At 42.4% G+C, this 144,179-nt stretch overlaps 1 protein-coding gene and 1 non-coding gene across 3 annotated transcripts; both read left to right on the forward strand.

Annotated features, from left to right (window-relative positions):
* The first annotated feature begins 4,119 nt into the window (after positions 1–4,119).
* Positions 4,120–119,288, forward strand: mtss1 (MTSS I-BAR domain containing 1). Of its 2 annotated transcripts, XM_064965465.1 has the most exons (14): positions 4,120–4,341; positions 4,828–4,937; positions 25,332–25,393; positions 30,909–30,982; positions 68,444–68,528; positions 70,140–70,231; positions 72,000–72,074; positions 94,268–94,425; positions 99,128–99,235; positions 99,410–99,507; positions 101,330–101,426; positions 108,190–108,315; positions 109,076–109,229; positions 115,519–119,288. In XM_064965465.1, exons 2-14 carry the CDS (start codon positions 4,866–4,868, stop codon positions 116,571–116,573), a joined length of 2,256 nt encoding a protein of 751 aa, XP_064821537.1. In that variant the 5' UTR covers positions 4,120–4,341; positions 4,828–4,865; the 3' UTR covers positions 116,574–119,288. The 2 variants fall into 2 exon arrangements, with proteins under 2 accessions (XP_064821537.1, XP_064821536.1); XM_064965464.1 differs by having other exon boundaries at positions 4,120–4,937.
* trnaa-ugc (transfer RNA alanine (anticodon UGC)) lies at positions 63,419–63,494 on the forward strand. Its single transcript has one exon. It is a non-coding gene; the product is annotated as a tRNA-Ala (tRNA).
* Positions 119,289–144,179: the final 24,891 nt, after the last annotated feature.

Raw genomic sequence — 144,179 nt, forward strand, 5'->3', positions numbered from 1 at the left:
GCTAAAGAAGCTGAGGGTAAAGGTGATGGACTGGCCAAGCATGTCTCCAGACCTAAACCCGATTGAGCATCTGTGGGTCATCCTCAAACGGAAGGTGGAGGAGTGCAAGGTCTCTAACATCCACCAGCTCCGTGATGTCGTCATGGAGGAGTGGAAGAGCACTCCAGTGGCAACCTGTGAAGCTCTGGTGAACTCCATGCCCAAGAGGGTTAAGGCAGTGCTCGAAAATGATGGTGGCCACACAAAATATTGACACTTTGGGCCCAATTTGGACATTTTCACTTAGGGGTGTACTCACTTATGTTGCCAGCGGTTTAGACATTAATGGCTGTGTGTTGAGTTATTTTGAGGGGACAGAAAATGTACACTGTTATACAAGCTGTACTCACTACTTTACATTGTAGGAAAGTGTCATTTCTTCAGTGTTGTCACATGAAAACATATACTCAAATATTTACAAAAATGTGAGGGGTGTACTCACTTTTGTGATATACTGTATGGTCAATGAAACGGTGGAGCATGTGTTATATTGTTGTAAGGATGTTGAAGAAAGCGAACGATTGAAGTGTATGGTCATTGAGGTTGGACAAGGTTGGGTGGGTTTGGAAGGGAAATTGGGGATGGGGGAGGGTATATTAGAAGTTAGTAGGATTTCGAAATTTTGTAAACCGTAATTGACCACACACTCCAGCACAGTAGGTGGCGGCATACACCCCTAACATTTGTTTGCTGACCGACATTATATCATACAAGAAGAAGAAGAACAAGGAGGGAAAAAAGACGAAGAAGAAGAGGCTGACCTTGGGAAAGAGGGAATTTGGAGAGAAACTTGGAAAGGGTGGGGGGATTCAGGTTCCTTGGGGTATACTTTGACACTAGACTGACCTGGGCAGAACACATTGAGAGAGGGGTAGGAAAGTGTAAGAAGGTGCTATATGTGATGCGCTGTCTGACGGGGAAGGAGTGGGGGCTGGGCGTTCCTCATTGAGGACCATGCATGCTGCATTGATCCGATCTGTAATAGACTATGGCAGTATAGTGTATGGTTCGGCATCCTGGACCTCATTGGAAAGGCTAGATGTCATACAGGGGCAAGGACTCAGAATATGTAGTGGGGCGTTTTGGACATCCCCAGCGGCTGCACTACAGGTGGAGATGGGGGCTATGCCATTGCAGATTAGGAGACAGCAGCTGGCAATTCATTATTGGGTTAATTTACAGGGACATGGCATGTCGCATCCAGCGAATGGGATTTCGAAGACATGCTGGGACCATGAGCAGAACAAGACAGAACACAAGCTTTAGGTGTGTCATACCCAGGCGAAGGAGAGGGGACTGTATGGAAGAGAGTTTAGTTCCATGGTAGCTATTCCTGTAAATCGACCATGGCTACTCCCACCTCCAGTAGTTGATCTAGAGGTGCTGGAGAGACTTCAGGAAGATCGGGAGGGTGTTGATCCATCTGATTTGTTTAAGAGACGTCTGGATACTATGTATCAGGATTTTGTGGCCATTTACATAGATGGTTCAAAAGAGCCAAGGACAGGACGTACTGGGTCAGCATTAGTAGTGCAGGAATGTGGGGTGGAAGTCAGGAAACGTCTTACAGATCATCTGGCTATATATACAGTGCCTTGCGAAAGTATTCGGCCTGGTGTGTTCCTTGTTCTTCATGATGCTCTCTGCGCTTTTAACGGACCTTTGAGACTATCACAGTGCAGGTGCATTTATACGGAGACTTGATTACACACAGGTGGATTGTATTTATCATCATTAGTCATTTAGGTCAACATTGGATCATTCAGAGATCCCCAATGAACTTCTGGAGAGAGTTTGCTGCACTGAAAGTAAAGGGGCTGAATAATTTTGCACGCCCAATTTTTCAGTTTTTGATTTGTTAAAAAAGTTTGTAATATCCAATAAATGTTGTTCCACTTCATGATTGTGTCCCACTTGTTGTTGATTCTTCACAAAAAAATACAGTTTTATATCTTTATGTTTGAAGCCTGAAATGTGGCAAAAGGTCGCAAAGTTCAAGGGGGCCGAATACTTTCGCAAGGCACTGTACGGCGGTGCTGATGGCCATACTGTTGGCCTTGCAGTGGGTGGAGGAAGTCAAGCCAGAAGGTGTAGTTATTTACTCTGATTCATGTGCAGTGTTAATGAGTCTCCAGTCCTTTAGCTCATGTACAGTTGACGTCGGAGGTTTTACCTTAGCCAAATACATTTCAACTCACTTCAACTCAATTCCTGACATTTAATCTGAGTACAAATTCTGTGTCTTCGGTCAGTTAGGATCACCAATTTATTTTAAGAATGTGAAATGTCAGAATAATAGTAGAGAGAATGTTTTATTTCAGCTTTCATTTATTTCATCACATTCCCAGTGGGTCAGAAGTTTACATACACTCCATTAGTATTTGGTATCATTGCCTTTAAATTGTTTTACTTGGGTCAAACGTTTCGGGTAGCCTTCCACAAGCTTCCACAATAAGTTGGGTGAATTTTGGCCCATTCCTCCTGACAGAGCTGGTGTAACTGAATCAGGTTTGTAGGCCTCCTTGCTCGCATATGGTTTTTCAGTTCTACCCACATATTTTCTATGGGAATGAGGTCAGGGCTTTATGATGGCCACTCCAATACCTTGACTTTGTTGTTCTTAAGCCATTTTGCCACAACTTTGGAAGCTGTGCTTCACATTTGGGATGGTGTTCTTCGGCTTGCAAAACTCCCCTTTTTCCTCCTAACATAACGTTGGTCATTATGGCAAAACAGTTATATTTTTGTTTCATCAGACCAGAGGACATTTCTCCAAAAAGTATGATCTTTGTCCCCATGTGCAGTTGCAAACCGTAGTCTGGCCTTTTTTAATGGAGTTTTTGGAGCAGTAAGCTTCTTCCTTGTTGAGCGGCCTTTCAGGTTATGTCGATATAGGACTAGTTTTACTGTGGATATAGATGTTGTTTTTTTTTACCTGTTTCCTCCAGCATCTTCACAAGATCCTTTGCTGTTGTTCTGGGACTGATTTGTACTTTTTTCACCAAAGTACGTTCATGTCTAGGAGACAGAACGCATCTCCTTCCTGAGTGGTATCACGGCTGCGTGGTCCTACGGTGGTCCTACGGTGGTCCTACGGTGGTCCTACGGTGTTTTTTCTGAAGTTTTGACAGATTTTTTTTTGATTTTCCCATGATGTCAAGCAAAGAGGCACTGAGTTTGAAGGTAGGCCTTGAAATACATTCACGGGTTGAAAAAACGAGATTTAGTGACTCCAACCTATGTGTTTGTAAACTTTCGACTTCAACTGTAGCAGACAGAACCTGCTTTATGACGGGCTACAAACCCATCGCAGGATTAGACAGATGGGTATACAGTTAAGATTTACTTGGGTACTAGCTCATGCGGGGTTGGAGGTGAACGAGGCAGTTGATGTACTGGCTAAACAAGCACTTAGCCGTGGGGATGTTGATTTTGTAGTGTCAATGAGCAAGGCAGAGGCAAAAAGCCTGATATGGACAGTGATGGTGCAGAGATGGCAGGAGAAGTGGAATAGAGAAAATAAGGGAAGGCATTTATTTAAAGTACAGACAAAAGTCGGGGGAGGACAGCAGGAAGGGACAGAAGAGAGGAGGCTATTTTTTACAAGATTAACGGTGGGACACAGCCAATTGAATAAGGTCTTAAATGTGATAGGAATGCATCCGACAGGAAAGTGTGATTATTGGCAGGAAACAGAAACAGTGGAGCATGTATTGCTACAGTATGGGCAGTGTCAAAGTTGCTTTTTAAACATTTAATTGAACCTTTATTTAACTAGATTAAACTAGATTTAACTGGATTCAAACCAGGGTGTCTGTAGTGATGCCTTACACGCTGAGATGCAGTGCCTTAGACAGCTGTGCCACTCGGGAGCCTTGAAAGAGAGAGGCTGAGATCTAGCATAGTTTAAAGAGTATTTTAGATATAGTCTCAAATATTGTGTTATCTTTTTTAAGAGCAACGTGGCTGGCAGGTAGATTTTTGTTTCTCCGTCTCTGGCCCACGCTCCAGTACAGTAGGTGGCGATAATGCATCATAACGTTCGATGCCAACCGCGGACAAACCCCACTGAAGAAGAAGAAGAAGAAGACGAAGAGGGAATATTGAGCGTACGGTGGTAGCAACACACGCAAGGCAAGCAAACTCAAAACGATACGTGGATTCTCATCGAATAGTTAGTTGGGTGAAAGGCCATGACACATGTGCAAACAACCTGAAAACGCATAGGAATAAGAGGAGTCATTTTCACCGGACCATGGGGAACTGAAATATGATTTTAAAATAAATATTATTCGCTGACTAGTAAGTAATTTATCAAGAATCTGCCAGTTACCTGCCCGCGCTTTAGCTATCAGGTCGCTAGTAAGGTATTGCTAGCCAGCCGCATTGCCTATTTGGCTGTGTGGTAGTTATAGGTTTGGATACAGTAATATCAGGTCAATTCGACGGACTTTCCATTCGAGCTACCGGGCGTTACTCAACCATGCCATGTTTTCTTGGAGGTGTATCAAGTTGGCTGGCTAGTTAGCTAGCTAGCCTACCACACTGAGTCTGACTGGAGCAGTATTGCAAGGACAGTTAACAGACAGTATGTGGTATTACTATTCCATATAGCGAGCTATGTATTGCCCCCCCCCCGATTTTTGTTTTACTCTCCAAATAACTAACGTTAGGTAGTTACTTTGAAATATAGTTGTCTCGATCGGGCTCTGTTTTTGGTCCAATTACACTTTGCACGTTGGGGTTTCCCTCAACATATATTTATACACGCATTACTTTTAACTTAAGATCTAGCTACTACTGTTAGTAGTTTTTCGACTTGGAAAATGGATTCGGGTATTGAAAAGGAATGCAGCGCTCTGGGAGGGCTCTTCCAGATCATCATGAACGACATGAAGGTAAGAGAAGTTCACATTGGTTAAAGAACATTCTTAGTACAGTAGATATAACTCAAATGGATGTTTAAAGGTTATCTGGTGAGACACTTAAAGTAGTAGCTATCGAGCTAAGTTATTTGCAGTTTGCCACGTTTTTACGGCTTGCCTCAGTCACACTTTGGGTTGGCAAAATGAATACCGAGGTAAAATTTGTTTTGTATAAGAATTTCGGTGGACATTTGGTTTTCACTCATCAATAGCTATTTACTCAGCATGGCATGACTATGAACATGGTATTTTCTGAATTTGGGGTGAATGGAGAACCCCCTCTTCTATCCTCCCCTGGTTCAGAATATCTCATTTTCATAGTCATGTCACGCATTGGTTTAAGCTGCAGTATGTACAATTTGTTTTGTTGGGGGGTGGCAGAATAATAGAACGTTAGAAGGCGTGGATTGTTCTCCATCCACCCCTGATTCTGAATATACCGTTTTCATAGTCACGGCATGCTTGGTTCAGTAGTTATTGATTGGATAATTGAATATCCAATATAAAACTAATTTTACCAAGCTAAAACAAATGCAACAGGCTAACTAATGTTAGCCAACTTGCTGGTATACCAACTCTACTTGCTTTGATGTTAGCTGGCTAGCTAACCCAAGCTGGAGGAGATCAAACAGGGCCATCCATTTTACCTGTAGCCCCTGGTCAGATGTTCTACTAACTATGAACGTTAACAAGCTGAATTATAAATCTCCCCATGTATTTGTTGAATCTATCGCAAATCCGTGTGACTGAACACCAATAGCACTCACTCACTTCTGAATTGTTTCCATTCGATTGTGCACAGGTGAGCAGGAAATTGGTCATTGTAAAATGCACAAGGCCACTCTTGTCTGAACAATACTATTGGGGAGGGGGTTACAGTAGACCAAACTTTTCCTGAAATATCTACTTCAATAAAAAGAGCCCAAATGCTGTCTTTATCTTTGGTCATAAATTAAGGTAATTAAGGCCATGAAGTCACCCAATGTCAGTGACTGTTATCCTGATTGGCAGCTGACATTGGCACATTGCATGTGGCAGCAGCACCCAACTGACATTGGCACATTGCATGTGGCAGCAGCAACCAGCAAATTACCAGCATGGCATCCCCACCATAAGGCCATATATTCCCCTCATATTCATATTTAATTTACTTACAAGCACCTAGGCCTATATCCTTGGATGAAATTTATAGATCTACCCTGGGCACGATACTGTGATTGCAACCAATGTCCTTTTTTTAATTAAAGGGTTAATTTCGAGGTAAATTGAGTAGGCTATTTCAGGTTGGGCCAAGGCCTTTTTGCCCCACAGCTTCCCCATCTGAACAGGCAGTTAACCCACTTCCTAGGCCGTCATTGAAAATAAGAATTTGTTCTTAACTGACTTGCCTAGTTAAATAAATTTTAAAAAATCTACTGTTTGCTCGATGCCAACACTTAAAGTCCATGGAGAATAAGAGCACCTCCTCCCAGCTGCCCACTGCACTGAGGCTAGGAAACACTGTCACCACCGATAAATCCATGATAATTGAGAATTTCAATAAGCATTTTTCTACGGCTGGACATGCTTTCCACCTGGCTACCTCTACCCCGGCCAACAGCTCTGTACCCCCCACAGCAATTGCCGAAGCACCCCCATGCTTCTCCTTCACCCAAATCCTAATGTTCTGAAAGAGCTGCAAAATCTAGACCACTACAAATCAGCTAGGCTAGACAATCTGGACCCTTTCTTTGTAAAATGATCCATTGCAATTGTTGCAACCCCTATTACTTGCTTGTTCAACCTCTTTCGTTTTGTCTGAGATCCCTAAAGATTGGAAAGCTGCCGCGGTCATTCCCCTCTTCAACGGGGGAGACACTCTAGACCCAAACTGTTATAGACCTATATCTATCCTGCCTTGCCTTTCTAAAGTCTTCGAAAGCCAGGTTAATAAACAGATCACTGACCATTTCGAATCACACCGTACCTTCTGCGCTATGCAATCTGGTTTCCGAGCTGGTCATGGGTGCACCTCAGCCACGCTCAAGGTCCTAAACAATATCATAACCACCATCGATAAAAGACAGTACTGTGCAGCCGTCTTCATCGACCTGGCCAAGGCTTTCGACTCTGTCAATCACCATATTCTTATCGGCAGACTCAACAGCCTTGGTTTCTCAAATGACTGCCTCTCCTGGTTCACCAACTACTTCTCAGACAGTTTAGTGTGTCAAATCGGAGGGCCTGTTGTCCGGACCTCTGGCAGTCTTTATGGGGGTGCCACAGGGTTCTTTTCTCTGTATATACATCAATGATGTCGCTCTTGCTGCTGGTGATTCTCTGATCCACCTCTACGCCGATGACACCATTCTGTATACATCTGGCCTTTTGGACACTGTGTTAAAAACCTCCAGACGAGCTTCAATGCCATACAACTCTCCTTCTGTGGCCTCCAACTGCTCTTAAATGCAAGTAAATCTAAATGCATGCTCGTCAACCGATCGCTGCCCGCACCTGCTGCCCATCCAGCATCACTACTCTGGACGGTTCTGACTTACAATATGTGGACAACTACAAATACCTAGGTGTCTGGTTAGACTGTAAACTCTCCTTCCAGGCTCACATTAAGCATCTCCAATCCAAAATTTAAATCTAGAATCGGCTTTCTATTTCGCAACAAAGCATCCTTCACTTATGCTGCTTAACATACCCTCGTAACACTGACCATCCTCCCGATCCTCGACTTCGGTGATGTCATCTATAAAATAGCCTCCAACACCCTACTCAACAAATTGGATGCAGTCTATCACAGTGCCATCCGTTTTGTCACCAAAGCCCCATATACTACCCACCACTGCGACCTGTACGCTCTCGTTGGCTGGCCCTTGCTTCATATTTGTAGCAACCCACTGGCTCCAGGTAATATAAGTTTTTGCTAGTTAATGCCCCGCTTTATCTCAGCTCACTGGTCACGATAGCAGCACCCACCCGTATCACGCGCTCCAGCAGGAATATTTCACTGGTCATCCCCAAAGCCAGCTCCTTTGGCCACCTTTCCTTCCAGAACAAAATGAAACAATCACTGAAGCTGGAGTCATATCTCCTTAACTAACTTTAAGCATCAGCTGTCAGAGCAGCTTACCGATCATTCTGGTTGTGGGGCTGGTTGGATGTACTGGCAAATTCTCTAAAATGGCATTGGCAAGCGGCTTCTGGTAGATAAATGAACATTACATTATCTGGCAAACAGCTCTGGGGGGACATTCCTGCATTCAACATGCCAATTGCATGTTCATTCAAAACTTGAGACGTCTGTGGCGTTATGTGACAACTGAATGGATTAACTTGGCTGCCCCCCCACCATGACCCCTAAGTGGCTCCATAAAAAAGTGACGCGGAAGGGCAAAATAAACTTATAATGTTCAAGGCATCATGAGGCAGGACAATTATGTGGATATATTGAAGCAACATCTCAAGACATCAGTCAGGAAGTTAAAGCTTGGTTGCAAATGTGTCTTCCAAATGGACAATGATTCCAAGCATACTTCCAAAGTTGTGGCAAAATGGCTTAAGGACAACAAAGTCAACGTATTGGAGTGGCCATTACAAAGCCCTGACCTCAATCATATAGAAAATGATGGGCAGAACTGAAAAAGCGTTTGCGAGCAAGGAGGCCTACAAACCTGACTCAGTTACACCAGCTCTGTCAGGAGGAATGGGACAAAATACACAACTTTATGTGGGAATTTTGTGTAAGGCAACCTGAAACGCTTGACCCAAGTTAAATAATTTAAAGGCAATGCTACCAAATACTAATTTAGTGTATGTGAACTTCTGACCCACTGGGAATGTGAGGAAAGAAATAAAAGCTGAAATAAATCACTCACTATTATTCTGACATTTCACATTCTTAAAATTAAAAGTGGTGATCCTAACTGACCTAAAACAGGGATGTTTTTACTGGGATTAAATGTCAGGAATTGTGAACGACTGAGTTTAAATGTATTTGGCTAAGGTGTATGTAAACCTCCAACTTCAAGTAAAATAACTTAAGCCTGCTACAACAGTAGCAAGGCTATATGCAGAGAGTACCGGTACAGAGTCAATGTGTGGGGGGCACAGGTTCGTCGAGGCAAAATGTACATGTAGGTAGAGGTAATGCATAGATAAGCAGTAGCGTAAAAATAGGGGGGGTTCCAAATAGTCCAGGTCGCCACTTGATTAGCGCATGTTATAAAATGACATTTATCAGTGTTCCACCATTATTCTTAAATAAAATAACCATATACAATTTCATACCGGTGTCTTGTGCAACATGAAAGTCAATTTGCGACTGAAAGACTAAAGAAATAAACTTCACGACTTAAGCAGGAGCACCTTCAGCATGCAATACATGAGCAAACAAGTTAGAATACCCGAGCTGACACGGTACAAATCTGACGTTCTGCCCCTGAACAAGGCCGTTAACCCACTGTTCCTTGGTCGTCATTGAAAATAAGAACAAATTCTTAAAACTGACATGCCAAGTTTTTTTTGGGGGGGGGGGGTGAAACACTCAAGGAATGTGCCTACCTTGGTATAAGTAGTGTTGCAGCCTCACGTCATTTCCAATATCGACGAGCCAGATATCAATAAGCATTCACGCCCCGAGGTTATTCCCAATCAGTGTAGGCAATGGAGGGGTTAGGCATTGTAAGGGATACAGCATTTCTACACGGCCCCAACAGAGACCGTAGACTAAATCAATGGTTGTGAGAAATAGCCTAATAGCAGTTTCCTGATTGATCCTCAAGCTGCCCTTCCCTGGACATTCCACATACACATTTGTAGGCCAAAGCTATATCTGATGAACTTCAAGCCAGGGTACGAAGGAATGATGTGTAATTCCTCACAAAATGACAACAAAGGACCGATATTTTTGGACTGTCATGAAATTGAATCCATAGAATGGGACTTGAGGAAGGATTGTTCACATAGATACAAATGTCAAATATATTTGAGAAAAAATGAATCAAAGACGGCAGCTTCAACATTTTGGCCAGTTGAAGTTGGACGTTTACATACACCTCAGACAAATATATTTCAACTCAGTTTTTCACAATTCCTGACATTTAATCCTAGAAACAATTCCCGGTCTTAGGTCAGTTAGGATCATCACATGTTGATCCCCATTTGGGAACTTTCCCTAACACCCTCAGCTGGAATGTGGCGCATGGAACGCAAAAAATATTCTTAAAAATATTTAACCTCCACACATTAACAAGTCCAATAGCTTAAATGAAAGATAAACACCTTGTTTATCTACCCAGCAAGTCAGATTTCTAAAATGTTTTACGGCGAAAACATAGCACATATTTATGTCAAACCACCACCAAAGACACAGCTAATTTGCATAGCCAAGTTGAACAAAATATGCAATCAACAAACGCAGGATTAAAAGAAAAATAAATCACTAACCTTTTGAAATCTTCATCAGATGACAGTAATATAACATGTTACACAGTACATTTATGTTTTTTCAATAATATGCTATATATATCCATAAATCTCTGTTTACAATTACGCATTGTTCAAAAAATGCTACTCAAATGTCCGGAGAAATGACGATAGCTCCGGCAGATAACAAGCAATACACATCATAAACTTTAACTAAATATGCATGTTCTACATATATATAGAAAGATACACTTCTTCTAAATGCAATCTCTGTGTTACATTTATTTTTAACGTTACAGAATTCGTTCACTAGGCTATAATATGAGTCGGTGCTCAGAAATAAGCATGATGGCTCCTCTATCTTGGAGTCCACAGAAACCCAAATTTAACACACAAATATTCCCTTACCTTTGCTGTTCTTCCATCAGAAGACCTGGAAGGAATTATACTCACCAAAAACATTGTTTAGTTGTGAAGTCTGTCTTTCGGTTATCAAACACGGCATATTTCGGTTGAAATGCAGCCAAAAGTCAAGTGGGAAACTGTTCCCAGGTCTGTAGGCGCTTGGGAAGGGTGGGGGCGATGACGTCAAAGTTGGGCCAACTTTTATGATGACAAGAGAGAGTTTGGGAGAATGACTGCCCTGAGAGTTATGCTTACATACAGACATAATTTCAACGGTTTTAGAAACTTTAGAGTGTTTTCTATTCAATAATATTTTTTATATGCATATATTAGCAATTTTTGAAAGATTTTTTTCTGTTTAATATGGGCACGCAATTACTCCAAAGGGGGCAGCAGACAGCCCTATCTTTAAGAATGTGAAATGTCAGAATAATAGTGAGTTTTTAATTTCAGCTTGTATTTATTTAAACTCTAGCGTCGAGCAATCCCGTATCCGGGAGCGTAATCATAGCCTCAAGCTCATTAGCATAACGCAACGTTAACTATTCATGAAAATCGCAAATAAAATGAAATGAAATAAATATATTGGCTCACAAGCTTAGCCTTTTAACAACACTGTCATCTCAGACTTTCAAAATATGCTTTTCAACCATAGCTACACAAGCATTTGTGTAAGAGTATTGATAGCTAGCATAGCATTAAGCCTAGCACTCAGCAGGCAACATTTTCACAAAAACAAGAAAAGCATTCAACAAATAAAATAATTTACCTTTGAAGAACTTTGGATGTTTTCAATGAGGAGACTCTCAGTTAGATAGCAAATGTTCTGTTTTTCCAAAAAGATTATTTGTGTAGGAGAAATCGCTCTGTTTTGTTCATCACATTTGGCTAAGAAAAAACCCCGAAAATTCAGTCATTACAATGCTGAACTTTTTTCCAAATTAACTCCATAATATCGACAAACATGGCAAACGTTGTTTAGAATCAATCCTCAAGGTGTTCTTCGCATATCTATTCAATGATAAATCATTTGTGGCAGTTGCCTTTCTCCTCTGAACCAAATGGAAAAGTGCACGCAGCTGGAGCTTGTGCAATAATTTCGACGGAGGACACCAAGCGGACACCTGGTAAATGTAGTCTCTTATGGTCAATCTTCCAATGAAGTACAAATACGTCACAATGCTGCAGACACCTTGGGGAAACGACAGAAAGTGTAGGCTCATTCCTGGTGCATTCACAGCCATATAAGGAGACATTGGAACACAGCGCATTCAAAATCTGGGGCATTTCCTGTATGAAATTTCATCTTGGTTTCGCCTGTGGCATTAGTTCTGTGGCACTCGCAGACATTATCTTTGCAGTTTTGGAAACGTCAGTGTTTTCTTTCCAAAGCTGTCAATTATATGCATAGTCGAGCATCTTTTCGTGACAAAATATCTTGTTTTAAACGTAACGTTTTTTCATCCAAAAATTAAAAGAGCGCCCCCTATATTGAAGAAGTGAAACACATTCCCAGTGGGTCAGAAGTTTACATGCACTCAATTAGCATTTGGTAGCATTGCCTTTTAAATTTAAATGGTTTGACTTCATTAGGGTAGGGGGCACTATTTTCACCTCCGATTAGGATTTTTCAATGCCGATACGGGTTTATTGGGAGACCAAAAAAGCCGATACCAGTTAATCAGTCAATTAAAATGTATATTTATTTATTTGTAATAATAACAATTACAACAATACTGAATGAACACTTATTTTAACTTGATATAATACATCAATAAAATCAATTTCACCTGAAGTAAATAATGAAACATGTTCAATTTGGTTTAAATAATGCAAAAACAAAGTGTTGGAGAGAAAGTAAAAGTGCAATATGTGCTATGTAAGAAAGCTAATGTTTCAGTTCCTTGCTCAGAACATGAGAACCTATGAATGCTGGTGGTTCCTTTTTAACATGAGTCTTCAATATTCCCAGGTAAGATGTTTTACCATTTGTATTTCGTTAACCTTTGACTATTAGATGTTCTTATAGGCACTTTAGTATTGTCAGTGTAACAGTATAGCTTCCGTCCCTCTAGTTAGCGCGCGCTAACTAGCTAGCCATTTCACTTCGGTTACACCAGCCTCATCTCGGGGGTGGAAAGGCTTGAAGTCATAAACAGCGCAATGTTTGACGCACAACGAAGAGCTGCTTGCAGAACTCAAGTTATGTTTGAATGAATGTTTACGTGCCTGCTTCTGCCTACCACCGCTCAGTCAGATACTTGTATGCTCAGTCAGATTATATGCAACGCAGGACACGCTTAATAATATCTAGTAATATCATCAACAATGTGTAGTTAACTAGTGATTATGATTGATTGTTTTTTATAAGATAAGTTTAATGCTAGCTAGCAACTTACCTTGGCGTACTGCATTAGTGTAATAGGCAGTCTCTTTGTGGAGTGCAACGAGAGGCAGGTCGTTATTGTGTTTTACTAGTTAACTGTAAGTTTGCGAGATTGGATCCCCCGAGCTGATGAGGTGAAAATCTGTCTTTCTGCCCCTGAAAACTTGAAATCGGCCCTAATGAATCGGCCATTCCGATTAATCGGTCGACCTCTAGTCATTATGGCCAAACAGTTTATTTTTGGTTCATCAGACCAGAGGACATTTCTCAAAAAAGTATGATCTTTGTCCCCATGTGCAGTCCCAAACGTAGTCTAGTTTTGGAGCAGTGGCATCTTCCTTGCTGAGCGGCCTTTCAGGTTGTCGATATAGGACTTGTTTTTACTGTGGATATAGATACCTTTGAAATTATTTCCTCCAGCATCCTCACAAGGTCCTTTGCTGTTGTTCTGGGATTGATTTGTGCTTTCCACTCCAAAGTACATTCATCTCTAGGAGACCGAATGAATCTCCTTGCTAAGCGGTATGATGCCTGCGTGGTCCCATGGTGTTTATACTTGCGTACTATTGTTAGTACAGATGAACGTTGGACCTTCAGGCATTTGGAAATTGCTCCCAAGGATGAACCAGACTTGTGAAGGTCTACAATTTTTTTTCTGAGGTCTTGGCTGATTTCTTTTGATTTTCCCATGATGTCAAGCAACAAGGCACTGAGTTTGAAGGTAGGCCTTGAAATACATCCACAGGGACACCTCCAATTGACTCAAATTATATTTTTTTTATTGTTTTTATTTCTTTACTTACCTAGTGTATAAAAGGTGAACAATAAGCACGTGACAAACTTTGATTTGATTCATGTGGGAGCTGATGTTTGTCTTTATCACCATCTTGATAACATCTACGGGATCGGTGTCTCCGCCCCTACACCACAGGATGGTTGCGCTAACGTAGGCTGATGTGATTAGCATGAGGTTGTAAATAAAAAGAACGTTACCCAGGAAATGGACATGTCTGATATGGGCAGAAAGCTTAAATTCTTGTTAATTTAACTGCACTGTCCAATTTACAGTAGCTATTACAGTGAAATAATACCATGCTTTTGTTTGAGGAGAGTGCACATTTAGGAACTTAAATGTATTAATAAACCAATTGGGTACATTTGGGCAGTGTTGATACAACATTTTGAACAGAAATGCAATGGTTTATTGAATCAGTCTAAAACTTTGCACATTGCTGTAGTGGCCAAAATCTAAATTACTCCTAACCTGGAATATTACATTTTGGCCTTTCTCTTGCATTTCAAAGATGGAACACACATACGCATGTTTTTTTCTCTCTGTATTATCTTTAGCCTATCAGAAGCTTCTAAAGCCATGACATTTTCTGTAATTTCCAGGCTGTATAAAGGCGCAGTCAACTTAGTGTATGTAAACTTCTGACCCACTTGAATTGTGATACAGTGAATTATAAGTGAAATCTGTCTGTAAACAATTGTTGGAAACGCACAAAGTAGATGTCCTAACCGACTTGGCGAACGATAGTTTGTTAACAATACATTTTTAGTGGTTGAAAAAACGAGTTTGAATGACTCCATAAGTGAATGTAAACTTCCGACTTCAACACTTATTTTTCTTAACTTAATTTAAGGGCTTGTAAGTAAGCATTTCACTTTTAGGCCTACTACACCTTTTGTATTCGGTGCATGTGACATACATTTTGTAAACATTTTTGTAATTTAAAAAATATATACACTGCTCAAAAAATAAAGGTAACACTAAAATAACACATCCTAGATCTGAATGAATTAAATATTTTTATTTAATATACTTTTTTCTTGCTGACAACAAAATCACACAAATTATCAATGGAAATCAAATTTATCAACCCATGGAGGTGTCTCCTGAGGGATCTCCTCCCAGACCTGGACTAAAGCATCCGCCAACTCCTGGACAGTCTGTGGTACAACGTGGCGTTGGTGGATGGAGCGAGACATGATGTCCCAGATGTGCTCAATTGGATTCAGGTCTGGGGAACGGGCGGGCCAGTCCATAGCATCAATGCCTTCCTCTTGCAGGAACTGCTGACACACTCCAGCCACATGAGGTCTAGCATTGTCTTGCATTAGGAGGAACCCAGGGCCAACCGCACCAGCAAATGGTCTCACAAGGGGTCTGAGGATCTCATCTCGGTACCTAATGGCAGTCAGGCTACCTCTGGCGAGCACATGGAGGGCTGTGCGCCCCCCCCCCCCAAAGAAATGCCACCCCACACCATGACAGGCCTACCGCCAAACCGGTCATGCTAGAGGATGTTGCAGGCAGCAGAACGTTCTCCACGGCGTCTCCAGACTCTGTCACGTGCTCAGTGTGAACCTGTTTTCATCTGTGAAGAGCACAGGGGACCAGTGGCGAATTTGCCAATCTTGGTGTTATCTGGCAAATGCCAAACGTCCTGCACGGTGTTGGGCTGTAAGCACAACCCCCACCTGTGGACGTCGGGCCGTCATACCACCCTCATGGAGTCTGTTTCTGACCGTTTGAGCAGACACATGCACATTTGTGGCCTGCTGGAGGTCATTTTGCAGGGCTCTGGCGGTGCTCCTCCTGCTCGTCCTTGCACAAATGCGGAGTTAGCGGTCCTGCTGCTGGGTTGTTGCCCTCCTACGGCCTCCTCCACGTCTCCTGATGTACTGGCCTGTCTCCTGGTAGCGCCTCCATGCTCTGGACACTACGCTGATAGACACAGCAAACCTTCTTGCCACAGCTCGCATTGATGTGCCATCCTCGATGAGCTGCACTACCTGAGCCACTTGTGTGGGTTGTAGACTCCATCTCATGCTACCACTAGAGTGAAAGCACCGAAGCATCAAAAGTGACCAAAACATCAGCCAGGAAGCATAGGAACTGAGAAGTGGTCTGTGGTCACCCCCTGCAGAACCACTCTTTTATTGGTGGTGTCTTGCTAATTGCCTATAATTTACACCTATTGTCTATTCCATTTGCACAACAGCATGTGAAATCCAATTTGTAAGTCGCTCTGGATAAGAGCGTCTGCTAAATGACTTAAATGTAAATGTAAATTTATTTTCAATCAGTGTTGCTTTCTAATTTGACATTTTGATTTCACAGAAGTTTGATTGACTTGGAGTTACATTGTTGTAGTGTTCCCTTTATTTTTTGAGCAGTGTATATATATATTCTCTCGCATTGGAAAGCGGTCTCCGTTTCAGAACCGTGGACAATATTCAGTTGAATTGAATTGGCCCCTTTCCCAATATGTCGCTATGTGCATTTAAGCAAATTTATTGGTGTTTAGAAAAATGTCTGAGGCAGCAGCGTCGAGGATATAGGTCTTGCCATAATTGTCTAAGAAAAGAAAACCCCCAACTAAATTAGATCTACAATCAATAGTCCAACTGTTAAATGTGACTGGTGTTATAAATGATCCATATAAAGTAGGGACGCACGATTTGTCGGTGAACATATCGGTATCGTCCGATATTAGCTAAAAATACCAACGTGTATTGGCCGACGTTGGTCTAGTTTAACTCCGACGTCAAAGCTACCGTGCATACCGATATGGTGTAATGATACCTCGTAAACTGTTGCGCTTCACGTGCATTCCTAACTTAGCCCTCAATGGTTGCTGTGTGGATCGAGCAGTCATTTGATCGCGAGACAACTCAGTCTAAATCCATTAAAACCAAGATAATGGAATTCATTGCCCTTGACATTCAACCGTTCTCTCTCGTGGGTGATGTAAGATTTTGCCGACTGGTCGAGCACCGTTACACACTACCAAGTGCGCTATTTTTCAGTTGTTTCCCTACTGGAGTTACACAGTAATAGCGTCCCTGCTTTTAGCTTCACGACGTACATACTATGGAACGCCGTTTGGGTCTTAGTCAAAAAATATAAAGTAGCACTGTCAAAGCTGTACATAAGTCTGCAAACACCGGCCACGAACGATGTGTTTACAATACCGCATTGGTAATAAAGCATCATTTGTTCAACCACAACTTCTGGGGTAGCTATCTTTAGCTTGGGACCTAGCAAGCACCAATACAACCAGCCTGAAAATAATGACCAGTAGAACCTGCAGTCGTCTTCATTATTCTTAGCACTTATTTAGGAATCCTTGTAAGTATTAGCTAGGTTGCCACTTGTTCACCTATTGAACTTCAGTTCATAAAAAATAAATAGCTAGTCAATCATAAATACCTGTTGCCCAAAGCTAAAGTTATAAGCAGCCAGCTAGCTTCATTTGGCTAGTGAGGTTTGACCGGACTGGTTAATTTGTTGTGAAGCTCGCCACATTAAAGATTAGGCAATATAGTGGAATTTGCAGATAATCTTTGTTTATCATATGCATAGTCACTTTAACCATATGTACCTACTGCCTCAATCAGCCCGACTAACCGCTGCCTGTGTGTAGCCTCGCTACTGTTAAATTTTCACTTTTTTTTTATTGTTTTTATTTCTTTACTTACCTAGTGTATAAAAGGTGAACAATAAGCACGTGACAAACTTTGATTTGATTCATGTGGGAGCTGATGTTTGTCTTTATCACCATCTTGATAACATCTACGGGATCGGTGTCTCCGCCCCTACACCACAGGATGGTTGCGCTAACGTAGGCTGATGTGATTAGCATGAGGTTGTAAATAAAAAGAACGTTACCCAGGAAATGGACATGTCTGATATGGGCAGAAAGCTTAAATTCTTGTTAATTTAACTGCACTGTCCAATTTACAGTAGCTATTACAGTGAAATAATACCATGCTTTTGTTTGAGGAGAGTGCACATTTAGGAACTTAAATGTATTAATAAACCAATTGGGTACATTTGGGCAGTGTTGATACAACATTTTGAACAGAAATGCAATGGTTTATTGAATCAGTCTAAAACTTTGCACATTGCTGTAGTGGCCAAAATCTAAATTACTCCTAACCTGGAATATTACATTTTGGCCTTTCTCTTGCATTTCAAAGATGGAACACACATACGCATGTTTTTTTCTCTCTGTATTATCTTTAACTAGATATGGGTTATTTTCCTGTGTTTAATTTCACATTTCCACAAACTTCAGTGTTTCCTTTAAAATGGTATAAGGAATATGGATATACTTGGTTGTGGTCCTGAGCTACAGGCAGTTAGATTTGGGTATGTCATTTTAGACAAAAATTGAAAAATAAATGGGGCGAATCCTTAAATTAAGAAGCAACCTCTGCTGGTTCACTGGGCCTCAGTAGCCTTGTACACTGGGCAAAGGGCCACTGAGAACAGTGCCTTTAGGGCAAAGCCTGTCGGGTTCCCCTGTCCTCCAATTCGCTGTTCTGGCCATAACAGCTCCTGAAATCTCCAGTCTAGAACACCGACCTGGTCTATGTATTGTGGTTGTAACCGAGCAAGATGCTTTCTTTGCAGGTGCAACTGAGTGGGGGAAATTAATTTAACAAGCCAATTGTTTTATCTTGAGCGCCACACTGATTTGCTGGTTTAACTGTAGCACAATGAATTAACATTTGGACACTAAATGTGCATTTTCTTTGATCATTTAACATGATCCTATGCTGACTATATATTGAGGAAGATGTTGCTGGCTGATTTTAATCTAGTTGTTGGGTCCCAACCTGTAAACATGCCAGTACTATTCTAATGGTTAAGACATCTAGATGTTATACACTCAAAAAGTGTTCCTGGAGTATCCAGGAAGGGAGGGTCGAGTCTGAATCAAATGTTTAATTATACAGATTAAACAACATGCACACACAGATATTCATACCTTGTATTTTGTGGTACATGTTAATGAGAAACTGTTTTGAAGAGGTAAGGGAGGAGGTGGTAAATGTGATCTGCGTAACATACCAATACAAATTTAAATACCTTGTGTATGCCTCGTCTGTATACCTGCAGACATAAAAGTGATCAGTTCAGTAATCTGCACCCAATACAGCTAGCCTTCAACATAGTTCTTATAGCCTACATATTTGTACCTTTTTGTTGATAGATATCTATCAAATTGTCTGTTTTTCGAAGGATTTGCACAAATATGATAATATAGATGGCATCATTATCAAAAAACATACATTTAGTTCATTCGAGGGACAAACCTTAACTGAAAAATTTGATCTCAATTTAAGGTAAGTGCCTGCACTTACTGTCCTTTCAAATCCAAATGTTTCAGTTTGGCAGTTCCTGCAAGAACCCCCACCACCTTTCGGGTTCTTGGAAGAACCATTTCAGTGGCAATAACCTTAAGGTTCTTCAAAGAATTTTAAGGAGCTTAGAAGAAACCTTGTTGAACCCCTCATTTATGTTACAGCAGCGTACTTGTGCAGTCTGCACTCAAAGCTGGTCTTCTCAACATCAAGAGAAATGCTATACTGAACAGTGAGAACTTCAGGAGGATGACTAAAGCTTGAGTCATAGTTTCCTGGTAATAGTTGTCGTTGAGTGTGTCCTTATCTATGCTTGGAATCGGGGAGCGGCCATGCTAGGGGCCGAGCCCTGGTGATAGAGGAAATTTGCATTTGGAGGATGGTGAGGGTGGCTTTCAGGTCTCCGGTGTTTGCTCAGGACCCATGCAGTACTACGGATCACTGGAATTTAACAGCCCATTGTTACTGGGCTATCGGGCTCCCCTAGCCTCCTAAGGGCCCTTGTTAGTAGCAGTTTAAGTGTCGAGAGGAGCTGGACCGTCATCTTTTTTTGTATCAATTATTAATCCAATAAGTGGAGCACGGGAGGCAGGCTGGCTCCGCTGTTGGTACAGCTCTAGGCATGAATGAAGGACAGCTGAGCTTCAGCTTGAATGGAGCGAAGTCCGCTACTTTACTGTTCAACAGAATCAATGATCAGTTAGGTTCTAGTGGCATACCCTGATGCTGTTTTTGGAGGCACAGAAATGGTGCAAGAATTAGCCAGTAGGAGTGTAGAAGGTGTATGTTCGTCATTTTGTGTTTCCATAGCAACGGCAAAATGTAATAGAGATTCTCTCCGGGAGTCAACTCCGATACAAAGGCTTTCATGCAGTTTAAAGAGCAACTTGAGGGACTAACTTCAGAAGAGCTCTACTCACTAGGGAGAAAAAAGAATCAAGGAAGTGAAACCATGAAAGAAACAGGGAGGGCTCTCCTGGGTGGATCACTTCAAGCTTTTTTCAGACACAGGAAAGCAGCCTCTTTGGTACAAACCATTGGCACTGGTAGGCTACAAGTGGTGCTTAGACGCTATGCACACAGTTTTCTAGCCTGCAAGTAGTCTACAGCTATTTTCCCCTTCATAATTTCATGAAGTTGTAAAATTATTTATTTTATTGAATTCTGCTACCAGTTTGAAAGGTGAGAGACAAGCACAAAACTGCAGGCTATAGGCTATACTCCCCATCCCACACTGTCCAGCCCCTTTGATCCAGATCACGTTTTGCCAGGTGCAATGGCCTCAGTGCATCTCCACTGTTCATTTACGGTTTTGCTATTGCATTCAGGCTGCCGTGTGAATCTATTTCCTGTGTGTTTTCATGGTATTTCTATCGAAGTAATATAAATCAAACGGTGCCTGTCAAACAGCACCCGCAAACAATTAGTCATTGTGACGGCAATTGATTGAACAGTGGGTCATTACAGTTCAAAAGCATGAGGATTTTGACACCCACCTTTTTCTGTTCATTTATGTAATTAGAAACATAAGATTAGCATTCCTGTAAAATTATTTTGTTTTATTATTTTATCTCTGAGAAATTAAACTAATTGATTGCACCCAAACTGGCAAGTTTTTATCTATAGGATTCATATGATATCCCATAGGTGTACTATATTTAACATCTGATTTGGACCAAGTTTTTCTAACAGTGAGTTAGACATGAGGAATCCAAAGAAATGGTCAAAAGCCACCCACTCATGTGTCAGGGATAGTCCTACTCTGAGCCGCAGCGCCATACTAGTCAGACATAGAGAACTGATACTGTATAATCGTTGTTGGGGTGGGTTTATGTGGGGCACTGTGGGTGGATTTTGACCATTTTTTTGGATGTCTCAAGGTTTGGTCCAAATCAGATGTTACATACTACACTACCGTTCAAGACTTTGGGGTCACTTAGAAATGTCCTTGTTTTTGAAAGAAAAGCACTTTTTTATTTTAAAATAACATCAAATTGTTCAGAAAAAACAATGTAGACATTGTTGATGTTGTAAATGACTAGCTAATTTATTTTTTAAATGGATTATCTACATAGATGTACAGAAGCCCATTATCAGCAACCATCACTCCTGTGCTCACAACGTCCCATTGGTTAGCTAATCCAAGTTTATAATTTTAAAAGGCTAATTGATCATTAGTAAACCCTTTTGCAATTGTTAGCACAGCTAAAAACTGTTGTCCTGATTAAAGAAGCAATTAAACTTGCCTTTAGACTACTTGGGTATCTGGAGCATCAGCATTTGTGGGTTCGATTACAGGTTCAAAATGGCCAGAAACAAATAACTTTTTTCAGAAACTCGTCAGTCTATTCTTGTTCTGAGAAATAAAGGCTATCCCATGCGAGAAATTGCCAGGAAACTGAAGATCTCGTACAACGCTGTGTACTACTCCATTCACAGAACACCGCAAACTGGCCCTAACCAGAATAGAAAGATGAGTGGGAGGCCCCGGTGCACAACTGGGCAAGAGGACAAGTACATTACTGTCTAGTTTGAGAAACAGACTCCTCACAAGTCCTCAACTGACAGCTTCATTAAATAGTACCTGCAAAACACCAGTCTCAATGTCAACAGTGAAGAGGTGACTCCGGGATGCTGGCTTTCTGGCAGAGTTCCTCTGTCCAGTGTGTGTTTTTATTGACTAGTCTGAAATATGGCTTTTTCTTTGCAACTCTGCCTAGAAGGCCAGCATCCCGGAGTCGCCTCTTCACTGTTGACGTTGAGACGGATGTTTTTGCGGGTACGATAGTCATTTAAAGCATTAACTTGTTGAATGTAGGGTGCAGTGTATTGATTTTTTAAAATGAAAAATGTACCCATTTGAAACGACCTATTCTTCAGGCCCAGAAACTAGAATATGCATAGAATGGTCAGATTAGGATAGAAAACACTAAAGTTTCCCAAACTGTCAAAATATCGTCTGTGAGTATAACAGAACTGATATTGCAGGCGGTAACCTGAGGAAAATCAAACCAGGAAGTGGCTATTTTGAAAGCTCCATGTTCCATAGTCGGCCTTCGCTCCATTTAAAGGGATATCGACCAGATTCCTTTTCCTATCGCTTCCTCGTGGTGTCAATAGTCTTTAGACATAGTTTCAGGCTTTTATTTTGAAAAATGAGTGAGAAAGATAACATCGCGTCAGTGGATAGCTGGGTGTTCGCATGAGTTTTGCTTGTGCAACAGAGTGGGACAGCCATTGTCTCTACCTCTCCTATTGAAAAAGCGACTGTCCCGGTTGATATATTATCGATTATATATTTTGAAAGCAACCTGAGGATGGATTATAAAAAAACGTTTAACATATTTCTGTGGACATTACAGATAATATTTGGAATTTGTCTGCAATGTTGTGACCGCTCAAGCCTGTGGATTTCTGAACATAACGCGCCAAACAAATGGAGGTATTTTGGATATAAAAGTAATCTTTATGGAACAAAAGGAACATTTATTGTGTAACTGGGAGTCTCGTAAGTGAAAACGTCCGAAGATCATCAATATGATCAAAGATCCCACGCTACTTTGATGCCAGGTGTTCATAATGTTTTGTCTACACAAACGCTTGGATTGCTTTCGCTGTAAAGTATATTCTCAAAATCTGACACGACAGGTGGATTAACAACAAGCTAAGCTGTGTTTTGCTATATTGTGATTTCATGAAAATGAAATATGTTTAGTAATTTTATTTGAATATGGCGCGCTGCAATTCAGCGCGTGTTGATGAAAATGATCCCGCTAATGGGATGGGGTGCGTCAAGTTAACAATGTCTACACTGTTTTCGGATCAATTTTGACATTTTAAATAAACAAAAAACAAAGCGCCCTTCTTTCAAGGACATTTCTAAGTGACCCCTAACTTTTGAACGGTAGTGTATATTTATTGGATTTTATTTTAAACATAGAAATTAAAATGCCCAATTAGCTTAATTTCTCCAATCATATTTCAGCAAATAATGTTGCAGGAATGATAATTTATGTAGTTAGAAACATAAGGTTATTTCAGAACAATCTGAGATGGTTGGTGTCATATCTTGTTGGAACGGCCCCAATAAAACTTTTGAGTACTTCCCAACCTTACCCAATTCTATTTAGCCTGGAAGGCAAACAAGGATTTCCTAGAATGTTTGTGCTGAGAAACCGGTTTAGAGTTATGTTATTTGTTTCCTCAGAAATCGCACCATAGAGATCACTCAGTTTATTTTCCTCCTCTAGAATACATTACCTCTGCGAGTCAGCACATCTCCTAAAACTGTAGCGCATAACAGCTGTATTGCACTGTTGCCAACAGGTGAAAAAAAGCTTTTTTTCTCACTGTCCTTGGGGCAGCAAAAGGTTCATTATCATGTGACTTATCTTGTTTACTCACTGGGCCATGTATGTGATCTTACATAAGGATTGGTTTGAAGCAGGTCAACGGAAAGCAAATGGCATGCAGTGAATGCATTTACTGTCACAATTCAAGGAGAAATTAATTCTTTCATTTGTACATTGCTTGTTCTGTAGTTAATGTCCTTGTTTCGTAGTGACTACTTCCAGTAGCTTTCTGGATCAATCGCTCCCTCGGCCAAGGACAAAGGTTGATTTGATTGTTAGTGGATAGTCACACACCAAATAGCCCCTTTTGGAGACGGAAGGTACAAAACAAGCACCACCTGTTACATTCATGTGTGCATTGGTTCATGACCCAAGTGGCACGGTGGACTTCTCTTCATCCAGAGCCAGGTTGCATCAGTGACTGCCCACTCTGCCTTCACTGGCCCCTTTTCCAATGGTCACTCAAACAGTGCAGGATTTGGGTTGTCAGATTTGTAGGAATAGCAGGTGACTACAGTCATGGTGTTGTCTGAGAAACCAGAGTGTAGTCAATTCTATTTTTAGCTTTTTTCCAATGGAGCAGTTGAGTTTAGTAATGGAAGCTCCATGTCCATATAAAGCAAGTTCTATGAAATGTAGTGGGACTCCTGAGTGACACAGCGGTCTAAGGCACTGCATCTGTCCTAGAGGCGTCACTACAGACCCTGGTTTGATTTTATGCTGTATCACAACCGGCCATGATTGGTAGTCCCATAGGGCGGCACACAATTTTGCCGGGGTAGGCCGTCATTGTAAACAATAATTTTCTCTTAACTGACTAGCCTTGTTAAATAAATGTAAGCAAATTTAGGTTAAAATGTGACAAAGGGAAAAGTGACTGACTGGCCTCAGTGGTGGTTCATCTCCTGTGGTCTAATATTTAATTCAGCCGAGGTGCGTGCTTGCAGTGGGAGCGAACAGCTTGGCTCGGCCGATAAGAGGCTAAACGTTTGAGACTTATTGTCTAAGCGGCATTATCCAACTCACATTTTATCAACAGCGGCTTGGGTCAGCCATTACCAGGTGACCAAGTTTTGGCTAGGCCTACCTCTGTTTCTATTTTTACATTGAATCATCTCTATAGAATTTTACTTATTTTTGTGCACCATGCAGTGGTCCTTTAGTTGGCTCTGTGATGTTTAGGCTTTCATTTCTACTCATGTTCTGTAGCCAGTGCTATGTTTTTGCCTCTGAAATATTTGGACTTGACAGACAGCCGCGGCCTTATATTTAATTTCACATACAGAAGAACCCCTTAGAAAACTAGCATTATAACTGCACTATTAGAGCTAGGAACACAAGCATTTCGTTACATGCGAAATAAATGCTGCTAAATGTGTGTGACCTACAATTTGATTTGAACTCCAACTGGTTGAATGCAGCAGCCCTATTGACTGTTCAAGCCTCCCTGACCCACTCCCTTTCCCAGTAACAGGCAATATCCTTCACATCCAATTAAAAATGATGGCAAACTTGATTGAGTTAAATCATCTAAGCAATTGCAGTATCATAGAATGGTCTAGTAGCCGCTGACATGAAATGTTTATGTCCTATATATTTAATGATTTACTACTGTTTTTAACATCTAATCCCCATGCGTTTTCTTTACAGGCTAGTTATCCAGCCTGGGAGGACTTTGTAACCAAAGGAGTGAAGCTGCAATCCCAGCTAAGGTAAGAACTAACCCTTGCCTCTGCAACCCCTCAATCAATATCCATTCATTTGCAAAAAGGATCTGTGTTTGCATGTGCCAAAGATGAACAGTGAAGTAATGACTGAAAACCCATCCCCAATGACATAAAATAACAGCCAGTTTCCTGCAGATTTCTTGGCCAGATACGACTCTGTATAGAGATCTCATATGAAATGGAAGGTCATGTTTGCAGGGTCAGCATATATTCTGGCCACAGGACTGCCTCGCTGCCCTCGGGAGAAAAATAGAAAATGAGGATAATGACTCCCTGCGGTCCACTTGAGTTGATAAAAACATCACCGTGTCCGCTTCACTCATGCCCAATTAGCACTGGCGCTAATCTAGCATACTGTCAGGGCAACTGGAGGGCAGGGCACTGCCTTGCTCAACCACCCTAGGAGTAAGCAGACTGACAAAAAGTGCCTTCAGGAAGTATTCATACCGGTTGACTTTTTCAAAATGTTCTTACAGCTTGAATTCAAAATTGATTTAATATTTGTTCAATCTACGCAACACTACATAAGCACATTGAAAACATGTTTTCAAATGTATTGAAAATTAAATACAGATATCTCATTTACAAAGAAATTCACACCCCAGAGTCAATACTTTGTAGAAGCACCTTTTGGCAGTGATTTTAAAGCTGTGAGTCTTTCTCGGTACGTCTCTCTAAGAGCTTTCCACACCTGGATTGTGCAACATTTGCAAATTTATTATTTTCATAGTTCTAACAGCTCTGTCAAATCGGTCCTTGATCATTGCTAGACAACGATTTTCAGGTCTTGCCGTAGATGTTCAAGAAGATCTACGTCAAAACTGTAACTTGGCCACTCAGGAACATTCACTGTCTCCTTGCTAAGCAACCAATATAGATTTGGCCTTGTGTTTTAGGTTATTGCCCTGCTGTTAGGTGAATTAATCTCAGTGTCTGGTGGAAAGCAGACTGAACCAGGTCTTCCTCCAGGATTTTGCCTGTGCTAAGCTCCATTCCATGTATTTATTTTTATCCTGAAAACCTCCCCAGTCCTTAACCATTACAAGCATACCCATAACATGATGCAGCCACCACTGTGCTTGAAAATATGAAGAGTGGTACTCAGTAATTTGTTGTATTGGATTTGCCCCAAACATAACACTTTGTATTTAGGACAAAGTTAATTGCTTTGCCACATTTTTTGCAGTATGACTTTAGTTCCTTGTTGGAATATTTGTTTGTACAGGCTTCCTTTTCATTCTGTCAATTAGGTTAGTATTAGGGATGTTAACCTGTCTGGCCCACCCGGGACGCAACCGCACCCCCTGCCAACAATAAATGCAAATGCACTACGCCAAATGCTAATAGCACTCGTTTAAACTCAAACGTTCATTAAAATTCACATGCAGGGTAGTCAATTCAAGCTACACTTGTTGTGAATCAAGCCAACGAGTCAGGTTTGTAAAATGCTTTTCGGCGAAAGCATGAGTAGCTATTTTCTGGTAGCAGGCAACACGCCGAAATACCAGAAGGGACGCAAACAAAGGAATTAGCGTAGCCGGCGCTACACAAAACGCAGAAATAAAATATAAAACATTCATTACCTTTGACGAGCTTCTTTGTTGGCACTCCTATATGTCCCATAAACATCACAATTGGGTCTTTCTTTCAATTAAATCGGTCCTTGTGTACCCAAAATGTCAATTTATGAACACCGTCAGATCCAGTAAAAACACATTTTTTAAACGCGACGTTATTTTTTTAAATTAAAAAAGTTGCCTATAAACTTTGACAAACACTTCAAACTACTTCTGTAATCCAACTTTAGGTATTACTAAACGTTAATAAACGATCAAATTGATCACGGAGCGATCTGTATTCAATAAGCACGAGTTTGGGAAACATAACTAACTTTTCCGGTAACATTGTTTACAGCTGTGGACTTGACAACCGGATGTGGCTATTACTCAGATGACCAAGGATTTAGTTGAATCGAAATCACAACACTGGCGACATCGTGTGGAAGCTGTAGGAACTGTAATCTCACCCTTAATTATTTTTGCTTCCGATAGACAATACATGGGCTGGCGGATTGATTTTTTCTTCGTCAATTTAGTGACCAGGTTTTCTGGCGATTTTGACCACGGAAAATCGTGGTCAATTATAGTCACAGACACCATTGAACCAGTTCTAGAAACTTCGGTGTTTTCTATGCACACATACTAATCATATGCATATACTATATTCCTGGCATGAGTAGCAGGACGTTGAAATGTTGCGCGATTTTTAACAGAATGTTGAAAAAAGTAGCCCGATCTCAGAGGTTAATGGTACATTTAAATTGGTGTAAGAATTGAACAGTCATAAAACAGGAACAGAGAGGCGAAGGTCGAGAGCCGTGCGTCCTCCGAAACCCAACCAAGTCGCACTGCTTCTTGACACAATGCCTCCTTAACCCAGAAGCCAGCCACACCAATGTGTCGGAGGAAACGTGTCAGCGTGCACGCGCCGACATGGTCGCCAGGTTGATTCCAAATGTTATTTCATAGTTTTGATGTCTTCACTATTATTCTACAATGTAGAAAATAGTAAAACTAAAGAAAAACCCTTGAACGAGTAGGTGTCCAAACATTTTACTGGTACTCCATTTACAGTAGTGAGATACAAGTTTCAATTCTATTTATCATAGTATATGTTTGTAAACTTACCATAAAGTACCATAATGAATTGTTCTCTGCCATTCCACCCGCTAAAAGGGCCTCCATTTTAAATGCAGGTTGAAGCACAACAAAATGTGGAAAAAGTTGAGGGGTGTGAATACTTTCTGAAGCCACCGTCTCTTTGGTACTTTAGGCTAGCCACCCACTTTACTCCTGAATGTTAAAATTAACTCCTAGACCAGGACTCTCCAACCCTGTTCCTGGTGAGCTATCCTCCTGTAGGTTTTCGCTACAACCCCAGTTGTAACTAAACTGATTCTGTTCATCAACCAGCTAATTATAATCAAGGGGCGCAAGATTAGGGTTGGAGCGAAAATCTACTGGATGGTAGCTCTACAGAAACATGGTTGGAGAGCCCTGTCCTAGACCCGAAACAATTACTCCTGTATACCCAAGGAGGTTACTGATATAGGTTTTTAGCAATATGGAACTTGTTCCACATTGCCTTCCGATGAGCTTGGTTGAATTTTTCACCATATTGCTTGCTTACGCCCCCCCATATCTCTGCATGTCCATTTGCTTAGAGTAAGGAGTAAAGGTTGACTTGGGATTCAGCAGTCGTGTTTCTCTGGATTTAAATTGGGTCCGTCGTTTAATAGTGATTGAAGGAAGGAGCGTCACAAGGAATAGTGTTGCCATACTCTGCCAATTATCGCCCTGTAACAATGGCACCTTTCTGCTCATCCCGTCAAACAGTTTCCATTGGCCAAGCTTGCTGACGATTGTCAAGTTGTAGTATTTCCACCAACTTATCTTGGGGTTACGAGTGAGAGCCACCGATGGCCATTCACAGCCGTAACACCTGATACCCTGGTCCTCATCGGTAATACCACCCAGCACTCACAGTACATTACAGGGTCTCTACAATACAGCCATTGATGCTCTGTGTCTGAGCTACTGTGTCCTCCATGACTCCATACGCTGTCTGGAGCAGGTCTGCCTATGCCTTAAAACATTTTTAGTTCTGAAGGATTTGTTGCCATTGAAATGTACCAGGCTGAAAGAGCCGCTTTCGTATGACAGTTTATCCAGAATTTACCAAAGTTACCTCGCTAATAACTCTTCAAACCTGCTTCATAGGATACCCCTCAGGCCAGTACAAGAGTGCTGTTTTGGGGAAAAGTCTAGTCCAGACACGAGTGGGTGAAGCTGTTTCACCTCTGTTTGGAAATGCACAATACTCTACCTAACTTAAACTCACTAGGGCGAAAATATTGAAAACAAATTGATTCCCACTTTGGAACATTTGCAAAAGAATCCATACAAATTACAGATTAGTCTATTTTTAACAGATCACAGTTAAACAATCCAATATATAAAGCAATGGCATACTCACTAGAGGAAAAATGTCTACATTTAATAATGATTTAAAATCCCAGAAACGTCCATCTGAAGGGCAATAAGAAAATAGGTCTAAGACATAGGTATGTGGGGGTTTTCCTAACCGTGATTTAGGATTGACCTTCCTGTCATCAAAACAGTCACAAGCCGTGTCTGAAATCTGACTTGCCTACTACTTATTTAAATGGCAAACTGTGTACTAATCGTACTACATACTCTTTAGCACGTACTGCTTAGTAAAAAAGCTATGCCGTATGCCACGCCCTAAAGTATTACTTTTGGTGCGTTCAAGACCACTGTGAACTCAAACAAAACAGACTGAAAAATGTCTGGTTGGAGCTCTAGGATGTTTCTGACTTGTAATTCTGAGTTGGATGACCGTTATATAAAATGTTTATTTATCATCATGTTGTGACATGGCACCCAGCCTGAAGGGAATGATAAAAATGTAACACTTACTAAATTAATGTAGGAAGGTTGGCTAGCTAACAAATATCCAGCAAGTTTGCTAAGTTGGCAAGGGATACTCACACTGTTCCTTTTACTGTGATGTTAAGGTTATGCTATTATGTGCAAGAGCACTACATCTGTAATTTTAAGTCCTGTCTGAATCTGTGATGTCGGTCATTTTTACGTAGGAGAGTAATAATTCCAGCCAGGGGAAGAAATTACTTTTTCGACAAACTACAAGAACCTCTGATAATACTAGTCCCTTGCAAATTGACATTCCTTTTAGTATATGTCTGAGTTTGACAGGTGTTGCTCGCAGGTTGAGCAGGAAACCGAACTGATTTGATAATTCAAGGCTTTTAAAATGAAGTGCTGCACATAGCCTTCGAAAGTATTCAGACCCCTTGACTTTATCCACATTTTGTTACATTACAGCCTTTTTCTAAAATGGATTAAATAAACATTTCCTCAGAAATCCATACACAATACCCCATAATGACAAGGCCAAAACAGGTTTTTCAAAATATTTGCTAACGTCATTGAAAATAAGAATGTGTTCTTAAATGATTTGCCTAGTTAAATAAAGGTATTAAAAAAATAAAATTCAAAAAATGGCAAATCGGCACCCAAAAATACAGATTACGGATTGTTATGAAAACTTGAAATCGGCCCTAATTCATCGGCCATTCCGATTGATCGGTCGACTTCTAGTCCATGGCCCCATCCAGCCTGGTCTCAGCGGTACAGGCTGGTGGTGTAATGGTGTGGGAATGTTTACCTGGCACACATTAGGTCCCTTGATACCAATTGAGATGTTTCCATGTCCCTAAGAATTCAGGCTGTTCTGGAAGCAAAGGCCGGTACGACCCGGTACTAGGTGGATGTGCCTAATAAACTGGCCACTGATTGTATTTAAAACACAGGAAAATCAAATGTTTCACTGCAATATGCCTTTTTTAAAGTGGTTTAATTGTAATGTGTGTATCATTGTATTTGTTTTTATTTTTTAGGACAACTATCGTCGTCACAGGCTCGTTCCTGGAAGCCTTTCAGAAGGTGGCAGATATGGCGACTGGAACAAGAGGTAAAGCCAAAGATATGCACCTGTCTCCATCCCTTATTGATGCCACAATAGATAACTTAGACAATTGTAGTTTTTTGAGTGGAAGTCAACTGCTGGCTGCATGTGTCCTGAATTGCACTTACACTTTGCAAATATGGTGCATGTAGGTCAGTCAATGATTTTGACTTTTTGCTGTGGTGCTTAAAAAGAAAAATATATACATTCCCCCCCCCCCCCACCTTTATTTAACCAGGTAGGCTAGTTGAGAACAAGTTCTCATTTGCAACTGCGACCTGGCCAAGATAAAGCAAAGCAGTGTGACACATACAACATCAGAGTTAAACATGGAATAAACAAACACACAGTCAATAATACAGTAGAAAAAGTCTATATACAGTGTGTGCAAATGAGGTTGGATAAGGTGAGTAAGGCAATATATAGGCCATGGTGGCAAAGTAATTACAATATAGCAATTAAACACTGGAATGGTAGATGTGCAAGTAGAGCTACTCGGGGGCAAACGAGCAAAATAAAAAAATACAATATGGGGATGAGGTAGTTGCATGGGCTATTTACAGATGGGCTATGTGCAGTAATCTGTGAGCTGCTTTGACAACTGATGCTTAAAGCTATTGAGGGAGATATGAGTCTCCAGCTTTAGTGATTTTTGCAGTTCCTTCCAGTCATTGGCAGCAGAGAACTGGACGGAAATGTGGCCAAAAGAGGAATTGGCCTTGGGGGTGACCAGTGAGATACACCCGTTGGAGCGCGTGCTACGGGTGGGTGCTGCTATGGTGACCAGTGAGCTGAGATAAGGCGGGGTTTTACCTAAAAGAGACTTATAGATGACCTTGAACCAGTGGGTTTGGCGACGAGTATGACGCAAGAGCCAGCCAACGAGAGCGTACATGTCGCAGTGGTGGATAGTATATGGGGCTTTGGTTACCAAACTGATGACACTGTGATAGACTGCATCCAATTTGTTGAGTAGAGTGTTGGAGGCTTTTATTGTAAATGACATCGCCGAAGTCGAGGATCGGTAGGATGGTCAGTTTTACGAGGGTATGTTTGGCAGCATGAGTGAAGGATGCTTTGTTGCGAAATAGGAAGCCATTTCTATATTTAATTTTGGATTGGAGATGCTTAATGTGAAACTTCCCGATCCGGGATCGGAGAGGCTTTACAGTCCAACCAGACACCTAGGTATTTATAGTTGTCCAAAGCCTTTTGTTAACAACACTGTCATCTCAGATTTTCAAAATATGCTTTTGAACCATAGAAATTACTAATTTTTCAACACCGATACCATTTATTGGAGGACCAAAAAAAAGCCAATTTAATTTTTACCTTTTTTTGTAATAATGACAATTACAATGCAATACTGAATGAACTTATTTTAACCTAATAAAATCAATTTAGCCTCAAATAAATAATGAAACATGTTCAAGTTGGTTTAAATAATGCAAAAACAAAGTGTTGGAGAAGAAAGTTTGGAAAAGTGCAATATGTGCCATGTAACACCGAAAAATGTGGTCTCTTATGGTCAATTTCCAATGATTGCCTTGCTCAGAACTTGAGAACATATGAACGATGTTGGTTCCTTTTTTCCTGGAATCATGGTCTTCAATATTCCCAGGTAAGAATTTTAGGTTGTAGTTAGTATATGGACATTTTTTGCTCTCTACCATTTGTATTTCATTAAAAATTTGACTATTGGATGTTCTTATTTTCAGGCAGGACTTGATTATTTGTCAGTGCAGGAAAGTAATAACCGCTTCTGTCCAACACTAACCACCTGATTACATCCTTCCTGGGAGACTGCCTGTAACACAGCAGTTAACACATAAAAAACGATCAACATAATCACACTACACATGGTTGATGATATTACTAGTTTATCTAGCGTGTACCCATGCAGAGCAAGGGTATCAACCAACCATCATCAATGTCTTTCTTAAAATCAATACAGAGAAGTATATACTTTTAAACCTGCATATTTAGCTAAAAGAAATCCGGTTAACAGGCAATATTAACCATTTGTTTCACATCTGTTACACCAGCCTAATTTCGGAAGTTTAAGATATAACATAACATTGAAGGTCAATAAACATGAATATTTAGACAATGATTGATAAAATACAACAGTTCCGTATTTCACTGAAAGAATAAACGTGTTTTCTGATGGGTTCAAAATGACCAAAGGCTCGTAAGTGCTGTTTGATATTAATATGATTTGATCGAGCAGTCTGCTGCTGCCTACCACCACTGTCAGACTGCTCGATCAAATCATACTTAATTATAACACAATAACACACAAATAAATGGCTAGCCTTTGGTAATCGCTGTGCTTCAATCATTGCATTTATATGGTGGAATCTGGAACCCATCATCTGGGTAACGCTGCAAGACTGTTTATTCTTTCAGTGAAAGGACGGAACTGAAGCTATATTTTATCTAAGTGCCTATAAGAACATCCAAAGTCAAATTAATTACAAATGTTACATTGCACAACCTTCAATGTTATGTTAAAAGGAACCAATATCGTAAAAGTTCTGGCAAATTAACCTCAATCTGGGTGCAATTTTTGAAGAAAAAGTGAAACAAGATATTTTGTCACAAAAAGATGGTTAATAATTGCCTGTTAACCTGGATTTCTTTTAGCTAAATATGCAAAACCAAGATGTTTAAAAGTATATACTTCTCTGTATTGATTTTAAGAAATGGCATTGATGTTTATGGTTAGGTACACGTATTGGTAGGCAGATCGAAGATTGACCATAAGAGACCACATTTACCACGTGTCCGCCCGGTCGATTATATGCAATTTTTCCATGGGGCAGGACACGCTAGATAAACTAGTAAAAAACACCTATCATCAACCATGTGTAGATAACTAGTGATTATGATTGATTGTTTTTTATAAGATAAGTTTTAGCTAACTGCATTCGTGTTACAGGCAGTCTCCTCATTGAAAACATGCTATTCAAAGTAATCAGGTGGTTTTGTGTTGGACTAGTTAACTGCTATGGTTGCAAGATTGAATTTCTATGGTTCAAAAGCATATTTTGAAAATCAATGACAGTGTTGTTAAAAATCTGAACAAGGCAGTTTTTAATTTTATTTGCGATTTTCAGAAATCGTTAACGTCCTAGAGCCATCATTGAAAATAAGAATGTGTTCTTAACTGACTTGCCAAGATAAATAAATAACAGTGTTAAAAAAACAGCCAAACCGGTGTCCAAAAATACCAATTTCCGATTGTTATGAAATCGGCCCTAATTAATCGGCCATTCCGATTAATCGGTCAACCTCAGGTCCAGAGTAGTGGTGCTGGGCGGGTGGGCAGTTGCGGGCAGCGATCGGTTGACAAGCATGCAGTTAGTTTTACTTGCATTTAAGATCAGTTGGAGGCCTCAGAAGGGGAGTTGTATGGTGTTGAAGCTCATCTGGAGGTTAGTTAAGTGTCCAAAGAAGGGCCAGAGGTATACAGCATGGTGTCGTCTGTTTCGAAGTGGATCGTAGAATCACCAGCAGCAAGAGCAACATCATTGATGTATACAGAGGAAATAGTCGGCCTGAGAATTGAACACTCTGGCACCCCCATAGAGACTGCCAGAGGTCCGGACAACAGGCCCTCCAATTTGACACACTGAAATCTATCAGAGAAGAAGTTGGCAAACCAGGCGAGGCAGTCATTTCAGAAACCAAGGCTGTTGAGTCTGGCGATAAGAATGTGGTGATTGACAGAGTCGAAAGCCTTGGCCAGGTCGATGAATATGGCTGCACAGTCTCATCGATGGAGGTTATGATATTGTTTAGGACCTTGAGCGTGGCTGAGGTGCACCCGTGACCAGCTCTGAAACCAGATTGCATAGCGTAGAAGGTACGGTGGGTTTCGAGATGGTCGGTGATCTTTGTTAACTTGGCTTTCGATTACCTTAGAAAGGCAGGGAATTATAGATATTGGTCTGTAGCAGTTTGGGTCTAGAGTCTCCCCCTTTTGAAGGGACCGACGACTGCGTCAGCTTTCCAGTCTTGGAATCTCAGACGATTCGAAAGGGTTTGAACAGGCTAGTAATAGGGGTTGCAACCATTTCGACAGAATTTTCGAAAGAGAAGGTCCAGATTGTCTAGCCTGGCTGATTTGTAGGGGTCCAGATTGTCTAGCCCGGCTGATTTGTAGGGGTCCAGATTTAGCAGCTCTTTCAGAACATGAGCTATTTGGGTGAAGGAGAAACGGGGAGGCTTGGGCGAGTTGCTGTGGGGGGTGGAGGGCTGTTGATCGGGGTAGGGGTAGCCAGGTGGAAGGCATGATAATGCCGTAGAAAAATGCTTTTTGAAATTCTCGATTATAGTGGATTTATCAGTGGTAAGTGTTTCCTAGCCTTAGTGCAGTGGGCAGCTGGGAGGAGGTGCTATTTTTCTTCATGGACTTTAGTGTCCCAGAACCTTTTTGAGTTTGTGCAGATGCAAATTTCTGCTTGAAAAGGCTAGCCTTAGCTTTTCTAATTGCCTGTGTACATTGGTTCCTAACTTCCCTGAAAATGTACATATCACGGGGGCTATTCGATGCTAATGCAGAATGCCACAGGATGTTTTTGTATATCTGTTCCTCGTTCAACATTTTTTGAACGGGGCATGCTTATTTAAGATGGTGAGGAAGGCACTTCTATAGAATAACCAGGCTTCCTCTTCTGACGGATGGTGGTCAATATCCTTCCAGGATAATTGCCTTTACACTTTTGGGAATTGGCCTATATCTATACGGCTAAATTGAAATGTTTCTTACAGAACAAATTTGAAATGCATATGCATAATCATATTAGCAATAGAAAAATATCAGTTTGTAGATAATGGGAGAAATTATTAGACCAAAGGTGTGTACACAACAGTTCACCAGACACAAGACCGAACATTACATTGTTGATTTTGTGCATTTTACATTTACTGTACTTTTCGCCGCATTTGTTAGTGACGAAATCTGAAAATACTCCGGGATACATTCAGTAACATGTTAAGACTATTCCTGGAGTATGTGGGGTAGATGCAACACAAGTCAAAAAAACAGTACATGGGCTTGAGTGAGGGGACTAACTGGTGTTTCCAAGTGGCCACGCACCTCTAAGTGTGCATAGTTCCTAAGCAATTTAAATGCTCTTTTGTGACTCAAAGACATCATAGTTTTGATGTCTTCACTATTATTATACAATGTAGAAAATAGTAAAAAATAAATTAAAACCCTTGAATGAGTAGGTGTGTCCAAACTTGACTGGTACTCTACATCAAACATAGTGATCATAAATGTTGACACTGTAAATGGAAATGTGAAGTACACGTTTGGACTCACGGGTGTTTGGCTTGCTTGTATGACGTCAGTGTTATTTAGTGTCCTCCGCGTCTAATCTTTCAAAAAACAAATTCATATTAATTTATAGTATTTGCCTCAGACTTAAAAATGTGCTTAAGTTGCCCAATTATCAGAAGGGATGGGGGAACGTCTTGTCACGCAACTTATGTTCGTCTAAACCTATACAGAGCTGGGAGAGGCAAAGCCAGAGCTATGATGTCATATATAATATGTTAATGTACAGCCACTACGTTCCAATTTAGGTGCTTATTAGTCCCCAAATCTGCCATTTTCAACCCTTAACAGATTGAAATGTTAAACTGCCAGTTCCTTTCATGCTTACTTTCTGCTAAGGATGACAGTCGACGCTTACCCATGAAAATCAGCATAGTTTTTAACTGTGCCAGTCTTGGAGCGGAATCATTCCATCAGTTGTTTGGGTACTGGGTCAGTGTATTATCTCCTTGTTAGATTCTCAGCCTAAAACCCGCACCTACAATTTACGACCTGCTCTTTGCACTCAAGTGGAAAAACTGCAGTAATAACAGTGGGCGTGCCGTCAGCCAGGCCTCTCATTATCCACCACTTGAACAATGAGAGCTGGTAATGCTAGATCATTATACCTGAGACAGTGTTAGACCCCCCCCCATTTCCCATTGCTCTCTAAACCAGACCTTAAGCTACTATCAGTGTCACTAGCCCTGACTTGGATGGAGCTGCTGTTGTTTTTTATTTTTCAGAGTGGTAGTACTTGGCACTTCCCCTTGTATTTGGCTCTTTTGTTATAGCGCCTCGTAAATTAAAAATATTATAAAATAGTTTACTACATGATCTGCTTATGTTCCTGGCCAATATGTTGAAGTTAGACTTTACACAGTAAGGCAGACCCTGCACATGCATTTCTTGCTGTAATAACACAAAGTATAAAGGTGCTTTGGCAAGCCTTGCGTATAGCCATGCACACACAGCCCTATCACCGTTTAGAGAAGCCAATACTTTTGACCCATAAGTTCCCTTGGGGAACTGTTTAAGCAATGTCTACCTACTCTGCAAAGCAACTCAGTGGTTGTCAGTTTTGTTGTGTGATGCCCTGTTTACATCGTGATGTATTTCATTACGCTGTACGTTATTATTTTTTTTACAGTGTTTCTCAACTTTGAATTTTGTTATGTTTTGGCACATTTTTTTTTACATCCATGTTAGTGAGCATTTCTCTTTTGCCAAGATTAGCCATCCACCTGACAGGTGTGGAATATCAAGAAGTTGATTAAACAGCATGATCATTACAGAGGTGCACATTGTGCTGGGGACAATAAAAGGCCACTTTAAAATGTGCAGTTTTGTCACAACACATTACCGCATGTTTTGAGAGAGCTTGCAATTGGCATTTTTCTACCATAAGCTGCCTCAATGTCGTTTTAGAGAATTTGTGAGTACATCCAACCGGCCTCACAACCAAAAACAACGTGTAACCACTCCAGCTCAAGACCACCATCTTCACCTGCGGGATTGTCTGAGGGGGGAGTGGAGGTGGGGTGCTGAGGAGTATTTCTGCCTGTAATAAAGCTAAACTAATTCTGATTGGCTGGGCCTGGCTCCCCAGTGGATAAAAAAAAATGGATGCCCACCAGCCCAGTCATGTGAAATCCATAGATTAGGGCCTAATGAATTTATATAAATTGACTGTTTTCCTTATATGAACTGTGACTCAGTAAAATCGTTAAATGTTGCGATTTTTATTTTTTTATTTGACAACGGAACAGCAAGCGTTGACTAGTTGATAAAATGTGTCGAACAGATTGAATAAAGTCGATCTCCTATATCCCTTTGCCGTAAATACATCATTCAGCAGTTATGTTCATGGTATCGCATCGGGACAAGTAAATCAAAGGATTTCCTAGGTTTCCTTTCGATGGATGCATAGGCTACTGGTAAGCCTATGCTTTTTTTTTTTTTTTATGAAAACAATGGGTAGCGGAGAACCTCATTCTGGTCCAAATATGATGCTTTGGGACCTCATGGAATCCAGGCATTAACTTCAACAATATTCTAAAATGTATTGACTTTAGGAGGGAATCAATTAAATGTATTCAATTAATTTGCCCAAGTTTATCATAAGACATGAACAGAATGCATCAGTGATTTGTATTCGAGTCTACACTGTCTAGCCATTAGCGATAATGCTAATGAAAACAGTCTTCTGGTAGATGGTAAGGCTTTCCCAAATACTTAAAAAAATATATATTAAATGTTACCTACAAAGTAGCAGAATGATATCGTGATTATTTTCCTAAATCCAGTGGGTATTTGTTTTACAAACTACCATCACGTGCACTACAAAAACACTGCTAAACCGCCTCTTGCTAGGTGCACACTTTAAATAATAAATAACTAAACCCATAAATAAGATTTTTCCCAGACCTCTAATTGGTCTCCTGGTGTGATTTAATTATTGTTGCGGACTTAGAATATCCCAACTTTGTTTTTCAATAAAATATATATATATATTGAGAGCGAAAACCTGAGAAACTAAACCTTTACAATTATTTAAGATTATGTGGATTATTTCATTTTGTTTCATGCGGAGTGCTTGGACTCTTATTTTAAATGTCTAAACTGTGCATTACCCAGATGTTCTGGGTATCTCAAGAGACGTGTCTGAATAATTCAATTATGTGCACACATTTGTTTACATCCCTGTTAGTGAACAGTTCTCACTGAATTCATATGTTTTCAGTAATAAAAAATGGTAAAGTCATATCTTTCTACACAATACCACAGCAAATGTTTCTAATCTAGGAGGTAAATGCGATTTTAAAGTATTCAATAATTTTCTTTCAGATGGAATCAAGGTGCTAGAATGTAGCAGAGGCCACCAAAATAGAGCTCCTTCGGCAAAACATTTCAAACCCAGGGCCGGGGACGCCTGGCTGGCGACTTTTTCTGTTTGGCTGGCTACTCTATGTACTTGTGGAGAACATTGCATTGACCAGTCATCATTCTCTCTCCACTTAGAGTGCCCCACAGGTGTCCTGCTATGCGCCTTTCCTTTCCAGAACCTCATAAAGGTGCAATCTGGAGTTGGGGTGTTAAATTAATTATATATATCCATTGATACTTGAAGGTTAGTTCAACTGTTGTACACCATCAGAACACAAAATATAAGCTTGTTTTACTTCAATGTTTGTTAACAAAGTCAATGTACACTGTCTGTATAGCTTCAAAACAGTGTTAAAACATGAGTCAGATACACTGTACAAAACATTAGGAACACCTTTCTTTCAAACAGCATGCAGAGACGGTATCCACGAGTTCATCTGACTCTGCGGATGTAGAATAAAGGGCCTATTGCCAAAATCCTGAAGTATCCCTTTAAATTCCCTGCTCTTTTGCTTGTTTACTGAGGGTAATTTAATAGGGAATTGTCAGAGGCGCTTTCATATTGTTACATTGCCTTTATTCATGCCTTTCTAAAACTTGGTTGGACTTTATATACAATGCCTTCAAAGTGTGAATTCCCCTTGGATAATTGTGTTCTTCTTCTCACCTATCTATGCACAATAACCCACGATAAAAGTGAAAACATGTTTTTATACATTTTAGCAAATGTATTGAAAAATGAAATATCTAATTTTCTTAATTTTCACACCTGAGTCAATGCATTTTTGGAGTCTTTCTGGGTAAGTGCTTTGCACGTCTGGGTTGTACAATATTTGCCCATAGAATTTCAAGCAGATTTAATTAAAACATGTAACTGCCTCAGGAACATTTACTACAGTCTTGGTAAGCAACTCCAGTGTATATTTGGCCTTGTTTTAGGTTATTGCCCTGCTGAAAGGGGAATCTTCCGGCGCCGACAGAGATGGCCGCCTCGCTTCGCGTTCCTAGGAAACTATGCAGTTTTTTGTTTTTTTTACGTGTTATTTCTTACATTAGTACCTCAGGTCATCTTAGGTTTCATTACATACAGCCGAGAAGAACTACTGTATATAAGATCAGCGTCAACTCACCATCAGTACGACCAAGAATACGTTTTTCGCGACGCGGATCCTGTGTTCTGCCTTACAAACAGGACAACGGAATGGATCGCATGCAGCAACCCCAAAAATGACTCAGAAAAAGAGTGAAACGTAGCGGTCTTCTGGTTAGACTACGGAGATGGGCACATCGTGCCCCACTTCCTAGCATTCTTCTTGCCAATGTCCAGTCTCTTGACAACAAGGTTGATGAAATCCGAGCAAGGGTAGCATTCCAGAGGGACATCAGAGACTGTAATGTTCTGTGCTTCACGGAAACATGGCTCACTGGAGAGACGCTATCCGATGCGGTGCAGCCAACGGGTTTCTCCACGCATCGCGCCGACAGAAACAAACACCTTTCTGGTAAGAAGAGGGGTGGGGGTGTATGCCTTATGGCTAACGAGGCATGGTGCGATGAAAGAAACATACAGGAACTCAAATCCTTCTGTTCACCTGATTTTAGAATTCCTCACAATCAAATATAGACCGCATTACCTACCAAGAGAATTCTCTTCGATTATAATCACAGCCGTATATATCCCTCCCCAAGCAGACACATCGATGGCTCTGAACGAACTTTATTTAACTCTTTGCAAACTGGAAACCATTTATCCGGAGGCTGCATTCATCGTTGTTGGGGATTTTAACAAGGCTAATCTGAAAACAAGACTCCCTAAATTTTATCAGCATATCGATTGCGCAACCAGGGGCGGAAAAACCTTGGATCACTGTTACTCTAACTTCCGCGACGCATATAAGGCCCTGCCCCGCCCCCCTTTCGGAAAAGCTGACCACAACTCCATTTTGCTGATACCTGCCTACAGACAAAAGCTTAAAAAAAGAAGCTCCCTCGCTGAGGTCTGTCCAACGCTGGTCCGACCAAGCTGACTCCACACTCCAAGACTGCTTCCATCACGTGGACTGGGACATGTTTCGTATTGCGTCAAATAACAACATTGTCGAATACGCTGATTCAGTGTGCGAGTTCATTAGACCGTGCGTTGAAGATGTCGTTCCCATAGCAACGATTAAAACATTCCCTAACCAGAAACCTTGGATTGATGACAGCATTCGTGTGAAACTGAAAGCGCGAACCACTGCTTTCAATCAGGGCAAGGTGTCTGGTAACATGACTGAATACATACAATGCAGCTATTCCCTCCGTAAGGCTATCAAACAAGCTAAGCGTCAGTACAGAGACAAAGTAGAATCCCAATTCAACGGCTCAGACACGAGGCATGTGGCAGGGTCTACAGTCAATCACGGACTACAGGAAGAAATCCAGCCCAGTCACGGACCAGGATGTCTTGCTCCCAGGCAGACTAAATAACTTTTTTGCCCGCTTTGAGGACAATACAGTGCCACTGACACTGCCTGCAACGGAAAAATGCGGTCTCTCCTTCACTGCAGCCGAGGTGAGTAAAACATTTAAACGTGTTAACCCTCGCAAGGCTGCAGGCCCAGACGGCATCCCCAGCCGCGCCCTCAGAGCATGCGCAGACCAGCTGGCTGGTGTGTTTACGGACATATTCAATCAATCCCTATACCAGTCTGCTGTTCCCACATGCTTCAAGAGGGCCACCATCGTTCCTGTTCCCAAGAAAGCTAAGGTAACTGAGCTAAAGGACTACCGCCCCGTAGCACTCACTTCCGTCATCATGAAGTGCTTTGAGAGACTAGTCAAGGACCATATCACCTCCACCCTACCTGACTCCCTAGACCCACTCCAATTTGCTTACCGCTCAAATAGGTCCACAGACGATGCAATCTCAACCACACTGCCCTAACCCATCTGGACAAGAGGAATACCTATGTGAGAATGCTGTTCATCGACTACAGCTCGGCATTCAACACCATAGTACCCTCCAAGCTCGTCATCAAGCTCGATACCCTGGGTCTCGACCCCGCCCTGTGCAACTGGGTACTGGACTTCCTGACGGGCCGCCCCCAGGTGGTGAGGGTAGGTAACATCTCCTCCCCGCTGATCCTCAACACTGGGGCCCCACAAGGGTGCGTTCTGAGCCCTCTCCTGTACTCTCTGTTCACCCACGACTGCGTGGCCACGCACGCCTCCAACTCAATCATCAAGTTTGCGGACGACACAACAGTGGTAGGCTTGATTACCAACAACGACGAGACGGCCTACAGGGAGGAGGTGAGGGCCCTCGGAGTGTGGTGTCAGGAAAATAACCTCACACTCAACGTCAACAAAACTAATGAGATGATTGTGGACTTCAGGAAACAGCAGAGGGAACACCCCCCTATCCACATCGATGGAACAGTAGTGGAGAGGGTAGTAAGTTTTAAGTTCCTCGGCATACACATCACAGACAAACTGAATTGGTCCACGCACACAGACAGCATCGTGAAGAAGGCGCAGCAGCGCCTCTTCAACCTCAGGAGGCTGAAGAAATTCGGCTTGTCACCAAAAGCACTCACAAACTTCTACAGAGGCACAATCGAGAGCATCCTGGCGGGCTGTATCACCGCCTGGTACGGCAACTGCTCCGCCCTCAACCGTAAGGCTCTCCAGAGGGTAGTGAGGTCTGCACAACGCATCATCGGGGGCAAACTACCTGCCCTCCAGGACACCTACACCACCCGATGTTACAGGAAGGCCATAAAGATCATCAAGGACATCTACCACCCGAGCCACTGCCTGTTCACCCCGCTATCATCCAGAAGGCGAGGTCAGTACAGGTGCATCAAAGCTGGGACCGAGAGACTGAAAAACAGCTTCTATCTCAAGGCCATCAGACTGTTAAACAGCCACCACTAACATTGAGTGGCTGCTGCCTACACACTGACACTGACTCAACTCCAGCCACTTTAATAATGGGAATTGATGGGAAATGTTGTAAATATATCACTAGCCACTTTAAACAATGCTACCTTATATAATGTAACTTACCCTACATTATTCATCTCATATGCATACCTATATACTGTACTCTATATCATCGACTGCATCCTTATGTAATACATGTATCACTAGCCACTTTAACTATGCCACTTTGTTTACATACTCATCTCACATGTATATACTGTACTCGATACCATCTACTGTATCTTGCCTATGCTGCTCTGTACCATCACTCACTCATATATCCTTATGTACATATTCTTTATCCCCTTACACTGTGTATAAGACAGTAGATTAGGAATTGTTAGTTAGATTACTTGTTGGTTATTACTGCATTGTCGGAACTAGAAGCACAAGCATTTCGCTACACTCGCATTAACATCTGCTAACCATGTGTATGTGACAAATAAAATTTGATTTGATTTGACTTAATCTCCCAGTGTCTGGTAGAAAGCCGACTGAACCAGGTCTTGCTTTAGGATTTAGCTCATTCAGTTGATTTCTTTCATCCTGAAAAACTCCCCAGTCCTTAACGATGACAAGCATACTCATAAAATGATGCAGCCACCAGTATGCTTGAAAATATGGAGAGTGGTACTCTAATGTATAGGATTTTCCCTTAACAATATGTATTCAGGACAAAACGTTTATACACTTTTTTGCAGTACTATTTTACTGCCTTGTTGCAGAATATTTTATTTCTTTACAATCTTCCTTTTCAATCTGTCAATTAGGTTAGTATTGTGGAGTAACTACAAGGTTGATCCATCCTCAGTTTTCTCCTATCTCAGCCAATAAACTCTCTGTTTTAAAGTCACCATTGACCTCCTGGTGAAATCCCTGAGCGGTTTCCTTCCCGGCAACTGAGTTAGCAAAGACGCCTGTATCTTTGTAGTGACTGGCTGTATTGATACACCATCCAAAGTGTAATTAATGACTACACCATGCTCAAAGGGCATTCAATTAGGGATGCACTGATATGACATTTTTGTGCGATACCGATATCCAATATCTTTCTTGCCAAAGAACCAGATGCCGATATTTAACATTTGTGGCCTTAAGCATTCTAGTAGAGTTAAATAGTTGAAACAACACCAAAAAGTTATTTTGCTGGCAGTTACTTATGTCCCCATTACCAGTAAAACATAAACAAAACCCATTTATTTCACTTTCTTGCTGTGCTGTTTCATTGTTCAGTCGTTTCAAACCAGAATTTCATATGTCAAGCAGTGAAGTTTCAGCTCTGCCTGTCCGTGGCGCCTGTTCCTCGGTGTGTACTGTCACTGTGTCCGTTTCCAGCTGTGTCTGTAAAGGTTCAAGTAAACCCTTGTCTGCATCGAAGTAGCGGTCCTTGTACCTGGCATCGAGCATGGTGTCGATACAGTAAAGAGGCTTAGAGAAAATGCCACCGAATTGCTTGTTCAGTCTCTAGTAGAGTACTTTTGCAAGTTCTAACCCAACTGCCGACAGACTGTTGCTGAGCAGGCATTTCAATGCCATGGCCGAGGTTATCACGTCTGCTACAGACGCAGTTGATGAGCTTGTTTCTTGAGTCAGTTGTTCGAATGGAGCTACGCGAGTGTTCATTTTCTGGAATGGCAGCAGTGGTATGAGAACCAGCACGTTCTTAAGGATGCAATACGGCTTTCCGCAGTACGAAATCCTCATTGACCCACTGTGCTGTCACTCAGCATGCTCATGGGACTGACATCTCTGGTCCAACTGTCAGTTGTGAAGCTGATAGTAGTGACGCCTATAGCAAGTGCATATGCGTTTCAACAATACTGTGTAAATCCGGTAGGGCAACTTCTGAAAAATAGCACCTACTTGGTAGTGTGTACCGGGGCTCAAGGTGCTCAACCAGTTGTCGAAAGCCAACATCATCCACGACAGAGAACGGTTGATTGTCAAGGACAATCTTGGCGTAAATGGATTTTGCCTTGGAGTTGTCTCGCTGAAATCTTCTTACTCTTTCAAATGACTGCTCGACTTGAACTTGTTTAGTTGTTGGAAGTGTGCGTTTATTTTTTTTTCTACTACACTAAGTAGTCGCTGAATGTCTGGGGGTGATTGACTTTCAAATTTGTAATTAGGTTTGTGGTATTGAACAATTTAACTTTCTCACATCGGGAAATAATAGCAGCACAAATGTTGCATATGGCCTTTTTTGTTATCTTCTTTTGAAACTTCAAAATAGATCCACACAGCTGACATTGTGGACATAGATTTTTGGGTATCTGCCGTTCTCTTACTCCCTAAAAATCAGCCCGTGGTCTCCCTTCAGACATGGTCCATTTCCGCCTAAGTGCAAACAGGTTAAGAATACCTTAACCTCGTTGGGCTGAGATCCCGCTAACGGGATCGATATGACAAAAACCAGTGAAGTGCAGGGCGCCAAATTAAAATTCCTCAAACATACAAGTTTTTTTACACCATTTTAAAGAGACTTCTGGTTAATCCCACCAGTGTCCGATTTCAAAAAGGCTTTACGACGAAAGCACACCAAACGATTATGTTAGGGGAGTGCCTAGTCAGAGAAACAGCCACTTTTCCAGCCAAGAGAGGAGTCACAAAAAGCAGAAATAGATAGTGATTAATTGCTAACCTTTGATCTTCATCAGATGACACTCATAGGACTTCATGTTACACACTACATGTATGTTTTGTTCGATAAAGTTCATATTTATATACATTGGCAGGTTTACTTTCAGTAGTTACAAAACATCCGGTGATTTTGCAGAGAGACGCATCAATTTACAGAAATACTCATAATAAATATTGATAAAAGATACAGGTGTTATGCGTGGAACTTTAGATAAACTTCTCCTTAATGCACCAGTGTCTCAGATTTCGAAAAAACACACGATGCAATAATCTGAGTACGGCGCTCAGAGACCAAAACAACCCAAACAGATATCCGCCATGTTGTGTCGTCAACAGAAGTCAGAAATAGCATTATAAATATTCACTTACCTTTTGATCTTCATCAGAATGCATTCCCAGGAATCCCAGTTCCACAATAAATGTTTGATTTGTTCGATAGTTAATTTATGTCCAAATACCTCCTTTTTTTTGCGTGTAGCCCAGTAATCCAAATTCATGACACGTGATCACTAGGTGCAGACAAAGTTTCATTATAGACTGTAGAAACATTTCAAACGATGTATAAAATCAATCTTTAGGATGTTTTTATCATAAATCTTCAATAATGTTCCAACTGGAGAATTCCTTTGTCTGTAGAATTGCAATGGAATGCAAGCTAACTATCACGTGGACGCCCGTGGTCAGCGCATGCCTCTCTGGCAGACCTCTGACTCATTCCCCTCTCATTTGCCCCCACTTCACAGTAGAAGCATCAAACAAGGATCTAGCGACTGTTGACATCTAGTGGAAGCCTTAGGAAGTGCAATATGACACCATAGACACTGTATTCGATAGGCCAAGAGTTGAATGACTTACAAACCTCAGATTTCCCACTTCCTGGTTGGATTTTTACTCTGGTTTTTGCCTGCCATATGAGTTCTGTTATACTCAGACATCATTCAAACAGTTTAAGAAACTTCAGAGTTTAAAAAAATATCAAAATCTACTAATAATATGCATATTGTAGCTTCTGGGCCTGAGTAGTGGGCAGTTTACTCTGGGCACCTTATTCATCCAAGCTACTCAATACTGCCCCCAGCCATAACCTCCCCCTAACTCCCTTTTCACTGAAGTGGCCTGGCCCCTTCTCTCCATTTCTCAACCGCTCCCTTATTTTTTCGGTTCCTCAACACTCACATGATTCAGTGACAAGTCAGCAAATATATTTTATTTGCTTCATCCAGTGCAGTGATGGTGACAGTGCAGTGATGGTCTGAATCCTTGACTGACCAAAACCCCAGTCAAGAGACACGTTGCACAATTTCCCTCAGATAGCAATAGCTCTCATGTGATTAAACCTTGGTGCCACATTCATCTTCTTGAGAGGACAACTGAATCACTGTGGTCTCGCTCATCAGCATTTTGACTGAATAAGCTTTCTAAAGTTAATCACAAGTTGTACAACACAAACAATGCCTGTGTGTTGTAATTTGTTGCCTCGAATGAATTGAATTTCTCGCTGAGCAATCTATGATTTTACATCGTTTTCGTTGTAAATTTACGTGACCCAGTTCAGTGTTTTTTAAAGGCCCTTCCTGTGGGCAGAGTGCCATTACTCCTGTCTGCTACAGAGCATTTCAAGCCGTGTGTCAATGCTTTGATTTGCCATGGAAATACCTTTAACACTTCTATGCTGCTCCTATCGCTTTAATCTTTCATGCGTAATGGATGTCAAATGATTCAGGGATAGCATGGTTTAATTTAGTTTGGTATTTACAGTTTGTACAGTACCTTCAGAAAATATTTAGAACTCTTGACTTTATCCAAATTTTATTACTTTACAGCATAATTCTAAAATGTGTATATATATATAAAAAAAAATCCTCAGCAATCTACACAATACCCCATAATGACAAAGCGAAAACAAGTAAATATTTTTGCAAATGTATTCAAAATAAACAAGTATTCAGACCCTTTGCTATGAGACTCAAAATTTAACAGGTGCATCCTGTTTCCATTGATCATCCTTGAGATGTTGCTACAACTTCATTGGAGTCTACCTGTGGTAAATTCAATTGATTGGACATGATTTGGAAAGGCACACACCTGTCTATATAAGATCCCAAAATTGAGAGTGCATGTCAGAGGAAAAACCAAGCCATGAGATCGAAGGAATTGTCCGTAGAGCTCCAAGACAGTATTGTGTTGAGGCACAGATCTGGGGAAGGGTAGCAAAATATTTCTGCAACATTGAAGTTCCCCAAGAACAAAGTGGCTTTCATCCATTCTAAAATGGAAGCCGTTTGGAACCACCAAGACTTCCTAGAGCTGGCCACCTGAGGGAGGTGGCCAAGAACCCTATGGTCTCAAAACTCCAGAGTTCCTCTGTGGATATGGTTGTCCTTTTGGAAGTTTCTCCCATCTCTGCAGCACTCCACCAATCAGGCCTTTATGGTAGAGTGGCCAGACGGAAGACACTCCTCAGCAATATGAAAATGACAGCCCGCTTGGAGTTTGCCGAAAGGCAACAAGATTCTCTGGTCTGAACTCACATCCCCCTCTTTGTTTCCTTCATTAACTCAGCTGTCCAATGATGAAGTGGGGTGGCGCACCACAGATTCGCCTCTGAGTGCCAGCTGTCCCCTCTGCCACCCCTCCATGTCCCACACCCCACCGGGCAGCAGGGATCCCTGAACAGCGGACACATTCCAAACTGAGCTTGAGGGATGTTTTTTTTTTTACCCACATAGCCTCACCTTAAGCTCGGACTCACTACCCTCCTCTCCGCCCCCCCACTCGACTGACCAAATGCGTCGGAGCATGATGCCAAACAGCTGTCCCTGGAACGACAACCTTTCTGCTATAATAACAAGGCCATATCCCCCCCCCCCCAAATTCACCTACTGTATTATGGCCTTGCAAGGCTGTCTTTGTCTGAAATGTTTTCACGTTTGAAATAGTTTTAACAGTGCAGTAGGTCTTGCCTCTTGTATAACCCTAACGGTTACTCAGGCCTGTTTATCCAACCTCACAATAACCTCACATTGTAGCCCGGTTTTTAGCTAACTCAGTCGTCAGTGCCTTGTGCAACAATTAACTAAATATTGGTTTTCATATTTATATTTAAATGTCTGGTCAAAGGCATTACATGATTGACCTAGTATTTACAACAGCAACATGACTTGAGGACTAAGCAATATTTATCACTGGGGACAATTTGACAAAGTGTTTAGAGTTCCTGTGTCTGTTAAATGTTCCTGTGTGATGCTCTCTGTAAGCGAACTTGATCTGCACATATCTGTATACATTTCCCCATTTCTAAACAATCTAAACAAAGGGAAGGGGAGAATGGGAGAAAACATTTATGGCTGTGTATTTGGTGGAGGGAGTGCAGCGCTCCAGCTTTCAGTCCCCCTCTAGTGTTATCCATCTTCTTTGAGTGGCGATGACAGCACACGTCCAAATAGTCAATTGTTCTCCCCTCACATTTCCCACCTTTTGGGCTCTCTTGAGATCTACTCGGAAATTTGTTGGGTTATTAGCACTTCCCAACCCCCCAGTTCTGAAATGAAGTAGCTAATAAAATGTAATTTTCAAACATTTGCAAAAATGTGAAAAATATGGTTCTAAACAGCTCACCTTATGTGAGCGGTTCCATATGTGACAAAGATTAATCTCTTATGAGCTTAGAAAGAGGGGAAACTAATAGCCGTAACTAGGATGGGTTGCTAATATGATTTGAATTGTGCCTTTTGGCTTCTGGACAATGAAAGATAGTTGATATGAAAACTAATAGAACAAGAAAGAAGTGCTGGTTAACCTCTAGCGTCGAGCAATCCCGTATCCGGGAGCGTAATCATAGCCTCAAGCTCATTACCATAACGCAACGTTTCCTATTCATGAAAATCGCAAATGAAATAAATATATTCAAACACAAGCTTAGCCTTTTGTTAACAACACTGTCATCTCAGATTTTCAAAATATGCTTTTCAACCAAAGCTACACAAGCATTTGTGTAAGAGTATTAATAGCCTAGCATAGCATTAAGCCTAGCATTCAGCAGGCAACATTTTCACAGGAAAAGCATTCAAATAAAATCATTTACCTTTTGAAGAACTTCGGATGTTTTCAATGACGAGACTCTTAGTTAGATAGCAAATGTTCATTTTGTCCAAAAAGATTATTTGTGTAAGAGAAATAGCTCCGTTTTGTTCATCACATTTGGCTAAGAAAAAGACCGGAAAATGCAGTCACTTACAACGCCGACCCTTTTCCCAAATTAGCTCCATAATATCGACAGAAACATGGCAAACGTTGTTTAGAATCAATCCTCAAGGTGTTTTTCACATATCTATCAGTGGTGGCAGTTGGCTTCTCATCAGAAGCAAACGGAAAAATACTGCAGCTGGAGATTACGCAATAATTGAGACGGAGGACACCAAGCGGCCACCTGGTAGATGTTGTCTCTTCTGGTCAATCTTCCAATGATATGCCTACAAATATGTCACAATGCTGCAGACACCTTGGGGAAAACGTGAAAAATGTAAGCTGACTCCTAGCTCCTTCACAGCCATATAAGGAGTCATTGGCATGAGGCGGATTCAAAAAATGCGGCACTTCCTGATTGGATTTTTATCTGTTTTTTTTTTTCTGTAACATCAGTTCTGTGGCACTCAGAGACAATATCTTTGCAGTTTTGGAAACATCAGTGTTTTCTTTCCAAAGCTGTCAATTATATGCATAGTCGAGCATCTTTTCGTGGCAAAATATCTTCTTTAAGACAGGAACGTTTTTCATCCAAAAATTCAAATGGCGCCCCCTATATCCAAGAAGTTAATGGCAAGAGGTATTTATAAAATAATTGGCTCCATATTTCTATGGTTTGGCTAGGCTACTTTGAAGCAAGGTAAGTCATTCCTCATTAGTTGAAGTAAAGTAAAAACTATTTATACTGCCACGAGCTCACATTGTAAAGTGGTGGGCGGTGCTCTGATAGCCTGCCTAATGTTGACTAACCTATGCACTCGAATGGGAGGTACGCTTTAATTACTTATTGCGATTATTAAAAAAGAGCTACTATTTATTTCTCAGTGGCCATCAAGTTAACATGCGATTGCATTTAGAATTAGTTTCGTAATGACTGGGTTTAGAAAAGCACCTTTCACTCCAGTACCAGTTTTTTGAGGAGCTGCTCTCGCTGTCTGACAGGGGATAGGCCATTCTGCTCTTCAACCTAGGTCCTCTGTATGCTGTGCACGTGTGATAAAAAGATAAATGACGACTAATGAAAATATACACGCTGCAATTTAATTCCACAAGATTATGCGAATTAACCTGTAGACCGATAAGCATGACTGTTCAAATGTATTTTTGTCAGCTAACCAATTTAATGGTGAGTCTTACCATTGTGTGATCAGTTGACTAGTGACACACTAACTGCCTGTTCAGGGGCAGAACGACAGATTTGTACCTTGTCAGCTCAGGGATTCGAACTTGCAACCTTTCGGTTACTAGTCCAACACTCTAACCACTAGGCTACCCTGCCGCCCCAACAACAGTATTACAGTATTACACTCTGGATGTACGAAATGGTTTGAGGTCTCAGAATCAATATATAGGTCAATGTTTGTTTTTTTTTACCTGGACATTTAGAAACATTTGTGAAATCGGTGGATGTATGACTCTTTATCTGGCCGTTGTCAACAGCATGATCTGATTGTTTTTCTGTTGATCCTCATGACTGGTTACCCTGGGGATTTTTTTTTTTTTTTTTTTTTTTACATAATTGGTCTTATACAAGGCAGACTCCTTTTTGTCCAATGCATCAAAGAAAACATCACAAGACTCGCAACAGGGATCCAGAAGTCAAGGGAAGGTCTGTCCTAGTTACCAATATCATACAGAATTAGTGGAAGAATTTAGTGATCTACCATTTTAGAGACAACACTTGAAGGAGCATGAAATGACTGCGGTTACTGAAAGAAAAACGAAAAGATGAAAGCATGAACTGATTGTTCTGACCCTATTTAGAACTGTGTGAATAGAGTTAATATATTTTTGGAGTGCTGTCCCACAGGATATATTCATGTATTCTATTTTTACCTCGGGCGGAATCAAAACTAGTCAGTCGAAGCACTCGGCCTTACCCTGGATAACTGTCTGGAACACTGCCACAGCAGACCACTGACAGGGGGTGTCTGGGTAAACTGAGTAGGTACGAGCAGAGCCCAGCTCTCGTGCTGCGAGACACTGAGTGCCTTGTGCTGTGGGGAGATGTGGGCACCAGTTATTCTGGTGTGTGTATAAGAGCAAGACGGAACATGGTTTGGTGTGCTGGTGAGAATTGGACATTAGTAGGATGATGCTACTGGTGAACAACATAGCTAGATTCTGGCAGGAAGACGGTTGTCAACTTATTGGGATTAGTTTCGCAGCACATTTTGTGAAAATGTCCTCCCCCTTTGGCTGTGCCAGTTTATATCCAGAATCAAAGGTGTCTAGCAAGGCAGCAACATATGAACAGAGCAAAAGTGATTCACATGTAACACCTCCAGAGATGTATCAAACTGAAGAGGGCTCATGGAGGGGAGGTTTTGAATGAATGAGGTGGGACCTGTCAGGGTTTGCGTCTGTGGTTACACTTTTTAATTTGATCCATTTGAAGCCACTTTGTGACTGAGCGGTCCAGGAAAAGCTGGGTCATGTTTTTGCAGGCATTATCCCCATCTGGAGCATGAGCTCACAACTTTTATCTCCTATTGTGGCCTGTGGCTAAACGGCACTGCGTGACGCACGTGAGTTCCTTTTGATAAAAAAACTACACGTATGTCCGCTATCCGAGGAGGATTTCATAAGTTCCATGCTTTTTTTCACGAGACACAGACTAGTCAGGGCAATGGGGTTCTCTCTTTGGCGTTCCTTGGAGAGTGGCCAATCTGGAGTGAGTTTACTGAGGACGGTTCTTTGCGTTTGTTGTAGAGGAAAGCTGTGGGGGTTGGGAAGGAAAGGTGACGCACTCTCCTTTGAAAAGAGACAAACAGGCAGGCCTTTTAGGAAACCAGACTGGAAGTCCATTCTGAGTTCTCCCCATGTGAAGTGTGTGTGAGAGAAAGAAGTTGTCGTGTGGGACTGTGTGTGTGTATATAACAGCTTTGTGAGGGTGTGTGTAGGAAAGGCCTTTTTGATGGTGCCTCGGGCTGGAGCTTACAAGACAGTCTCTTGTTTAACCGAGGGCCATAAAAAGCCAGCAGTATAGGACGTTTGTCCCCAAGCGGAATTGGAGAGCATTTCCTGACCGCAGTAGGACAGTGGACATCCCTTCTGCCCCTTCCTCTTTCCACTGAGTGATCCCCATCTATTGCTGCACACTCTGCTGATCAGCTAGACCACCTTACCATCCTGCCCTACCCTACTGACAAGCCTCAATGTCACAGCAACTGCATGTTAGCAGCCTCTTCAGAGGAATCGCTTAGCCAAGAGCCTTGGATGTTCTTCCAGGATCCTTTTTCAGCTATGATATTATACAATCATGGGTCTGCACAATCCAGGTTGATGGTTCATTACACTTCTACAGATTGATTTTGGACAGATGGGATGGCGTCTGGTTTTATGCTGACGAATCCTTCTGTGGGCTGAATATCTCAGGTCAAATTGAAAGCCGTTGGTGGAGTGCCCCGTCTTTCATTAGGAAATTAAATGAAAGGTTGCTGTATACCACCGTTTCATTGAAGGCTCTTATTTCACTATTGGTGTCATATTAAAAATAAACATTTCTCAAACCCCAGAAGATTCCATTTATTCAGTTTGATTATAACTGCTTCATAAAACACTGCAAACACAGGCGAGTTGCAGGATTTAGTCCATTCAATGTGGAAGGAGTAAGTTGTTCCTAGCAGGAGAAGTAGGAGGAGTGACTAGTGGTGAAGTTGCATCAGGGTGTTGCCAGAGGCCTATATTCAGCATGATCTAGATTTGCACAAAGCAGGAGCCCCTCTAATCTGCCAGCGTAGCTGTGGTTGCATGGTGCCTTTTCCTCAGTCTAAGCTGTGCGGTGCATATTTAAAAAAAAAACAGATCGAGCCAGATTGATAATCCGGGTGCCACACCCACATGCATTGCAAAAAAATAGATTAGTGATAGGAAGTGGACTTAATAGGTGACATGTCCACTTGGGAGAAAGCTGGTGGTGGATTGTTTTTCTTTTTAAAAAGGGATTTGACAGGTTTTAACCAGCTGTGCAGAGAGCCAGGTGTTGCAGATATCCACTTGCCCGGTGTTTTCTTGCGCAAAGTTTGTTGGTACCCCACTGTATAATCTCTAATTGAAATGTAACTGCAATTATCAATGGAAACTGGTTTGAAATTACACCCACCCAGCTGTAGTGTCAGTCAGTCATTCGTGTTGCGGTAAGTGTGCTTGGTTTGACAATGGCTATTCCCAGAATAGGCAGAGGGGCAATGAGTTTCAAAACAGTCGCTCAGAGATACAGGAAACATCCATGTTCCTCTTCCCTACCACTTGACTCGGGATCCACCCATCACAGCTTCTGCTTTAAAGTGACTCAGTGGCCACTTGCAGTCTCGTAGTTCTGTTTCCATTTAACTTGTGTCCTTTCAACGAAGTCAACCAGTCAGGAGGTCACTGGATAAGTTCTCGTCATTGCTCATTGTCTATGTTCAGTTGAGGCACAATTACATTGCCACAGTCATCTCTTCCTTTAATGCCTTCAAATATCACACTTGTCCTTATTCATCCCCTGGCCATGTATTCTGTGTCTTCAGTTATGCTTTTAGATTGTAATTTCTACATGATAGACATGATTAGACTGCTCTCATTAGCCAAATGAATCAGACATATGTACACGTACATCTGCATGAAAATGAGGTCTGAGGTTCTCTCCCTCTTACCCTTGAGGCAGTGTCTCACATCTGTAAACGCTGTCCTAGTCAGACATCAATTACCTCTGGCGATGACTGAAAATGGAACCAGAAAAATCATGCATAAAAGCTCACTCTGCTGAGCTGACATGGATCCATGAAATTATCAACACAGACAAGTGCTCAAGTGTCCACCAGGAGAGATCATACTGCCCTGCTCATGATAGAGCATTGTTATATACATTTTTTATTTATTACTGAAGAGTATCTATGAAAAAGATTGCAACCGTCTTAGGAAAAACGGCGGTTGGATCTACAGGCTTGCCTGCCTCCCCCTTCTGCCGCAGCCCAGTCTTGTAGTTCACTGCTGTCAATGACCACATTATGAATGGGCTTGGACTTGGAAAATGTGCCCTGTGGTCGTGAAGCATTGGTTAGGCCAGGGCCGGGCGAATGAAATGCCACATTGAACACTGCCTCAAATGCTCTCTCTGTCTTCGGCAACATGACGAAGGAAACTGGAAGGAAATTAAATAGCTTAATGTTTTCTTTCCTCAAATATATTATTACATGAGAACATAGACTGTTCATTTGGCCCCTTTCACAATTCATACCTAAGTGGTTGAGTTGGTGCATTACAGCCAGGAAATGTTGTTCTTCTGAGTCATGTCCTGAAGAAATAGGCCACATGCACTTGATCAAGTGACCATCTCCTTTTTTTTGTTTCCCTCTTTAAATTCTACATAAAATGATTTAAGTGGTTTCAAATGGCAACTTTTGGCCTAGACAAGAACGAATGCATACTTTTACATCTTATCTCTCTGTGGAAAAGGCTTTGTTTTTTTAAAACCCGTTTTTAGTTCTCGGTATCGCTCATCTCACTTCCCGGTCCATCCATCTCCCTCTCTTCTCTCCTCTTTCTAAGGTGTGCACCGCGATATCAGGTAATCTGCAGTCAGCTAGCATCCTGCGGTTCTCTCCCACATTTGACATGAGGTAGAACATGGAAGCTCTGGCAGCGTTTCAAATGGCGCCACTAGACCAGTGTGCCACTGGGGCAGGGTGGTGTATAGTTTTTTACTGTATACTGATTTTCATCCACAGACCAGTTTGGATTTTGACTTTACCTTCTATTACATTTATTTTAATGTTTTGGTTTGTTATATACCCTAATTGACTAATGAAACGCCAAACATTATGGCAATTGTCAGTTTTTAGCACCAGTACGAGACTGATAACAGCTGAACTTGCTAGCACAGCCAAATACACTTTGGCACAGATTTGGAAGCAGGGGAAATGCCCCTAGATATCTGAACACTACCCATTGAATCCATTGAAAATTCGTTGCTACAGAGGAGAATAATTATTTGGATGAAGGAAAGGTGACTTGATGAAATAGAGGCTTACAAAGACAAAATAAATGTGGCACAGTGTGTACGTGATAACAAATGAGTGAACAACATGAAGTAATACAAGGGAAAATAATCTTTGCAGTTCTAGAGTTTTATTCCTATGAAAAGTTCTACAAATATGACTTTTTTCAATGTCAGTTGTACCCGCCCATATCAGCCCAGTCCTCCATCGCTGCCACAGTTAATACCTCAGGGAACGATTGAGCGAAATTATAAATGGATTACTTGATGTAACATGTCAAGCACAAAAGTGGATAACATCCACTGTTCATTTTTGTCTGTATGGCTCATGTGCTAATGGTTCCAAAACTGATTTACGTAATTGTTTAAGCCAACATAAATGGCTGTTTTTATGTAACTACTCTAAAGTACCAGCATTGAGAGCTTCCCAAAATAAGATTCAACATAAATGACCTGGGGATTATTTTCTTTCACTTAGGCAAAAGTACTTGTTGTAACATATTTGCATTTACTTTACTTTCCAGTTTTTTTTTTTTAGGCCAGTGTTTCCCCAATCCCAGTCCTCGAGTTCCCCAATATACACTTTTATTGTAGCCTAGGACAAACACACCTGATTCAATTTACGTTAACCATGCCTTCTGCGAATTGAAACTGATTTTTCCGGGGCTACAACAAAAAGGTGTGCTGTTGGGGGTAGTCGAGGACTGGAGTTGGGAAACACGGGGTTAGGCTATATGGGGATGTTTTTAACAGCTGTTAAACCTTTGCATTTAATCCCTAGTCACTATGTTGGCTACATTTGTCAGAACCGGAGTCATGTCCTGAAAGTAAATAAATGCCAGAGGCTTAACTTCTTCTCTATAGGGGGCGCTCTTTTAATTTTTCGATAAAAAAACGTTCCCGTTTTAAACAAGATATTTTGTCACGAAAAGATGCTCGACTATGCATATAATTAACAGCTTTGGAAAGAAAACACTGACGTTTCCAAAACTGCAAAGATATTTTCTGAGTGCCACAGAACTTATGATACAGGCGAAACCAAGATGAAATTTCAAACAGGAAATGGCCCAGATTCTGATGGCGCTGTGTTCCAATGTCTTCTTATATGGCTGTGAATGCGCCAGGAATGAGCCTACACTTTCTGTCGTTCCCCCAAGGTGTCTGCAGCATTGTGACGTATTTGTAGGCATATCATTAGAAGATTGACCATAAGAGACTACATTTACCAGGTGCCCCCTTGGTGTCCTCCGTCGAAATTATTGCGTAATCTCCAGCTGCGTGCATGTTTCCATTTTCTTCAGAGGAGAAACACAACTGCCACGAATGATTTATCATCGAATAGATGTGAAAAACACCTTGAGGATTGATTCTAAACCACGTTTGCCATGTTTCTGTCGATATTATGGAGTTAATTTGGAAAAAGGTTTGGCGTTGTAATGACTGAATTTTCGTTTTTCTTTGCTATCTGAGTCTCCTCATTGAAAACATCCGAAGTTCTTCAAAGGTAAATGATTTTATTTGAATGCTTTTCTTGTTTTTGTGAAAACGTTGCCTGCTGAATGCTAGGCTTAATGCTATGCTAGCTATCAATACCTCTTACACAAATGCTTGTGTAGCGATGGTTGAAAAGCATATTTTGAAACTCTGAGATGACAGTGTTGTTAACAAAAGGCTAAGCTTGTGAGTGAATATATTTCTTTCATTTCATTTGCGATTTTCATGAATAGTTAACGTTGCGTTATGCCAATGAGCTTGAGGCTATGATTACGCTCCCGGATACGGGATTGCTCGACGCTAGAGGTTAAAGGGATACTTTGGGATTTTTGCAATTATCTACTTACTGAGAGTCAGATGGTCTCATGTATACAATGTTTGACGTTTTGTTAGCCAATGCTAATTAGCGTTATCGGAATGACTGGAAGTCTATTGTATCTACTAGCATGCTCGTTAGACATTGCACTAATACTAGTTAGCAACTTCCTTCAAACTGCACGCAGACTTAAAAAGGGTATCCACAAGTTCGTCTGACTGGAGAAGTAAATAAAGGGCTTCATTGCCAAAATCCTTAAGTATCCCTTTAAGAATTTCAGTATATAGAGATATTGTTTAACCTTTATTTAACTAGGCAAGTCAGTTAAGAACAAATTCTTATTTACAATGACGGCCTACCCCGGCCAAACCCTAATCCGGATGACGTTAGCCAATTGTGCGCTGCGCTATATAAATGTTAGCACTATTTGTTTCGACTCATAGAATATGCAGCTGGGAGTGAAATTTAATGATGTAGAACTTGGCCCATGCCTTCCTATTTGATCAACTTCACACTGACTGGAACCTGCTTCAGAGTGCTCAGAACTTCCGACTGGGGCGACGGTTCACCTTCCAACAGGATAACTACCCTAAGCACACAGTCAAGACAACACAGGAGTGGCTTCGTGACAATCTCAATGTCCTTGAATGGCCCAGCCAGAGCCCAGACTTGAACCCGATTGAACATCTCTGGAGAGATCTGAAAATAGCAGTGCAGCGACAATCCCCATCCAATCTGAGAAAGGCTCTGCAGAGAAGAATGGGAGAAACTCTCTAAATACAGGTGTACCAAGCTTGTAGCGTCATACCCAAGGAGTCTCGAGGCTGTAATCGGTGCCAAAGGTGCTTCAACAAAGTATTGAGTAAAGGGCCTGAACACGTAGGTTAATGTGATAATGCATTTTTTTTTTTATATATATACAGTTGAAGTCGAATGTTTAATACACCGTAGCCAAATAAACTTCAACTCAGTTTTTCACAATTCCTGACATTTAATCCTAGTAAAAAAAAATATTGTTTTAGGTAAATTAGGATCACCACTTTATTTTAATAATGTGGAATGTCAGATTAACCGTAGAGAATTATTATTTTTTAGCTTTTATTTCTTTCATCACATTCCCAGTGGGTCAGAAGTTTACATACACTCAATTAGTATTTGGTAGCATTGCCTTAAAATTTTCTAAAAACGTGTTTTTGCTTTGTCATGGGGTATTGTGTGTAGATTTGATGAGAAATAATTTAATACATTTTAGAATAAGGCTGTAACATAACACAATGTGGAAAAAGTAAAATGGTCTTAATACTTGCACTACTTATCCTCCACCAACACTCTAAAAGTAGACTCAGGACCTGACATGTCTCGGCTGTGCTGCAGGAGCCATTCCCGTGTTGCTTATTGTGACTAAGGTGTGTGAGTCGTGTAGCCCAGTGAATCCCAAACTGGGGCTGACAGGAGGGGCACGGGGCTACACACATCCTGTCTCTGCTCATCTCACAGAAATTTTGACAGATGTCGGTTGGATGAAGTGCCTAGCTTCCCCCTAATAACAAGGCGTGGCCATTCACCTCTAAGTCTAGGTCTTGTGCTAGGACATGTGCAAACTTAAAGAAGGGATGGGTGTTTTTTTCTTCTCTCATTGACTTCACACTCCATCACCGGTGGCCATGTTTCAGAAAAGCATTACTTTACCAACCTGTTCTGTCCTGCACTGTTCTTCTACCCCAACAGTTTTAGACACACCCAAACTATGGCCTCCCCTTTTCCAGCGCCAAACCTTTATGGTCTCCACTCCACTCAACTCCTCCCCCTCTTGGAACAGGGGACCGACAGGCTCCCATTTTACTCACCCTGTTGTGTTGTGGGGCTATTTGTCAGAAAAACCACCCGTTGGCAAGCTCTGTATCCCATACTTTGGCTTTCCATCTGTTGTGCAGACACAGTCGTATTACTTAGAGATCGGTAATAAACATTGCTAATTAGTTTAGTTACTTCAAATGCTTTCATGTACATTCTGGGGGGCTTTACTTGAAAATGTGCTCATTCCTTTCCCAGCACAGCCCCAAAGAAGTGTGCTGTATTGTCTTTGTCGGCCAACTTGCACTACACAAGTAAGTATGCCACATGCCCAGCCGAATGGATTGATAGCATTCTCCTCCTGGAGGTCATCAGAGACATAGGAATGTTTGAGAGGTTTTTCAAACGAGGCTTTAGGGAGGAAGGGAACAAACAAAGTAACAGGGGGGAAAAATGTGTTGGCGTGTAAGGATGTGAATCATCCATGTAAACCTGATGATTAACAATTCCAAGGTCCACATTTGACATGAGTCATGCATTGAGAATCTCTGCATTATTAAAATGAACATTTCGGTGTTCAATGTTGAATTAAAGAAGGCTGATGGTATTTTCTATTTTTTTTAACGAGGCAAGTCCATTAAGATCAATTTCTTATTTACAATGACATACTACCAAAAGGCATCCTGCGGGGACAGGGTCCTGGGATGTAAAAAAAATACTATATAAATATAGGACAAAACACACATCAGAAGAAGAGACAACACTACATAAAGAGACCTAAGACAACATAGCAAGGCAGCAACACATAACACAGCATGGTAGCAACACAACATGTTAGCAGCACAAAACATGGTACAAACATTATTGGGCACAGTCAACAGCACAAAGGTAGAGACAATGCATCACACAAAGCAAGCCACAACTGTCAGTAAGCGTGTCCATGATTGAGAACTGTCAAGTTTGAGTGTTTTGTTGCCAGAAGGAGAACAGATTGTGTTGTATGGTACCATCGATCTTCACGCTACCTAGCGTAGTCAGTGTTCAGTTCACACCTTACTCCCAACCCACCAGTCGAGCCTCTGCTCACCTCAAACTTCAAACTCAAACCTGGTCTATTCAGCCATTAGGGTATTTTTAGGAGTCAAATTCAAATGTTTGTTTCTTAGTGGGTAATTTTGCCTTTTCGGTTCTGCGGTTTGAGCGTTCCCAGATTTTGGTTGAGCTGGGGGATGAGGACAAAAATTCCTATAACGATGAAGGTGCTATCAATTTTTTGGTTCAAAAATGAAATTGGTAGATGTTTTTATTTCTGACAATTTTATTTAACCATGTATGGTCTTTAATGCAGGGCCGACAGACAAGTTCCTTACCCTTTTCCCCGTTCTACTGCCTCTTCCTTTTTTGTGGTAATTAGTTGGTTGTAATTGTGGGTAGAGCAGACATTTCCATATGTCTGTGAGCTGCATGTGTGACAACTCCACCAGTCCTATTTATGATATAATTTACAAAAATTATACCTTTAAAAATGTACCAGTTTTTGATTTATTTTTTAGGATGTGGTCTGTTTACCTAGTGGGGAATACTGAAGGAATCATTGAATGCATTGGTCAGGAGGGTGGAGAGGTTTGGGCGTGAGGCTGTCATCCTGGGTCATATTTTTATAACATTCCCTTGTCATGCAGCCATTACTCTGGATTACCCCGCTGTCTGAAACGCTCATCCAGGTGGTTGGTTTGTTTGACACAGCCACTCTGTACTACAAATCCCCCCTATGTGACTATTGACTAAGGTTCTTTAGGTTCTTTTATTATTTTTTTATTGGTGTAGGGTGGAAGGTGTCATCGCGTAACAGGGAATTCCTGTACGTCTGCTTCATGTATAGATCAGTACCAAAAAAAAAACATCCCTCTGAATTAAAATGTTACGTTATTTCATGCGCATCAAATGTGAGGGTGAATTTCAAATGTTCACTGCTTGTATTGGAGTGGAATAGATGAAGTTCCTCTGCTGTGCCCTGGAATAGAACAAATACGTCTTCAATCAAGCATTTCCAGAGTCTAATATGGCGCAAGAATGGATTATTAGGGCTGCCAATCATTCTTTTTTTTTTTTACATAGATTGGCATAATTCGGTGCCATTTTACTACCCATAGCAGTTCCCTGCGTTGAATGAACATGTCATTTTGAAAAATTAACCATCTCAGCAAGTTCAACAATACAGTTAGTGCTAGGGAGTGTGCCAGTGGGTCGTTGACTGAGGTAGTGTGCCATGGCTTCTAGGCCTCCCTGGTGGGGGATATTACTATCGTGATTCAACATCAAAGCAAGCCATGAGCATCTCCCCATTTGGTATTGTGCATTGTCTTGAGGGTGTTCATTTCCAAAGCATCACGTGTATATATGCAAGGAGTGACACCAGACTGTGTTTTACAAAAAAATCTACAAAAGCAGAAATATTTTCAGTCAATGGAGCCAATGAAGGCCACAATCGGTCTCCCTGGTGGCTTATCCAGTCGTTTGTGGATTTTTGGTAAGGCATGAATGGCTCTCCTGATTGGATTGTCCACTTTCATGAACTCATTTTCTTTGCATCATGTCTCCACTTTCCGTAAGAGACTTCAGCTTGCAGCAAATCTCATCTTTGCACAGTGGTGTAGGGTCACGTGACAATTTCTGATAGAAAGTGGTCCCAGGATCTCATTCACAATTGTCCCCCAGATCTCATTCATATAGTCATCACGGTTTAACAACACCACAGCTCCGCCCTTGTCAGTATTATAAAGTGGATATTTTTTTTTTATGTCCAATGCTTGCCTCTGTTTAGGGAGATTTATTGTTTCTTATTCAAAATCTGAGACATCCTTTTCCACTAATCTGTAATATGTTTCTAGGGAGGTATTTCTGTGTCTGTGTGGACAAAAAGTGGATTTAGCTCGAAGGGGTTTTCATTCGATGGGCAATGTCATTCTCTATTGTCACCCATAGTCTGAACACACTTCTTACTCATAGTTGACACATCCACATTTGGAGTCTTATCATTTATGGGACAAATTAACTCCCTAAATCTGAATGTACGAAAACATTTTTGAAACTCTTGTGGTGTCAAAGTCATTACATGATGCAGTAGGGACGAAAGATAAACCCTTACTCAAGGCCAACTCGCATGATGTGGTGATGGGACGTGAAGAAAGGTTAATCGCACTCAGGCATTCTGACTGTTTGTCCAATAGCGGCCTTGCTCTTCTGTTCTTCTTGCCCCTCAGACACTTCTTCAACGTCCACAGTGCTGCTGACCCCTGTTGGGCCATTGAGGGTATCTTCTTCCCCCTCACTTGCGATTGGAACCATTTCACTGTTTGACTGCTAGGTTTTATGATTCATACTGTGGTAGTCTATAGGGACCATGTTTAATATTGTAGTGGACAAAGATAAGAACGTTGCTACTGTGCAATTCGCTTTTCAGGTAGTATGCAATTTTGTTACTATTTTTTTTGTATTTCTAATCATTTGTTTTATTATTATTGTAGGCATATTTATTAATCTTAACCAGTTTTTTTCAAAATGCAAATCTTTAAAAAAAAGAAAAAGAAAGAAAGAAAAGATCACGCATCACAATATCAAACAATTACGCCAATCAGAAATGGATTGGAGGCCAACATTTGAATAATAGATTTTTTTATATACATAGTGCCTTCAAAGTTCACACCCCTTGACCTTAACCAAGTGTTGTTACAGACTGAATTGAAATTGTATTAAATTGAGTTTCACTACACACAATACCCCATAATGTCGGGTCCTGTGTGGCTCAGTCGGTAGAGCATGGCGCTTGCAACGCCAAGCGTCGTGGGTTCGATTCCCACTGGGGCCACCCATATGCAAAAAGTAGTGGCCCCAGCCGACTTGTAAGTCGCTTTGGACAAAAGCGTCTGCTAAATGGGATATATATGTATATGTATGTATGTATGTATGTATGTATGTATGTATGTCGGTGTTATTGTTTTATTTTACAAATTAATAAAAAATGAAACGCTGTAACGTTTTGAATAAGTAAGTATTCAACCCCTTTGTTATGGCAAGCCTAAATAAGTTCAAGAGTAAAAAAAATTGCTTAAAGTTGCATGGACTCTGTGCAAAAATAGTGTTAACATTATATTGAAATTACCTCATCTCTATACCCCACATATACAATTATATTGATTATATATATTATCTGAGAAAACGGGACAGTCTTCCAGCTGATGGTGAAACTTAAGTCGCAATGCATTATTTCCGCCTAATGCACCAATTAGTGTTACTCCCTATGACCAGAGAAAGTGAAATATTCCTCAATTCAACCTCTTGAAACTCCCCATCCCGGATCCGGGATTGTGACTAAGCCTCAGGCTCATTAGCATAACGCAACGTTAACGATTTCTGAAAATCGCAAATAAAATTAAAATAATGCGTTTGCTCTCAAGCTTAGCCTTTTCTTAACAACACTGTCATCTCAGATTTTCAAAATATGCTTTTGAACCATAGAAATTGACTAATTTGTGTAAGAGTATGCAAAGCTAGTGTAGCATGTAGCACGCAACATTTTCACAAAAGCCAGATAACCAAATAAATAAAATCATTTACCTTTGAAGAGCTTCTGATGTTTTCAATGAGGAGACTCCCAGCCACATATCAAATGCGCAGTGTTTCCTGAAAGCGTCTATGTGTAGGAGAAATCGTTCCGTTTTCTACATTGCGCCTGGCTACCGAAACGAACCGAAAATGCAGTCACCTACAACGTGAAACTTTTTCCGGATTAACTACATAATATCGACCGAAACATGGCAAACGTTGTTTGGAATCAATCCTCAAGGTGTTTTTTCACATATCTCTTCATTGACATGCAGTTCTTGGAAGCTTGCTTCTCTCTCTGCCCCATGGAAAAATACTGGCAGGTGACTTTTGCGCACCAATTTCGGCGCAGGACACCGGGCGGACACGTGGTAAATGTGGTCTCTTATGGTCAATCTTCCAACGATCTGCCTACAAATACGTCACAATGCTGCAGACACCTTGGGGAAACGACAGAAAGGGCAGACTCATTCCTCTTGCGTTCACAGCCATATAAGGAGATCATGAAAGACAGAGCCTCAAAAATCCTTGTCATTTCCTGGATGCCAAGTCATCTTGGTTTTGCCTGAAGCTCACGTTCTAGGGCACGCACAGAGAAGATATTTGTATTTCTGGACACGTCAGTGTTTTCTTTCGAACAGTAGCAATTATATGCATAGTCGAGCATCTTTTTGAGACCAAATATCTTGTTTAAAACGGGAACGTTTTTCTTCCAAAAATGAAATAGCGCCACCATAAGTGTAAGAGGTTAAGAAAACAGAAGCTGCTAATAACAGAAGCTTATCGAAACACTTTGCAGTGCAGGTTGTAGCGTGAGCGTCAGTAGGGAGCATTTCATGGCTTATAAAGGGTTTGAACAAAGTGTTGACAACTTTTGCATGAACTTACTCAAAACAACAGCAGCTCTTTGCGGTGATCGTCTCTAGTCATGGTTTTTCCTGTGCGGTTGTGGCTTCATTTAACAGTCTATGGCTCAACTGTGCAGACACGGTTATCTGAGCCATCTGATTGGCCAGCAGTAGGCTTATAAGTGCACTTGGTTTTCTCTCTTGGCCTGCCGGGTAGGTGGAGTTTTACCTTCAGACTCATGAAATAGTTCAAAATGGGAATGCTTTGCCTTCCAGGCGCAAGGACTAAAATAATAGGAATGCAAGGCTTTATCAAAGACCGGTAAGTATGAAGATAGGCTAAAACTGGTGACCACTGTTCTAGAGTTTCCCTGTTAACACTATCAATGTCTCGCGTTCCTGTGGCAATTGTAACAGGCAATATTAGCCACTTTCAATACAACCTAAGAAAACAAACTAAAAGATTTGGTTGTATGCAGAACGCATCGGAGTAGGATTCTATTGCATTGACACGCACTAGTCATTCTGTACTCTACACAGATCAGTGCGGCATGAACAATCAGAGCTCCAGTAGGCCTATATGAAAATACACTGCTCAAAAAAATAAAGGGAACACTAAAATAACACATCCTAGATCTGAATGAATGAAATATTTTTATTCAATACTTTTTTCTTTACATAGTTGAATGTGCGGACAACAATCACACAAATTATCAATGGAAATCAAATTTATCAACCCATGGAGGTCTGGATTTGGAGTCACACTCAAAATTAAAGTGGAAAACCACACTACAGGCTGATCCAACTTTGATGTAATGTCCTTAAAACAAGTCAAAATGAGGCTCAGTAGTGCGTGTGTGAAAAAGTGAAGGATATCTTGTTTTCCTCGATCACTGAAAGGAGTATTATCTTCCCTTTCAGCACAGCAAACTGGGCCATCTCATACGAAGTGCTCTGTATTCAGTGACAGAATGCTACAATGGCCTATTTATTATTGAGGCTCTGGGCCGGCAGGACGATGGCTTTGCAGTTTAGGGCTGGGCTGGAGAATCCACACTGAGCCCTGTGTGATGGGAGTGACTCAGCTTCTCTCTCGCCCTATAGTGTGCATTCGGATTGTATTCAGACACCTTCACTTTTTCACATTTTGTTACGTTACAACCTTATTCTAAAATTAATTAAATTACATTTTCTCTTCAATCTACACACAATACCCCATAATGACAAGGCAAAACAGTTTTTTTTGACATATTATTTAACCTTATTTACATAAGTATTCAGACCCTTTGCTAATGAGATTAAATTTAACTCTGGTGCATCCTGTTTCCATTGATCATCCTTGATGTTTCTTCAACTTGATTGGAGTCCATCTGTGGTAAATTCAATTGATTTGACATGATTTGGAAAGGCACACACCTGTCTATATAAGGTCCCACAGTTGACCGTGCATGTCAGAGCAAAAGGCACACAAAGGTCACTCAGATCATGAGAAACACGTTTCTCTGTTCTGATGAAACTATGATTGAACTCTTTGGCCGTGATGCCAAGCGGCATGTCTGGAAGAAACCAGTCACCGCTCATTACCTGGCCAATATCATCCCTACGGTGAAGCGTGGTGGCAGCTTCATGCTGTGGGGAAGTTTTTCAGGGACTGGGAGACTAGGATCGAGGGAAAGATGAACGGAGTAAATTGCAGAGATCATTGATGAATACCTGATCCAGAGCACTCAGAACAGCCTCATGCAGCCATAGCAGAAATGTATCCAGTGCTGCGTTGTTGACATGTTTGATATGCCATATTACCCAATGCATTTTCAAGTACGTCAGTCGCCCCATCGGTGGCACCAATTGTCCTTGCTTCTAATCGAGGGTGAAATCGACTAGGGAGGTTTTCACATCCTGGCTGGCTTCCAGACTTATCTAGCCTGCAACAGTTGGGTTAGCAGGACCAACGTTAGTTGCAGGTTTCATTTGTCTGTTTTCTTCAATGGAAATGTTAGTCGATAATGTCCAGAAAGTCTGTTAAGCTTGATATGACACAAGCAATAGTAGTGAAACTCCCGCACTCAGTAATGCCTTTTTTTTTCTGTTGTAGTTTTGGCAAGCCGTAACCAGAGTACTGTGGTTGTCCTAATAAGCTCATATGGTTGATAGAGCTAATATCTGAGGTCTTTAACCTCCTAATGAGTAGTCCAGATGGAGACCTGATGCTGCTTTTGCTGTTCCTGCTGTGATGTAAACAGGCAACAGGACCAAGTGTTGCTTGCTTCCATCATACAACTGGACACATCCTAATGAACTTGGGAAAACATATGACGTCTGAAAAATGTGCAATGTGACAATTTATATCTCTGCAGTGGTTTAAAGAGATATCATTTTCTGTCCCAGAGGGCAGTGAGTCACTATGTGCATCCCAAATGGCACCCCTTTCCCTACAGTGTAGTGAATAGGGTGCCATTTGTGGAATAGTCAGTGGTGTTAATGTTGTAGAATGGAAAGGCCTCCATCTGTCTGGGCTCTCTGTCTTCCCCCCCATATGTCTGGCTGACTGGATTTGTACAGTGTAGACATCACGGCCTCACTGGGCCTGCCTGGGATTGGGCTGGGAATATTAAGTGGATAAATGAGTGCAATCAAAAGCAGATGTTGGTGTCTCGACAAGGTCATCACCCCCCCCGGCGGACGCTGGAGCCCATGGCAACAGCAGGAGTGTGTTCAAAACCAGTCGGAGGCTTCATACCAACCTCAAGCCTTCGGGAAGGGGTCGGGGTGGAAGAGTTAGCTGCGCTGGTCTGCTGTCAAATCTGAATTCAATACAGCAATAAGTAAGTCTGCTGTGTGACAGACCTGCTGTGGAATCCCTATCGACGTGGTGCAACGAACTCACTGGCAGTTTGTGCAAATCTTTCTGAATGAACGAAAACAACCCCATTAAAATATACTGGGCAGGGACTCCACCCACCTGCTTGGGAGCCAGGCCCAGCGTATCTGAGTTTTTCCCCCACAAAAGGACTTTATTACAAACACATACTCTTCAGCTTCATCAGCTGTCCTGATGGCTGGTCTCAGACGATCCCGCAGGTAAAGCCGGATGTGGAGGTCCTGCGCTTGAGAAGTTGTGATGCTGGTTGGACGTACTGCACAATTCTCTAGAACAATATTGTCTAAAAAACACTTACTCAGATTTTTTTTACACTTCTGTCTATGTACATTACTGTATTTATACTTGCAATATTACTTTACCAGGAAAGGGGGGGAAAGCTGGAGGACGTCAAACTTTTTTGGCTTCATCAGGCTTGTAATATGGCATTGTTGTCAAGGTTTGGAAATTGACAGGTTTCTGTTTTGTTCCATTGTTTTCCAGGGGCGACAAAAGAGATTGGCTCGGCCTTGACGAGAATGTGCATGAGGCACAGAAGCATCGAGTCAAAACTGAAGCTCTTCACCACGTAAGTGATAGAACTATAAATCATGGTTTCTGGAAGACAATGTAGTATTAGTCTTTAAAAGGCAAAACCCCCATTGTTTCCTTTTTTTTTTTGGTTAGGGCATATTATTACTGCCGTCCGTCTTTAACATTTCAGACTATTTGAAAACGTGACATGAAGCATTCCTTGACATTAATATATCAGATGGTTGCTGTTCTGATACTCAATGTATTTCTGTCACACACTGAAAAGTGAGCGATATCGACTCAGACCTGCATTTTCATCCAAGTGATTGGTTTCTGGCATGGCCTTAGTGTTCAATATTTCCAGCTGTATGTGTTTTCCTTTGTGCTGAACTCAGTCAGTATCGGACATTCCTCCAAAAACCACAGAGAGCTCTCACCTCCTCGGATGATGACCCTGGCTGACTTGGCAAGTGGATGACGGCTGGCTCGCCTCACGCTGCTATCCAACCCTGAACATAATTCCTGCCTACTTCAGCCCCATCAAATCCAATTGGGCCCTGCTTAGGGTCTTCTCTGTTGCTCTGTGTGCTAATGAGACAGACAAATTAGCATTTTGTCCAGCTGTAAAACAGCACTGTGGACCGGTTGTACTACAGCCAGTGCTCTCTAAGCCTAGGACACGGCTGTAATGGGACTCCGGTTGTGGATGGATGGGTAGGAGATTGGATTGTTGCTCTCTGGTACCATTTGCGCACTACTAAACCAAGCCGGGCCAAGCTGTACTTCACTGTCCTGGTTACACATTAACCATAGTTGCTAGAACCATGTGAAAAGAAAAAATATCAGAGCCAGTACTGTTCGGGTCGACATGATAGTGGGAAAAGGATATAGCCCAGGCTGTACTTTACCTCTCTTCAGTGGAAATCCCAGTAGTCGCATTTCTTATTTCTCCCTCCATTATTTCCATCACTCTTGGCCTCTGACATTGCTGGAGTGTCTTTCTTCAAGTGCATTATGCAATGTCAAGTCATTGACTGCCCAGCTTCAGTTGGAATTAACACTGACCGACACCAAGATCCCACTGACCCTACTGTACATAGGCCTATCCCAGAGAAGGGCTCAACTCTGAATAGGCCATTAGTTCACCTTCCCTCTACTTTGTCTAACAGACACCCGCTAAACCTATCAGCTTCATTAATAAGATCTCTTAACTTTATCACTTTGGTCTAGTTTTCCCCCCAGACACCGTGTGTGTGGGGCGAGGTTAGGTGAAATTGGTTCAAAGTGCTATCTCATGTCATCAATTCATAGACACTCATTGTGTGCTAACCTGTCACGGCTGAACAGCTCTGGCTATGCCGGATATGTGACGAGAGGAGTTCACAGCATACCTGAGAGTATGCTCAGTTTAATTGCTTTGCTTCCCAAGCTATAGTGTGTAGATTTGATGACTTGATTTATCTATTGTAGGACCGCCTACCAATTACAATTAATTAGCTACATGGATCAGTCATAGCCCTAAAACAAAATCCTCCCCTATTTGTTTCCATTGATAATTCTGAATTTGGTGAAGTTGAATCTTATCAACCATTCTGGTGAAACCTCCAGGTGAACCACTGGATGTGTGATTGTAATTTAACAGCTGGTTTATTTGGTACCACTGCAGGGCACTAACAGATACCCTGATCAATCCCCTGGAGCTGAAGATCGAGGAGTGGAAGAAGGTGGCCAGTCAGTTGGACAAGGACCATGCCAAAGGTAGGAGACGGTACATACACACGCACTTTATTTTTCTTTTTTTCACCTTTATTTAACCAGGTAGGCTAGTTGAGAGCAAGTTCTCATTTACAACTGCGACCTGGCCAAGGACAAAGCATAGCAGTGTGAACAGACAACAACAGAGTTACACATGGAGTAAACAATAAACAAGTCAATAACACAGTAGGAAAAAAAAGTCTATATACATTGTGTGCAAAAGACATGAGGAGGTAGGCAATAAATAGGCCATAGGAGCGAATAATTACAATTTTGCAGATTAACACTGGAGTGATAAATGATCAGATGATCATGTGCAAGTAGAGATACTGGTGTGCAAAAGAGCAGAAAAGTAAATAAATAAAAACAATATGGGGATGAGGTAGGTAAAATGGGTGGGCTATTTACAGATGGACTATGTACAGCTGCAGCGATCGGTTAGTTGCTCAGATAGCAGATATTTAAAGTTGGTGAGGGAAATAAAAGTTCCCAACTTCGGCGATTTTTGCAATTCGTTTCAGTCGACCAAATGAGGCGACCAAATGAGGTGTTGGCTTTAGGGATGATCAGTGAGATACACCTGCTGGAGCGCGTGCTACGGGTGGGTGTTGCCATCGTGACCAGTGAACTGAGATAAGGTGGAGCTTTACCTAGCATAGACTTGTAGATGACTTGGAGCCAGTGGGTCTGGCGACGAATATGTAGCGAGGGCCAGCCGACTAGAGCATACAGGTCGCAGTGGTGGGTGGTATAAGGTGCTTTAGTAACAAAACGGATGGCACTGTGATAAACTGCATCTAGTTTGCTGAGTAGAGTATTGGAAGCTATTTTGTAAATGACATCGCCGAAGTCTAGGATCGGTAGGATAGTCAGTTTTACTAGGGTAAGTTTGGCGGCGTGAGTGAAGGAGGCTTTGTTGCGAAATAGAAAGACGATTCTAGATTTTTGGATTGGAGATGTTTGATATGAGTCTGGAAGGAGAGTTTACAGTCAAGCCAGACACCTAGGTACTTATAGATGTCCACATATTCTAGGTCGGAACCATCCAGGGTGGTGATGCTAGTCGGGCGTGCGGGTGAAGACAGCGAACGGTTGAAAGGCATGCATTTGGTTTTACTAGCGTTTAAGAGCAGTTGGAGGCCACGGAAGGAGTGTTGTATGGCATTGAAGCTCTTTTGGAGGTTAGATAGTACAGTGTCCAAGGAAGGGCCTGAAGTATACAGAATGATATCGTCTGCGTAGAGGTGTATCAGGGAATCGACCGGAGCAATAGAAACATCATTGATATATACAGAGAAAAGAGTCGGACCGAGAATTGAACCCTATCTTATCCCCATAGACTGCCAGAGGACCGGAAAACATTCCCTCCGATTTGACACACTGAACTCTGTCTGCAAAGTAGTTGAAACAGGCAAGGCAGTCATTAGAAAAACCGAGGCTACTGAGTCTGCTGATTGACAGTCGAAAGCCTTGGCCAGGTTGATGAAGACGGTTACACAGTACTGTCTTTTATCGATGGCGGTTATGATATCGTGTGGCTGAATGAAAGCAGGTCCCTGCAGCAATGTTCCAGCATCTAGTGGAATCCCAGAAGAGTGGATGTTGTTATAATCGCAAAGGAGAGACCAACTCCATTTTTAGGCCCAGCATTTTGGAATGAGATGTTCGAGGAGCAACTGTCCGCATACTTTTAGTCATGTAGTTTACATTCTGAGATGTCTAAATTATTTAACTGGCACTTGACTCATCTTCTCATGTCAACCCAATGCAGAATACAAGAAGGCCCGAGCAGACATCAAGAAAAAATCCTCAGACACAATCAAGCTACAGAAGAAAGTTAAGAAAGGTAAGGGCATCTGTTTTTTTAACGAAGTTCTGTGTGATGTGACACTCTGCCAAGGGCATTTTCTTATCTAGGCCAGTGTGTAGGTTTGGGGGAAGGCTTGGACTACACCTGAATGGAGAGTGTGATGCATAGCAACGAGCAGCGCAACATTTATTACAGAGGGTCAGGTTACTTCACCACAGCTGGTATTGTGAAAGGAGACAATGATGTGGTTTCTCCATGCCTGCGGTTGTTACGGGGCCCCTCCTTCGCCAAACCATCTCACCACACCTACCATTTTCCTCTTCCATAAATGGTATTGTTTCAGCCAGGTTGGATTTAGCTCTAGCTCAGGACTTTTTTCTTAGTCTCCCTACGAGGATGTAAAGGTGTAGACATTATTCCCAATGTGAAATTATATGACAATAACAACAGACTTACATCATTATTTAGCCTAAAGATTAAACGCGATAATACACATGCCCATTATGACATTTAAATGCTAGGCTGGTAATGATGTCTTGACTATCGCGGACCTATGGCTCTGAACTATGAGCTTCAGTCTTCTGAGAATTTAAGTGTTTATTCCTCAAGTTCTTGGTATCGCAACAGCAGAACTATCATATGAAAATATGGGTACCGAAAGTGGGAGAGGGATGACGAACATGTGTCTTTGTGACTTTGCACATTCAATCACGATGAAAGGTCTGTCATTATTATGTGGCGTCAACCCACTTCAGAGCTTCAGTGCAGACACGCCTCCAGTTCATTTGTGACACAGTTCGCCCTGTTATGGCTGCGTTGAGGTCAACTGTAGACTGGAAACACTTCTCAGCGCTTGACTGCGCGGACTGCTCTCTTATCTGACAGAACGCCCTCTCTATAGCTTATTCACCACTCACCATCTGGTCCTCAGTAACAGAGTGTGGTCCTCAGTCGCTCAGTTGGTAGAGCATGGTGCTTGCAACACCAGGGTAGTGGGTTTGATTCCCGCTGGGGTCACCCATACGAAAAATGTATGTATGCATGACTCAGTCACTTTAGATAAGTGTCAGCTAAATGGCATGCATTATTATAATATATTACCATCTCCTCAAGGCTTCACAGGCTCTTTGTTTGAGATCCATAAACCTTGCCTGACAATTCAAACTGAATTCTTCCGCTGGTCTATCGTTCGCTACATGCTTCAATCTGAGACTGCCATAATTGAAGTTGTTTGTGGTGACATCAAAATGAGGGGTGTTGTACAAAACAATGTCAGCAGTGATTGGATCATCCCTACCCAGTCAGAGTATCAAAGTCAATGACGAATTTTCAAAACACTGCTTTACCCACGTGTGTTCTGTCTCTGTCCCAGACTATCGGTTTCTGGGACCAATCAGATGGTCTATCCTCAATAGTCAGAGGTACTCCGATCCAGACTCATTCTGGAAAAGAAACAAACGTCCGTGGACATGGCATAGCGTTTGGCCGGAGCAAGGAGTATGGGTAGCCAAGCAACCATAAACCGACATTACTGGATAGAACATTCAAACTACATGAAGTGGGCAGGGAGGCTTTTATTCCTTCGACTGCAGTCTTTCTAAAGGCGCAATAAGGCTTACCGTTTGAACTAGTCCAAGGCACCTAAAGGCAAACACAATATTTCCGTCACCGAAAGGCAAAGACGAGGTTTGCGTTCTAAGATTAACTAATATAATTGTCCTCTGATGGTCTGAGGTTGCCATTCCACAGGTGAACATGACCTGCAAACGTTGCCATTCCTGCTCCTTTTACCCAATTTAAGACTTGTAGATACTTGACTACACTAGCAATTTCTAGCACTCGCTATGTGAAGAGCCCGTCAGATAGCAGCTCTCTTTCTGGAGAGGGATTTGATCTGCCAATCCGGATGATGAGAGGGAGCCCAGCAGTATGTGAGGCGCAGAAGATGTTGAATTGTTAAACTGAGCTGAGAGAAAAGAGATTAGTATGCTAATGGTATCACTGCGCATTTTGATGGCAGGGAGATGAGCAGAAGCATGAGGGTTTTGAGCTGAAGCTATGCCATTTCCCTCTCAGCTATGCTAAATGTAGGGCAGTAGTAGGCTCGTACTGTACAGGCCTGTTGCTGTGACCTGATTGTTCCCCATAAACACGGCCTTAGACAGAGTCTAAGGGAGGCGCCTCCGCACACAAGTGTCGGAAACACCCCCTGTTGAGAGTTGGTACCACTCAATCAGAAACATTTGTGGATAGCTGCCTGGGTTAGAGGAATTGTTTTTGTCAACAGGGTTGACATGGGATCTCATCTCAATAGTTCAGTTTTGTCCCTTGTAACACTGTAAACATCGGGGCAGGGAAAGCTTGAGCACAGCGTGTGATGCCCTAAAGAATTTTTTTAGTGGTACATTTCCCATGATGTAGCCTAGACCTTAAATGTGGTGACTGTCTGGTTTTGATATGACGATACATACATTTGATGGAGTTTTTCAACATTGCTGATTTAAGAGTGCTGAGTCTTCATTGTTGGGTAGTGTAACCCCATTGTGTGGTAATGTGCAGTTGGAAGGTATCAGGCAGCAACACACCTGGTCGAGGGTGGGGTGGGGGGCTGACGGATAGTGGTGTCAGTAGGATATTGTCATTATCCGTTACACCAATCCAGCACGTGTAAAGTCAAGACGAGGCCCCTGCTTTCTTGGTATGCCACACCTCCACCTATTAAAATGAAGAACCCTGAACCCACAAACCCTTAATGCTGGATTCTAACTCTTCCGCAGTCCAAAGTTGCTTGTAACACAAGACAGGCCGATATGATCACCACCACGCCTGAACTGAATGAATACTTTGACTTCCCTGCTCATTTCCACTGTTTCTTACGTTTGTTGTCCTGTCTGTAGTATGGTCAGTCTGTTGGTCCCATGATTATTTTTGGCAGCGCATTGCCCTCCCTCCCTGCCTTGCCCTACAAAGGACCCATTGGACAATGTTGAAACAGAGAGCGTATCTGGAAAAAGAGGCAAACCGCCGGGCGAGGTTCTGCAAATAATCCCACCAGAATAGTGTAGTAGCAGCAACAGCCAAGACTCATTGTAACTTAACTTGGCTCAATGCAGCTCAGAGCGAAATAAATAAAGGTAAGTGTACATTTAGGAAGGCCACTTCGTAGTTCAAGGATGTATTTGTCTTTCTAGGATGAGTCCCTATCTCATGTAAATGCTTAGAGACACTGACTAGTTAGCTAATGTCCTTTTTGAAGTTCAAAAAGGGAAGTGCAATAAAATCCAGTAATGTGCAGCCCTGACTCGAATTCAGTCAGTCGTTCCTCTTGTGGAAATGGGCCATGTGGCTGAAAAGTCCCGGGGGGAAGGTGTACATCATCTTGGTTAGGGTGCCCTTCGACCCCCTCTCCCTTAACCAACCCCACCTCCTTAGCCGAGGCCTTGGTTTATAACAGGGGCCAACCACAGGCCACATTGAATTGGCTTGAGGGCCGCACTTGGCCCGCAGGCCGTGAGTTTGAAACCACGGGTTAACAAGGACCTCTGCCATGGGATTCATCTGGGAGAGGTGATTGCAATCAGGTCATGGTTAAAAGGTGAACTCTGTCTTGGGTGATAACATTTTGTTGTTGTTATCGCAATATATATATTGTCAGAGGTTAGCATTCCATGATATTTACACGATTTTCTACCTAAATGCACAAGACCGAATGCTGTTTAGCAGAACAGGAGCACGCTGCTTTTCTTGGTCATGTTCAGTAGGATGTTTTCCATAGCCATGTCATAATCATATCACATGCTAAATTTACATGGTCATCTTTGATATATCGTTATTGTGATTGTTTAGGTTATCACTATGGATTTTTTTTCCATATCACCGAGTGACCCGGTTTAATAAATTGAACAATGCCCTTTTTAAGTTTCTAATGCACATGCCACACCCTGAGACTTGAATGGCCGACAAATGTCCAATGCATGTAGTGCATGAATGTTAGTTAAAGGCACAGGTGGAGTAGAGTCAGGCTTTGTTAGCGAAATGAACCGCTGAAGGAATGTGGGCAGCTGTATCTCTGCGTCTTAGAGATTACTTTTGACCTCTTGGGTCCAAAGACTAGGTCAGGGAGGTCAGATGGGGAGTATTAGTGAGTTGGGAGTCTGACAAAACCCTCTTATCCCTAGGAAACATGGAACGTATGCTACCCTAGTTCCTAATCAATCAGAGAAATATTAATTGAATTGAGTAAACTCTGAGAAAAACATGTGATGCACTAGAACTTTGAAACAAGTTAACTACCTGTGAAAGTGAAGTAGAACTGTGGTGTAACTGCACCGAGAACTCAAACAGTTTCTGTTTCGGTGCAGTTAATATGGGAGGTCTTGTATGGCGGTAATTAAACTAATCTGTAGCTTTATACTAAAGTGAATGTGGCTGTAACATCATGCCTCGTGGGAATGTTCGATGCTGGGGAGTGTCCTCTTATTTGAGATTGGCGTGCGTGTCTAGGTGTGTTTCACATCAAGTGCGCCCTGTTTGTTACCAGAGAGGGTGGTGCAGTGTCCTCAGTGCTAACTCACCCTTCTGAGCCACTGTGGGAAGCTGTCCTCGGGCCTCCCTGTAGAGCAGCAATCAGAGGAGGGAAGTACAGATTCCTGGGATATCTCTTGTCTTAGCCACCATGCTGCCCAGCACCACTAACGCTGAACTGATCCCACCTGGAGCATATAACCGCTCTAGATATGAAATACCCCTAACCAATCCGTTTTGTTCCCCAGCGAGAAAAACTAATAATGTCGCTCAAACAACAAAAATCCGACCACAACAAAAATGCACCAGGTGGGGTGTTAGGAGGGGTTCTGAAAAACACTCATGGGGGTGTACGCTGAAAGTTGACTAGCAACAACTGGTACCTAAGACTAGAGGTCGACCGATTATGATTTTTCAACGCCGATACCGATTATTGGAGGACCAAAAAAAAAGCCAATACCGATTTAATCGGCTGATAAATAAAAACGTTTTTCTTTTTAAATTGTAATAATGACAATTACAACAATACTGAATGAACACTTATTTGAACTTAATATACATTAATCAAATCAATTTAGCCTCAAATGAAGCGTGTACAATTTGTTTTAAATAATGCAAAAACTAAGTGAAAAGAAAGTAAAAGTGCAATATGTGCCATGTAAAAAAGCTAATGTTTAAGTTCCTTGCTCAGAACATGAGAACATATGAAAGCTGGTGGTTTCTTTTAACGTGAGTCTTCAATATTCCCAGGTAAGAAGTTTTAGGTTGAGGTTATTATAGGTATTATAGGACTATTTCTCTCTCTACCATTTGCATTTCATATACCTTTGACTATTGGATGTTCTTATAGGCACTTTAGTATTGCCAGTGTAACAGTATAGCCTCCGTCCCTCTCCTCACCCCTACCTGGGCTCGAACCAGGAACACATTGACAACAGCCACCCTCGAAGCATAGTTACCCATCGCTCCACAAAAGCCACCGCCCTTGCAGAGCAAGGGGAACAACTACTCCAAGTCTCAGAACGAGTGACGTTAGAAACGCTGTTAGCGCGCACCCCGCTAACTAGCTAGCCATTTCACATCGGTTACACCAGCCTAATCTCGGGAGTTAATAAGCTTGATGTCATAAACAGGGCAATGCTTGAAGCATTGCGAAGAGCTGCTGGCAAAACGCACGAAAGTGCTGTTTGAATGAATGCTTACGAGCCTGCTGCTGCTTACCACCGCTCTATCAAATCAGACTTAATTATAGCATAATAACACACAGAAATACGAGCCTTAGGTCATTAAATGGTCAAATCCAGAAACTATAATTTCCAAAACAAAATGTTTATTCTTTCAGTAAAATACAGAACCGTTCTGTATTTTATCTAACGGGTGGCATCCATAAGTCTAAATATTGCTGTTACATTGCGTAGCCTTCAATGTTATGTCATAATTACGTAAACTTCTGGCAAATTAGTTAGCAGTGAGCCAGGCGGCCCAACTATTGTATATACCCTGACTCTGCGTGCAATGGACGCAAGAGAAGTGACACAATTTCCCTAGTTTAATATTGCCTGCTAACATGAATTTCCTTTAACTAAATATGCAGGTTTAAAAATATATACTTCTGTGCATTGATTTTAAGAAAGGCATTGGTGTTTATGGTTAGGTACATTCGTGCAACGGCTTTTTTCGCAAATCATCTCGTTTGGCGAAGTTGGCAGTCTTTGTTAGGAAGAAATCGTCTTCACAGTTCGCAACGAGCCAGGCGGCCCGAACTGCTGCATATACCCTGACTCTGCTTGCACAGAACAGAAATATGCAGTTTAAAAAAATATATATATACTTGTGTATTGATTTTAAGAAAGGCGTTGATGTTTATGGTTAGGTACACATTGGTGCAACAAGTGTTTTTTTCGCTAATGCGCTTGTTAAATCACCCGTTTGGCGAAGTGGGCTGTGGTTCAATGATAAATTAACATGCACCGCATCGATTATATGCAACGCAGGACACGCTAGATAACTCCACATGGTTGATGATATTACTAGTTTAACTAGTGAGTATGATTGATTGATTTTTATAAGATACGTTTAATGCTAGCTAGCACCTTACCTTGGTTCCTTGGTGCTCTCGCATAACAGGTAGTCAGCCTGCCACGCAGTCCCCTCCAGGAGTGCAATGTAATCGGCCATGATCGGTGTCCAAAAATGCCGATTACTGATTGTTATGAAAACTTGAAATCGGAAATATACCTAAGACGCCCACCATGAGCAGCCACACTATTTGCCCAAGAACAGGCAAACAAAATTAAAATGGGGAAGATCAGATAAAACTGTTTGTCTAGAAATCAAATAGAGAGCCAACTAAAGTTGTTAACCCTCCACATCTCTCAAGGCAACTGGGGCACTAGGCCGGCCACTAGGCCAGCCACTCTTAAATATCACCTGGGCCAGCACAGGTGAAACCCCTTCCCACTAATGAGATGTCAAACCAGCACAGGTGTAACACATAACGAGGTGACAATCGGTGCGCCCCATGTGCTAACTTCCAACCTCAAAATATAAATGTGAAAACCAGAGCCTGTAACACCTTCCCCATAAGACAACAACTATATCCTATATTTTTGTTGGACAAGTTTGCTCACATCAAACAGAAAAAAATTCCATCTCACAACATTATCAACTGCTTTGCGTTCTCCAATATAAACATGGTGTCTACTAACTGTAAACAATTAAATACAAGACAAAAAAGCCACCTTATTTGATTTACTGTGCATAATATATATATTTTCTTTTGCTGCCTAAAATTCTGAAGTTTGAAAAACATAGGTAAAATCACATACATTTCTGTAACTCTCATCCCCTTGGAAGGACCCAAAACAAAACGTGCTTTGTAAAGTACCCCATAGGATGCTCAATTGTTATTGTCTTTCTGTAGGAGCGCAGCCCCTGCTCCTACATCGCTGGCATTGGTGTACAAAACCTATGGACGACAGAAATACGGAGCAGCTCGCACCATTGCAGAGACCAAAAGGTTCTTAGCATTTTGTAACCTGAATGGAAGACAAAGATAGTTTGTTTTCCTATCAAGCATTACAAAAGCACACAATTCTTTGGCGTCCTCAGTTAGAGGGACCTGCCAATATCCCTTCAGCAGGTTGTACTTGCTAATGTACTTAGCAGCGCAAACACGGGTCCACACAATGGTCGACCTCAGGAAAGGGTAGGAGTCCAACTTAGTAGAGGCACTGAGTTTCCGAAATTCAGAACAAAACCCTACAGAGCCATCTGCCTTAAGTATTAAAATACAGGGCGAACTCCACAGACTGCCATGTTGCGCAATGCGGTGCTCAAGCATGAACTCCACCTCACTGCAAAGCTTCGGTCTTTTCAGGGTTCAGTCAATAAGCATGTTTGATTTGGGGCAGAGTCCACAACATCAGTGTCATGCTCTAGTACATTTGTGGAGTTGGCACATCTGAGAATAAACCCTGATATTCAAAATGCAGTTCAACAATGTCACCTTTTTTCCTCCTGAGACAAGTGTGCCAAAAGGTTTTATAGAATCTATTGAGTAGAGGTCGACCAATCAATTGGAATGGCAGATTAATTAGGGCCGATTTCATGTTTTCATAACAATCAGTATTTTTGGGCGCCGATTTAAAAATAATAATAATAATAATTGTAAAAAATTATTCATATATCAAGCATATTTAATTTTTCTATATATATATATATATATATATATATATATATATATATATATATATATATATATATATATATATATATATATATATAATATATATATATATATATATATATATATATATATATAAAAAATTAAATACCTTTTATTTAACTAGGCAAGCCAGTTAAGAACACATTCTTATTTTCAATGACGGCCTAGGAACAGTGGGTTAACTGCCTTGTTCAGGGGCAGAACAACAGATTTTCACCTTGTCAGCTCGGGGGATCCAATCTTGCAACCGTACAGTTAACTTGTCCAACGCAATAACGACCTGCCTCTCTCTCGTTGCACTCCACAAGGAGACTGCCTGTTACGAGAATGCAGTAAGCCAAGGTAAGTTTCTAGCTTGCATTAAACTTATCTTATAAAAACAATCAATCATAATCACTAGTTAACTAAACATGGTTGATGATATTACTAGATATCATCTAGCATGTCCTATGCGTTGCATATAATGTGACTAAGCATACAAGTATCTGACTGAGCGGTGGTAGGCGGAAGGAGGTGCGTAAAACATTCGTTCAAACAGCACTTTTGTGCGTTTTGCCAGCAGCTCTTCGTTGTGCGTCAAGCATTGCACTGTTTATGACTTCAAGCCTATCAACTCCCGAGATGAGGCTGGTGTAACCGAAGTGAAATGGCTAGCTAGTTAGCACGCGCTAATTGCGTTTCAAACTTCACTCTCTCTTGAGCCTTCTAGTAGTTTCCCTTGCTCATGGGTAACGCTGCTTCGAGGGTGGCTGTTGTCGTTGTGTTCCTGGTTCGAACCCAGGGAGGAGCGAGGAGAGGGACGGAAGCTATACTGTTACACTAAAGTGCCTATAAGAACATCCAATAGTCAAAGGTTAATGAAATACAAATGGTATAGAGGCCTATAATTCCTATAATAACTTCAACCTAAAACTTCTTAACTGGGAATATTGAAGACTTGTGTTAAAAGGAACCACCAGCTTTCATATGTTCTCATGTTCTGAGCAAGGAACTTAAACGTTAGCTTTCTCACATAGCACATATTGCACTTTTACTTTCTTCTCCAACACTTTTGTTTTTGCATTATTTAAAACAAATTGAACATGTTTCATTATTTACTTGATGATAAATTGATTTTATTGATGTATTATATTAAGTTAAAATAAGTGTTCATTCAGTATTGTTGTAATTGTCATTATTACAAATAAAAAAATAAAAAAATTGGCCGATTTTAATCGGTATCAGCTTTTTTTTGGTCCTCCAATAATCTCTATCGGCGTTGAAAAATCATAATCGGTCAATCTTTACTCGAGTTACTCACCTGTCTCACAGGGTATATTGGGCTTTCCTGGTGCTCTTGAGGAAGACCATAGTCCACGGTGACAGCAGTGGCTACGGGCAGAAATCACTACTGATTTCCACCACTTTTCCCTTTTCATCCCCCACTTTTCCGCCGGATTGTTGAGGATGATTTAAACATTTTGACATGACACAGACAGTTTTTTATTTTTCCCTGCATTCTGGTGTGGCTTCTCTTTTTTGCACATTTGGGCAAGGGCCTGAAAGTGAGCTTGCAACAGTAACTCCAGAACGGGCAACAAAACCAGGACTTGGTCACCCACATCGAAAGTGCAGTTTCGGGCCTTTCCATCGGTACAAAACTTTTTGTCTGCGCCTTCTCCAGATCCTCACTGGCAAACTCAGGTGCGGTGCAATCTGTATCGAAAAGCGCTAACGTGCTCCAACAGATTTGATTTTATGTTTAAGGTGTCGCCATTCACCAACCTCTCTCTCAGCAAGCTCAAAGGACCTCTGACGTGATGTCCAAACAACACGAGCTTATTCGGACTAAAACTGAGATTCCTGAATCTCCTGTGCTGCAAACAGCACGAGGGACCCCTTCATCCCAGTCTTTCTCAAATTTATAGCAGTAAGCTCTCAACATGGACTTCAAAGTCAAATGAAATCTCTCAAGATCACCTTGACACTTTGGGTGGTCGTCACTAGAGGGGCAATGGGTTGCAGCCATCTGTTGTAGCACTTGCAGGAAGACTTTTGACATGAAATTCGAAACCTGGTTCGATTGCACTACCCATGGAAGGTTAAAACGTTGAACAGATTTTCACCAGGGCCTTAACAATGCTGGGAGACGTGATCTTCCTGAGTGGAATGGCTTCAGGGAAATGAGTTGCAGCACACATGGTGGTTTTGGGGAAATGACCAACACAGTCCACCAGAACCCTGCTGAAAGGTTTGTCAGAAGCAGGAATAGGCTACAAAGATGTATCTGTCTGCCTATAGAAAGCTGATGGGATCCTCTTTTTAATAGAGGCCATCAAAACTGTTTTCTCACACAATTGCGCATGGCCTATAAAATTGTTGCGCAACATGAGCTCATGGGCTCTCATGAAGTGACGGATTTAATTTCCGATTGCATTGATGTCAGAGTGATTAGAGGGATAATAGTTCGCTGAGTACCATGCCATTAGCGACTGTCAAGTTTGGTGGGCTACTCAGCGGTATCGGAGTGCAGTTTTGGAGAAGCCTAGTTACCGTGACTAAGCGTTTACATGGGTTTTTTTGTTGTTGAATTTTACCCCCTTTTCTCCCCAATTTCATGGTATCCAATTGTTAGTAATTACTATCTTGTCTCATCGCTACAACTCCCGTACGGGCTCGGGAGAGACGAAGGTCAAACGCCATGCGTCCTCCGAAACACAACCCAACCAAGCCGCACTGCTTCTTAACACAGCTCGCATCCAACCCGGAAGCCAGCCGCACCAATGTGTCAGAGGAAACACCGTGCACCTGGCGATCTGGTTAGCGGGCACTGCGCCCGGGCCACCACAGGAGTCGCTAGTGCGAGATGAGACAAGGATATCCCTTCCGGCCAAACCCTCCCGAACCCGGACGACTCTAGGCCAATTGTGCGTCGCCCCACGGACCTCCCCGGTCGCTGCCGGCTGTGACAGAGCCTGTGCGCAAACCCAGAGGCTCTGGTGGCACAGGGTCACGTGGAATTTGACAGCGGTCATGACTTGTTACCACCGGTGTTGCAGTAAATAGTCACCGTAATAGCACTAGTTGACACTTTCCTGAGGTTCCCAGACTTCCCTATCCCACGATTCAAGCAAGTATAACATGCTGACTAGACCGGGCACGCGCCATCACACGCATTTTGATTTTGTTCATCCACACCAGATGTGATCAGGACACAGGTTGAAATATCAAAACGAAATCTGAACCAACTTTATTCATTTGGGGACAGGTTGAAACGCATGAAACGTTCACGGCAATTTAGCTAGCTAGCTTGCTATTGCTAGCTAATTTGTCCTGGGATATTAACACAGGGTTGTTATTTTACCTGAAATGCACAAGGTCTATTTATTTTGCGACGTGAGTGGTGTGGTCAGCATGTAACACTAAGAACGTATTTTAGAACTTAACTAGCCATGTTGGCAATAGAACAAGCTTTCAAATAAAGCCCACCTGACCCAGATTGCAATTTATAAACTGGTACGTTTTTCGATTGTGTAAACAGTAAATGTATAATGGCGGTGATGCAGTGTTATGTTCCAAACAAAAAACAAGTGGCCCTTGCTCTATTCCTTAACGACACAGCTAGGAGTGCTCAAAATAGCACCTTATTGTTGAAGACTACTTTGAATTATAAAAGTGCATTGAAATGACTTAGGAACTGCGAACTTTGAAGAGGTATGTGGCCACTTGGAGACACTAATTAGTCTTCACTCAAACCCTTGTCATTGTTTTGTATTATGTTGCACCTACCCAACATTTTCCAGGATTATTCTTATTACTGAATGTGTCCCAAGGTTTTTCAGATTTCGTTATCAACAAATACGGCGACAAGTACAGTAAATGTAAAATGCACAAACAATCTTAAGTGTAATGTCTGGATTTAGTCTGGAGTCAGGTAAAATGTTATGGGGAAATGATTAGACCAAAGTTGAGGACACGGTCTCTAAACTGTTCCCTTTCAATTGCTGCCATGCTTATGCATTTCATATTTCTTAATAACCTCTTGAAACTCCCCATCCCGGATCCGGGATCGTGACTAAAGCCTCAGGCTCATTAGCATAACGCAACGTTAACGATTTCTGAAAATCGCAAATAAAATTAAAATAATGCGTTTGCTCTCAAGCTTAGCCTTTTCTTAACACTGTCATCTCAGATTTTCAAAATATGCTTTTGAACCATAGAAATTGACTAATTTGTGTAAGAGTATGCAAAGCTAGCATAGCATTTTGTGTAGCATGTAGCGCGCAACATTTTCACAAAAGCCAGATAACCAAATAAATAAAATAATTTACCTTTGAAGAGCTTCTGATGTTTTCAATGAGGAGACTCTCAGTCACATGCCAAATGCGCAGTGTTTCCTGAAAGCGTCTGTGTGTAGGAGAAATCGTTCCGTTTTCTACATTGCGCCTGGCTACTGAAACGAACCGAAAATGCAGTCACCTACAACGTAAAACTTTTTCCGGATTAACTACATAATATCGACCGAAACATGGCAAACGTTGTTTGGAATCAGTCCTCAAGGTGTTTTTTCACATATCTCTTCATTGACATGCAGTTCGTGGAAGCTTGCTTTCCTCTCTGTATTCCTTGGAAAAATACTGGCAGGTGACTTTTGCGCACCAATTTCGGCGCAGGACACCGGGCGGACACGTGGTCTCTTATGGTCAATCTTCCAATGATCTGCCTACAAATACGTCACAATGCTGCAGACACCTTGGGGAAACGACAGAGAGGGTTGATTCATTCCTCTTGCGTTCACAGCCATATAAGGAGATCATGACAAACAGAGCCTCAAAAATCCTTGTCATTTCCTGGATGCCATCTCATCTTGGTTTTGCCTGAAGCTCACGTTAAAGGGCACGCACAGAGAAGATCTTTGTATTTCTGGACACGTCAGAGTGTTTTCTTCCGAACAGTAGCAATTATATGCATAGTCGAGCATCTTTTTGTGACAAAATATCTTGTTTAAAACGGGAACGGTTTTCATCCAAAAATGAAATTGCGCCCCTAGAGTTCCAAGAAGTTAAGAAACATTTCAATTTAGCCCTATCCATATAGGCCAATTCCCACAAGTGTAAAGGGTTAAAGCATATAAGCATTTTTACATGCTTTTGTAACTATACTGAACAAAAATGCAACATGCAAAAATTTCTGATTGTACTGAGTTGCAGCTCATATAAGGAAATCAGTTGATTGAAATAAATTCATTAGGCCATAATCTACGGATTTCACACGACCAGGAATACAGATATTCATCTGTTGGTCACATATACCCTACATGACCAAAAGTATGTGGACACTTGAACATCTCAAATCATGGGCATTAATATGGAGTTGGTCCCACCTTTGCTGCTATAACAGCCTCCACTCTTCTGGGAAGGATTTCCAATATATGTTGGAAAATTGCTGCAGGGACTTGCTTCCATGCAGCCACGAGAGAGTTAGTGAGGCTGGGCACTGATGTTGGGTGTTTAGGCCTGGCTCGCTGTCGACGTTCCTTTTCATCCCAAAGGTGTTCGATGGGCTTGAGGTCAGGGCTCTGTGCAGGCCAGTCAAGTTCTTTCACACCGAACTCCACAAACCATTTCTGTATGGACCTCGCTTTATGCACGCGGGCATTGTCATGCTGAAACAAGGCCCTTCCCCTTTTGCCACAACGTTGGAATCACAGAATTGTCTAGAATGTCATTGTATGCTGTTCTCTTAAGATTTCCCTTCACTGGAACTAAGGGGCCTAAATCATGAAAAACAGCCCCAGAATGTTATAGCTCCTCCACCAAACTTTACAGTTGGCACTATGTATTTCGGGCAGGTAGCTTTATCCTGGCGTCCACCAAACCCAGATGTGTCCGTCAGACTGCCAGATGGTGAAGCGTGATTCATCACTCCAGAGAATGCGTTTCCACTGCTCCAGAGTCCAATGACGGTGAGCTTTACACCACTCCAGTCGAAGCTTGGCGTTGCACATGACAGTTATTGTGCTGACGTTGCTTGCCGACGCAGTTTGGAACTCGGTAGAGAGTGCTGCAGCTGAGGACATACGGATTTTACACGCTACAGTACTTGGCGGTCCTGTTCTGTAAGCTTGTGTGGTCTACCACTTCGCAGCTGAGCTTTTGTTGCGCCATGATGTTTACACTTCACAATAACAGTACTTAGTTGACCGGGCAGCTCTAGCAAGGCAGAAATTTGACAAACTGACTTGTTGGAAAGGTGTCATCCTATGACGGTACCATGTTGAAAGTATCTGAGCTCTTCAACCTTCTACTGTCAATGATTGTCTATGGAGATTGCATGGCTGTGTGCTCAATTTTGTTCACCTGTCAGCAACGGGTGTGGCTGAAATAGCGGCATCCACAAATGTGTATACAGTGTGAGATGTATATGTATGTGTACCTTAAAAAGAAAATAGGGGTGTGGATCAGAAAACCAGTCTGTATCTGGTGTTACCATTTGCCTCATGATGATTTTGGCCTGTGGAATGTTGTCCCACTCAATGTCTGTGCGAAGTGGCTGGATATTGGCGGGAACAGGAACACGCCGATCCAAAGCATACATGTCACCCATTGAGCATGTAAACATGTCTGGTGAGTATGTAGGCAATGGAAGAACTGGGACATTTTCTTCTTTCAAGAATTGTGTACAACAAATTGTGTACGACATGGGGCAGTGTATTATCATGCTGAAACATGAGGTGTTGGCGCTGGATGAATGGCACAACAAGTGGGCCTCAGGATATCATACCCGTATCTCTGTGCATTCAAATTGCCATCGATAAAATGCAATTGTGTTCATTGTCCGTAGTTTATGCCAGCCCATACCATAACCCCACCGCCACTATGGGGCACTCTTAACAACATTGATATCAGTAAACCCACAAGACGCCACACACGTAGTTTACTGACAAATTCTCTAAAACAACGTCTCTGGCGATGAGAGGGTGGAATAATGATATCATGGGGACAATCTTTTTACACGAGCAGAGGCACACTGCTGTGGTTTTACAGTACAGGTCCTGCCCTTGATGGTTGAACCTGTTTCGTCATTTTAAATCTGATAAGCTACTCTTGGGCCATTCATGACAACTTCCCCATGTTGAGTGAGTGAGTCACAGCCATATAAACCTGGGTTGTGTTCAGTAGGCACGAAACAGAATAACAAGGTTTAAAACGGGGAGATACTATGTGAAATTAAGCACACCAATCCGCTTTACAACCTGGCATAGGCTTTGCGAACGTTTCAAGTTTGGGGAAGCAGATGGTGCCCTGTGGCAGGAACTGGTTCTGGGGCAGGGATTCATGCACAAGCGTTGCAAAATAAAATGTACACATGCATGTTATTCACTAATTTCACCCAAACTGCTCGCGAGCGTCTACGTAGCCAGGTGCTAAAATAGAACTTGGTTCTATTTTTGATGTGCTGCGAGTCCCGCTTCTTCCATCTCCTCATTGGTTTTTAGGAGGATATACCCAAGTGGGTGATTTGAAAGATTAACTTAAGTCCACAGTCCAGTTGTTGGTGGTGGTGGTGGTAATGCACCTTAAAGTTGGTTGCCAACCGTCATATAAAGTCCGAAGCAGACGACTGAAGGAGGAGAGATTACTAGAAACTAACTCTTCCCCCCCCCCCCCCCCCCTTTTATCTGTGAATTAATTGGCGGAATAGAGGACCTTGTGCATTTTAGGTAAAATAACGCGAGGGTCCGATTTGGTCAGCATTGTTAGGCTTTCATGTGGCAATTCAGAGAAACGGATCATTATTTTGATGCGCATCGAATGGAGTTGTGAGTGGATTCGGGTGGGAGTTCTGTGGAAAATTTTCTTGATAATTGATAAACGTAGGCTATTTCTGTTAAACAACCCAGGGTATGACATGCCATCTTGTGATCATAAACATTGAGTCTATATACATTGTGTGCAAAAGGCATGAGGAGGTAGGCGAATAATTACAATTTTGCAGATTAACACTGGGGTGATAAATGATCAGATGGTCATGTACAGGTAGGGATATTGGTGTGCAAAGAGCAGAAAAGTAAATAAATAAAAACAGTATGGGGATGAGGTAGGTGAAAATGGGTGGGCTATTTACCAATAGACTATGTACAGCTGCAGCGATCGGTTAGCTGCTCAGATTTACATTTACATTTAAGTCATTTAGCAGACGCTCTTATCCAGAGCGACTTACAGATAGCAGATGTTTGAAGTTGGTGAGGGAGATAAAAGTCTCCAACTTCAGGGATTTTTGCAATTCGTTCCAGTCACAGGCAGCAGAGTATTGGAACGAAAGGCGGCCAAATGAGGTGTTGGCTTTAGGGATGATCAGTGAGATACTCCTGCTGGAGCGCGTGCTACGGATGACCAAGCATTTTGGGAACAACTGGGATAAAGGTTTCTGATCAGGACGGTATTATCCAAGGTACACTGTCTGAGCACCACTCTCTGGGACTTACATATACTCTCCCTTTTTCATATCTCCATTTCCACAATTTGCTCTCTTTTTCTCTCCCTGTTTAAAATCCCTCACATCCCCAACACAAGACCCAGCCATAAATAAACACAGGCAGCTGACTGTATCTCTTCTCTGGAGAGTGCAATCCATCCCAGCGCCTTACCCTGATTTACCTTCATGACTCTCAGATAGTGTGTCCCCCAAATGACACCCTATTCCATTATGATTGTGTAGCAGCACATCATGGATTTACATCCAGTACAGTTTTCTGTATAGGCTATACATTCTTCCAGCCAGCATGGCATAGCAAAAGGCTCTTCGCAATGGGAGATCCCTGTTGACTACTGGCAAGAGAATGGTTTTCTAGTTGTTTTTTTATCCTTCTGAATGACAAGAGAATGTGTGCAATCTCATTCATCAGCTGACAACAATTAACATTTATCTTTGTGACTGATGTTTGGATTTAGGGCGTGCTGCATCTATGTCCCAAATGGCACCCTATTCCCTACTTGATGCACTACTTTTGACGAGAGTCCTATGGGCCCTGGTCAAAAGCACTGCACAATTATAATGGAGAAGTTTGCTCATCTTTGCCAAATTTTGGTTACTTCACCAAAATGCCAAGGTTCTCCAGAGTTCCATCTCCCAGAGGAGTTGATGTGGTGTTATTGGCATGGTATCTCAAGCCCTTCATACTTCTGCTCAGGATCATGTCCTCTAGAAACACTGGGGTTATATATGTGTGTGTGTGTGTGTGTGAAGGGAATAAATGTCAGCCGTCAACCTGAAACAGGGTTCTAAAGACTGTTGACATCTAGTGGAAGCCGTAGGAAGTGCAATCGGACCAAATTTTACACTGTATATTGTATTTTTTTCACAGGTTTTTGCTTGCCATATGAGTTCTGTTATACTCACAGACGTCATTCAAACCGTTATAGAAACTTCAGTGTTTTCTATCCAAATCTACTAATGATAGGTATGTCTTATCTTCTGGGCTGAGTAGCAGGCAGTTTACTCTTGGCACCTTATTCATCCAAGCTACTCAATACTGCCCCCCCGCGATAATAAGTTAAGAACAAGTTTTTATTTACAATGACTGCTTAGGAACAGTGGGTTAACTGCCTTGTTCAGGGGAAGAACGACAGATTTTTACCTTGTCAGCTCGGAGATTTGATCTAGCAACCTTTTGGTTAATGGCACAACGTTCTAACTACTAGGCTACTTAACGCATTTGAACTGATTCCAGAAGCCGACCCAAAAAGCTAGCTATATTATATAAGTATAAAATATATGGATGAGCAGTGAGTGTCTTAAGATTGTAAAGAATAGATAGTGAAGTATACAGTATATACATATGAGATGAGCAATGTGAGATACAGTGCCTTGCGAAAGTATTCGGCCCCCTTGAACTTTGCGACCTTTTGCCACATTTTTTGCGACCTTTTGCCACATTTCAGGATTCAAACATAAAGATATAAAACTGTATTTTTTCTTCCAACAAGACAATGATCCAAATCAAAAAGCAAAATCTACAATGGAATGGTTCAAAAATAAACATATCCAGGTGTTAGAATGGCCAAGTCAAAGTCCAGACCTGAATCCAATCGAGAATCTGTGGAAAGAACTGAAAACTGCTGTTCACAAATGCTCTCCATCCAACCTCACTGAGCTCGAGCTGTTTTGCAAGGAGGAATGGGAAAAAATGTCAGTCTCTTGATGTGCAAAACTGATAGAGACATACCCCAAGCGACTTACAGCTGTAATCGCAGCAAAAGGTGGCGCTACAAAGTATTAACTTAAGGGGGCTGAATAATTTTGCACGCCCAATTTTTCAGTTTTTGATTTGTTAAAGTTTGAAATATCCAATAAATGTCGTTCCACTTCATGATTGTGTCCGACTTGTTGTTGATTCTTCACAAAAAATACAGTTTTATATCTTTATGTTTGAAGCCTGAAATGTGGCAAAAGGTCGCAAAGTTCAAGGGGGCCGAATACTTTCGCAAGGCACTGTACGTAAACATTAAAGTGGCCAATGATATCAAGTCTGTAGGTAGGCAGCCACCTCTGTGCTATTGCTGGTTGTTTAACAATCTGATGGCCTTGAGATTGAAAAACAGTTTCTACCTCTTTCCCAGCTTTGATGCACCTGTACGGACCTCGCAATCTGGATGGAAGCGGGGTGAACAGGCAGTGACTCGGGGTGGTTATTGTCCTTGATCTTTTTTGACCTTCTGTGACATCGGGTGCTGTAGGTGTCCTGGGGGGCAGGTAGTTTTCCCCCAGTGATACGTTGTGCAGACCACACCACCCTCTGGAGAGACCTGCGGTTGTGGGCGGTGCAGTTGCCGTGCCAGGCGTTGATACAGCCCAACAGATGCTCTCAATTGTGGACCTGTAAAAGTTTGAGGGTTTTCAGTGACAAGCCACATTTTTTCAGCCTCCTGAGGTTGAAGAGGCGCTGTTGCAGGGGGGTGCTCCCTTTGCTGTTTCCTGTCCACGATCATCTCGTTTTGTTGACGTTGAGTGAGTTTTTTTTTCTCTTCCTGACACCATACTCCGAGTGCCCTCCCTGTAGGCCGTCTCGTCGTTGTTGATAATCAAGCCTACCACTGTAGTGTCATCTGCAAACTTGATGGTTGAGTTGGAGGCATGCATGGCCACGCAGTCATGGGTAAACAGGAAGTACAGAAGTGGGCTGAGAATGTACCCTCGTGGGGTCCCAATGTGAGGATCAGCGAAGTGGAGATGTTTCATACCTTCACAACCTGGGGGCGGCCCGTCAGGAAGTCCAGGACCCAAGACCCAACGCAAAGGAATTCTTACGTAGGTATTCCTCTTGTCTAGGTGGGATAGGGCAGTGTGATGGCGATTGCATCGTCTGTGGACCTATTGGGGTGGTATATGCAAATTGCAGTGGCTCTAGGGTGACCGGTAAGGTGGAGGTGATATGATCCTTGACTAGTCTCTCAAAGCACTTAATGATGACAGAAGTGAGTGCTTCGGGGCGATAGTCGTTCAGTTACCTTTGCCTCTTTGGGTACAGGAACAATAGTATCCATCTTGAAGCATGTGGGGGCAGCATCTCAACAGTTTGAATGCCTTGGGTGGTTTGAACAAAGGATCCGCTTTTGAGAAAGTCGTATTCTTGATCGTAGTGCTGGTAAGTTGACGTCTCTCTGATATCGAATAGTTCTTCCCGGCTGTATGTAATAACACAAGGTTTTCTTGGCAAACAATGTAAGAAATTAGGCATAAAACAATAGAATATAGTTTCCTGAGGACTAGTAGTGAGGCGACCCCCCCCCCCTTTGTCGGCGTCTTCTTGCTAAGTGAATAGGGCTGTGACGGTCATGGAAGTTTGGATGATGGCCAGCCCAAACTGCGGTCTCTATAATAAGTTGCTGCCATAGAAATATATTAGAAGGTGAAGGTGCATCCCCATTCAAATCAATGGTGGTATAATGGTTGAACTGGTGGCCATTGTGAGTGTAACCATAGGAACAAAGCAGAAGGTAAAATCAGGAAGTGTACCCATCAATATGTGCTGTGATTTGATGATTCACCTCAACTGACATTACAAAAAATGCTTTCCATCGCGTGAGCCACATCGGTTAACATAATTTGAATGAACATTCTACATTATCATGGAAATTATTGCATCACAATAACAGGAGTCCATTGCAAGTGTACCCATGAGTTTACCAGTCAAATTGCCAAGGTACCAAACCTGATCTATTCATTTTATTTCTATGTGTGCTGCTGCATTGTGGGGGGTGAATGCAACAAGGGTAGACCTTAACCTTTCTGGCGCAGGCGTTCCGCTAGCGACCCACCTCGACGACAACCGGTGAAATTGCGGAGCCCGAAAATTCAAAATACATAAATTGAAATATTTACCATTCATGGAAATACAAGTGTCATACATCAAAATAAAGCTTAACTTAACTTTAATCTAGCCTCTGTGTCAGATTTAAAAAAGGGTTCACGGAGAAAGCACACCATGCGATTATCTGAGGACAGCGCCCCGCATACAAAAGCATGAAAAACATTTTTCAACCAGGCAGGTGCCCCACGAAATTCAGAAATAGCGATATAATAAATGCCTTACCTTTTGAAGATTATCTTCTGTTGGCACTCCAAAAGGACCCAGCTACATCATAAATGGTCCTTTTGTTCGATAATGTCCTTCTTTATATCCCCAAAAACTCTGTTTAGAATCAAACCTCAGGTACCCTAATGCGTAAATAAACAATAACATTTAAGACTGAGAATCTTTGTCTTTACCGGAGATAAACAACAATGTGCTCTCATCCACGTGCATGAAAACACTACAGCCAAAATGGGAGCCACTTAAAAAAAGCAGCAGTGTACAAAACAAATGGGGGGGGGTCGTCAATGTAATAGTCCGGTGGTTATTTCATTAATTGTTCAGCAGTCTTATGGCTTGGGGGTAGAAGTTGTTAAGGAGACTGGTCCTAGACTTGATGCTCTGGTGCCATGACTGGAGTCTCTGACAATTGTATGGGCTTTCCTCTGACACCACCTATTATATAGGTCCTGGATTGCAGGAAGCTTGGCCCCAGTGATGTACTGGGCCGTACGCACTACCCTCTGTTGCGCTGAGCAGTTGCGATACCGGGTGGTGATGCAACCTGTCAGAATACTCTCGATGGTACGAATAATATAGATGAGAGCTCTCTTGGTAGATAGTGTGGTCTATAGCTTATAAGGTACTCTAGTAGTGGATTCAGTTAGCATATTGTGTGTGTTATACTGTGTAGATGTGTTAAGTAATTGGTAAGTGCATGCATGTGTGTTTGGCATTACGTGTGTGTGTGTGTGTGTGCGTGTGTCAGCCAACTGTATGTGGAACCTCTTTCCATGGCAGCTGAACTGAGATGTGTAGGCAGGCACACACCCCCTGTTGTCTCTTTAAAGACCCCTGCATACCACACACAGCATTCTTCCACACACACACAGCCTTCATGCTGCACGCTGTTGGCCTTCACTCTGGCCCAGTGAACCCAAATACCAGTGTCCACCACCTCTTGACAGGCTTGCAGCATGCGTCTACCCAGAGAGCACGCTGACATAACAGCTTGAGGAGGAGAGGAGGCTGTAACAACGCTTTATTTAGACGCTCTACACCCACTGGGAAATATCGATGTTATACTTCCATCTAGTGGTTAAAGTATGTTATGGCAGCCACTACTATATGGCCAGCCTCTTTTTATAGTTCCTCAATTGTGGTCTGAATTTTACTTTAAAGGTTTGGGGGAAATAAGACTGCAATTAGAAAGGGAAGGAAAGTTGGTCTTAAAATATTAGTATATTATTCAATAAGTTGTGAGGACAGATTGGCCCCCCTCCCAACAAATGTGTTTTGGGCATGGGGCATTGTTTTCTATCCTGGGTTTGTTGACTTGCTGTAGCAGCCCACTGGCTTTGTGTGCCTGTCTTGTAGCCCTCTGCTTTGCCTGACATCTTTGGTTCCCCTCCTATGCTTCCCCAGGGAAGGATGAGGTGCGCGGGCAGTTGGACAGCGCCCTGCAGGATGTGAATGTACGCTATGCTGTGCTGGAGGAGACTGAGAAGAGGGCAGCGTGCCGTGCGCTCATCGAGGAGAGGGGCCGCTACTGCTCCTTTGTCAGCATGCTCAAACCCGTGCTGGTGAGTAGCATCACACTGTTCTTCTCCCTAAATTCCCTTTCCCCTCTGTTTCGCTCACTCAATTGTGTTCGGACCGCTCCCTCTACACACACGTCCTGAGTGCGCACACAAGCTCCCGTTAGGCCTACAGAAATAAATGCCTATAAAAATCTATTTGATGGGATAGATGAGCTAAATTCCTTGCCAAAAGATGAGTTTTATCACAATTCAAAGTTGACTGAAGTAGGGAAATCCAACAACGAGCTGCAGTTTTGGAATAATTGTGCCATCTATATTCTGCTTAGGCTACTTTGCGGTTGTCACTAGTTACCACCGCCATAAAGTCTAAATAGATTTTTTTAAAGGTTAGGGTTAGGCATAAGGTTAGCAGTGTGGTTAAGGGTGAGTTTCAAAATTAAATTTTTTGAAAAATTATAGAAATAGGCAGGGTTTATGACTGTGGCTGTGGTAACTCGTAATGACCCTACTTTGTGAACTGCTAGTGCCATTTATAATTGGTTAGCCTAGGCCAGGTTCTCCCAACAGGTCAATCGCGACCTACCAGTAGCTCGCAGACCACCTATGAGTAGCTCGCCAAACAATTCTGAAAGTACATGCAATTTTCACGTTTTCCACCACAAAACTGTCATTGACAAATCTCATAAGTATCAGACACCATAAGCTCCAAGCTGCTATCTAATCAACGCAACATTGACATTAACACAACCCTGTTAAGTTTGGCTTTTTAAGCCAATTGTGGCTCACACCATCTTTCAATTATCTGCAATATTGCTCCTGTCTGTGTGGTGTGCACGTTTTTCCATTACTCCGTGTGTAGCCAGTTGATTTGATAAGTGTTTTGGATTGACAGATATACTTTCCCCAAAACCTCATTTAAATGTTAACTGCAAAGATGGCTTACCTGGCAGAAGTATATCATTCATAACTAATTGGCAAACTTTGCCATGAAATGAGCAGCAGCAGTACAAAACCATCACTAGACCGGCCCAGTTACTCACTAGATGCATATTTAAAGCTGCAATATGTAACTTTTTGGGCAACACTACAACATTCACATATACATGAGTTATTAAAGATATATCATTCTCATTGAAAGCAAGTCTAAGAAGCAGTAGATCTGTTCTGTAAACTCTATTTCTATGCTTCCAATTTTTAAGTTTAGACTCAGCAAAAAAAGAAACACTCTTTCAGGACCCTGTCTTTCGGTGATACTTTGTAAAAATAGAACTTCACAGTTCTTCACTGTAAAGGGTTTTAACATAGTTTCCCATGCTTGTTATATGACCTATAAACAATTCATGAACATGCACCTGTGAAACGGTTAAGACACTAACAGCTTACAGACAGTAGGCAATTAAGGTTACAGTTATGAAGAGGCATTTCTACTGACTCTGAAAAACACCAAAAGAAAGATGCCCAGGGTCCCTGCTCATCTACGTGAACGTGCCTTAGGCATGCTGCAAAGATGCATGAGGACTGCAGATGTGGCCAGGGAACATTGCAATGTCCGTACTGTGCAACGCCTAACACAACGCTCCAGGGAGAAGGGACGGACAGCTGATCGTCCTCGCTGTGGCAGACCACTTGTAACAACACCTGCACAGGATCGGGACATCTGAACATCATAACCTGCGGGACAGGTACAGGATAGCAACAACAACTGCCCGAGTTACACGGATTGTGGATTTGTCTCACCAGGGGTGATGGTTGGATTTGTGTTTATCGTCGAAGGAATGAGCATTACACCGAGGCCTGTACTCTGGAGCTTGATCGATTTGGAGGTGGAGGGTCCGTCATGGTCTGGGGTGGTGTGTCACAGCATCATCAGATGGAGCTTTTTGTCATTGCAGGCAATCGCAACACTGTGCGTTACAGGGAAGACATCCTCCTCCCTCATGTGGTACCCTTCCTGCAGGCTCATCCTGACATGACCCTCCAGCATGACAATACCACCAGCCATACTGCTCGTTCTGTGCGTGATTTCCTGCAAGACAGGAATGCCAGTGTTCTGCCATGACCAGCGAAGAGCTCGGATCTCAATCCCATTGAGCACGTCTGGGACCTGTTGGATCGGAGGGTGAGGGCTAGGACTATTCCCCCCAGAAATGTCTGGGAACTTGCAGGTGCCTTGGTGGAAGAGTGGGGTAACATCTCATAGCAAGATCTGGCAAATCCGGTGCAGTCCATGAGAAGTACTGGTGCAGTCCACACTGAAGTACTTATTGCAGCTGGTGGCCTCACCAGATACTGACTGTTACTCTTGATTTTGACCCCCCCCCCTGTTCAGTGACACATGTGACGAACAGAAATGTAATAATGTCTGTGGAACTTGTTCAGTTTGTCTGTTGCTGCATCTTATGTTCATACATGTTAAGTTTGCTGAAAATAAACGCAGTTGACAGTGGACTTCAAACAGATAAATACAATATGTTTTGTTATGGAAAATATATTTCACAGTGGTTTAAATTGGACAATGATTCTCTACACTATACTTGTTTTGTCACACAAACTGAAAATAGGAGGACGATAAAAATTTTACCAACCGGGAAATGGTGGACCGATTTCTGCATGGGCCATCTTTAAATTGCCATATGCACAATTAAAGGAGAATTACACAAAAAATATTGATATTTTTCCTCTAGACCTAAAAAAAGATTGTCTTCAGATGCATTGACATGGACTGAATATCAGTTTTCGTTGTTCCTCTGAACTATAAGTTTATATTATGAATTATAATTGAGTGGAAAAACAACAATTTGAAAACCAGGAAAAAAATAAAATGGAGAAACCATACACTACCGTTCAAAAATATGGCGTCACTTAGAATGTTCCTTGTTGTTGAAAGAAAAGCATTTTTTTTGTCCCTTAAAATAACATCAAATTGATCAGAAATACAGTGTAGACATTGTTAATGTTGTTAATGACTATTGTAGCTGGAAATGGCAGATTTTTTAAATCTACAGAGGCCCATTATCAGCAACCATCACTCCTGTGTTCCAATGGCACATTGTGATAGCTAATCCAAGTTTATCATTTTAAAGGGCTAATTGATCATTAGAAAACCCTTTTGCAATAATGTTAGTACAGCTGAAAACTGTTGTTCTGTTTAAAGAAGCAATAAAACTGGCCACCTTTAGATTAGTTGAGTATCTGGAGCATCAGAATGTGAGGGTTCGATTACAGGCTCAAAATGGCCAGAAGCAAAGCCTTTCCTCTGAAACTCGTCAGTCTATTCTTGGTCTGAGAAATGAAGGCTATTCCATGCGAGAAATTGCCAAGAAACTGAAGATTTCGTACAGCGCTGTGTACTACTTCCTTCACAGAATAGGGCAAACTGGCACTAACCAGAATAGAAAGAGGAGTGGGAGGCCCCAGTCCACAACTGGGCAAGAGGACAAGTCCATTTGACTGTCTAGTTTGAGAAACAGTTGGCTCACAAGTCCTAAACTGGCAGCTTCATTAAATAGTACCTGCAAAACACCAGTCTCAACATCAACATTGAAGAGGAGACTCCGGGATGCTGGCCTTCTCGGCAGAGTTCCTATATCCACAGTAAAATGAGTCCTATATTGACATGTCCTTGCTGAGTGGCCATTCAGGTTAAAGTCACTGCTCCAAAACCGTCATAACAAATCCAGACTACAGTTTGCAACTGCACATTGGGACAAAGATCATACTTTTTGGAGAAATGTCTTCTGGTTTGATGAAACAAAAAATGGAACTGTTTGGCGATAATGACCATTGTTATGTTTAGAGGAAAAGGGGGAGGCTTGCAAGCCGAAGAACATAATCCCAACCGTGAAGCACGTGGGTGGAAGCATCATGTTGTGTGGTGCTTCGCTGCAGGAGGGATGCATTTCACAAAATAGATGGCATCATGAGGAGGAAAATTATGTGGATATATTGACGCAACATCTCAAGACATCAGTCAGGGAGTTAAAGCTTGGTCGCATATGGGTCTTCCAAATGGACAATGACCCCAAGCATACTTCCCAAGTTGTGGAAAAATGGCTTAAGGACAACAAAGTCAATGTATTGGAGTGGCCATCACAAAGCCCTGACCTCAATCCTATAGAACATTTGTGGGCAGATCTGTTAAAGCGTGTGTGAGCAAGGAGGCCTAAAAACCTGAATGTTACACCAGCTCTGTCAGGAAGAATGGGCCAAAATTCACCCAACTTATTGTGGGAAGCTTGTGGAATGCTACCTGAAATGTTTGACCCAAGTTAAACAATTTAAAGGCATTGCTACCAAATACTAATTGAGTGTATGTATATTTCTGACCCTCTGCGAAAGATATAAAAGCTGAAATAAATCATTCTCTGTACTATTATTCTGACATTTCTCATTCTTAAAATAAAGTGGTGATCCTAACTGACATAAGACAGGGAATGTTTACTAGGATTAAATGTCAGGAATTGTGAAAAACTGAGTTTAAATGTGTTTGGCTGGTGTATGTAAAATTCCAACTTCAACTGTAAATGCCCATGATTTTGGAATGAGATGTTTTGGTCATCAATTATATTTCCATCCCCTAAGGATTGAGGAAATTGGGTAAACTGACCTGGAATATATGGTTAGGGGTGATTTCTACCTGTTAGTTGTGTGTTTGTGAACTGATTTGGGATCTGTGGATAGGGATGACTGATTTTTGGTGATTGGTTGTGTCTCTGATCTGGGTTCTGTGGTTGTTTGTGTGCAGGATCATGAGATCAGCATGCTCGGAGAGGTGACCCACCTGCAGACCATCCTGGAAGACCTGAGCACCCTGACGGCCGAGCCCAGCAAACTACCCCCGGCCAGTGAACAGGTTCGATGGATGATTCTTACACACAAAAAAGACATGGACACACACACACACTGACATCAATATACCTTTGCAAATGCACTTAATCACGTACTCGCATGCAGTGTTAGAAACTCCCACTTATCCATATTCTCATTCTCTCACATTGAAACTCTTTTTCTCCCTACTTCTGAACAGGTGATCCTGGATCTGAAGGGATCAGACTACAGCTACAGTTACCAGACGCCCCCTGCCTCCCCCAGCAACACACTGTCCCGCACGAGCAGCATCAGCGGGTAGCTAAACCCCCCACACACACACACACACACACACACTACTCAGGTAGACGTATTGGCACACATACTGCTTCACACCATTGGGGCCATCTTGACATTTTAGAGAGCTCACCAAATAGGCAAAGTGGGAGGAGGGGAAGAAGGGTGAAGTGTGCAGGAAGCAAAACTGTATCAAATGGATAGTAGCAGTAGCTAAGTGAAGTTGAGTGTGTCTGTGCTATCGCACAGACTGGAGCCAGCTTAGGAAGTGTGGTCCCGTAACAGGGTTCAATGGGGTGCCATTTGAGATGCAGCCTAGTAGAGGGATGGAGGGAGGGGTGATGAAGAGCGCAGACGACTGAGTAAAGTAAAATATTGACATGGGAAGTTGAGCCAAGGGAACTGAAGAAAAACATGCGTGGTGTCTTGTCCCTTTTAACATCCTGGCACACACACACACAGAGCATGTACAGGCATGCACAGAACACATGCAATCTCGCAAAGGCACGAACGCACACATGCACACGTTCCTGGCTGCATCTCACTGTATGTGTGAGGGGAATAAGCGTCAGTATCCCATTGCCTGTGTGTGTGTGTGTGTGTTGAGTCTACTGGTTGTCCAGGCCACAGCCAAACCCCCCCCCCCCCAGGTGGTGATTGGGGAAGAGGGATGACGTCCTCCATCATACACACATGCTAGAAGGATTAGCAGACCAGTGGGGGGAAATGACTAGGCCTAAACTCAAGTCATGTCATCATAAGGTGCGCTCAAATTAAATGAGCCAAGGCAGATCAAATCCCCAAGTGCACCATAGCCGAACCCCCTCTAAAAGCACACAACTGTCTATCAGTGTATTTGAATGTGTTGATATGTGCTCTATTGTAATTGATGTATCTTATGACATTCATTGCATTATTTGCTGGGCCGAAGGTGACACGACTTCTATCATGTACACCAAACAACGGTTTAAACATTTGCCACCGAGCAACAGTAGCGAGCGAGCCGTATGGTATAGTCATTTAGAACGGTCATTTCCAGTACAGTGTGTTCTCTGGACCAAGCTCAGTTTCCACTTAAGCACCTACTGCCGGTCAAAACCTGTGGTTGTTGATGGAGCAGAGCATTTATACATTCAGACCATGAAAGAGGACAGGCTTTCTATTTTAACGATTAGCATGGACACAAACATCCATGAGTGCATTCACACATTTAGTGTCCCAGGTGGCACCCGATTTCCTACATAGTGCACTACTTTTGACCAGTTGGCAAAAGTAGTACACTATATAGGGCAGGTCTCTCCAAACCTGTTCATGGAAGCTACTGTCCTTTCACATTCCGATCCAACCTCAAATGTAACTAACCTGATTCAGCTAATCAATTAGCTAATTATTAGAATTGGGTGTGCTAGAGGGATGGAACCGAAACCTACAGGATGGTAGCTCTCCAGCAACAGGTTTGGAGAGCCCTGATATAGGGAATAGGGTGCCATTTGGGATGTAGCCTTACTATAGTACCCGTTCAAGATAGTTGTAGTGGCTTGGGGCACACCCCCAGTTGAGTTGGCTAAGTGACTTATGTCTACTGTGATTTTCTTTGTGGATTTTGTGTTCTAGGCTATGTTATGTCTAAGCTTGAATAGGGTAGGACATTGTGCACCAAAACAGATTCAAATGATCAGAAGTTTACCTCACTCACTGTCGTTTGGCTCAGTTTCAGAAGAAATGGCGCAGGTTTTTCATGTCTGGTTGTCTCCCTCTTTTTTCCTGCTCTTTTTCATTAATTTGCACTCTCTCCCACACACACACACTTTTTCCCCTCTCGCTCTCTCTTGCTCTCTCTCAGTAACTACAACTCTGTGAGGCACGTCCCCTCTCTGGTCTCCATCACCTCCTCTTTGGATGGCATTCACCTCCGCCCACCCTCCATGGAATCAGCACAGGTAACCCACACAGCTCTCTACACTTTCACAGCTCCCTTCTGAAGTGCTCAATGTCATCTCAATGCCGAAGCGTGACAGACCCAATATTATTTTGGCTGCTGAATTTTTCCAAATGCATCGATCATCGTCCCATTTCTGCACTTTTGCCCAGGGGGCTCAATTGGAAGTCATTTGAAATATTATGGCAGAGAGTGATGTGGGCGCTGGAAGATGTGAGCATGTGCGTCTGGGCAGGTGTGATGTAGTTGATGTTTGTGTGATGTTGTCGTTTGTATGTGTATGTTTTGTGTTTAAAAATAAAATGTTAAAATGTTCAGTCCACGGCATCATAGGTTGTCTGTTGCCCTTTCCTAACTTGACTACTGTTGAATATAAACTTTAACCTTTTTTGAAAACCCTAGTGAACAGTTTAAAAGAAAGACCTTGCTCTGTCTGGCCCCCTTCCTCTACCTGAGTTACTCATGTTAGACAGTACTCTCTACACTCCTGTTTCTTCAAACACAAATCATTCTCTCTATCCCTTCCCGCCCCCCTTCCGTGGGCAGTGCTGCTCACCCAGTCCGTTGGCCTGCTTTGAGGGCTGGGGGGGGGGCACGGCACGCTCTCTCAGCGAGGGCAGCTTGCCCACCTCCTCCATCCACTCTGGTGCCCACTGCACCCATGCCCGTTCTGCCAGCCGCGGACACCACCGTGGGAAAACTCAAGCCTTAATGACCCCCCTGTAATACCTCCCCATGGCGTAAACCCCCAAGTATGGCCCCCACATAACTGTGTGTAGTCTTCATCTTGTGTGTTTGTGTTTTGTCGTTTGGTGCATATATGTGTATGTTTTAACACTAGAAAGACCTGACCTCGTTGGACCCCTTCGTGCCACTGACACGTCTTTTGGACGTCAATGTTCTAAGTTGATTTAATATATGCTTATTGGAACAATTATAATTTTTCAGGTCTTATGTGACATTAGAATACACATTTTTGAGGATAACATTTTCATTTGTTTATGTTATTGTAGGCTATATGTAAAAATGGAAAACTACTAAAGACAGAATTTCAAGTGTAAAATAAATGTTTGTGGAGTGTAATGAAACAAGAAGCATGTACATTGGAACACAGTAACCACTTTTTTTTATAACGACAAAACAAATTTAAATACCCAAACCACCAAGACGTGCAGTCAAATTAAGAAAATATTAGTAGGGTTAACATCAGTATAAGCGCCAAGTGTGCTTGTGAATAGTGGAAATCAGCACAAAAGCAATGGTGGCATTATAATTGTCTCTGAAAGCAGTCAATTGTCAGTTATTGGATACATTATTTTTCGTCTTGCTCGTGCTTACAGTATGTTGTCCGTCTTCACGCAATGTCATCAGTTGAATCTCATTTAGTTGTTATTCCTTGTGCTAACAGTTGACACACATTTTTGTCAATTTCAGTTGCTTGCAACACTTCCCACAAACAAGTTGCTTGCAGCTGAAACGTTCATGTGCTGCTTGAACAACATATCTGCGTTGATAGCAGCCAAGTTAAACATGTTGTAGACCCCTGCAACAGGCCTGCAGGGAGTTCCTCCTTTCACTGAGTACAGCTGTTCCATCTGAGGTTAAACATCCACACCGACCTGTAGAGTAGAAAAGGTTTATTTTCCCAATGGTGACATTTCTCTCCTTGCCGACGTAAGGTTCCACAAGCATCATGCCCGATATGAATACTTTCCCAAATATGAAAAGCTGTTCAGCATTTACTTGGTGTCAACGTCAGCGGCTAACCAAAATTTGGACTGATATAGGGTACTGTTTTGAGATTAGAATTAGAATCGATTAATACAATAGAATAGCCATGCATTATTCGCTTCCCCTCGCTCATCAACTCACCCATTCTCCCCCATCATACTATGCTTCATTTATTTAATCTATTGTTATATGTGTTAAATTTAGTTTAGGTTCAGTTTTGAGGCAATAATCTGGGTGATTATCAACTGGGCGTGGCACTTCCAACTGTCTGGGGGCGGAGGGGAGCAGGCCCTACTGTCTGAGGGATAGCGGTGGAAAACCATTCAGAAAATGACATGCCATCCTAAGTGGTTGTAACACCAGTTCTGTTAGTGATATTGAGATTCTCACAATGACTGTTTTATAGATTTGTTAAAGAAAATGGCAGTACATTGTTTATTAGTTTTGAATCACTATGACGTTCTCTGCCTTTCTAGTACCCTATGTCTCTGTAATGGTGGGGTGGAAGTGTGTGTGAGACGTCTGTTTTTGTTGTGGAAAATGAATGCATCCGGTGTGTAAGTGTGAGTGAGAAAAACAGCTTTCACTATTTTACTTTCAGCCCATAATTGACCTGCTTCCCACTGGAAATGTAAAATTTGCAACTTGAAGTTATATACACAGCAAAAAAAAAATAAAGGGAACACTTAAACAACACAATGTAACTCCAAGTCAATCACACTTCCGTGAAATCAAACTGTCCACTTAGGAAGCAACACTGATTGACAATAAATTTCACATGCTGTTGTACAAATGGAATAGACAACAGGTGGAAATTATAGGCAATTAGCAAGACACCCCCAATAAAGGAGTGGTTCTGCAGGTGGGTACCACAGACCACTTCTCAGTTCCTATGCTTCCTAGCTGATGCTTTGGTCACTTTTGAATGCTGGCGGTGCTTTCAATCTAGTGGTAGCATGAGACGGAGTCTACAACCCACACAAGTGGCTCAGGTAGTGCAGCTCATCCAGGATGGCACATCAATGCGAGCTGTGGCAAGAAGGTTTGCTGTGTCTGTCAGCGTAGTGTCCAGAGCATGGAGGCGCTACCAGGAGACGGGCCAGTACATAACATGGAGGAGGCCGTAGGAGGGCAACAACCCAGCAGCAGGACCGCTACCTCTGCCTTTGTGCAAGGAGGAACACTGAACCCTGCAAAATGACCTCCAGCAGGCCACAAATGTGTCTGCTCAAACTGCTAGAAACACACTCCATGAGGGTGGTATGAGGGCCCAACGTCCATAGATGGGGGTTGTGCTTACAGCCCAACACCATGCAGGACGTTTGGCATTTGCCAGATAACACCAAGATTAGCAAATTCGCCACTGGTGCCCTGTGCTCTTCACAGATGAAAGCAGGTTCGCACGTGACAGACGTGACAGAGTCTGGAGACGCCGTGGAGAACGTTCTGCTGCCTGCAACATCCTCTAGCATGACCGGTTTGGAGGTGGGTCAGTCATGGTGTGGGGTGGCATTTCTTTGGGGGGCCGCACAGCCCTCCGTGTGCTCGCCAGAGGTAGCCCGACTGCCATTAGGTACCGAGATGAGATCCTCAGACCCCTTGTGAGACCATTTGCTGTTGCGGTTGGCCCTGGGTTCCTCCTAATGCAAGACAATGCTAGACCTCATGTGGCTGGAGTGTGTCTCAGCAGTTCCTGCAAGAGGAAGGCATTGATGCTATGGACTGGCCCGCCCGTTCCCCAGACCTGAATCCAATTGAGCACATCTGGGACATCATGTCTCGCTCCATCTACCAACTCCACGTTGCACCACAGACTGTCCAGGAGTTGGAGGATGCTTTAGTCCAGGTGCGGGAGGAGATCCCTCAGGAGACCATCCGCCACCTCATCAGGAGCATGCCCAGGCATTGTAGGGAGGTCATACAGGCACGTGGCGGCCACACACACTACTGAGCCTCATTTTGACTTGTTTTAAGGACATTACATCAAAGTTGGATCAGCCTGTAGTGTGGTTTTCCACTTTAATTTTGAGTGTGACTCCAAATCCACACCTCCATGGGTTGATAAATTTGATTTCCATTGATAATTTTTGTGATTTTGTTGTCAGCACATTCAACTATGTAAAGAAAAAAGTATTTCATAAGTATATTTCATTCATTCAGATCTCGGATGTGTTATTTTAGTGTTCCCTTTATTTTTTTGAGCAGTGTATAACCCAACTAGCCCCCACCGATGGCCCAAAAACTCCTAAAAGCCATTGCTCTCAATAACTCTTTAACCCATATAATAGAGCTGTGCTAATTATAGTAATTTTATATAGCTTTTTTTGTAATATAGAGGTCTGTGTAGTTCTGTTACTGTGCCTCTCGAACTCCCTCCAGTCCTTATCAGTGATCGGCTCGCTGCCCTTCACAGTACCCATCCTTATGTCAACATCCCGTTCTTCAGTGTTTGTTTCCTCTGCTCTGCATAGCCCAGCCTTACCTAGATACATTAACCTCTGATACATATTGTCATGTGGACTTTTGTTTCTAGGTCACATCAAACAAGCCACTGCTTGTTTTGTTTTTGCATGAGCTGTAGGCATACAGTGCATTCGGAAAGTTTTCAGACCCATTCTCTATTTCCACATTTTATGTTACAGCCTTATTCTGAAATGGATTAAATTAATAAAAATCTTCAATCTACACACAATACCCCAAAATGACGAAGCGGAAACAGATTTTTAGAATGTTTTGCAACTTTGTAAAAAACTAAACTGATACCTTATTTACTTAAGTGTTCAGAACCTTTGCTATGAGACTCAAAATTGAGTTTTGGTGCATCCTGTTTCCATTGATCATCCTTGATGTTTCTACAACTTGATTGGACATGATTTGGAAAAGCACACCTGCCTATATAAGGTCCCACAGTTGACAGTGCATGTCCGAGCAAAAACCAAGCCATGAGGTCAAAGAAATTGTCCGTAGAGCTCAGAAACGGGATTGTAAAAGCACAGATCTGGGGAAAGGTACTGAAACATGTCTGCATCATTGAAGGTCCCCAAGAACAGAGTGACCTCCATCATTCTTAAATGGAAGAAGTTTGGAACCACGAAGACTCTTCCTAGAGCTGGCCGCCCGGCAAAACTGAGCAATCGGGGGAGAAGGGCCTTTGTCAGGGAGGTGACCAAGAACCCAACGGTCACTCTGACAGATCTCCAGAGTTCCTCTCACCTTTACATAAGGCACCTTATGTAAATGTGATGGGAGAATCTTCCAGAAGGACAACCATCTCTGCAGCACTCTCTGCAGCACTCCTTTATGGTAGTAGCCAGGTGGAAGCCACTCCTTAGTCAAAGGACTAAACAAGATTCTCTGGTCTGATGAAACCAAGATTTAACTCTTTGGCCTGAATGCCAAGTGTCATGTCTGGAGGAAACCTGTCACCATCTACGGTGAAGCATGGTGGTGGCAGCATCATGCTGTGGCGATGTTTTTCAGCGGCAGGGACTGGGGGACTAGTCAGGATCAAGGGAAAGATGAACTAAGTACAGAGATCCTTGATAACTTGTTACAGAGTGGTCAGGACCTCAGACTGGGGCGAAGGTTCACCTTCCAACAGAACAACGGCGCTAAGCACACAGCCAAGACAACGCAGGAGTGGCTTTGGGACAAGTCTCTAAATGTCCTTGTATGACCCAGCCAGAGCCCGGACCAGATCAAACATCTCTGGATTGCCTCCCGGGTGGCGCAGTGGTTAAGGGCGCTGTACTGCAGCGCCAGCTGTGCCACCAGAGACCCTGGGTTCACGCCCAGGCTCTGTTGTAACCGGCCGCGACCGGGAGGTCCGTGGGGTGATGCACAATTGTCCTAGCGTCGTCCGGGTTAAGGAGGGTTTGGCCGGTAGGGATATCCTTGTCTCATCGCGCACCAGCGACTCCTGTGGCTGGCCGGGCGCAGTGCACAAGGTTGCCAGGTGCCTAATTTGCCAGAATTTTACGTAATTATGACGTAACATTGAAGGTTGTGCAATGTAAAAGGAATTATTTAGACTTATGGATGCCACCCGTTAGATAAAATACGGAATGGTTCCGTATTTCACTGAAATAATAAACACCTTGTTTTCGAGATGGTTTCCAGATTCGACTATTAATGACCTAAGGCTCGTATTTCTGTGTGTTATTATGTTATAATTAAGTCTGATTTGATAGAGCAGTCTGACTGAGCAGTGGTAGGCAGCAGCAGGCTCGTAAGCATTCATTCAAACAGCACTTTCGTGCGTTTTGCCAGCAGCTCGTTGCTGTGCTTCAAGCATTGCGCTGTTTGACTTCAAGCCTATCAATTCCCGAGATTAGGCTGGTGTAACCGATGTGAAATGGCTAGCTAGTTAGAGGGGTGCGCGCTAACGTCACTCACTGAGACTTGGAGTGGTTGTTCCCCTTGCTCTACATGGGTAACGCTGCTTCGAGGGTGGCTGTTGTCGATGTGTTCCTGGTTCGAGCCCAGGTAGGAGCGAGGAGTGGGACGGAAGGTATACTGTTACACTGGCAATACTAAAGTACATATAAGAACATCCAATAGTCAAAGGTTAATGTAATACAAATGGTATAGAGAGAAATAGTCCTATAACAACAACCTAAAACTTCTTACCTGGGATTATTGAAGACTCCTGTTAAAAGGAACCACCAGCTTTCATATGTTCTCATGTTCTGAGCAAGGAACTTAAATGTAAACTTTCTTACATGGCACATATTGCACTTTTACTTCTCCAACACTTTTGTTTTTGCATTATTTAAACCAAATTAAACATGTTTCATTATTTATTTTATTGATGTATTATATTTAAGTTAAAATTAGTGTTAATTCAGTATTGTTGTTATTGTCATTATTACAATTTTTTTTTAAGTTCAATCGACTGATTTAATCGGTATCGGCTTTTTTTTTGGTCCTCCAATAATCGATATCACTGTTGAAAAAGCATAATCGGTCAACCTCTAATATTGGTACATTGAGTTGGCAGTGGCACAATCTGAAGTTGTTGGTGTTAATTTCAGGAGGTGAGCGGGTCATGGTCGGGACATACCGGGTCGGGCACAGAGAACGGCACGGCCATGCCTCCTCCTCACAACTCCTACACACAGCACGGAGAGAGGGCCCGCGCCTTGTCCACATCTGGAAAGGTAGCAAACACACACACACACAAACACACAAAGAGACTCGCGCGCGCGCACACACAAGCTGACACATGCGCACGCTCACACACCCACACAGAGAATTGCACACACACAAGCTGAGACACACATACAGACACACACTCGCACCTCCATAGAATGCTTATCAGTTTGTACTTTGATATGTGGTCAATGATTAAAGCAAATAAGCACCGGTGCAGTGCTTTCCTCCATTTGTGTATCATTGACAAACCAACCTGACTTTTGGTAATCCATTTATACTTAATTGATTGTAGGATAACTTAAGACATATTTCCACACGGAAGTGATGACAACACCTTGCATTACCTAGGCATTATTCCAGGGTAAATAGCTGTAACTAATTGTCGTCTAACAAGCATGCGTGTGTTGTCAGTAACAGTTATTACCTTTGTTAATTTTGTTTTTCAAAATTAAGTCAGGGTTGCCCAAAGCTTAAGTCAGGGTTGCCCAACCCTCTTCCTGGAGATCTACTGTCCTGTAGGTTTTCAGTCCAACCCTAATTTAGCATATCTGATTCAGTGTTGTTGACCCACAGAATGGTAGATCTCCAGGAAGAGGGTTGGACAGCCCAGCCCCATGCATGATTGCATGTACCAGTATTTACTAGGGTGTAATTCTTTGCCTCTGCTGCCACTGTCAGCTGAACACTAAGAGGTTGAGGAGGGATTCTCTTCCATTGTACACATTCCCTTTTTTTCTTAAACAATGATCTTCCTCCCTCTCATAGCCCCAGAGTGCCCGGGAGCAGCTGGCCCTGGCCCTCGGCGGAGGGCTCAACTCGGAGGCCCCCCGCACCAGCCACGACTCCCTCCACTGCTCCAGCGGCTACAGCACGCAGACCACCACGCCCTCCTGCTCCGAGGACACCATCCCCTCCCACGGTTAGTAGTGACCACTGCTTACCATCACCACCAAACCCCTGGCACCCTATGGTCTACCTAGTGCGCTACTTTTGACAAGACCCTACTTATCCCCCTGTGGTCACACGGGAATGGTGGGTTCTCTGTCTGCATGTCCCTCTGTCTACTTGTCTGCCTGTGTTCCGTACCAGTCAAAAGTTTGTACACACCTACTCATTCAAGGGTTTTTCTTTATTTTTACTATGTTCTACATTGTAGAATCATATTTATGGCATCAAAACTATTAAATAACACATATGAAATCATGTAGTAAACAAAAAAGTGTTAAACAAGTCTAAATGTATTTAATTTGAGATTCTTCAAAGTAGCCACCCTTTGTCTTGATGACAGCTTTGCACAGTCTCACCTGGAATGCATTTCAATTAACAGGTGTACCTTATTTTTGGAATTTCTTTCCTTAATGCATTTGAGCCAATCAGTTGTGTTGTGACAAGGTAGGGGTGGTACACAGAAGGTAGCCTTATTTGGCAAGAAAAGCTCAAGTACGCAAAGAGAAACAACTGTCCATCATTACTTTAGGACATGAAGGTCAGTCAATGCGGTACATTTCAAAAAATGTCTTCATGTGCAGCAGCAAAAACCATCAAGCGCTATGATGAAACTGGCTCTCATGAGGACCGCCACAGGAAAGGAAGACCCAGAGGTTTAGAGTTAACTGCACCTCAGAAATTGGAGCCCAAATAAATGCTTCAGAGTTCAAGTAACAGACACATCTCAACATCAACTGTTCAGAGGGGACTGCGTAAATCAAGACTTCATGGTCGAATTACTGCAAAGAAACCACTACTAAAGGACACCGATATGAAGAAGAGACTTGCTTGGTCCAAGAAACACGAGCGATGGACGTTAGAATGGTGGAAATCTTTCGTCTGATTAACCAAATTTGATTTTTTGTTCTAACTTCTGTATCTTTGTGAGAAGCAGAGTCGGTGAACAGATTCCTACCGTTGAAGCATGGAGGATGGAGGAGGTGGTGGTGACACTGGCTGTGTTCGAATACCCATACTAACAGGATAAAGTTAATATGCCAAAAGTTCCCGGATGTCGTACTACATTCACCAAAATACGAAGTATGCACGCAGTGGATTCTATTGCCGTACTTTTAGGGCCCATAATGCAATTCATCGGGAAATGGGCGTGGCTTCACAACATTTTCAGATTTGCAGAGAATATGCAGCCGAAGTCCAAGAGCGGATACAAATTAATTGCTTTAAAACGAGTTAGGGATAGGTGGGACGCAAATGTCTCAATTTGCCAATTGCCAGGGAAAATGCAGAGCGCCAGATTCAAATGAAATACTATAAAATTCAAACGTTCATTAAAATCACACGTGTAAGATACTCAATTCAAGCTACACTCGTTGTGAAACCAGCCAACATGTCAGATTTAAAAAATGCTTTTCCCCCGAAAGCATAAGAAGCTATTATCTGATAGCCTGCACCATCTGCACCAGCAGTAAACAAAGGGGTTAGCATATTTCAACCCTGCAGGCGCTACACAAAAAAATAAAATAAAATGAAATAAAATATAAAACATGCATTACCTATGCCTTCTTTTGTTGGCACTCCAATATGTCCCATAAACATCACAATTGGTCCTTTTGTTCGATTAATTCCGTCCATATATATCCAAAATGTCCATTTATAAAGCACGTTTGAGCCAGAAAAAACAGCTTACAAAAAACATAAAGTCACTACAAAATATTTCAAAAGTTGCCTATAAACTTTGCCAAAATATTTCAAACTACTTTTGTAATACAAAATTGGGTATTTTCAAATTGTAGACGGGTCTTTCTGTGTTCAAATTTATTTATATAGCCCTTCGTACGTCAGCTGATATCTCAAAGTGCTGTACAGAAACCCAGCCTTAAAACCCCAAACAGCAAGCAATGCAGGTGTAGAAGCACGGTGGCTAGGAAAAACTTCCTTGAAAGGCCAAAACCTAGAAAGAAACCTAGAGAGGAACCAGGCTATGTGGGGTGGCTGTGCCGGGTAGAGATTATAACAGAACATGGCCAAGATGTTCAAATGTTCATAGATGACCAGGATGGTCAAATAATAATAATCACAGGCAGAACAGTTGAAACTGGAGCAACAGCATGGCCAGGTGGACTGGGGACAGCAAGGAGTCATCATTTGCCTGCTACATAAGTTCTGTTATAGTCACGGACATGATTCAAACAGTTTGAGACTTCAGTGTTTTCTATTCAAATCCATGAATAATATGCATATCTTATATTCTTGGCATGAGTAGCAGGAAGTTGAAATTGGGCACGCTATTTATCCAAAAGTGAAAATTCTACTCCCTAGCTCCAAGAGTTTTATATGACAAATGTTGAGAACATGTTGAGCCATTGTAATGACTTTTCAAATGATTTACGCTACACGTTATGTTGGCTGACAATGTGTTGGCTATGCTATCCTTATGAACCGCATAGAATATCATTACAACATAGGTACTACCGGTATGTTAGCTAGCTACCTCGTTAGTTGGCTACTAATACATTGAACTTGGCAGTATATTAACTATACACTATCTAACTACCCAATGTTTATTGACTTGATTATTCACGTCATTCATGTCTAAGATGTATAGTTGTTGTGCGTTCTCAATGGACATAAATTTGCTCTGGCTATATACTCCGATTTCAAAGCACTCTCGTCTGAGTGCCAGAGCGCAAAATAACTGAGGAATTTACGAACGCTCAACACCTGTTTTTAATTTGGCCGGTGTCATGAAAACAGCCTAATCAGCTCTGCTATGGCAAGTAAAATGTTCAGTGAGGTGTTTTCTCATTTGTGTCTGGAAGTAGCTAGCCAGTTAGCGTGTGTGCTTTACTGCATTTCTGTTGTGATGGTCAGCACCCCCGTTGTGATGGTCAGAACTGTCGGATCAACCCTACACCTTGGCCAGTGTGCGCTCTGAGAGGGGAAACGTTCAGAATTTACAAATAGACAATCTGACAATGCTCAATTTAAGAACTCCCAGAGCACACTCTGGCACTCCAGATTGTATTTACGAACACAAAAATGTTTAGCTAGTAATTTGTTGTGCTTGCAAGAGGTTGTATAGCAACATAATCAACTTCCGGTAGAGTATGCTCAACTGAAAGGACACCGATCGTTTACAGTATACTAAAATGAACTAATAGTATGTAGTATACAGTATGATAGTATGGGTATTCGAACACAGCTACTGTCTGTGATTTATTTAGAATTCAAGGCACACTTAACCAGCATGGCCACCACAGAATTCTGCAGCGATACGCCATCCTACCTGGTTTGTGCTTAGTCCCACAATCATTTGTTTTTCTACAGGACAGTTACCCAAAACACACCTCCAGGCTGTGTAAGGGCTATTTTACCAAGAAGGATGGAGTGCTGCATCAGATGACCTGGCCTCCACAATCACCTGATCTCAACCCAATTGAGATGGTTTGGGATGAGTTGGACTGCAGAGTGATGGAAAAGCAGTCAACACGTGCTCAGCATATGTGGGAACTTCTTCAAGACTGCTGGAAAAGCATTCCTCATGAAGCCGGTTAAGGGAATTCCTCAAATAGATTTTGATTTGTTTAACACTTTTTGGATTACTACATGATTCCATATGTGTAATTTTATAGTTTTGATGTCTTTATTCTACAAAGTAAAAACCCTTGAATGATTAGGTGTGTCCAAACTTTTGACTGGTACTGTATGTCTGTCTGTCTCTCTCTGGCTCAGCCAGATCTGTTTTTCAGTCGGTTTCTGTCTGGGATCTTATAATGCATTTGTGTCGTATTGTTTGTCTGTGTACGTGTCATGATTGAAGTATTGTCTCAATTTGTACTCTTCGGTTTCTTCGGTTTCCTACCTGCCTTATCTGTGTGTCTGTCTGCACATGTGTCTGTGATCGTTTTGCAGTCTGTCGCATGCAAGACTGCCACTTCTGTCATTTCACAACCAAAACAGAAGCGTGTCTTCACTGTTGTCTAATCTATGTGCCTGTTTCAACAGCATTATTACAGCATCAGCCTGTGCAAGTAGCCTCTGGTAGTATTATGCGCTTTTGTCTGCGGTGCTACCTAGTGATGGGAGAAAATATTGATAGTTATATATCGCAATATTATTTTTGGATGATATTACATGTTCTACATTTGTTTGCTAGGTAGCGTTAGCTAGCGCCAGTCGGCTAGACCTGTACCAAATCTCTGGTGTTTTTCATCCTGTAGCTTGGCCTCAGTATTATTTTCATGACTGATCAAAACGAATTGTCTCATCTGCTCTCTGTCTCTCTGCAGCAGACAGTGTGCAATATCTTTGGAACAAAACAGTGCAGTATTGAATCGCAATAGATATAGAATTTTGAGAATAGTAATACATATTGTAACCGCACCTACAGTGCATTCAGAACGTAATTCAGATCCCTTGACTTTTGACTTTTTGTTACGTTATAGATTCAATTTAAATGTATTTTGCTCATCAATCTAGACACTACCCCACAATGACAAAACAAAAACAGGTTTTTAGAAATGTTTTTACTCAGTACTTTGTTGAAGCACCTTTGGCAGCGATTACATCCTCGAGTCTTCTTGGGTATGACGCTACAAGGTTGACACACCTGAATTTGGGGACTTTCTCCCATTCTTCTCTGCAGATCCCCTGAAGCTCTGTCAGGTTGGATGGGGAGGGTTGCTGCACAGCTATTTTCAGGTCAATCCAGAGATGTTAGATCGGGTTCAATTCCGGGTTCTGGCTGGGCCACACAAGGACATTTGAGAGACTTGTCCTGAAGCCACTCCTGCGTTGTTTTGGATGTGTGCTTAGGGTTGTTGCCCTGTTGGAAGGTGAACCTTCGCCCTAGTTTGATGTCCTGAGCAGGTTTTTATCAAGGATCTCTCTGTACTTTGCTCCATTCATCTTTTCCTCGATCCTGACTAGTCTCCCAGTCCCTGCCGCTGAAAAACATCCCCACAGCATGATGATGCCACCACTGTGCTTCACTGTAGGGATGGTGCCAGTTTCCTCCAGACGTGACGCAAAGCGTTAAATCTTGGTTTCATCAGACCGGAGAGTCTTTAAGTGCCTTTTGGCTCACACCAAGCCGGCTGTCATGTGCCTAATACTGAGGAGTATAGAAGACCTTCAATGCTGCAGACATTTTTTTAGTACCCTTCCCCAGATCTGTGCCTCGACACAATCCTGTCTCGAAGATCTACGGAGAATTCATTCAACCTCATGGCTTGTTTTTTTTCTCTGACATGCACTCATGCACTGTCAACTGTTGGACCTTACATAGGTCCTTGCAAGGATGGTGAATGGAAACAGGATGCACCTGAGCTCAATTTTGAGTCTCATAGCAAAGGGTCTGAATACTTGGTACTTTTTCTGTTTTTTATTTTTAATACATTTGCAAAGCTGCCTCTTTATGGTAGGTTTCTTGTCCATTACTGTTTAGATTTGTCCCTCTGTTCCTTACAAGTGAAATGGCAAGATCATCCACAGTGATTTAGTGTGAGTTGTCATCACATCAAATGACCTTTTGCTAGTGAAAGAAGAGCGTTAGCACATTTGGTGTGTGTGTGACATGTGAAAGAGAGACAAAACCTTTGCTTAAGAGGATGAGCGGAGTTCTTATGTGAGTGATTGGGCGTATGCACGTGTTTGCTTATGTGGTACTGCCCGGAAATTGTGTTAGTGTGTTTACCATTATCGCCTGGTAACAGGTCATCGCTCTGTGGTGACTCACCCTTTATCATATATACACCCCCTCTGCCCCCTAATTTCTTCCTCTTAAGAATTTTTTTCTTCCTTTAAAAAAAAAAACTTCCAGTCACAAACTGGCCAGTGATTCAAAGCCCTATGTCAGAAGGTGATCACTAAATAGAGAACCGTGTGCAATTTGGGATGCAGACATCATTTGGTTATTAATGTTTGGGGCAAATCTGGACTCATTGAGTTTCTGTGGTTCTCTAATACATTTTACATGTCTGACTCCACCGAATATTTCTAGTCTTCAATGCAGTCTCACATACTTTAGTGTAGAAGAGTTTTGTGCAACAATGTCCTTGGTTTATAACGGAATGCATCAGGTCAGATTTTCCACCCCAGTCCAAAGCGTCTGCTTTCTTTCCATGTTATTTTCCAATTAGGAAATAAATGCATTGTGTGTTCCTCCACTCTAAGTAACCACAGGTTTACTCTCATTCCTCCTCACCCCTCCTTTATCCATCTCTCCCTCATCCCTCTCTCCCTCCTTCTCCACCCACCAGACTACGACTACATCTGCCTGCGCCGGGGCGAGGAGGAGCACCACGGCCCACCTGACTTTGACAAGTCCTCCACCATCCCACGCAACAGCGACCTCAGCCTGCAGTACCGCAAGATGTTCCAGAGCAAGCGACCCGCCTCCACAGTCAGCTTGCTGGCCGAGCCCGAGCTGCTGGGCCTGTGCCAATCGCACACTGCCACCATCCGCCGCAAGCCCTCCTCCAAGCCTGCCTACCGCCGCGGCACCATCAGCGGCGGCGTGCCTATCCCCATCTGCACCCCCCAAGTGCCCCTCAAAACCCTGGGCGTAGAAGGGGGGGGAGGCAACTGCGGCGGAGGGGGGAACAGCGGGAGCAATGAGAACATGGGGCCACCAGAGGGCGGGATGGGCATGAGCTGGAAGGTGGACCACGGGCTGGTCCACACCAAGCACAGCCTGTGCACATCGACCCAGAGCCTGAGCGCCATGCCCTTGCACCATTCTTTGTCCACATCACCGTACTACTCGCTGATCCCGGGCCAGGCGCCAGTTCCCATGGGTAGCTCGGAGCAGCTGTATCAGCTGAGCAAGCAGCAGCAGTACGCCCTGCACCAGCAGCAGCAAAAGCAGTACCAGCAGCAGCACCTGCAGTATCAACAGCAGCCCCAGACACAACAACCGCAGCAAACGTTTCAATTACAGCAACATTTCCAGCAACAACAGCTACAGCAGCAACAACAACTGTACCAACAGCAGCTCCAGCAGCAGCAGCAACAGAAGCTCCAACATCAAAAGCAGCTTCAGCAACAGCAGCTCATACAACAGCAGCAGCAACCGATTCAGCAGCAGTCTCATCTCCAACAACAGCACAAAACTTCTGGCACTGCCAACCAGCTGGTGGAGAGCGGGCACTGCTTGCCCCCCCAGCAGCCCCCTGCCGCCCAGGAGCAGGATGCGGAGGAGCCCTCGGAGGCCGGAGGTCACATGGTCACTATGATCCGGGGAGTGAAACTGCGTCGGACCCTGACCAACGACCGATCTGCCCCCTTCATCCCCCCGCCCAGCCATTTCAAATGAGTCCCTCCCTACCAGTGTAGGTTGTCATCGTTTTGTTTTTCGGTTCTTGCTTGTCTTTTAGTTTTTCTTGCTTTTTTTTTGGTGGGGGTGGATGTTGCCTTTTTGGACATTTCGTCTGGTGTAAAAGGCTTCCATCTCTCTAATCAAATGTCCAGCAGCACTGTGTTTTAAAATGATTATTATAATCTTCCTCAGATGGACTCGTAGGTGAATATGCCCTCTTTATCACTCTGTAATTAAGATGTTTATACATACGAGGTTGTGTGTTGGCTATATAAAAGCATTTGAGGTCATGGATCAGGGGTATTCAAACTCTTACACTACGATGTCTGGAACCTGCTGGTTTTCTGTTGTACCTGATAAAGAATTACACCCATGTGGTATCCCAGCTCTAAATCAGTTCATTAGAGGGGAACAAATCAAAAAATCAGTGGAACTGGATTCAAGGACACAGGACTAGACCAAATAGCTTTCTCGTCTGTATCTCGTTCAAGATGATCAAGTTAGCTCAATCACTTTCGTGTACTGTTAGGTCCACAGTGAAATGCTTTGAGCTGGCTTTTCTATTTATTCAGTTGACTTTTTTTTTTCTCTTAACATACACACACACTTCACCTTCTGTGTGGCGGAGGCAATGGGCCCCTTGTGGAGTTTCACTGTTTAAGCCAATCAGAGACTTGCACTGCAGGGCAGAGAGGGGTCACGGGTTCAACAAAGGGCTTTGTGGGGCTTTTGATAGAAGGGGTCAGGACTTAATGTGTACCGTAAGATCGTTGGGCTGGAAAGTAAAGCCACCATTGTGTGGGATGAGGAGGACTGCAACTCAAGTTTACGAAGGTGTCATTGTTTTTGTAAACTCACGTGTATCTTGAGATATTCTTCACATTGCAAAGCACATTGATTTAGTGATGTAGGTGGTGTAGTTTCTGATGGCCCGGTTCCCCGTAAGTGTAGCATCTCTGATAGGTAGACTTGATTAAGGGAGGATATCTGAGGTTGGAGATCTGGTTTATAAAAAAATAAAACAAATAGCATTATTTTATGGTAATCAGTCTCTTTTATGAGGAAGATATGGTGCTATTGTGACATACCAATCCCAGCCTAGATGAACTCCCCTGACTCCTCTTCCCCCTGGCACATGATGCACTCACTGGCCAAATTAAGATTTTAGGAAATATACATTTTTATAATGATATGAAAACCGATGTTGCGGACCAATCAAGCTGTCGGAACTACTTACAGACCATAGAAGTCATTTGAGGAGACTAGCTGTTTGTGGAGTGACAACAGTTTGTCCTGCTGTGGGTTAGTGGTTTTGGGCTGTTCCTAGAATGTGAGCCCCACCCAACTGTTAATCACAGCATGGGGGAGGAGGTTGTGAAATCATTTGATTAAAGGCACTTAAGGGATGTGGCATTGCATTTAGAATTTGTTTACCATTGTGTTTTTCTTAACCAAACTACTTTAAATGTGTGGGGGTTTGGGCCTTCTAGCCTTTACACATAGATACTCTTCCCTTAAAAATCCTGAGTGAGGGGGAGGTATAATACAATACCTACTCCTCCACTAAGTGCATATCCCTCTCCCCCAACATTAAAGGAGACTAGCACCCGGCTGGGTTATTCTTTTCTCTTTCTCACATTCCCCCCCATCCCTCCTTTTTCTTTCTTCTTTTGAACCTCCCGGTTTGTGTAGGAGGCCCAATTACCTGACACCAGTTGCTGCCTCGCACCTGTTGCCGGGTGCATGGAATGACCCCATTGGCCGGTTTAGCGATTGTGCGCCCTCCCATCTTGCCTCTGGCCTCTTCATGTTGCCCGGGAGAAAGGCCCGTTTCCCAGAGGAACTACAATGGCCTCTGTAGTAGAGGCCTTTGTGACAGGATTATACAAAAACGCACCTCCTGACTCAAGCCGCTTTAAAGCAATATCGGGCTGCATTTGATCCACAGCTTTAAGTTTAAGTTCTAGACGGCGAATGGTAATTAGAGTGCGCATATCTCCCTAACGCCAAATTATGAAGCGGCAATGCCCTAGCGGAATGAGCAGGGGTCGTGGATAGTCAAATTATGGGGCAGCTGAGCTGGGACATTCTCTCTCTGTTGGGTTAATTGTATGTTATCTGATAAGATTTGTGTTTTACTGAGAAGTCTCTCAGTTTGAGTGAAGGAAATCCAAATTCAGTTGTATAGACTAAGGAAATGAAATGATAAGAAGTTTTGTATGAATGTAAAAATGTTATTTTTGAATTATCCTTTTCAGGCCCAGCCAGCCTACAGTCCCACTCCCACCCCACTAACAGCTTAACTGAAGAGCCAAACCGTGTTCTAAAAGCAATGTTCCAGTTATTGACCTTGGCCCATGAGTTCTGGTCAAAAGTAGTGCAGTATATAGGGAATAGGGTGCCATTTGGATCCCGGGCTCTCTAGTCTGTTACCAATGCCACTCACCGGCAGTGTGTGAGAAGCTGAGACTTTGAGTTTTGACAATACATTTAGAAAATATCAAATCGACTTTTCCTGACAATTTTGACCCCAAAGCTGCCCTATAGAGCTCCAACTGACCAGCCCTCCTCCTGTTGATCCATTTCTGTAAATAGTTTCTCTCGTTGTAAAAGCGTTCCATTGCTATGTCACAAATGCACCTGTGTAGTGAAGCTGAAGCCTTAACTGAAAAGGAATGTGGGTTTTAAAATATAAATGCGTTCAAAAAGTTACTCCTTGTCTTGTTTTTTGTCACAAAGGTCGAACACGCATTTTTGTGATGTAACCTGTTTTGTTTACATCTAGTCTAGTAACAAAGCTATGTGAGGGCTTTCTTAATCTGTATATGTTTGAAGGGCTACTCTGGGATTTTGGCAATAAGGCCATTTATCGACATCCCAAGAGTCAGATGAACTCATGGATACCATTTTTATGTCTGTGTACAGAGATACCCATAGACGTCCAGTCATTGCGATAACACTAATTAGCATTGGCTCGCAAAAACTACCTCTAACTTCATTCATACTGTACACAGACGAAAAAAATCACACACTGACACACACACTAGATAATGGTGCGTGCCACATCACTGACTGAAAAATTGCTATAACATGTGGTTAGCTGATACTTCAAATTCCTATCCATGTGTTGTAAGATCTGTCAGGCGTCGGCAACTTCTAAACTTAGGAACGTGCCAAATAATAGCAGATGCATCATGACTAAGCAGACAGCGCTGCACGGTAACTGGCAGGTTATAAGAGGGGGATGATCTCATGTAGGGCGGGATTGCACAGCTATTGCTCTGCTGCGTGACCATGTGACATGTGTTCTCACTCTGGGCCACTGGAAGGCATCACACACCACCATTGGCATATTTTATTTATTTAACCTTTATTTAACTAGGCAAGTCGGTTAAGAACAAATTCTTATTTACAATGACGGCCTACCAAAAGGCAAATATGCGGGGACGGGCTAGGATGAATAAAATTAGGACAAACATCAGGACAAGAGACAACACTAGATAAAGAGAGACCTGAGACGACAACCTAGCAAGGCAGCAACACATGACAAATCAAATGTATTTAAATAGCCCTTCGTACATCAGCTGATATCTCAAAGTGCTGTACAGAAACCCAGCCTAAAACCCCAAACAGCAAGCAATGCAGGTGTAGAAGCACGTAGCAACATGTGACAACACAGCATGGTAGCAACACATGGCAGCAGCACAACACAGCATGGTAGCAACACATGACAACATGGTAACAGCACAAAACATGGTACAAACATTATTGGGCACAGACAACGGCACAAAGAGAAAGGTATAGACAATGCATTGTGCAAAGCAGCCCCAACTGTCAGTAAGTGTCCATGATTGAGTCTTTGAATGAAGAGATTGAGATTAAACTGTCCAGTTTGAGTGTTTGCATGTATAGTAGCACGGTACTCATTACAAATCGAGTCTTAAGGTAGAAATTGCACCCATCCTACTTCAGATCTAGCATCAGATTACCCTACCCCCAAATACTAATCGTAAAGAAATTCTCCGGTACTTCTGTATACTTTTTAGCCAGTACTTCTGAAAGTAGCACTCACAAGCCAAAAGTGGGCCCCTGAAAATTGCTGTCTCCACTGAGCCTTTGGGGCAACCACATTGGATAATGCTTGGTTGGCCTCTTGCTAGCTGTCACTCAAATGCGAGGGGCTGGAGCTCATAGTCGAGAACTCGAATTGTTAGGGGGCTGGCCCACGTGGGGGGATATGTAGGGAAAATGACACGGCACAGCTTCAAGAAAAGTCACTTTCAAACTGGATGTTGTGGCTAATTGGGGTTAATTAAACAGTAAATCTCCTCATATGCATGTGCAGTGCCTTTGGAAAATATTTACATCCCTTCACTTTGTCCAAATGTTATGTTACAGCCTTATTAAAAAATATATATCCTCAGCAATCTATACACAATACGGAAGTGAAATGTTTTTGGGGAATTTTACCAAATGTATTACAAATAGAAATACCTTATTTACAGATGTATTCAGATTCTTTGCTATGAGACTTGAAATTGAGCTCGGTGCATTCTGTTTCCATTGGTCATCCTTGATTTTTCTACAACTTGATTGGTGTCCGCCTGTGATAAATGCAATTTATTGGACATGGAAAGTGTCACACCTGTCTATAAAAGGTCCTATAAAAGGTCCCACAGTTGACTGTAACAAAAAAAGTAAACCAAGCCATGAGGTACAAGGAATTGTCCGTAGAGCTCCGAGACAGGTTTAAGTCAAGGCACAGATCTGAGGAAGGGTACCAAAAATATAAAAAAAACATTTAAAAAATATGCAGCATTGTAGGTCCCCAAGAACACACTGGCCTCCATCGTTCTTAAATGGAAAAAGTTTGGAACCACCAAAACTTCTTAGAGTTGGCTGCCCGGCCAAACTGAACAATCGGGGGAGAAGAGCGCCAGTCAGGGAGGTGACCAAGAACTGGATGGTCACTCTGAAAGCACTCCAGAGTTCCTCTGTGGAGATGGGAGAGCAATACTCCCCATCCCACCTGACAGAGCTTGAGAGGATCTGCAGAGAAGGTAGAAACTCCCCAAATACAAGTGTGCCAAGCTTGTAGCATCATACCCAAGAAGACTCAAGGCTGTAGGTGCTGCCAAAGGTGCTTCAACAAAGTATGGGTCTGAATACTTATGAAAATGGGATATTTCTGGGGTTTTGCTTTGCCATTATGAGGTATTGTGTGTCGATTGATTGATTTCAATTTTAGAATAAGGCTGTAACATAACAAAATGTGGAAAAAGTCAAGGGGTCTGAATACTTTCCGAAGGCACTGTACACATTGACACATCCATCCCAAAGCGGGAGGTTTAAAAAAAGTTTTCCTTAGTCGACAAAGTACTGGAGCATGTCTTTAATCCATTACAGAATAAGATTTTTGAATCCCTCTGTCAGTGGTTACTGACAACTTCTACCTTGTCCTGTCGACCAACAACAAGATGCATACAGGCCATTCCCTGATGTCTGATTCAAACAAATCTGGACTGGTCATTCTGACAATTTTTTTCTCAATGATGGTTTTGTGTAAATTTGTAAAATCTGAGTGAAATTACTGCAGATCTTTCCCATCCTCTCAACTCCAATCAGAAGTCCATTTCTGTTTGATGATAACTGATAGCTCACCAGGCACATTCCCCTTTCCTTGCAGCATAAGTGGGGGTTAAGTGCTCTCTCGCTGCCTGCTACTCCTGGAGCTGCTGTATAACGGAGGTGACTCAGTGTGTGGTCATTCCCTTGATGTGGGCCTGTTTATGTCAACAACGAGTGAGTCAACTCAATTCTGCTTTCGGCTCTGTGCTCTCTCCCCAGTCCCTCTGCTGTTCTAACCACAGGCACACAGAGAAAGATACAAGCTTGAACTTTTCTCCAGATCCCCAGCAGAACCGGGAACTGTCTCTCTCACCCTCCCAGCCCTATTTGTGTAACTCCAACAGCACTAATCCTTTGGGAATTTTTAGCTCGACTCGTGATTCAGCACTCTCGGAGCACCTGTCAATGGAACCTATTGTGATTCCTTCACCAGTATTATGCTATGATTAAATAAGTGAGTGTGCGTGTCATTGCTCGTGCCTTGTGTTGGCACCATATTGAGTTTCTTGTGGCCAGTGCATCTATTTGTCTATTGTGGCTGATGTCTCGGATATCCTCACAGTAGCTAACTTACTTATCCAACGTTATTGTACATTTCCCATCATCCAATCAAGTATTTTTTTATAGCATCAGTGGAAATTATGATATATGAAACTGGCTATTCTTCCTTTGTTCATTCAATGGAGATGCATTCATTAAAATGGCACAGATTCACTTATCGACACGGCTTGAATAGGACAACCATCTTCACTCAGCAGGGGACAAGCGTACTCCGAGGCAGTATCACTTAATCGTCAATACCCTACGAAGAACAACACCACCATACGGAGTCCTCTTGCTACTGTGAGAAGTACAGTTCCTTAGGAAAATATTCAGTCCCTTGGCCTTTTTCCACATTCTGTTAGGTTACAACCTTATTTCAATTGGTATTTTTTTTCTCATCAATCTGCACACAATACTGCACAATGATAAAGCAAAAACAGGATTTTAGAAATGTTTGCTAATTTATATATATAAAAAAAATGATATCACATTTACATAAGTATTCAAACCCTTGACTCAGTACTTTCTTGAAGCACCTTTGGCAGCGATTCTTGGGTATGACGCTACAAGCTTATTTGAGGAGTTAATCCCATTCTCCTCTGCAGATCCTCTCAAACTCTGTCAGATTGGATGGAGAACATTGCTGCACAGCTATTTTCAGGTCTCTGCAGAGATGTTCGATCGGGTTCAAGTCCAGGCTCTGGCTGGGCCACTCAAGGAAATACAGAGACTTGTCCCGAAGCCACTCCTGCGTTGTCACATCCCCACAGCATGATGCTGCCACCACCATGCTTCACTGTATGGATGGTGCCAGGTTTCCTCCAGACGTGACGCTTGGCATTCAGGCCAAAGAGTTCGATCTTGGTTTCATTAGACCAGAGAATCTTGTTTCTCATGGTCTGAGAGTCTTTTGGGTGCCTTTGGCAAACTCCAAGTGGGCTGTCATGTGCCTTTTACTGAAGAGTGGCTTCCGTTTGGCCACTCTACCATAAAGGCCTGATTGGTGGAGTGCTGCTGAGATGGTTGTCCTTCTGGAAGGTTCTCCCATCTCCACAGAGGAATTCTGGAGCTCTGTCAGGGTGACCATCGGGTTCTTGGTCACCTCCCAGACCAAGGCCCTTCTCCCCTGATTGCTCAGTTTTGCCAGGTGGCCAACACTAGGAAGAGTCTTGGTGGTTCCAACCCTTTTCTATTTAAGAATTATGGAGGCCACTGTGTTCTTGGGCACCTTCAATGCTGCAGCAATTTTTTGGAACCCTTCCCCAGATCTGTGCTTTGACACAATCCTGTCTTGGAGCTCTACGGACAATTCCTTCGACCTCATGGCCTGGTTTGTGCTCTGACATGCGCTGTCAACTGTGGGACCTTAAGTAGACAGGTGTGTGCCTTTCCAAACCATGTCCAATCAATTGCATTTATCACAGGTGGACTCCAATCAAGTTGTAGAAACATCTCAAGGATGATCAATGGAAACAGGATGCACCTGATGCACTCAATTTCGAGTCTCATAGCAAAAGGTCTGAATACTTATGTAAATAAGGTATTCCTTTTTTTTCATTTTTATTACATATGCAAACATTTCTAAGAACCTCTTTTCACTTTGTCATTATGTGGTATTGTGTGTAGATTTCTGAATATATTTTTTTCATTTTAGAAGAAGACTGTAACGTAACAAAATGTGGAAAAAGTTAAAGGGGCTAAATACTTTCCGAAGGCACTGTACCTGAGGAGTTAAAATCCTTAACTTTTTCCTCAGTGGGGGCCTCCAGAGTGGTGCAGCTGTCAAAGGCCTTGAATTGCAGTGCTAGAGGCGTCACTACAGTCCGGGTACAATCCCGGGCTGTGTCACAGCTGGCCGCAACCTGGAGACCCATGAGGCGGCGCACAACTGACCCAGCGTCGTCTGGGTTAGGGGAGGGTTTAGCAGGCCAGGATGTCCTTGTCCCATTGCGCTCTGCGACTCATGGGCCGGGCGCATGCACGCTGACATGGTCGCCAGTTGGACAGTGTTTCCTCCGACACATTGGTGTTGCTGGATTCCGGGTTAAGAGAGCAGTTTGTCAAGAAGCAGTGCGGCAGACCTTCTCTTCTCCCAAGTCCGCAGCGATTGGACAAGACTGTAACTACAATTGGATATCACGAAATATACAGTACCAGTCATGTTGAGACACACCTACTCATTCAAGGGTTTTCTTTTTTCTACATTGTAGAATAATAGTGAAGACATCAAAACTAGGAAATAACACATGGAATGATGTAGTGACCAAAAAAGTGTTAAACAAATCAAAATGTTTTATATTTGAGATTCTTCAAAGTAGCCACCCTTTGCCTTGATGACAGCTTTGCACACTCTTGGCATTCTCTCAACCAGCTTAATGAGGTAGTCATCTGGAATGCATTTCAATTAGCAGGTGTGCCTTGTTAAAAGTTAGAAGAAATTGTGGAATTTCTTTCCTTAATGCGTTTGAGCATCAGTTGTGTTGTGACGGGTATTATACAGAATATAGCTCTATTTGGTAAAAGACCAAGTTCATATTATGACAAGAAAAGTTCAAATACTGTCAGCAAAGAGAAATGACAGTCTATCATTACTTTGACTGACCTTCATGTCTTAATCTGGAGAATTTCAAGAGCTTTGAAGTTTCTTCAAGTGCAATCGCAATACCATCAAGAGCTATGATGAAAGTGTCTCTCATGAGGTCCGCCACAGGAAAGGAAGACCCAGAGTTACCTCTGCTGCAGAAGATAAGTTCATTAGAGCTACCAGTCTCAAAAATTGCAGCCCAAATAAATGCTTCAGAGTTCAAGTAACAGACGCATTTCAACATCAACTGTTCAGAGGAAACTGCATGAATCAGGTCTTGATGGTCGAATTGCTGCGAAGAAAGCACTACTACTAAAGGACACCAATAAGAAGAAGAGACTTGCTTGGGCCAAGAAACACAAGCAAATTACATTAGACCGGTGGAAATCTGTCCAAATTCCAAATTGTAGATTTTTGGTTCCAACCGCCGTGTCTTTGTGAGAAGAGTGGGTGAACGGATGTTCTCTGCATGTGTGGTTCCCACCATGAAGCATGGATGAGGAGGTGTGATGGTGTGGGGGTGCTTTGCTGGTGACACTGTCAGTGATTTATTTACAATTCCAGGTACACTTAACCCTCATGGTTACCACAGAATTCTGCAGTGATACGCCTTCCCATCTGGATTGCGCTTAGTGGGACTATTATTTGTTTTTCAACAGGACAATGACCCAACACACCCCCAGGCTGTGGAAGGGCTATTTTAACAAGAAGGAGAGTGATGGGGTGCTGCATCAGATGACCTGGCCTCCACAATCACCCGACCTCAACCCAATTAAGATGGTTTGGAATGAGTTGGACCGCAGAGTGAAGGAAAAGCAGCCAACAAGTGCTCATCATATGTGCGATCCCCTTAAAGACTGTTGGAAAAGCATTCCAGGTTAAGCTGGTTGAAAATGCCAAGAGTATGCGAAGCTCTCATATATTTTGATTAGTTTTTAACACTAGTATGTTACAACATACTTCCGGCGCCGACAGAGATGGTCGCCTCGCTTCGCAGTTTTTTTTTTACGTGTTATTTCTTACATTGGTACCCCAGGTAATCTTAGGTTACCTGGTAATCTTAGGTTTCATTACATACAGTCAGGAAGAACTACTGAATATAAGAGCAACGTCAACTCACCACCAGTACGACCAGGAATATGACTTTCCCGAAGCGGATTCTGTGTTCTGCCTTCCACCCAGGACAACGGAATGGATCCCAGCCTGCGACCTGTAGAGGTCTTCTGGTCAGGCTCCGGAGACGGGCACATCGCGCACCACTCCCTAGCATACTACTCGCCAATGTCCAGTCTCTTGATAACAAGGTTGATGAAATCCGAGCAAGGGTAGCATTCCAGAGGGACATCAGAGACTGTAACGTTCTTTGCCGACCGCATTATCTACCAAGGGAATTCTCTTCGTTTATAATCACAGCCGTATATATTCCCCCCCAAGCAGACACATCGATGGCCCTGAACGAACTTTATTTGACTCTTTGCAAACTGGAAACCACATATCCTGAGGCTGCATTCATTGTAGCTGGGGATTTTAACAAGGCTAATCTGAAAACAAGACTCCCTAAATTGTATCAGCATATCGATTGCGCAAACAGGGCTGGTAAAACCTTGGATCATTGCTATTCTAACTTCCGCGACACATATAAGGCCCTCCCCCGCCCTCCTTTCAGAAAAGCTGACCACGACTCCATTTTGTTGCTTCCTGCCTACAGACCGAAACTAAAACAAGAAGCTCCCACACTCAGGTCTGTTCAACGCTGGTCCGACCAATCTGATTCCACGCTTCAAGACTGCTTCGATCACGTGGATTGGGATATGTTCCGCATTGCATCCAACAACAACATTGACCAATGCGCTGATTCGGTGAGTGCGTTCATTAGAAAGTGCATTGATGATGTTGTTCCCATAGCAACGATTAAAACATTCCCAAACCAGAAACTGTGGATTGATGGCAGCATTTGCGTGAAACTGAATGAGCGAACCACTGCTTTTAACCAGGGAAAGGTGACCGGAAACATGACCGAATACAAACAGTGTAGCTATTCCCTCCGCAAGGCAATCAAACAAGCTAAGCGTCAGTATAGAGACAAAGTAGTGTCACAATTCAACGGCTCAGACACAAAAGGCATGTGGCAGGGTCTACAGTCAAACCCGGATTACAAAAAGAAAAACCAGCCCCGTCACGGACCAGGATGTCTTGCTCCCAGGCAGACTAAATAACTTTTTTGCCCGCTTTGAGGTCAATACAGTGCCACTGACAAGGCCCGCAACCAAAACCTGCAGACTCTCCTTAACTGCAGCCGACATGAGGAAAACATTTAAACGTGTTAACCCTCGCAAGGCTGCAGGCTCAGACGGCATCCCCAGCCGCGTCCTCAAGTGCATGCGCAGACCAGCTGGCTGGAGTGTTTACGAACATATTCAATCAATCCTTATCCCATTCTGCTGTTCCCACATGCTTCAAGAAGGCCACCATTGTCCCTGTTCCCAAGAAAGCTAAGGTAACTGAGCTAAAGGACTACCGCCCCGTAGCACTCACTTCCGTCATCATGAAGTGCTTTGAGAGACTAGTCAAGGACCATATCACCTCCACCCTACCTGACACCCTAGACCCACTCCAATTTGCTTACCGCCCAAATAGGTCCACAGACGATGCAATCTCAACCACACTGCCCTAACCCATCTGGACAAGAGGAATACCTATGTGAGAATGCTGGTCATCGACTACAGCTCAGCATTTAACACCATAGTACCCTCCAAACTCGTCATCAAGCTCGAGACCCTGGGTCTCGACCCTGCCCTGTGCAACTGGGTACTGGACTTCTTGACTGGCCGCACCCAGGTGGTGAGGGTCGGTAACAACATCTCCACCCCGCTTATCCTCAACACTGGGGCCCCACAAGGGTGCATTCTGAGCCCTCTCCTGTACTCCCTGTTCACCCATGACTGTGTGGCCCTGCAGCAGCGCCTCTTCAACCTCAGGAGGCGGAAGAAATTCAGCTTGTCACCAAAAGCACTCACAAACTTCTACAGATCGAGAATACTTATTTTCCACCATAATTTGCAAATAAATTCATAAAGCATCCTGCAATGTGATTTTCTGGATTTCTTTTCTCTCATTTTGTCTGTCATAGTTGAAGAGTACCTATGATGAAAATTACAGGTTTCTCTCATCTTTTTAAGCGGGAGAACATGCACAATTGGTGGCTGACTAAATACTTTTTTGCCCCACTGTATAAATACTTTTTCCTCAGTTACCCAAGCTGTATTTTGAGCTTTTGACATTTTGAAGGGGTGCAGCACAATGAGAAAATGTATAGATTACGATCAGAGTGATAAACCTGATTGCCGAATGACAATATGAGCGTGTAATCTTAGGTCAACGATTGAATATCATAATTTCTGTCACAGATTAACATAATGAAGTTATGAATGGAGGCATCTGTCTCAGCTGGGGTATTCCCACCGAACAGCCTTTGTAAAGGAAATAATTTAGTGTCATGAAATGTGATCTTTCATTTAGCGCTTTAGATGTCCATTAAAAACCTTGACACTGTTTTCAAAATGGCAATTTGATCTTGACAGCGAGACTTTCAAAGGACCATATATGATGTGACCATTAATCCTTCATTTCCTGCTTTATTGTTGCTGTATGAATCATCTGACCTGTTTAGTCTTTAGCACAACAACAAGTCCTCAGGAGGTGAAACGCCACTCTCGCTGTCTCTCTTTGTCTCTGTCTCTATTGCTGTATGTGTGTACTCTTTCTCGCTTTCTATGATGATATTGAGTCAGACAGAAAGGCTAAACTACCCCTTTTCCCTACCTGCCTGAAAACTACATTGGTCAAATGCTTCTATTTTGACTGTTTATTGTCCAATATGAACACACCCATGCTTATCACTCTGTGTAGACCTGTTTGTGATATGTGCTGTACACACATGTTATTGCGAGTTAGATTGTAAAGTCAATGTTTACTTTTGAATGAACTCATCTGAATTTAATTGGGACGGGGCAGCAAAGGAGAGTATTTTTACTTCTGTTGTCATCATTGTCTTTGTCATGGCACGGTCACAAGCAACCTCCGATCGGATGGAACCGATGAGCAAGCTGACCCTCTTACTGGAAGAAGCCTTGGCAGTGGTACGCACTGTGACACATAATTGATAACAGAGTGACTGTGTCCCAGATTGGATCAGTTAAGATTTTGGGAAAGGAAAGGCAAGAGGTGTCGGAGAGAGCCCAGTCCACATGAAAAATTACTATAGTATTATATTGTATAAATACTGTAGTATTACTATATTTATGTACTATAGTATTTACTGTAATATACTGTTTCTGTCTTTGAGGCCATTACTGTAGTGTTTACTATATTGTTTTTCTTTTATTGACATTGACATAGCAGTGGGGGCTTTCTCCTTGAGGAAACCTTGGTCTATACTTGGCATGTAGGTTTCTCTTGGGATACGGGGAATAGGCAGGGTATACAATATGCAAGTTAAAATCGACAAATCTGTCGTTCTGCCCCTGAACCCACTGTTCCTAGGTCGTCATTGAAAATAACAATTTGTTCTTTAACTGACTTGCCTAGTTAAATAAAGGTAAAATGTAAAAAATATATATATTAGCATATCAATATAGTATGTAGTATAATATTCTAAAGTATACTACAGTTTAATACAGTGCACTACATAACTATAAAGTAAGTACTGTAGTATTCTTAAGTAAACTTAGGTATTGTTCTCATGTAGGTATGAGGGTGTTAACCAGGATTTATTTTCATAAATAAAATGATCTTATTCATGGTATGATTTCCAGCTTTCCACCATTATATGTCAGATTTTTTAATGGCTAAATATTTACAGTACAACACATAAATTGTGTTTGTGATTGTCATTGCACAGTAGAGTAATATGGATATATAATTGCCATTATTTGCATTGTCATGGTACACATGCATTCATTTGTAGGCCACAGTATATACTATAGTACATTATGGTAGATTTTTTTATGGGACAGTCTATTGTAATGTAGTTCAACATTTTCAATACCGACTCCACAAGACACCGAAATATGTGGACATCCAAAACAGTAAATGTAATTTCAAAATGTAGTTGTTCCTCAAAACATAAATACATTCATATTATACTGTCAAAATTGCAAATACATTCAACAAAAGAACACGACTGCCTGCAAAAAGATGAACACAACCATGTTTATCTCTTGAGTCCATGCAGACAAAAGAAAATCCCAGTAGATCAATACATTTTCTTTGACATAATTTACTCATGATGATCGAAATCGGAAGTACAACTATCCAAAGGTGCAGAGTTATGTGCTATTACCCTCCTGTTTATGCATATTTAGCCAAACAATGTAATACACATCAAATGCAATATCCCTGATAATAAAAATACAAATAAGCAGGATTCATTCATCAGTATCACAATCGAATTCCATGTATGGAATACAAAGGATGGTTTGCTCAGAATTTTGGGGACTTTCCATTGGTGCACAGGAACACATTCCAGAAAATAAATAAGGAAAGGTGAATACAGTGGAGGAACACAACTGATAGTAATGTATAGGCCTAAATCCACACCAAAGCAAAGCTCTTTACAGTTTTTCTCAATCGCATACCAACATTTCTTGGAGCAATGCTTTTACAACAGTGTTCTCAAGACACAGACATCTGTAGCCTTTTGTGAAACAATAAATGCATTTTGAAAATGTAGTTGCCTTCTCAAAACAAATACATTAATTGAAACTAAACTTCCCACAAAAGGGCTATATTACATACAAAAATACTCCGTTTCATCAGCTGTCCAGGTGGCTGGTCTCAGACGATCCCGCAGGTGAAGATGCCAATGCTGAGGTCCTGGACTGGCGTGGTTACACATGGTCTGTAGTTGGGAGACTGGTTGGAAGTACTGCCAAATTCTCTAAAACGACATTGGAGGTGGCTTATGATAGAGAAATTATCTAGCAACAGCTCTGGTGGACATTCCTGCAGTCAGCATACCAATTGCACGATCTCTCAAACTTGAATCATCTCTGGTATTGTGTTGTGACAAAACTGCACAATTTAGAGTGGCCTTTTATTGTCCCCAGCACAAGGTGCACCTGTGTAATGATCATGATGTTTAATCAGCTTCAGCTCTGGGTGCCAGCCGGTTACCGCAATGCATATTACTGCCTAAACCAAGTGAGGCTTATTGTGACAGAAGTACCCCCAAGGGGTGCATAAACATGGTGGTGTGAAGCCAAAGTTCCACAGTGTTCACTGGTGTCAAAATTGTTGCGTCTCCCACAAGTGGCTTCAATGAAGTGTCCCTTCTCCAGTGTTACACACATACAGTGCCTTTGGAAAGTATTCCAACACCTTGACTTTTTCCACATTTTGTTACTTTACAGCCTTATTCTAAAGTTGATTATTATTTGTATTTTTTTCGACAATCTACACAAAATACCCCATATTGTGTGTACATTGATCGGGTTCAAGTCCAGGCTCTGGCTGGGCCACTCAAAGACATTCAGAGACTTGTCCCGAAGCCAATCCTGCGTTGTCTTGGCTGTGTGCTTAGGGTCGTTGTCCGGTTGGAAGGATAACCTTCGACCCAGTCTGAACTCCTGAGCACTCTGGAGCAGATTTTCATCAAATATCTCTGTACTTTGCTATGTTCATTTTTTTCCTCAATCCTGACTAGTCTTGCAGTCCCTGCCTTTGAAAAACATCCCCACAGCATGGTGCTGCCATCACCATTCTTCACCGACGAGATGGTGGCAGGTTTCCTCCAGACGTGACACTTGGCATTCAGGCCAAAGAGTTAAATCTTGGTTTCATCAGACCAGAGAATCTTGTTTCTCATGGTCTGAGAGTCTTTTGGGTGCCTTTTGGCAAACTCCAAGTGGGCTGTCAGGTGGCATTTACAGAGTGGCTTCCTTCTGGCCACTACCATAAAGGTCTGATTGGTGGAGTGCTGCTGAGATGGTTATACTTCTAGATGGTTCTCCCATCTCCACAGAGGAACTCTAGAGCTCTGTCAGAGTAAACCATCATGTTCTTGGTCACCTCCCTGACCAAGGCCCTTCTCCCCCGATTGCTCAGTTTTTGCCAGGCAGTCAGCTCTAGGAAGAGTCTTGGTGGTTCCAAACTTCTTCCATTTAAGGCCACTGTGTTCTTGGGGACCTTCGATGCTGCAGAAATGTTATTGGTTCCCTTCCCAGATCTGTTCCTCGCCACAATCCTGTCTTGGAGCTCTACGGACAATTCCTTCGACCTCATGGCTTGGTTTTTGCTCTGACATGCACTGACAACTGTGGGACCTTAAATAGACAGGTGTGTGCATTTCTAAATCATGTCCAATCAATTTACTTTATCACAGGTGGACTCCAATCAAGTTGTAGAAACATCTCAAGGATGATCAATGGAAACAGGATGCACCTGAGCTCATTTTTGAGTCTCATAGCAAAGGGTCTGAATTACATACAGTTGAAGTCGGATGTTTTTGTATTAATTAAAACTCGCTTTTCAACCACCCCACAAATTTCTTGTTAACAAACTATAGTTTTGGCAAGTCAGTTAGGATCTACTTTGTGCATGCCAACAATTGTTTCCAGACAGATTATTTCACTTAGAGGAGACGCGTTCTGTCTCCTAGAGATGAACGTACTTTGGTGTGTTATTTCTTACATTAGTACCCCAGGTCATCTTAGGTTTCATTACATACAGTCGAGAAGAACTACTGAATATAAGAGTAGCGTCAACTCACCATCAGTACGACCAAGAATATGACTTTCGCGAAGCGGATCCTGTGTTCTGCCTTTCACCCAGGACAACGGAATGGATCCCAGCCGGCGACCCCAAAAAACGACCAGCGGTCTTCTGGTCAGACTCCGGAGACGGGCACATCGTGCACCACTCCCTAGCATTCTTCTCGCCAATGTCCAGTCTCTTGACAACAAGGTTGATGAAATCCGTGCAAGGGTAGCATTCCAGAGGGACATCAGAGACTGTAACGTTCCTTGCTTCACGGAAACATGGCTCACTGGAGAGACGCTATCGGAGTCGGTGCAGCCAGCGGGTTTCTCCACGCATCGCGCCGACAGAAACAAACATCTTTCTGGTAAGAAGAGGGGTGGGGGCGTATGCCTTATGGCTAACGAGACGTGGTGTGATCACAGAAACATACAGGAACACAAATCCTTCTGTTCACCTGACTTAGAATTCCTCACAATCAAATGTCGACTGCATTATCTACCAAGAGAATTCTCTTCGATTATAATCACAGCCAATATATATTCCCCCCCAAGCAGACACATCGATGGCTCTGAACTAACTTTATTTGACTCTTTGCAAACTGGAATCCATACATCCTGAGGCTGCATTCATTGTAGCTGGGGATTTTAACAAGGCTAATCTGAAAACAAGACTCCCTAAATTGTATCAGCATATCGATTGCGCAACCAGGGCTGGCAAAACCTTGGATCATTGTTATTCTAACTTTCGCGACGCATATAAGGCCCTGCCCCGCCCTCCTTTCGGAAAAGCTGACCACAACTCCATTTTGTTGATCCCTGTCTACAGACCGAAACTAAAACAAGAAGGTCCCATGCTGAGGTCTGTCCAACGCTGGTACGACCAAGCTGATTCCACACTCCAAGACTGCTTCCATCACGTGGACTGGGATATGTTTCGTATTGCGTCAGACAACAACATTGATGAATACGCTGATTCGGTGTGCGAGTTCATTAGAACGTGCATTGAAGATGTCGTTCCCATAGCAACGATTAAAACATTCCCAAATCAGAAACCGTGGATTGATGGCAGCATTCGCGTGAAACTGAAAGCGCCAACCACTGCTTTTAATCAGGGCAAGGTGACTGGAAACATGACCGAATACAAACAGTGCAGCTATTCCCTCCGCAAGGCTATCAAACAAGCTAAGCGTCAGTATAGAGACAAAGTAGAATCTCAATTCAACGGCTCAGACACAAGAGGTATGTGGCAGGGTCTACAGTCAATCACAGACTACAAAAAGAAAACCAGCCCCGTCACGGACCAGGATGTCTTGCTCCCAGGCAGACTAAATAACTTTTTTGCCCGCTTTGAGGACAATACAGTGCCACTGACACGGCCTGCAACGAAAACATGCGGACTCTCCTTCACTGCAGCCGAGGTGAGTAAAACATTTAAACGTGTTAACCCTCGCAAGGCTGCAGGCCCAGACGGCATCCCCAGCCGCGCCCTCAGAGCATGCGCAGACCAGCTGGCTGGTGTGTTTACGAACGTATTCAATCAATCCCTATCTCAGTCTGCTGTTCCCACATGCTTCAAGAGGGACACCATTGTTCCTGTTCCCAAGAAAGCTAAGGTAACTGAGCTAAATGACTACCGCCCCGTAGCACTCACTTCCATCATCATGAAGTGCTTTGAGAGACTAGTCAAGGACCATATCACCTCCACCCTACCTGACACCCTAGACCCACTCCAATTTGCTTACCGCCCAAATAGGTCCACAGACGATGCAATCTCAACCACACTGCACACTGCCCTAACCCATCTGGACAAGAGGAATACCTATGTGAGAATGCAGTTCATCGACTACAGCTCGGCATTTAACACCATAGTACCCTCCAAGCTCGTCATCAAGCTCGAGACCCTGGGTCTCGACCCCACCCTGTGCAACTGGATACTGGACTTCCTGACGGGCCGCCCCCAGGTGGTGAGGGTAGGCAACAACATCTCCACCCCGCTGATCCTCAACACTGGAGCCCCACAAGGGTGCGTTCTGAGCCCTCTCCTGTACTCCCTGTTCACCCACGACTGCGTGGCCACGCACGCCTCCAACTCAATCATCAAGTTTGCGGATGACACAACAGTGGTAGGCTTGATTACCAACAATGACGAGACGGCCTACAGGGAGGAGGTGAGGACCGTCGGAGTGTGGTGTCAGGAAAATAACCTCACGCTCAACGTCAACAAAACTAAGGAGATGATTGTGGACTTCAGGAAACAGCAGAGTGAACACCCCCCTATCCACATCGATGGAACAGTAGTGGAGAGGGTAGTAAGTTTTAAGTTCCTCGGCATACACATCACAGACAAACTGAATTGGTCCACTCACACAGACAGCATCGTGAAGAAGGCGCAGCAGCGCGCCTCTTCAACCTCAGGAGGCTGAAGAAATTCGGCTTGTCACCAAAAGCACTCACAAACTTCTACAGATGCACAATCGAGAGCATCCTGGCGGGCTGTATCACCGCCTGGTACGGCAACTGCTCCGTAAGGCTCTCCAGAGGGTAGTCAGGTCTGCACAACGCATCACCGGGGGCAAACTACCTGCCCTTCAGGACACCTACACCACCCGATGTTACAGGAAGGCCATAAAGATCATCAAGGACAACAACCACCCGAGCCACTGCCTGTTCACCCCCCTATCATCCAGAAGGCGAGGTCAGTACAGCTGCATCAAAGCTGGGACCGAGAGACTGAAAAACAGCTTCTATCTCAAGGCCATCAGACTGTTAAACAGCAACCACTAACATTGAGTGGCTGCTGCCAACACACTGACTCAACTCCAGCCACTTTAATAATGGGAATTGATGGGAAATGATGTAAAATATATCACGAGCCACTTTAAACAATGCTACCTAATATAATGCTTACATACCCTACATTATTCATCTCATATGTATACGTATATACTGTACTCTATATCATCCACTGCATTTTTATGTAATACATGTAGCACTAGCCACTCACTATGCCACTTTGTTTACATGCTCATCTCATATGTATATACTGTACTCGATACCATCTACTGTATCTTGCCTATGCTGCTTTGTACCATCACTCATTCATATATCTTTATGTACATATTCTTTAACCCCTTACACTTGTGTATAAGACAGTAGTTTTGGAATTGTTAGTTTGATTACTTGTTGGTTATTACTGCATTGTCGGAACTAGAAGCACAAGCATTTCGCTACACTCGCATTAACATCTGCTAACCATGTGTATGTGACAAATCAAATTTGATAATTTGATTTGATTTGAAAGTGCAACTCAATCCCAGAACAACAGCAAAGGACCTTGTGAAGATGCTGGAGGAAACAGGTTCAAAAGTGGAGGAACAGAACTCATATGAATGTAATGTAGACCTCAATCCACACTAAAGCAAAGCTCTGTAATGGAAGTCATTCAACTTCATTCTCTGCATATCCGCAATGTTATAAAAAAACATTAAAATGACACAGTCCCCATTGCCTAGCTCTTTCCTTATATTATAACTAATAAAGCCATTTTCAGTTTTGTGCAGTATTATTTACTGATTTCTGTAAACAGTGAACACATTTGCAACCCTTTCTCTTCTGGTGAAAACCACGTGTTAATATTCCGCGAACAAAACACTATACAGCTAAATTTGTTTTCATTGATGACAATTGCCTTTAACGTTTTTCCAAAAGTGTGTTTAAGATATGCAATCGAGGTACAAAGGCAAGAACATGATCAGACATTCTGCAAATGTATTTAAGCATTTGATCATTGTCGTTCTGCTGTAGATATGTTCAACCACAGTTCCAAAGAATGCTTGTACACGATTGAGAAAAACTGTAATAGAAAGTCACAATGTTGGAGATGACTTAGGAGTAACCCAAAGCTACGTAAAAGTAACCCAACTTCATTCTCTGCATGTCTGAAATACTGTTAAAAAAAATCATAACAATTAGACAGTCCCCATTGCCTAGATGTTTCCATATATTGTACATGATATGACACTGATGGGATGATTTATAATTTTGAGCCAGGTACTAAGGCAATAAAATTATTATTTTGATCAGTATGATATTTGTGCATCTGTAATCTCACTCGTCGTTATTGACAATTCATTGAGGACTATACGTAATAATGGTATCATCAACATTAATGTAGTGGTGTTTAGGAACATATGCTATTCTCATTTACAATCAAACGGACTCCAAAATGACACAATACATTATTTACCATTCATTTCTATTGGACACAAAATGGTCTGAAACACAACCGAAACAAACAGCAAATGCATCCAAGAAGTTTATAGAGTCACAAGCTTGATGTAATTATTGAGTGTTAGTAATATGGGACTAAATGCTAAACCTTTGACTACTTTAATACACATTTATGAATTTGTCTCAATACTTTTGATCCCTATCCATACGATATGGATGAAAATACCCTCAAATTAAAGTTGACAGTCTGCACTTTAACCTCATTGTCATTGTATCATTTCATAGCCAAAGTGCTGGTGTACAGAGCCAAAATAAGAAAAGATTATTCACTGTCTCAATATTTACAGAGGGCTCTCTGTAAGTTGTTCCCTGCTGGGGGGTTTTCTAACTTAAAATGTTTTGTTGTTCTGATATATTCAAATGTTTTGTTGTTCTGATATAATATGTGAGTCAGGTTGGATATGTTTGACTAATAGGGAGTTTACTATCAGTTTGAAAAACGAGATACATACTCTGTCTTTGACTTTATCCAGTGTGACAAATGAGAAGGTCATGAAATTTTCTCTGTCAATATATTTCTCTGTAAGATTGCGTAGGCACGCAAGATGAAACATTTTCATGAGCACTTAATTGAGGCTTAATAAACGTGATTTACGGTATCAAATCATTGACGTGGCCACGTCTCCTCAACCATATATAACGGCTTTATGTTCAGTGGACTGTACAAATCAGGACGGAAACCGTTCTGACTTCCTCCAGTCCAGAAACAAAGTCAACAAAAGCAGCACTTTGTGGCAGTACTTCCCGCCAAATCTCTGCCTGCCCTGTGCTTTTCTGTCCACCCTCACCATGGTAACCGGCCACCTTGTGTTGCGCCGAGCCACGTGAGTGGCCTTCCTTTTGAAACAAAGCTGAAAACTTGCTACTTATCCTGAGGCAATTGATTCTGGCATGTCCCCCGCATAGAGAGCTCCTTTGTGTGCCCATTTGAAATGGCTGTTTTCTTTGACTTTAGGGAGACTCTAAAATGAGTGGACAAAGCACAGTAAAAGTCTGTTTATAAGCGATTGTGGTTTTGGTGTCATGTCTTGGTTTAGCCGCTAGATGCCCTCATAATGTTAGTCTGGAGGTGTTTTGTAGCTGTCAGCTTAGCACTGTCAATGACCTGGCCGTGACACATATAGCCCTATGACGTTTATTAATGTGGACCAAAAAGCAATGAGACACGTCAGACAGGATTCGTTAAAAGCAAACAATCGGCCATTGAAAGGACCATATTATCACAGATAGAACAATGATACAGATATTTCACCGGATGCACAAATGTGAAGCATCCACTTGCCGTTTCCACTCACTACCAAATACGGTAGTGAGAGAAAGCCCACTGGCCGGCAGTGGGAGAAGATGGAAAGATGCATTTTGATAATTTTCTCATTGATGAAACATTGGATTTCAATACAGTTTTTTGTTCCCATAACTAAAATATGTTATGAACAGAGTGGACTACGTTTTGCAGACTTTACCCTTTGCAACCTTTAAAAAATATGTTGTTTAGAAGAAGTGCAAAGGCGAATTGAGTTATTGCACAAGCGCACTACACAGAGCAGAAGTTCCCTCACAGAAATATGGAGATGTATGCTAGAATGCCCACCTCCTTGCTTGTTCTGCCCGCTATGACTCATTTCTTCCCATTGGAAACAACAAGCTGTGGTCTATCTTGGTTTAGTTGTAAAAAATCTTTGATGTTATTCTGCCAGCCTTTTTGGTTCAATTCCAGACCCGGTATCTCTTTGTTTCTGTCCCAGTGCTCATGTTATCTTGCGAGGGTTTTCAAATGTAAGATTGAGGAGGATTGTGTTCGGTCACGCCCCTTGGCCTCAATGACCTTTTGTACTTTAATGTGCCGGTTTATGGTAGGAGAAAGCCCGCGAAGCTGTAGCCAATAGGAGGCCAGCGCTGGGGGAACTAGCAGCTGGGCGAGAATTCCTGGCTGCTGTACAGTTCTGACAAAGGGAGGAACTGTTTCCCGCCAGCTCTATGCAAATCCCTGGAGTTCTGCCAGGGACACATTCTTCCGAGTGCGCCCTCTTCCTCTGAACCGGGTGGGGGAAGGAAAGAAACAGATCAGGAACCCCAAAGCCGGGAGTAGAGCAATTTTTTTAACTCCTGCCTCCTCAGACGTTTCCGGTTTCCTGGTGTTATTTGGTCTGTTTAAATTTTATGAATGGCCAAATTACTGTGCAGAGCATTTGATAATGGACTTATTATTCACTGTTACCTTTTAGTCATTAATCAGGATTTTACAATCCACTATCAGATAGTGGATTGTAAAATCACTGACGTTATATTAACGGTTTTCCTCACTGTTCTGTATCATTGCTGAATTAACACGGTTATTATAGTTTATGGTTGCATGCTTAGACCCTTCTCCCCAAATCTGTCGTACTGCCCCTGAACAAGGCAGTTAACCCGCTGTTCCTAGACCCTCATTGAAAATAAGAATTTGTTCTTAACTGACTTGCCTGGTTAAATAAAGGTAAAATAAAAAAATCATGTCAAAATGAAATTATGTTTTTAGAAATGTTTACACATTAATTAAAAATTAAATAGAAACCGCCTAGATATCGAAATGGAGAGTTTTCTTGCTTTTTGTCATTTAGCTACTGTTTCCCTCAATTTTCTACACTCAAACAGAATGTGCTCAAAAACAAAGAAGCACATGAAGAAAACAAACCTCAACCAACCCCAAGAGAGTCAGTTGTAGTTTGTTGTGTAAAGCACATGTGTAGCCCAAGTCACACCTCCCCAAATGACAACCTGATCACTATCTGTCCTACTCTGCAAGTTGTACTGTCTTTCCCTCACCCCCGCTCCTCCCACCCCCTCCTCTTCATTCTCTCTTTCTCGTTCCCTCCTCCTTATCATTGGGCTGTCTGTCAACACTCCCACCACTTTCCCACCAGTTGAGCAGCACGTGAGCGCTCCCAGGTGTGGCCTCCACACACACGGATAAGGTCGGCCCCTCTCTCTTCACTCATGCTGTTGCCTTCAGGGCTCAACAAGAGAGACAGTGCTTAACATAAACCACACCCCACCCCTCTAACCCCAAGGGCCTTTTCAGTGAAATTTGCGGATTTAAAAATGCTAAAACCACTCTTCCCTTCCACCTCCCTACACAGCCATATCTAAGACAGAATGTGGTCAAATGACAGTGCTGATGGGTCATTTTGAATGACAGTCATAGGTGAAGCTGGAGTGGCTCCACTGATATACGTTGCTTCTAGCAAGTATTCACACCCCTTTACGTTTTCCACATTTTGTTGTGGAAAAAGTGGATTAAATTGAGATTTTGTGCCACTGCTCTACACACAATATCCCATAATGGGGCGGCAGGGTAGCCTAGTGGTTAGAGCGTTGGACTAGTAACCGGAAGGTTGCAAGTTCAAACCCCCGAGCTGATAAGGTACAAATCTGTCGTTCTGCCCCTGAAACCCACTGTTTCCAGGCCGTCATTGAAAATAAGAATGTGTTCTTAACTGACTTGCCTGGTTAAATAAAGGTAAAATAAAAAAATAATGTCAAAATGAAATTATGTTTTTAGAAATGTTTACACATTAATTAAAAATGAAAATCTGAAATGTCTTGAGTCAACCCTTTTGTTATGGCAGTCTAAATAAGTTCAGGTGTAAAAATCTGCATGGACTAATAATAGTGTTTAACATGATCTTTAAATGACTACCCCATCTCTGTACCCCACACATACAATGAATTATCTGTAAGGTCCCTAAGTCGAGCAGTGAATTTCAAGCACAAAGACGAGGGAGTTTTTCCTATGGCTCGCAAAGAAGGGCTTCTATTGGTAGATGGGTAACAAAAAGCATACATTGAATATCCCTTTGGGCATGGTCAGTTATTCATTAGGTTGGTGTATTAATACACCCAGTCACTACAAAGATACAGGCACCCTTCCTAAATCAGTTGCCGGAGAGGAAGAAAACCACTCAGGGATTTCTCCATGAGGCCAATAGTGATTATAACAGTCAGTGTCTCCACAGAGTGAAAAGATGGAAGCCTGTACAGAATTAAAAAATATAAGTAAAACTGCAAAATATTTGGTTCAGTCTACTTTCCAATAGACACTGGGAGGCAAATTCACCTTTCAGCAGAACAATAACCTAAAACACAAGGCCAAATATGCCCTGGAGTTGCTTACCAAGACGACATTGAATGTTCCTGAGTGGCCTAGTTACAGTTTTGACTTAAATTGCCTTTAAAATCTATGGCAAGACTTGAAAATGTCTGTCAAACAATAATCAACAACCAACTTGACAGAACTTGAGATTTAGTTTTTTACAATAATGTGCAAATATTTTACAATCCAGGTGTACAAATATCTTCGAGACATACCCAGAAAGACTCACAGCTGTAATCGCTGCCAAAGCTTCTACAAAGTTTTGACATGGTCGTGAATACTTATGTAAATGAGATATTTCTGTATTTAATTTTCAAGAAATGTGCAAACATAAAAAATAAAAATAAATCACTTTGTAATTATGGGGTATTGTGTGTGGACACACAATCTCAATTTCATCAAATTTAAATTCAGGCTGTAAGACAAAAAAAAATTGGAAAAAGTCAAGGGGTGTGAATACTTTCTGAAGACACTGTATGTGAATGAATGAATGGTAAAGATAAGTACCATGTCCTTTCCAGATTTTCTGTGTTTATCTTCTCCATTCATTTAGGGTTGAAGTAAAAAAAATATTTAAAAAATAAAAAATATTGTCACATATACCAGATATGTGCAGTGAAATGTATTGTTTTCCAGAGTACTATGGCACCCCTGGAATGTTCACATTGTCGGCTCAGATATTTGAACTAGCAACCTTTCGGTAACCGGTCCAATGCTCTAACCACTAGGATACCTGCTGCGCCCGAATAGCATAACAGCTCACAAGGTCTTTGGACTCATCTTGACTTAATACTACTTTGGATATATCTGAAAAAATCTGACGATTGTTTGTTTGTGGTATGTAATGTCCCTTTAACTGTACTTTAGATACACAGTAAACTCCATATGGCCGCTCCCCTCCCCTCCTGCTCTGTCTCCCCATTGCTACATGGCTTCTGTAATGTTCTTGTTTCTGTGTAGGGTTAAGAAGACACTACAGCTGCACGGCTAGGTTGCTACATCCAAAGCAGCAGCAGCCAGGGTGCGGGAGGCTGTGAGCAGGGCGGCCCTTTACCAGAAACTGAGCTTAGTCAGAAACCTCAGACACCCTCCAGGACTGAGCTGGCGGTCTTCCGAGTGGAGGAGGAGGAGGAGGAGGAGGAGGGAGCCAGGCAGAAGGGCCCTGTCATTACAGAACATATTTACATATGAAGAGACACACACATACTGTACATGCAGTATGTACACACACACACACACACACAGGAGTATAAAGAGAAGTGGCGCAGTGCAGGCAAAAGCAGGGCTCTAAAGTGAGACTAAGTATTTTGCTGTGTGACCAGGAGCTTTACTTTGAGAGCACTGTGGGACTATGAAAAAATCTCCCATATAATAATTGTTGTAATGATAAGGTTTTGCTGTATCGTTGTTTCCAAGTGCCCTAGAGAAACAAGCGAGTGATTCGTTAGCATCATGGTTACTCCATTACTACATGGAAAACGGCTTGCTTCTATTTTCTGGTACTCCTCAATTGGGAGTACCAGTGCTTTTCTTTCAACTCAGACTGGCACTGTATTTGAACATAAGAGATTAACATTACACATGTCATTACGAGTCATAACAGACTTTAATTGTATTATTGGAGAGAAAGAGTCATATCTACTCATTTGTTTGGGCAGGTCATTTTGAAGTCTAATCTAATTCCTCAGAACTCATTTGATCCTCTTCACTGAGCTCAAACCCCAATCCAGTGCAGAGTCACATTATGGCTATGTCAAACATGACCTCGCAATGGATCAGAGAGAGCAAACAGAATGACTGGGTTACTGACTGTTCTCTCTCTGATGTCGCCCGTGTGTCTCTGGCTGCTTGGCGCCTGGTCTGCTTGCTCTGGACCTGGGAACCCCAGGGAAAGTGAACAGACGGTGTTTGTCCACCCCCATGATGCCAGCTCACGGGGCACTCTAATCTCTATTTCCAACCACTGGCATTCTCCCGTTTCCGTAGAACCAAAGAAGCCGAGCGCGTTTGAAGTGGGATACGGCAGAGTTAAACAAGGGGTTAATCATTAACGCTTCTTCAGAAGACCGCATGTCCAACGGGTCCAAACCACTGCGGTTGGTGGACCCACTCGACCCCCCCCACCCCTCATTCCGCTTAGCCTTGGAGTAGCTTCTTGATCCTACTGCACATTTTGTCCGTTGGTGAATCTGAGTTGTGCATGTATGTTTTTACTAAACTGGTCAACCAGACTAACCGCTGTGCTCACCTTTTTATATCACTTCAAGTCTTAAATTGTTAGTCTGGTTCACAAGCTTTTACGGGTTTTCATCAGCTTTTTAAAATGATTTTAAAAACAATCATCTGCTCCTTTTATCAACACTGGATCTCGGTTAGCTGTGCAGGGGCCAGTTGGTGAGCAAGGTGTGGAATAAAATTGAACATTTGGAATGGGGGATTTGAAATATAAAATCACAAAGTTCTCTGGCACTTAGCAGATCCATTTTTTATTATGTAGTTCAAACAGTTACGTTTTAACAGCACGTTTATGGCACAACCCATTGCATTGCAACACTAAATGCAATAATGTAGTAGCGAGATGGCTTGGTTCCAAATAGAAGTGTCATTTCTGCCCCTGAATGTTCTGTAATTATGTCCAAATATCAAACGGATTCTGATGAATATCTGCC

Source organism: Oncorhynchus masou, chromosome 5, assembly GCF_036934945.1.
Source record: "Oncorhynchus masou masou isolate Uvic2021 chromosome 5, UVic_Omas_1.1, whole genome shotgun sequence".
Taxonomy (NCBI): Eukaryota; Metazoa; Chordata; class Actinopteri; order Salmoniformes; family Salmonidae; genus Oncorhynchus; species Oncorhynchus masou.

Excerpts from the sequence above, each read along its gene's own strand:
- mtss1 (XM_064965464.1), top strand. The coding sequence starts at position 4,866 with ATGGATTCGGGTATTGAAAAGGAATGCAGCGCTCTGGGAGGGCTCTTC. Across the intron at positions 30,983-68,443 it reads TATGGCGACTGGAACAAGAG|GGGCGACAAAAGAGATTGGC; the intron begins GTAAAGCCAAAG and ends ATTGTTTTCCAG. Across the intron at positions 109,230-115,518 it reads GGACACCATCCCCTCCCACG|ACTACGACTACATCTGCCTG; the intron begins GTTAGTAGTGAC and ends TCCACCCACCAG.